Source organism: Diceros bicornis, chromosome 11, assembly GCF_020826845.1.
Source record: "Diceros bicornis minor isolate mBicDic1 chromosome 11, mDicBic1.mat.cur, whole genome shotgun sequence".
In the NCBI taxonomy this organism is placed as follows: Eukaryota; Metazoa; Chordata; class Mammalia; order Perissodactyla; family Rhinocerotidae; genus Diceros; species Diceros bicornis.
Genome location: NC_080750.1, coordinates 58,064,095 through 58,208,273, shown reverse-complemented (window position 1 = coordinate 58,208,273; position 144,179 = coordinate 58,064,095). Strand labels below are relative to the sequence as shown.

The window sequence follows — 144,179 nt, the reverse complement described above, 5'->3', positions numbered from 1 at the left end:
ATGGGATAATATTTTGACCACCTTATGTATAGATTATCTTAGATGAATGGTGGTTATTCATTTTTCTAATTGGATTTAAACAACAAACAGATATGGGATTGGTTCATATATGACCACACTCTGCCTGCTGAGGTTTTTATGTAATTATAAATGGTATAATTCCAGTGGAGATGCTAAATTTATGTTTCTTATCATCTTTTGTGCACTTTTTTTTGATGACAACTCAAAAAGCAAACTGAGAAAAACTTGTTCCTCATCAATTACAAATAGCAGAGTGAAATAAGTATTTTCTCCCTAACATCCAAGAAAACACAGGTCCCATCTAGTATCTGGAGGACAACTTAGAAGCTATAAAGGAAGGTATCTAGTTATCACATAAAATATGTCATCATAGGAAATACTAAAAATAAAATATAATACAAACTTCCTATTGCTACCAAAATATTAAGCATAGAATAAGTAAATTTGAAGACATATTTTCTCCCAGCACAAGTTTTAGAAATAAAAGTTGTAGAAATATAGACCTTAACTGATTGACTGACACATATTTCCTCCAGAATTATAATCCTAGGAAAATTGCATCAAATTTTATAGGCTTTATGTAGACCTTATGTTTCTCTCAAGCTAGGACCTGATAATTCTGTCACATAATTAATGCCTTATGTATAGTAAAGTAATGGAGAATATATTTTATTAACCATAACTATTTAAAATCTCTTTCTACAGGTACACAATACAGTACAACATGATAACTTAAGGTAATGCTTTAGATCCATTTTCTTTAAAAGGATGTAAAAGTTTTCAAAGCTCTGTACTTGCTTCTCTCATAATTCTAGATGTATGGTATTCATTTACACCCATTCTAACTTTACGTGGTTTTATTTGAAAGGAACTTCAGGTTTTGATCTCCTAGTTAGTATTTAAACAAAAATAAAACCCACTTTAATTCAGTTTGGAGACGTAAAAGCCAAGAGAAAAAATGATATCTGATTTTAAATAAATGGAAAGAATTACACACACACACACACACACACACACACACACCCCACAAATGATTAAGTCCTTCTATGTAGCTTTAAAGGATTACGGTGGCCTGGGATGACCAGCGTGACTAGATGACAAAATAGAGTGTGAATGCAAAATGTAGGTATATTTGTGTTCAATACAATAAAAGACTCAAACAGCAAACAAATATGAATGTTGCTTTTTCCATCTGACAAATAAAATAAAGTGAAAAAATAAAACCAATTATATCAACCCTATAATGCAGTACTATAGTATATTATAATATAATTTGGATATATATTTTGCAGTGCTTATCTTATAACCACATAGTCTTTTTACATGTATATACTTATAGTATATTTCAGTGGTGTATACTTTTATAATTACTTTCATAACCTAATATTTAGCATGTTTTTACTTTCAATAGCTATCATTTTAATATTTACTATTACAACTTGGATGTGTAGCTTGTGCTGTTCAACAATTCTCCTACCATTAATTTATAACATTATTATAATTTAGTGTATATGTGAAGCTGTTCTAATAAAGAAATCTGAGAACAAATTGTGGGGGACATCAATTAGTTTTCTACCATACTCTGGATCTCTATCAGCAAGTTATCTGTGCACTCTTCTCCCAAATAGAACACATTCACACCCTCTCCAATGGCAGTAACCCATTGTTTCATCCATTAAATTCATTCAGCTTAGACTTCAGTGTCTCTCTCTGGTTGATGAACAAGCTCTCCTTCAAGTCCAGACTGGGTCCCAATGACTGGGGTTACCATTTAATGAAAAGACAAGACATCTGCTCATCACACACAAACACTGGGTAAAATGGTGGGTAGAAAAAGGAAAACTGCAACAATAATTTCTACTTATTAAAAGGAAAAGCAGGAAACACAAAGTAGTGAGAACCAATGAAACTCCTGACCAAACAATGAAGTAAGTTCCTTGCTTACATATTTTCAAAACTCTTTATTCTTATCTTTGGATATAACTTTCTTGTTCATCTTGTCTATGTTCCAAGCCATCTCCACTTGTTGATTTTTCATTGTGGTATTTCCTTCACAACCATATCTGGGTGACTTTGACATGTGCCTTTTTGGGTTTGCAAGTTTTGCAAACATTTTTTGGTAATATGGGTTTGAGGTCCAAGTGGTCTAGCCATGTGGCTTCTTTGATAATATTTTTCTTTTAAACACTTATTTTCCATGGGAGCCTAAATTCACCAGTGATCTTTTCTACTCATTTGCTCAAACTTTCTGACTCTGTTTTATTTCGTAACTTCTGTATTCACCTATGTTTATCTCCTCTAGTTTACTAGTGGTCATCTTGAAGCCATCTGAAACAAAAGGCCTGACTAAGAAAATAACACCCGAATCTGATCTTTTTAGGTTCACAAGATCATCCACACGCCCAGGCTGCATGGCTATGCCCTGATTTTCAAAGCTGGCACAGCTCCTCACTCTCAGGAAAGGGAAAAGAGAATAAGCAATAATAAGTAATTTATTTTTAGGCAAGTGATGTAAAATATGTGTACATCATTCTGCTCGTATTCTGTTAGAGAGAATCTGGTCATACAACAAATCTTATTTGAAAAGAAGATTGGAAAATTTAGTCTCTATTTGTGTGGTCATGTGCTCAGGAAAAACTGTATTATGATAAGGGAAGAACAGATTTAAGGGAATAATAGGTAGCTTGTCACAATTGACATCTAAGTTATTTCTTTTTTTACTTATCAATAATGCTATAATAAATAAATTTACTATAGATTTGAAGAATTCACATTTTTGGAACAAAGCAGATAAACATTTTGACATTTTTAATATATATTTTAAAATTGCATTTTTAATGGTTTTACAAGAATCTTTTGTCTTGGCAATATATCAATATTTCAGTTTTATTGTAATCTGGAACAATAGAATATCTGTAAATGGCTCTTCATTAATGACTTAATTTGCATGCACTAGCTTACTATTGAGATTATACATTTCTCATGCTTGCTTATTGGTTGACTCTAATAAGCTATTGGTGTATTGCTTATAGATTTGTGTCAGATATTCTTATATGATAGGGATTTTTATTAGTTATCAATAGATACAATTGCCTATTTTATGTTATTGGTCATATTTTATTTCCAATTGTCAAATTTGTCAGTCTTCCTTTATGTTTTTTCCATAACACCTAAATTAAAAAAAAGTCTTCTTGGGTCCGGCCCGGTGGCACAAGCGGTTAAGTGTGCGCACTCTACTGCTGTGGCCCGGGGTTCGCCGGTTCGGATCCAGGCGTGCACCGACGCACTGCTTGGCAAGCCGTGCTGTGGCGGTGTCCCATATAAAGTGGAGGAAGATGGGCACGGATGTTAGCCCAGGGCCCATCTTCCTCAGCAAAAAAAGAGGAGGATTGGCAGATGTTAGCACAGGGCTGATCTTCCTCACACACACACACACACACACACACAAAAAAAAAGTCTTCTTCTATTTAAGCTGTAATAATAATATAAAAGTCTGCTACATAAAATATTCTCCTTTGACAGATTTACTGGATGAAGATCTAAATAGATTTTGCCTACAAATTTTCAGTAAATTTCTGCAATATCATAATTAATTTAATCCATATTTGATCACAGAGGCACAGCACCTATCGTTTTATATTTAATTATGCAGGTAATAATTGAGATACCTTCAGGCCTCACATTGGCTCTTAGTCAATGTTATTCTGCCCACCCTCAGCTTCTACATAGCTATCTTCTGAATGTGTATAGGTATTTAAAAAAAAACCTACTTTAGATACAAAATTGGAGGGCAGAATTCTGTATACTGCACCAAGTAAAACTCCTAGCACTGTTGAGCTTTCAACATATTCTTCAGGGAGATTCCAAGATCCGTGATTAGAATGGGGATAGAAGTTGGCCCAAACTTACTTACATTCTTGTCAGGATTTCAAAAACAAAACTTATGAAAGTAATGTATATTTACTACAGAATGTAAGAAAATATAAAACAGCAGTCAGGAAAACAAGTCATGGCAACATCATCTTGTAGAATATTGCTTTAAATACAGATTGCTTATTAGCTGTATGATATTGATTATGTTACATAATGTCTAGTGGTTGGTTTCCTTATTTTTAAAAGTGGATAATATCAGTAACTTCATCTTATGCTTCATGTAAGGACTAAATAAATTAAAAATTATAAATTTTGTGAACTTTATTTGGCACATATGCCAATTTTTTTAAAAAAATGCAGGCTTCACAGTAATTCATTTCTAAAACCTAGTCCTAAGACTTACTTAGGACTATGTGCTTTTGGAAAATTAAACTGTCTATAATTAACATTTATGAAAATATTATCCCAGAATACCACCCTCATTTAACTATGAACATTTTTTAGGGAAATATCATATTCCAGAGATTGTTTTAGGCACTAGGTATACAACTATGAACAAAACACACAATCCATCTTCTTGGTAAATTTGATGGTATATTAGAAGGCATTAAGTGCTATGGAAAAAAATTAAGTAATAAGGGAGTAGAGAGTGCAAGGAATTGCAGTGTTGTATATATTTTAAATACAGGGGTCAGAGAAAGTCTCCATAAGAAGGTTTACTTTGGCTTGAGAGAGAGAGCACCATGTAGATGCTTACAGGCAAAGATAAGAACAAGTGGGAAAGTCTTGACTTGCCTGGCTCGTGTAAGGAAAGACAACAAGGGAAGAAAGTTGTGAGGGGGAGTAATAGGAAGGAAGTCAGGTGGGAATGGAAACCCAGACTGTAAAGGTATGTAGCCTATGAAATGACCTTGTCTTTAATTCTGAGTTGGGGTGGCATGGCATTGAAGAGTTCGGAACAGAAGATTCATATAATCTGACGTATTTTTAAAGGATTACTTTGGCTACTTGAAATAAGATGGAAAGCCAACAAATGGTCAGCAGAGAGAAAATTTAAGAGACATTAACTCAACTGAGGGATAACTGTGATTTAATCTGGGTTGGTAGGTGCTGTTTCTCTTAGTCCAGCCTGTTGCAGACATGGAGGCTGCCATATTCTTAAAACTCACCTTACCTCCACCAACCTAGACATAGTTATTTGACCCACGGGCTTGCCATCCAATTCAGGGCAGAGCATTCTGAGAACTTAACTGATTTTTTAAAAAATTTTGTACCAGAAATATATGTGAATACTTCTCTAGTGATGATGGCTGCAGAATGGTGGCATATAAAATGTATAAATTATTAGCTGCCATGAGCCTAACCATAGGGAAGAAGAAGAAAGTAGGCTGTAATGAAGCCTGCATTTTCTTTTCTAGTGTAAATGTTTCTTTCTAGCTCAATGCTAAGCCTATTTTGTTTGACAAAGAACCTTCAGGTTGTTCTGTTTGTATCCAGGATTTTCTGAAATCTGAAAACCAAGGGGAAAATTTCTTTCATTGTTCTAGTCCTCTCTTCTTCCCTAGTCACTCGTATTCCAGGACAACGCAGATTTTTGCACTTGCAGAAACAATGGCTGTTAAGCCAGGCTTGTTGCTTATTCATAGCCTGCATCATAAATTTGGCTCAGGATGTAGTAACCAGGTGACTTAATTCCATGCTGTGATTTGTATAAGTCCTTAATGCATTTTGTTATAGTCATAAGATAAAGTTAATGTACCAATGTGGATGTTTCCTATTCTTATGTTTTATGATATTTCAGTGGGTAATGGGGTCTCTACTTTCTTTACCACTGTACCAGATGTGCCCAAGGAAGAGCTTTGTCATATTTAAGAATATTCTTCTATAAGAGTAGGTGAAATTCCTGTGACAGCAGGGATTAGAAAAATTCTAGATCACCACTTGGCAGGAACATCAAGGTTGAGATTAATAAATGAGATAAATGGTTGAAATATCATTTTTTTTCAGATTCTGTTAAGCTAAAATCAATACTTTGCTCATAAGCTGCTTAAGAATGCTTTGTACTTAATATGTGCAATGTATACATTCATTATTTAGGTAAATAATGAAGGACATCTGAGAATTCTTGGCCAACTAGACTCTAATGTGATCTGCTGTATATGTATTTTAGCAGGCAAGTATAAGTTTACAACGGCCCTCACTGCAAATGGAATATGACACTAATGAGTGTTGGCCTTTTTAAAAAGAATCTTCCTTCTACTGAATGGATTTTGGCCAATCTGTAATCAGTGACCAAACACAACAAAACAATAGAAATCCCATAAAGATAGGTTTACCTTAAAAATTAATGCTACGTGCATTAAGCAGTAATAATACACAAATATTGGTTTTAATACTAAAATGTAAAGAGTGTCTATTTTTAAGTAGTCCTCATTTTACTTTTACTGCTGTGCATTACTTTCTCAGTCCCAGTTTGATTGGCTCAGAGGATATTATTTTAGTGTATTGTTTTTACCTTGCTAAGATATTTTAAAAATGTCATCAAAGCTTCTGTAATCTTCTGGCCCATTTTTAAACCGAAACCTATGTGTACGTGTGTGTGTGTTTTAATTCCCTTCTGTCTGCTACTTTTCCATTTTGAATGGATATAACTAAAAATAAAGGAGTTATAGAAAATAATTTTCTCATATTTTAAGATCAAATCATATCATAACCCTGAGTTTGTGAAGCAGGATTATTTGCTCTGTCAATGATAAAAAAATAGCATAGCAGTGATTATGTCTTTCTTCATTGTAAAGATATACATGGGAAATCTCCAGAATGGAAAAAGAAAAAGAAAGGTTCTTTCAAACACATTGCTCACAACTAAAAAGGCTTAAGACATCAATCTTATAAATTAAATTACAAACTCTTTAGAGTCAGAGACCTTATTATTTCTACTTATTTAAGTACCATGACTTTTCAAAAGAAATAAATTATCATATAATAATGCTAAAACATCTCTTAAAAAACGAAATCTGTCTTCATAAGATACATGAATTTTATCTTTCTTCTTTGTTGATAAGTTGACATAACCTTTCGAGGCAACTCGAGAAAATGCTTTGTTTGAGAATTATTTTGAAAATAATTAGTGAAATGTCAATAAATTAATTCAGGAAGAAAGGTTCATTGCCTTTTGTGATAATTTGTGAAGGGATAAAAGACTAGATAAAAGATAAAACTATTGGAAGATGGTATATATAGAGAGAGAAATGTTGAAGGTCAAATGTGATAGGTCATACATAGGACAGCTTAACCAATATCCTAAATCTTTCCTTCTTTATTTTTTCTCTCTGAATAGACAAATACGATATATTAAGTACAGATTCTCTGAGGCACTTTCTATCTGCTTTGGCAAATTTCAGCCCATTAACTCTACCACAATATACTGAAAGTCTTATCACCATCTCTCATTAATTGAAGATGATTCTATCTGTCTCAGTGTTCCTCTTCAATCTACCTCCAGCCACAAACCTGGATGATCTATCAAAGGGCCATATTCTCTTTTTTCTAATAATTATGTATTATGACACCTATTGCCATAGCCATTTTCACAGCCATATCCTACCCTTGACTTCTAAAAATTTCAAATCTAATATTTCATTTCATATCCTTCAAAATTCTCCTCGATTTGCTCCTACTAAGTCTGATGTTGGTGATAATAATGATGATGATGATCATCATCATAATCATTTAAATCTCATCGGGACCTGAGCCCTGATCTTTTTACTGAGACCTTATTTATCAACTGCATCCTGACTTCACTTCTATAGAGAATGTGTCCCATACTCCTCGTCCCAGATCCCTAGTATCCCGTCACGGGCCCATGCTCCATATTTTGTGGAGTTGACAAAAGAGATTATGCTGAGGCTACTATCTCAGCTTTGGGTGAAGAGCTGGAAGTGCCTGGGCAGTTATAGGATAGCCCACTGCCAATGACTGACTGACTGGTGAAAGGATACGGAATCCCAGCTCCTTTGCCTCAAGGCATGACAGAACCTATGAGGGAATTTTGGCCCCAGACTTTCCTTTCCTATAAAGCTAAATGAAGAGCAGGATTTCACCTAAAATCATATTCTTGCTGGGCTATCATTCTCCTTCTACTTCCTTCACCAGTTTCTCCTGAGATCAACTAACCAATAAATCATTTGCACAGAATCCTTGTCTCAAAGTCTGCCTCTAGGGAAGTCTTACATCGAAAATGATGAATTACCTACACCTCTAAGCTACTAATTTGTCCTTTATCACTTTCTCTATCACTACTTTCCTTTCCTTATCACTACTCGATACACATACACATACATACACACACTCACACATTGGCACATGAGCACAAATATTAGTTTTTGTTTGTTTGTTTTCTTGCTGCATGAGAATTATTTTCCTTAAACCCAACAACTAGGTTTTCTTTAAAGAGTGCTCTGTTCTGACTCTCCTATGATAATGTCCTTGTCCATGAGATGAGAAATTCACGGAGTTAAAGTGATTTGCCCATCCAAAGTTGGCCCCACTTATACAACATGTTCCAGATGCATGGGATTTTGAAATTTCCTAATCAGATGGACAAGCACGCAGTTCCAGTTCCAGAGTATACAAAACCTTCTCTGCGTCTCTTCTCGGAAGGGCAAACTAGGCTACATGTTTTCTACCTGCTTCTCCAGTCAGAAGGGGCACAAAGTTGCATCTGTTGATAGAGAAGGTAGTATATAGATAGACGGTGATCACACGCACATGAGACTCCTCTTAATAAGATGCAGCAGTGGGGCGGAGAAAGAAGGGGTGGTGAAGAATGGAGGATTCCACTTTAACTCTTAGGCAGGACCTGCAGATGTAATGAGTAAGGCAGAAGGGGAAAAAAAAAACTGTGAAAGATAAATAGAAAGGATTTTATAAAGGTCAGACCACTCATCCTCTCTCCTTCAGTATAATATTCAGTTGAGCACCAAACATAAAGTATCATTTTCAATATTTATCATAATCAGTATCAAGTTGAGATTATTTTCCCTCAATCATCCTACTTATACCATCTTTCCTGGGAAGTGAGTGAATGTGTGTGTGTGTCTGTGTGTGTGTGTGTCTACATACCCCTCTTTTAGAGCTCCCATCCTTCAGAGACTATCCCCTATTGTTAAAAATCCTGACACTGATTATATTCCACCTCAATCTGCCAATGTGGAATAGATAAAGAGACTGAAAAAGCCAAAACAAAATAAAAAACCCACAAGCAAATAAAAACTATCAATATGATATCTACTCCACTGCCTGTCTTAAATAGGAGAAGATGAGAGTTAGTCCCAAAATATACTCTCATTATGTTAATAGTAGTTATCATTCACAGTGTCTCCTACAGGAGTTTAAAATGGGATGACAACCCCATTGATTTCCAAGCAGCACTTGATCTAGCTCTTTGCAACTTCCATCCAGTGTGATGGAATGGCACTAGGTATATTCCATTTAGGGTAAGGACAACTGACTTTGAATTTATGTTTCCCTCTGTCCTCAAAATTATCCCATCTTTTAGCAGGAGAGAATGCTCCTATAAACTGAGTCTAACTCTGGAAATAAACCATAGCTGCCACAGCAGTACAGAGGGTACCTTAGAATCTTTAGTTATAATACTCCTAAACATGCAACATTTTTTACAATAGCCAGACATGGAAAAACAACCAAAGTGTCCATCAATGGATGAATGGATAAAGAAATTGTGAGATACATATATAATGGAATATTATTCAGCCATAAAAAAGAAGGAAATCCTGCCATTTGCAACAACACAGGTGGACCTTCAGGGCATTATGCTAAGTGAAATAAGTCAGAGAAAGACAAATACTGTATGACCTCACTTATATGTGGAATCTAAAAAACTGATCTCACGGAAACAGAAAACAGACTGGTGGTTGCCAGAGGTAGGAGGTGGGGAGTGGGCGAAATGGGTGAAGGTGATCAAAAGGTACAAACTTCCAGTTATAAGGTAAATAAGTCCTGGGGATGTAATGTACAGCATGGTCACTACAGCTAATACTGTACTGTATATTTGGAAGCTGCTAAGAGAACAGATTTTAAAAATTCTCATTACAAGAAAAAGAATTTGTAACTACCTGTGGTGATGGATGTTAACTAAACTTATTATTAACTAAACATCGATGATCATTTATATATGTTTTACATATATTATATATATATACACATACATATATATATAATCATTGTGTTGTATACCTAAAACTAATACAATGTTATATGCCAATTATATCTTAATTAAAAAAATATATTGGTAAACATTCTTTCTAGTGGAAAGTTGGCTCTTATATACTCCTGAATTAGGGCCTTTATTAAGTTCCTGAATGTATGAATATTTTTATTTTATCTGGTAGAATGCTAACTCCCAGCCCACCCCGACTACATCTAAAAGAGTAGATAACTTTATCATTATTTTAATTATGAATAAATTTGAATGAGTAGGAAGTCAATTGACTTTTTAAAGTTTAAAATCAAATTAAATCAGCCTGACTATAATATCTATAGTAGTTTTTCTGTTATGGTACAACAACAGGATGGGTATGACTATAAGAGAGAGAGAAAATAAAGGCAAAGTGAAAAGAAGACAGAAGACCACAGAGACAACAAGGTTAACATTTTATTTTTTTATTTTCTTTTTTGCTAACATGTATAAACCTTTAAGGTAAAATAACTACTAACTGGTATAGTATGATACTGTTTCCTAAAAAAGTTGATCAGAAATTCTAAGTGTATCACATTGTACGGGATACAAGTACACCTTTATAAACGTATATATAGCTTGTGAAAAAGGGATTTATTCAGTTAAATATTTTGGGAAAAGCAATCTAGAATTTCCCTAACAGAACAATTTTTTATAGATGATATTTTATCTCATGCTTCTGGCAGCTTTCTGGTAAAAATTGCTTAATATATAAAGTGCCACCATCACTTTTGTAGAAATATGCACTTGCACAAGGAAAGAAAAAGTGCACTGCTTTAAGTACATGAAACCAAGTCTTTCCAGAAAAGAGATTTGAGATGCTTCTTAATAATAATGTGAAATATGTTCTCTCCTTAAAGAATAAGGATTTCCAGTTTTTATAGCTTATATGGGATTAATTCTCAAAAATTTTAATAGCTAATAAAGTTATAAAGAAGCTGTAGCAATATTTTGGAATATTTCATATCAGTACATAAAGAACTTGAAATAGTGTTAAGGCTTGATATTATTCAAATAATAAAAAGTAAGTGATCCATAATTATAAAGAGTTTTTATCACAGTAATTAAAATTTACAAAACATTACTGCTGTGCAATTATGATAATGGTAATAAAAGACAATTTTCTTCAACCAGGTCACTGTTTGAAATTTAGCTACAATAATTTAGTCATTATTTTAGGGAATTAGTTTCCAAAATTTTATCAACTGTATCAATGTTTTTACTTAGCTCTGTCTTTGCAATTCTTTGAAGAAATATACATTCACCTAGAAAAAACAAAGGCATGCTTTTTAGTTTTAAAATTGGTAATGTTTCTTTTCAGAGTGTGTACATATGTATATGTACATTTTAACTCTAAATATGGATTATCTGATTTTTTCCATTTAAAAAATTAACCAAGGTCTAACTTGGAAAATTCTACTTCCCTTATAATATCTGGTTTTATCTAAATGATGCAAACATGACTTTAAACTTTTGAACCAAGCCAATTTATCCATATCAAATAACCTACAGCCATTTGTAAGATTCTCTATGAGGTAAATGTCCTGACTTCTCTCTTTTCATCCTTTCTCTTTCTCTCCCTCAGAATTTATTCCTCCAGCTGCCCTGCTTCTGAACTCATTTCTATTGCCACTTCCTGGTCTAATATTCAATCCTTGAATATTCAGCTTCTCTAGTTTTGTTTTTTGCTGTATTCAGGCACTTAGTTGCATGATCCTTAACTTTTTCCAATCATTTCCATCCTAGATATCAACCATACCACTCTACCCAACTGGTACCTCTACGGGGATTGCCCAAACCACCTACGAGAGGGAAACTCGCAAGCTCAGTTCTCCTTTCTCCAGCCTTGATCGTATCAGTGGAGCTCACTGTTAATTTTGTGGTTTTCAAAAGCTTACTACCATACATACTATAAGATCATTTTTTAAAGGAGATGATAATATCGATTAAAAGTAACTCAGTAGCTGAAGGACAGATTGATGATAAGAGTTCTCAATGACACATAATCATAATGTTATGCCTGGAAATATTGTATGTTTTAGATTAATTACAATATCAATTACATGTTAATTATATTCATGTATTGTTAAAATAAGCTGTAGGTAATAAATGCTATATTAGATCAAACCTCTGGTGAAGTGAACAGTAACAAGAGTCATTTCCCAGACAAGCTGGGAATTGCCAAATTGTCAAATATGCATAATTTTCTTTAAAACTACGTATCAATATTTCCAGCATTAATTATTCCAAATTATATTCAAATATGATCATATTTTATGCCTGTATCAATTTTTTATACACATAATCCACCAGTTTGATACACCTAGTAAAACATGGTTTCAATATTTTTTCCTATGTCCTAAGGGGGAAAAAATCTCTTTCAGTCTTCATTTTTAATTTTATGCTGTAGATGGCAATAACAAAAAGAAACAAGCAGATCTCCAACAACAATATTTTATAACTGTTCAAATGTTCTTAATGTTCCTAAAAATCTTTTAAGACTTCACATAGATCCACAGATAGATTTATAGCATCATAGTGTCATCTAGTTCACATACGAAACATGGAGAGTAACTGTATTTTTTCTCAACTTTGCCCTTATTTATTTCTTTCTTTTCGAGGTGGTGAGTCTACCTTTTACTAGACACTCTTCCACCTTTGGTCATTTCAGTTTTTCTATGTAATAATCTCATATAACTCAATATATTCATGGATATCTTTTCTCACTGTTACATAGTATTACAATGTTATCCACGGCGTATGGTGGACATTGGGTTGATTTGAAACACCTTGTAACCTTATGTTTTTTATGTGCGATTTCAGACTTCTAGTAACTATAGAATGCGTTTATAATAAAATCAATTTTGATGTTGATCTTTGGCTAAAATCAACTGTTTTTCCTCGACAACCTTAGAAATGCTCTCTAACCCCACTGTTACAGCTAGAGTAGTGTGTCTTTAACCACAGAGGCAGTGCAGTAAGTAACTGACAGATTGAATTTTGAGGCCAAACTACCAACATTCATACTTCTTTGCTGATTTAGTTTGTGCTGATCCTAATCCTTTTTATACCTCATTTCCTTATTAGTACAGGAAAGATACTAATACTTAGGAATCTTTTGGTGAATTTTAAGGAGATCTATATCTTCTAAAACAATGCCTAAATGCAATTATTATCTTCCTTTTTACTTCTTCTTAACAAGTCTTTAAAAGGAAAAATATTGCAATAATCACATAGATACTTCAGAAGTTCATTTTATACAACCTTTTCACTTCCCATAAGGTTATATTTTAGTTCAATAAACCTGTTTGTTTTTATAAGCACACAGATTAGTTGAATTGGCAATTCACCAACCATCTGGCTATATTGTCATTACACATTTTGAAAAAGACATTATGTTAGTTTTCATTTGATTTTCAGTCTCACAAATGACTCTCAAAAAAAGAAGGAGACTTGCCCTTCTGGGGAAGTACAGCAGAATCTCCCGAGTTTTTTTTTTTTAATTGTTGTTGTGGTGTTTATTTTCATATTACACCATGCTCCCAACCTACCTCCATATGCTAATACTCTGCTATGGATAAGCTCCACTATTATCATGAATCACACTCTTAAAGAGTCATTATTACTAATCTAAAAAGTTGTTTTATTTTTACCTTTATTTTTAAAATTTCTCATGTGGAAATTTCTCTTGGAAGCCCTAATCTTGAATAGGCCACATCTTACCTTCATTTGACCTAATATCAGCTATCTATTAATTTTAAATTACTATGTTGATTTTCTTGCAATTTTGAAATGATATTTAAAGATTAAGCTAAAGGCATGAATGATAAACCAATTCCAGACAAAATGAAGTGCATTCCACTTTATTCCTCTTGCTTATCTCAACAAAAATTTGGGGATGAAATGCATAAATTACCCACCAGAAGACTCTGAAAAAATAAAGAAAATAAGTCAGACTGGCTAGGGACCTTGAGGCTTAAGCGACAACTGAGTGGTGAATTTCCTTGGTTTTTTTCTCGCCTCATAAGCATCCTGGCCTATGCATCCTAGAGAAGCACACATCTTATAAATGCCAATGGATATAGACAAAAAAATATAGTCTCCCAAAAAGTCTGCTCTCTCTAGCCTATGGACTGGGAAATTGGTAGCACAGTAGGGCAAGAAACTTTTAACCATGCTTGCTCCAGTAAACACCAAGAAGAAACTATGCACCTCCTCCACCCCAATATATGCCACAGCAGCAGAGTCCATTGGTGGAGCCGTGAATTCCACACCAACCCTGCATTAAGGAGGTGGCAATGGTTCCGAGTTGCCTGTGAGCATAGTCCTGTCCTCCTTCTCTGCCTGAAGCAATAAAGCAGTGCTCTCCCAAGCTGGGTCGGTGGGAGGAGCTAAATGGTGTTAAGGTATTTACATACCAGTGAAAATGATAAAATGGTGATACTAGTAGATGGACACAAATTGTGTACATATATTGTAATCTCTCTAGAACAACCATTAAAAACTATAAAAAGTGATATTCAACAACACTATATATAGATAAAAGTAGACTAATAGAACATGTTCAAGTAACCCACAGGAAGACAGAAAAGAAGATTCAGAAACAAAAGGAAGAAACAGAAAGAAAATAATAACATAGCAGACAAGTTGTAAGATATTGATAATTACATGGATTGTAAATACAGTCATGCGCCGCATAACGACATTCTGGTCAATGACGGACCACATATACAACAGTGGTCCCAGAAGATTAGTACCATATACCTAGAGACGTAGCAGGCTATACCACCTACGTTTGTGTAAATACACACTATGATGTTCACATAATGACAAAATTGCCTAACGCCCCATTTCTCAGAACATATCCGGGTGGTTAAGTGACGTATGACTTTGGTTTAAGTACAACAATAAAAAGACAGAGATTAGTAGAATAGAGTGAAAACTATGACTTAATTACATGATGGCTACAAGAACCTGATCTCAGGTTGGTTAAAAGTAAAAGACTAAAAAAAATACATATATACTATGCAAACACTAATAAAAAAAGTGAGAGTAATTATATTAATATCAGATAACGTACACTTCAGAGCAAATGAAATTACGAGAGACAAAGAAGGATGTTATATATATATATATTTGTGTGTGTGTGTGTGTGTATGAGGAAGATCAGCCCTGAGCTAACATCCATGCCAATCCTCCTCTTCTTGCTGAGAAAGACTGGCCCTGAGCTAACATCCCTGCCTATCTTCCTCCACTTTGTGTGGGACGCTGCCACAGCATGGCCTGACAAGTGGTGCAACGGAGCACCCCCGGGATCCAAACCCCGGCTGCCAACAGTGGAGCGCGTGCACTTAACCTCTATGCAACAGGGCCTGCCCCAGAAGGACGTTCTATATTGATAAAAGATTCAATTCACCAAGAAGATATAATAATCTTAAAAATTATGCATGAAACTATAGTTCTTTAAAGTACATGAAGCAAAAAGTGACAGACTAGAGAGGAGAAATAGACAAATCGCAGCTATAGCTACAGACTTCCACACTCTTTATTTAGTAATTAATAAAACTACTAGACAAAATTTAACAAGGATATAGAAAAACCGAAAAATATCATCAACCAGTGGATTCTAAATGACATTTATAAAACACTCCACTGAAAATCAGGATAATATACACTCTTCAAAACTGAATGGGACATTCATCAAAATAGATCATATAATGAGTCATAAAATAAACCTCAACTAATTTAAAGTAATTGAAACCATACCAATATGTTCTCTGACTATAAAGGATTCAAACTGAAAATAAATAACAGAAAGACAATGGAAAAATCTTCACACTCTTGGATATTAAACAACACACATAAATATTCATGGGTCAAAAAGGAAATCTCAAGGGTAATAAAATATGCATATATTGAACTGAATGTTAATGAAAATACAACATATCAGTATCTGTGGGACTAAGTGAAAGCAAGGAATGGAGGGAAATTGATAGCACCAAATGCTTATATTAGAAAAGAAGCAAGGTCTCAATTCAAGAAACTAAGCTTCTGTTTCAATAAACTAGAAAAAGAACAAAATAAATCAAAAGCAAGCAAAAGAAAGACGATATAAAAATAAGAACAGAAATCAATGAAATTAAAAACTGAAATCAATGGAGAAAATCAACCAAACTGAAAGCTGGTTCTTTGAAAAAGGCAATAAAATTTATACTGATAAAGAAAAAGGAGAATAAACAAACTACCAATATCAAGAATGAAAGAGGGATATCACTATCAACCATGTGGACAGTGAAAGGATAATAAGGGAGTTCTACAAACAACCATAGACAAAAATTAGAGGACATAGCCGAAATAAAACAATTCTATGAAAAGCATAAACCACCACAACTCATCCAAGATAAAATACACAATTTGAATAGTATAAAATTCATTAAAGTAATTGAATTAGTAATTAAATCCTCCCATAAAGGAAATCTCCAGTATCAGATGATTTCACTGGTGAATTCAACCAAATATTTACAGAAAAGTTATCACCAATTCTACAAAATTTCTTCCATAACATAGAATAGAGTACACTTCCCAACCTATTTTATGAGGCCAGCATTGCCCTGATATCAAAACCAGAAAATACAGTACAAAAAAGAAACTACTCACCTATGTCCTTCATGATCATGACTTCAAAAATCTTCAGAAAAATATTAGGAAATCAAATCCAGCATTATATAAAAAAGCAAAATATATCTGACTTGGTGGACTTTAGTCCCAGAAGGCAAAGCTTGCTCAACATCCAAAAATACATCTATACAATCCACCATAACTATGGTCTAAAGAGGAAAAATCAATGATTGTAACAATTAATATAGAAAAAGCATTTGGCAAAATTGGACACCTGTTCATCATAAAAACTCGCAGCAAACTAATTACAAAACCACAAAATCAATTCAATGAAGGAAGTATAGCATTTTCAACAAATTGTGTTGGAACAAATGGAATTAAGAGGAAAAATAGAAAACCAAAAGCAAACAAACAAAAAAGTCTTGAACAAAACTTTAAACCTCACAGAAAAATTAAATAACAAAGAACAAAAGTCTAAATGTAAAATGTAAAACTGTAAAATTTTAAAGGAACATAGGGGAAAATCTTTGTAATTTACCATTTTTTAGAATAAGCATTAGTACATATACAAGAGAAACAAATCTTTCCCCTTTCCCTAATATTTTTAAACAGACATTTCCTCTCTGAAGTTTTCCTAACATTATAATATTCATATTCACTCTTGTAAATTACTGGTTCTTACATACAAGGAATATTTGGGTTTTGTTTCCATGGAGATTCCATATTTGTTACAGCAACATTTCTGTTTTAATCAGTCGCTCTCTTTACCATGGGTGGGACTGGTGTGCTGTGTGTATGTATTTGTGTGTGTGTAAGCAAGTGTTTACGTCCTGTGGTGATGCTGAACAAAGGGAATAACCAAAAGAAGAGATTTGTGTTTTTTCTTTTCACTTTCACAAACATTCATTTCTGGAAAAGAATGTAATTACTGTCTTTTTTATTATTCTATAAATTGTTTTACTCTTTCTTAAGTCATAACCTCCCTGATGGGAAAAAACAGTCTCTTCCAAACTTTGAAATGTCTGCAGTGTGGCACTTTGCAAAGACTAGACAATTGCACTACAAGGGCCTTGGCCTTTTTGAGTTAAACTGCTCACTACCATGAGAAGCCCAATAGCTGTGGAAATAAACTTACGGGATAACAAATGTCCCTTACATTCTCAGTCATAGAAATTCAAATTTAAACTCAAACTACAAAGCATCTTTGACAATGTCACCAAATAACATTGCAAGGATATGTTTGTTGACAAGATTACTTTCTATTATGTTGAAGAAAGGTTAACATTTGCCCCTAAGAGGACTAACACATTAACTAGTCCCATGGCTGGTATATTTTTGCTTCTGCATTGTTTAACAGGGAATAAAAACAAACAAATGATATCTAGGTAGGTAGGTAGGTAGATAGACAGATAGATATAAATATATAACAAAAAATATATATAACAAACTATATATAGTATAGTGTAGATGTATGTATAGTTTGGAGAGAGAGGGGGAAAGGAGTTTTATTGCTGCTGATAAGCTTTTAACTGAATGTAGCTTTATAAGCAGAAGAGCAGAGAGGGAACTGCTCTGACTGATTCTTAGTTATTATACAGAATGACCCCCATGTCGGGTCAGTGCAAATAAGGAAAAGCTTGGCTAGTCTTAACCTAGAGAGCTATAAAATATGTCGAATGGATGCCTCTCTAGAGTGCGATAAAAATGCATCTTCACAGCCTCTAGCAATATTGCCCCTGACCTCAAAGCATTATTGAAGAGAGACCCATTGAATGCTTTAATTTCCACATAAACTGCTGATCATGACGGTTCAGACATGCCAGATGGCAGCAGGAGTGATAAACGATGTTGACGCCTCAGGAGAAATGAGCTACTAAAATTATATTATATTCAGCTGGGATTTTAAAACACACAGTATAATTAAAATTGTTATTCCATGGCAAAATGTTACACCTCTTTATTTAATAGAGTGTTAGATGAAGAGAGGAATGTGTGCATTTGTTTTGTAGAAGGTGTTCTTTTCTATTCCTAAATATCACTACAATGGAAGAGTTTTGCACAAAGGGATGATCTCTGTAAACTCTCAAGCATGTCTCTCAGAGAGCCAAGAAATGAGAGTAGAGAAGGGAAGATCAACAAAATACAGGTGTATTCTCAGTCTCATTTGAATGTAATAGAAAAACGAATGGTAATAAAACCATTTGATAGACCAAAAAACATTCTTGGAGAAATGCTGAGATAATTTCTCCTGGAATTAGTATTATGAGATCATGATGTTCACATTAATTAAGGATCTGTTTCCTCTGATGAAAGATTCTATCTAACGAGCAGCTACTCATTTTTAAATGAATGAACGTACTTTGTACGTTTACTTTTGTTTAGATGGAGGCATCTACTTGAAAGCTTACAGTACTTGGAATTGCCTTTTTATTTTAGTTCCCCATTCAAGGAATGAGTACAGAATTGCTGCCTTCTTTCTCTAATCACCCTCTCAACCCACTCTCACATCTCCATCACAGAAAAAAGTGAAAATATATTTTCCAAATGTATATGGTACAGCTTGGTTTCCTCTTAGGATTACATGAGTAAAGTCCAGCAAACCGATAGCCAGAAGTTTGAAAAACAGTTTCTTCTGAGATTTATAAAAACTGTGGATCAAATGCTGGATATGTATTTTCATGACAACGCAAAAAGAAAATGCAGGCCCCTTGTTCAAAAAGCAGACAAAAAACATTCCGTTAAAAAATGTGCCATTGAAAGAAATAAAACTTTTTCCTGTCTTCTATGGTCTCTCTCTGACACGGTACTTTTTAAAAATTTGCTATTTAATATTGTCTCCCTTGGGCATAGGAATACTCGCATGGCGAGTGTAGACCCTCACAGATATACCGCTGAGCACGGGCACTTGGCTCACCAGCAGCCAGGTTCCCCCTCCCGCCTGCCTCCAGACCCGGCTTGTCCTGTCCAGAGGGCAGGGAGGTCACTGTAGCCTTCTTGCCCTTTCCTCTGGTCCGATGCCCAAGCCACCGTGGCCAGATGACCCCTAGGGATTGAAGCTCCCGCCGGAAGACACTCAGTACCTGGTTTAGAGATGAGCAAGAGTTTGCTCATCCCCGCCCCTGCTGAGTTTGCCCGCTGAATGCTCCGTGGCGCTGCCAGTCTCCAGGCGGGGACAACCAGTGCCACGCGCCACTCTGAGACGCCCCAAGGCACCTGCATCCATGCCCGCCCCTCCCACACCTGTGCTCAGATTCCCCGTTAGGGACAGAGGGCGACAGCAGTTGTGCGCAGGGCCGGGGGGAAGTTGGGGGTATAGCTAGGGAGGGGGCTATGAGGCAGCCTGTTGCAAAGTCCAGGTTCTTGTTCTACTTTTCCATCGGACTTCATTCACAAAGCAAAAATATTGAAGATAAAATTATTAAAATTTCCAAGGTGATGATCACCCAGCATTAAACCCCAAGCAAGTGGCCCTTCTGGCTTGGGACTCTGTGTGACTGCCCTGGTCCGTTGCCCTTGTAGACTGTTGCCCTGTGGGTACTTCCTAAAGATAATTACAGCAATGTAATGGCTTATGTGAATTTATTTAATAATCCTCAAACTTTCAATTTAGTAACAAGCAAGATTTCAGGCTTTAAGATCTAATTTTTTCATTTTTCACTGTATTCAACAAAATCAAATTTTCAGACTATTTGGAAAAATTACATCCATTCACATAGCGGATGTTAATAGCCTAGAACCTACAACACAGACATTTTTCTTTTGGATGGCAATAATAATAATTAGCATTTAATCTCTACTAAATATCAAAGATCACAATCAGACCTATAGTGTGGTTTGATTATACTTAGGTAATTAATAAGATTTCCTGAGTATAGGAGTCCAAAACCTGAACACAACACTAAGCAAACATAGTTAATGAATTGTCTAAAGAAAGACAAAGGCTTCAATTTATTCACTCTTGAAGTTGTTCTGCTCTTTGTTCATCTGGCTGTGACTGAACCTTAATCCAACCCTAAGATGTGTAAGTACTGTTTCAAATGAAGATTCCTCCTGGCTGCTAATCTTCACCTTTACTGCACCACTGCCCAGATGGTATGAATCATGTGAATGAACAATGCAGTGTAACTGAAATGCAATCAAGTTAGCTGAATCGCAAATTACTGAGTCCAAAGAAATGTCACTTAAGCCTTGGAAGTGTCACTTTAAATTGTTGAGAAAATAGTTAATTATAGAATTCCTTCAACTGGAGACCAGTTTACCTGAGGATTTGGTAAACCCAAGCAAGAGTAAAAAAGAGTATTTTGGCTGTTAATGCATACGGTGTCATGCTCCTGGAGGTGTCTTTATATTGTCATACACTTAAGTAAAGACAATTAAAAAAAAGAAAACATGCATTGAGGAAGATATAGAATTAGCTTTAATAATAAAATATTGTTCCTGGAAGATTAAAACTCATTTAGTTTGTAGTAACCTCTCCTTTAAAAAAAATAAAATAGTTCCTAAAAAGTAATGTGAAAAAATTCTCTATTTTGATAGGAGTCTTTCAATTCAGAGCTAGACTTTTAGAGAACCAGCAGATAAAGCCCATCTTTTATTAATCATTTGCCTCCACTGTCTTCTAGTTTGAATGAAGGGCTCTAGTCGATGTTCTGGAAACATTAAGAGAATTTGGTATGATCATTCACGTTTTCTACTTCAGGAAAACACTACCCCTATTAATGAAAAAAAGTACTTTGATACTTAGAACTTCAGAGACTATAAAGATCTATGTAGTAGATTTATATTAGTTGCAAAGGGTAACCATGGCCAATAACTAAACAGAAGATAAGACTCTCCATATAGAACATATATACAATTTGAGAAAATATCAGTCATTTTTATTCCTAGAATCAGATCTTTGGAGCCACAGAGTTCCATACACAATACACAAATATTAAGTAATGAAAAATGAACATATTTATAATTCAGATTTGAGGGTTTTTATTAACTTTGAAATTTTTCACTTTCATCTCTTGAGTATGAAACAATATTGTTATGGTTCTTTAAAAGTAGAATGTTATGTTTTTTGAATCAAAGCATTTAACCTCAGTATAAGGAAGTAAGTTACTTTTGAATTTTTTTAGTAACTCTAAATAGTTCCGTCATTTCTATTCTCAAAGTTTTTCACGTTTTAGCATTTTAAACGAGAAACTCTCTCATGAGATGAATCATGTGAAATGGTTTTCCTTAAAATATGTTGATGGGAATGTCTTGAACAGAGATCGAGCAAATGATCTGTCCCTTAATATTGACTTTTCCTTTATTACACTTTAATAATAAATTTACTAAAATAATATGATGTTATTAAATATCACAACACTTGTGGGATATAGCGAGCACCCCTCAAACTGACTCTATTGCACTTCCTTTCTCTGTTTAATTTTTGTTGTAACTTCCCTCACATGTCCCTCCCTCCCTCATCCTATTCTTAAAGGTAGCACATGTAAAATCATTTGGGAACCACCATACGTCACTCTTCCAGGTAGCATGCGATATTAATCTACATTAATATTTCTTTACTGAATATTTAATTAGAAATGAAAAAATGCTGTAAAATATTTTAAGAATAAGCAGTTGTATTTCTGTGTATTTGAGACTTCCATTTATTTCATGAATTATTTCTGTATCTTGTTCTTTTTATAAACATTTAAGAAACTTAAATGCGTCAAAATGGTAAAGATTTTATATTCCTTGACTTCTATGCTTTCAACCTGGAGAGTATAGGTTGATTTCAACAAATGATAGCTTGTTTGCTTGGGTTGTACTTTGTAAGTATAAGAACTTACTGTATCTTTTCAGATCCTTATTTCCTTCCAGTGATCGTGGTGATCTTTTTATCCTCTTACTGTGAGGAGACAGTTTTCCATGGGACTCTCACATCTTTGTACACATTCTCAGCAAAGACATTAATAGCTTTTTTTTGTTATAGACTGTCTTTTCAAAAATATTTCTATAAAGCTCTTGGAAAATAGAGCTTTGCCCTACATGGAAGAGGGCAGGTTTGTTTCAGAATAATAAAGAAAATAAATATGTTTTCTTCTGGAGCAAAATTTGGGCAGGTTTGTTACCAGCCTACCTTATAAGTTCAGGAGTTTGCTGAGCTCAAGGTTCCTTAGCTGTGACACATACCCACTCTGTACGTAACATTCACCTGGGCCCACCTGCATTGCCCCCAGAGACTTGGGGAGCAAGAGCAACTGATGTGAATGTGAAGCTTATGCTGCCTGCTGCGCCATTAGTTATAAAACACTTTGTCTCTGACCCAGGAGTCTCTCATCTTCCACGAGCGTCTATGAAACAGAGGCAGGCTAACTTGTTAGCTTGCAAGCAGGGTAAAATTTCAGACCCTTGCAATTCTTGCCTCTTCTAACATTCCACTAGTCTCTAAGGCACTTTTTGGATCAAAATATAATAAACAATATGGAGGAAATTGTGCAAAAGTGATAATTAAAATTTTGTAAATTGATTCTATTACATGAAAAATGTGATTTAATGATACATTGTTAAAATTACAAAAACATCCTGCAAACATTTAATTCAGGCATTTCATTATATAAAGAATTTCAAAACTATAATATGATAAGTATCATGAAGCTAATTAATCAAAAAGTTCAGAATAAACAAATTGCCTGATTTCTGGTCTGATGCTATCTAAATTTATACTGATAAAATAGGTCTCTGTTGAAGATTAAAAATAGCCACAGTGATTTCCTATTCCTCTGACACACAGGAGTATAATTTTCTTTCCCTGAATCTGAGCTGACCTTTGTGACTTATTTGACAAGAGAATATGACAGAAGTCAGTTTATGGAACTTTCAAGGCTGGGTCAAAAGAAATCTTGTATCCTTTGCTTGGGCCTCTTGGAACACTGGCTCAAAGAGCCCTGATCTGCTCAATAATCTGCTGAAATCCATGAAGAGACCTCATTCAACGCCACGGTATTCTAAATGTCTGCCCCGGGAACTGAATATGTGCCCAGCTGAGGCAGACCAACATCCTGACCCACAATAGTGTGTGAAATAATAAAATCCTGTTGTTTGAAGTCAACATATTAGCATAGTTTGTTACACAATAATACATATCTGGAACAGCCCCTAAATTTCCTAAAAAATACAGGCTTAGCAGTAAACCACTTTTGTTTAAAATGTTAAATATATAAAGTAAATATTGTTTTTCTTCTTTCCCTTCCCTTTTCTCTCTTGGAAGCTTCCTCTTCTCTTTTTTAGAATAGTCAGCTATTATATCTCAGAGTAATATTTAGAAATAATAATTTCCCTTGAGGCTAAACCTTCCCTTAAGTGCATTTTTACAATTATAAATCTCTGAATAATAGAGCTTATAATGAAATTGACAACAAATTCTTAAATTTATCAGAAGTCCTTGGCCGTAATTTTTTAAATTTATAAATAGATTCTTATTAATTAAAATAAAAGATGTCTGAAATTTTTCATCTCATGTCTTAGGCATGTGTAAGAATAATGAGAATTTTTTTCATTGAGTAATTTTGATCTTTAAGGTAAATATATTACTCATGTTTTAGTAGTCAAAGGCATGGCCCTACCAATTTTTTTTTGGACATAGGTTAATATCCACTTGTAGACTTCATAAGACAATGAATAAAGGTGATCTTAGATAATATCACCAGACTGAGGTACTGTCTTCATGAGGGCATCCTGAAATAGGAAATAATTTTCTTTAATCCACCTTTTTGTTAAGGGTTCATATCTTGGAATGAAATATCCTTTTAAATGTGAATACTTTTAAAGAATCCCAGCAAGGGAGCTAGTTGATCTATATTTCCTTTGGATACATAAATTGATATGCTTGGGCTGTCATAATAATGATAAAAGAATGTAGTTAAGGTGAACTGAAGGTTTGGATAGAAGAGAAGGCCTAATAGTTGGCTTTGTGACCTTTCTTCTAGCTTCAGGGATATCAGGGAGATTTGCTGCTTCGTCAATATCTCCTTGAGATATTAACTCAAAGAATTCTTAGGAGTTTTCTTCTACCAGATCCAATATAAATGCTAATCTAGCTGAGGACTACGTATTGGAACAAACACTACCTCCTCCTCGATGTTGTTTATTAAGAAACGGGTAACCAATATTGAGGAGTTGCAGCTATCCCCAAGAGTGGTAGCAAGCCCTGTATATCCACGTAAACTATGTGACTAGTTAGTGATGCCCATCTGAGGGGTTATGGGTGGGGCTAGTTATAAAGCCTGAGAGGACTTAGCTGAAGGCTTTCCTGAATTGGCTCATGTCTACTTAGACTCTTCTCTTTTGGTAGTGCATATCCTAAGTGTAGAATGTCTGTCTACAAATCAAAGCATGTGCCCGTGAATTGTGAAATTTCTGCTCTGCTGTTGCTGTACGTGCTATGTTGCTTCCATTAAATTGCTAGGTAAACTGGGTGATGAGTGGGGTCTTTTGTGCCCTATTTCATTTTCAGTTTGAACCTAAGATCACTGATGTTATTCAAACAATATTAGACAAAATTATTGTCTAAGTTATTGCATAGCCTAGGTAATTTAAGATAATTCTGGTTCTAGAATCACAAGGAAAGACATAGTGGTAACAAAAAAGGAGAAACAGAAAGTTAAAGAGAAACTGGACATATAATGTCTCATGATACAGCTTTCTATTTACTTTGTTGATGTACTGGACTTTATTGACTTTTGACTGTTAAATCAATCTTTAATTCCTGGGATAATCCCCTTGGTCATAAAGTAGTATCTTTTTATATATTACTAAATTTGTTTTGCTAATATTTAGTTTAGGCTTTTTGCATCTATGTTTATGAATGTTATTGATCTATAATTTCTTTTCCTGTAACATATTATCAGGTTTTACAGTCATAATTAAAATAAAATATGCTTAGAACTGTTTCCACTTATTAATAATATGAAATAATTAGCGTAAGCTTGGAATTAGTTCTTCCTTAAATAGTTAGTAATATTCACTAGTCAAGTCCCATAAGCCTGGAGTTTTCTTTGTGGAAAGGTTTTTATTTATGAATTCAATTAATTTAAGAGGCAGCAGAGTACTCATTTTTTCCAGTTTTTCTTTTATCAGTTTTGATAAGTTGTCTTTCTAGGAATGTCTCACTTTGCTTACATTTTCAAATTTAAATCTTTTTATTATATTTTAATACATATTGAATCTTTAATGATGTTTCAGTTTTATTTTTAATTTAGATAATTTGTACCTCTCTGTTTGATCAGTATTTCCAGGAATTTATCAATTTTATTACTCTTTTTAAAGAATTAACTTTTATCTATTTTGATTTTCTCCACTACAAAATGATTTTGAATGCCATTAACTTTTCCTTTTTTTTTAATTTCTTCCCTCCTCCTATTTTCTTTAGGCTTAAATTTTTGTTCTTTTTTAACTTCTTGATTTGTATACTCAGATCTTTGATTTTGAATTTTCATTCTTTTTACATTACACATTTAAAGCTACAAATTTCACTCTAAGCACAGCTTTAGCTGTATTTGACGTTTTGATATCTTTGATTTTAATACACTAAAAATATTTTCCATTGTAATTTCTTCTTTAATCAATTTGTTATTTAAAAATATGTTGATTTATTTTTTTCTCATTTTGGAATATCATTGTGTTTTTTTAAATTAATTTTTGCTTATCACCTTACGCCTATTAGAAAAGCTATAATCACCAAGACAAAAAATAACAAATATTGGAGAGGGTGTGGAGAAAACATAACTCTCATACACTGCTGGTGGGAATGCAAACTGGTGCAGCCACTATGGAAAACAGTATGGAGATTTCTCAAAAAATTAAAAATAAAAATACCATATGACCCAGCTATCCTACTACTGGGTATTTATCCAAAGAACTTGAAATCAACAATTCAAAGAGACTTATGTATCCCTATGTTCATTGCAGCATTATTCACAATAGCCATGACACGGAAGCAACCCAAGTGCTCATCGACTGAGGAATGGATAAAGAAGCCAAACCAGCCATAAAAAATACAAAATCGTTCCATTGGCAACAACATGGATGGACCTTGAGGCTATTATGTTAAGCAAAATAATCCAGACAAAGAAAGACAAACACCCTATGATTTCACTCATATGTGGAAGATAAACAAACACATGGAAAAGGGAACTGATTAGTGATTACCAGAGGGGAAGGGGGTTAGGGGTGAGCATAAGGGGTAAAGGGGCACATGCATATGGTGACTGACAAATAATAATGTACAACTGAAATTTCACAATGTTATAAACTATTATGACCTCAATAAAATTTTAGAAATTTAATTTGCTTAATATCATTGTGGTCAGAGAATATCCTCCATATGGTTTAATTTCTTTAAAATCTGTGAGACACATTTTATGACTTAAACATATGGTTAATTTTCATAAAATAAGTACATGTAAGATTGGAAAGATTATGTATTCTTTAGTTGTTGGGCACAATGTTCTATACGTGTCAATTAGGTCAGGTGTAGTTCGAGTTTAGTTCAAATGTTTATTTTCTTTCTCAATTTGTTTTTATTCTCTAAGTTACTAAAAGAGGTATGTTAAACAATTCCACTATGAATGCAGATGTATCTACTTCTCTTTATAATTTAATCAATTTTATTTAGATGAATACAAATTTAGGATTATTTTATTTTCCTGAGGAATAGATCCTTTTATCATTATACAACATTTTTCCTTATATCTAGCAAAGTTGTTTCCCTTAAATTGTAGCATTAGTATAGATATAATAAATCTTTTGGGTAGTTTTTACATAATATATTTTCTATACTTTTAATTTCAATGTTTATGTATAGTTTTGTTTCAGTTTTGTCATATTCTTGTCATTTTAAAAATAATTTGATCTGAAAATCTTTGTCTTTAACATATGCTATTTAGTCCATTTACGATAAATGTAATTAAGAACATATTTTGGTTGAGATCTACCATCTAAACATTTGATTTCTAATTGCTCCTTTTTCTCTCTTTTAGTTATTACTTTAGTTCACTTATTTCTTTCCGTTATTTTACTTAGAGCTATTATCTATCCTATTTTTTACCTCAATTAGCTTGTAAGTTACATATTCTCTATTATTTTATAAGTACTCTAGAAATTGGAATAGGCATCCTTGACTTATTGAAGCCTAATACATCCTCCTACTTTTGCCATAAAGACAATGAAAGAATCTTGCAGCATTTTAACCCTCTTTATCCTCTATAGCCATTTTGCTATTAAAGTTATATATTTTTAAAATACAGACAATATTATTAATACTATATTTTTCCTACATTTTTTTTCCCATTACCATCTATTCCTTCTCACATCTCTGTGCTTCCATCTGAGATAATTTTTCATTTTCTTGAAAAACTTGCTTTAATGATTCCTTTAGCATAATTTTACTGTTGTCAAATTTTCTCAATTTCTACCTGACTGGAATGTTTCATTGTACTTTTATTTTTGGAGGATATTGCAGAATTTTTTTTTAGCACCTTGAAGATTTTTGAAGTCACTCAATTTTTTCTGCCTTATATATGTATTTTTTTCTATCAAAAAGGAAGCTGCTGTACCTTTTGTTGTTCCTTGTTTGAGTTTTTTGCTCGTTTTCCCCAGGATCTGCTCATCATCTTTGGTTTCCTGCAGTTGTAGCATGATACCTCTAGAGATGTTTGACTTTATATTTATCCTGCTCTGGGTTTATACTGCTTCCTGATTTGGTGGTTTGAGATCTTTCAGCAGTTCTGGCAGTTTATTGACCGTTATTGCTTAATATAGCGCTTTTGCTTTATTTTCTATCATTTCTTCTCCTGGAGTTCCAGTTAAATATATTCAAGAACTTTTCACTATATGTCCCATATTTGTCTTAAGCTTTTTCTCTATTTTCTCTCTTTTCTTTCTGCTTCTCTCTGAATGTTTTATATTGTCTCATTTTCAAATTTTCTAACTCTCCATCTGTAGTATTAAACAGATCTATTGAGTTTTAAATTGAAGCTATTCTATATTACAGTCTAGGTATTTCTATATCTATATTTCTATTTAGGTACAATTAACATATAACATTAGTTTCAGGTATACAACAGAATTATCTGATATTTGTATATATTATGAAATGATCACCACAATAAATCTAGTTAATTGAATTTTTCTTTATATATTTTAATTCTGTGCTGAAATTCTCCATTTTTCCTGTTGCAGCTTCAGGGAATAATTTCTTTAAGGCTGCCATATAGACTTTCTTAGCCTCAACCCATGCCTGGAATTGGGAATTCAAGGCTTTAAATTTGTTTCATTTTTTTCTTCTTTGAGTACCTTTTCCAGGGTAATCAGAGGCAGATATTTTAATTTCCATTGCTGCTATAGTAATTAAATGCCACAGGCAAGTATCTTTCTTTCTTTTTTCTTTTTTTTTTTGGTGAGGAAGACCAGCCCTGAGCTAACATCCATGCCAATCCTCCTCTTTTTGCTGAGAAAGACTGGCTTTGGGCTAACAACCGTGCCCATCTTCCCCCACGTTATATGGGATGCCGCCACAGCATGGTTTGATGAGCAGTGAGTCAGTGGGTGTCCAGGATCCGAACCTGGGCCGCCAGCAGTGAAGCGCACGCGCTTAACCGCTACATCACGGGGCCGGCCCCAGCAAGTATCTTTCTAACACTTTGTCATCAATGAGCATGCCATTCTGTAACAGTATAGATTTGATTTAAGTAATCATGATGCCACTTCAAGTAATGAATTATCAGCATCTCATCTCGCTCTTGCAAGGAAGTAATATTTGAATTCATCAACTATATTAGAAACCAATATCAGAGTCTCAATTTGAGGGACTAATTCCTGGACCTACTCTCATTTCCAATTAGTTAAGCTTACAGGACACACATAGCCCACTTAAAAGGCTTAATTGCAGAGAGTTTAATAAATGAAATGTTTTCAGAGGTGTGGGCAGGGTTAAGGAAAAAACAATGATTGAGTACCTAAGTCAAGCAACAATGAGAAACCATTAGCACTCACCACTAGGACTAAAGATGCCAGTGAAAACTCTAACTACAGGTGGGAGGGGGAAATGAGGAGCGGAAACTGTCAGACAAGGTTGTCAGTGAGGGAGGAGGGATAGAGGACTCAAGTGCAATAAATTCCCTGACCTCTCTCTTCTCTCATTCTTCTCATTCTTAGATGTCCCAATTCCTCCCGTTGAAAAAAGTTAACGAATGCTGGAAATCAAAGGAATCTGAAGGATGCGGTCAATAGAGCTCAGCCTCCTGGGACACAAAACAGGGCAGAAAAGAAATGGTCTGCTTGGGCGAATGGAGAATAACTAGGAAATATATCAAAGTCAGAAAGATAAAGTATTATTGTATTTTTAACTACCTCATAACTTTTATCCCTTCTAAATAAAATTAATTCAGGAATTGCTCAATAAATATTAAGATTATTTTTCACAGTTTACTTGTATTTCATTTTCTTTATCTTGTCCATCTCTACTTTTTTTTTCCTCACTATCATTTGTATATGCTTATTTCTAGTCCACTGTAGGCATATAAGTGAAAAACAACAAATTATTTCAAATGGTTTTACACCTGCTTCTGGACTATTTTCTTCCTTTATTCATGCCAGATCTTTTGAAAGCATCACTGTGGTCAGTGTCTCACTACATATTAATTTTCGAAATCTCTAGTGCTGTGATTACAAACACTGTACCCACTTTAGGCTACTTATATTTAAATCAATTAAAATGAAATAAAATTAAGAATTCATTTCCTCAGTGACACTAGCTACATTTCAATCGCTCAAGAGCCACATGTGCCTAAGGCTACCATGCTGGACATTACGGATATAGTTTACTTCCGTCTTCACAGAAAGTTCTACTAGAAAGTTGTTCTAGAATATAGTGTCAACTCTTCCATTGTACTTGAGTCTCCCTTGTTCAAGTCATTAGTGATTTCCACGTTAATAAGTCCATAGATAACTACTATAATCTTTACTTTGCAAACTTCTACAGTATTTGACAACACAGAGTATTAACTTCTTAAAACTCTTTATTCTCTTCCCTTAGCACCATACTCTTCTGGTTTTGCTGATACTTCTCCAGATACACCTCGGAATTATCCCAAGTTTTCCTCGGGGTTCACTGATATTTATTCTCTAATCTTTACCTTTGTTAGCATATAATTTTGCAGGAAGCAAGGATAGGCTGTTTGGTTATAATGACGCCATTATTACTGTCTTGAAAACCTAAACAACCTCAAAAACCATTTCCCTGCCTCTTTTGTTTTCTCTACCAATTTATTATCCACACTGTCACTGTTATAATCTTTCCACTGGAATTCCCAATGCCATACCAAAATGATCACACAGTATGGTACCTTCCTATCTTTCCAACTTCATCTCTTGCCTTTTCCCCCAAATCACTCAGCCCTTCCTTCAACTATAAGGAAATACTTAAAATTAATTCCTTAGATACACGTAGTTTTTCTTCTCCTTGTTTGGCACGCTTTATGCAAGTGTTTATTTTCTTGCTACAAACACTTTATGCAAGTTCCCCAACTTTATGCCCCAGTTCATCTCATTTTAATTACACTTCAAAGTTTAGGTTAACGTTAGCGAAATAAACACTTACTTAAAAAATAATGTGCCTGATTATTGGCGTGGCTTACATTTGTCACAAGTTTCCTTTGTTAATATATGTGAATATATACCTGGCATTGCTATTTGAAGGGACAAGATTAAAATAAATAATTTAAAGTACCCATATGACATAATACGACACCTACTGGTTGCATCCTCATTTGGGTATTCAGAGAATTCACCAAGATACATTTTGGTGGGTGGTAGTATTAGCTTCCATGGTGTACAAGCCATCTGTCACCACAAAGATATTGTTCAACTGTTGCCTTGGGATATGTAGAGATGCATAACAAATGACTGAGTACTTAGAGATATCATGGCCGTAAAATAGTGATCCTGTAAAGATATTTATAATAAACTATTAGTAATTTTTCTGTGACTGGGCTGACAGATATCAGAAACAATTGATCTTGGCAGTATGAAAAATAAAACATGTGCATGAGAGATTTTTATTTCAAGGTTTTGCTAGTGAGCAATCATTTCTCACAGTGTTTTCTACAGAAGCAATCTTCCAATACAATCTGTCTTTCTCTCTGACAATACAGTAAGTTTGAAAGAGCTATTGGTCACTTTTTTGCAACTGTGTTAAGAATAGGTTGAAGTATTTACATCAGCCTACTTAGACAGTCTTAATTATTTGGCATTTATATAATACACCTATTTCTTAAAATTTCCCACTGAATATTTACACAATTGATCCAGTTCTCCAATCTTTCCATGTGCTTTTTCATTTGCTGTGATCTTAATTATGTCCACTTCTGTTTTATTCAAAATTCAGGCAAATATAATATCGTTGTGACTTAAAAGTAAGTTATATTCAATTTTTATTTGGGGAAATTTCCTACAAAGATCCATGTATCACATTTCAGAAAGAAAGTTGCTTTGATTGCCCCAAGTCGATTTTGTGTTATTCTATGAGTTCAATAAATACCAATAATTCATTCCAGAGTATGATGATAGTATTTTTTCATGTTAGTTCTTGAACATGTGTAATGAAAAATTATTTCAGCAAATTTTTTTAAAAGCTCTGAAGTATTGCTTTAAAGTACTTATTTATTTTGCATTTTTATTTTACACATTTAATATAATATGCAAATACTCTGTATACACATTTCAATATGTATATTATTTTTCTATTTGTATTCATTGCAGAAAACATTTAAGATATGCACATAAAATAAAATTTTAAGGAAACTATCCATATGACTACTGAAAATGAATATTTTTAATTTCTGTTTTCATTTTGAAGGAGTAATTCCATAGAAATATCAAAGACATTTTAATAAGCATTAATGAAAGAATCTTTCCATACCATAAAATCAATAAATATAATAAACCTTCAATAAATAAGATGACTTTGTTCTGCATTAATGCAACTGTTCCTATAATCCCCACCAGAATACCACAAGCAGATTTCCTTCCTGTGTGCATAACATTTCCTTGAATTTCTTAGTTACATATCTGAATCTCACAAGCTAAAGTTTTATTTAGGTAGGGATCACTTAGTCATCTTTGCATCCTAACATCTATCTAGCTTGGCACAAAATGATGTTTGATAATTTAAAATGAGAACTATTTTTCATTTGGCATAATCTCTAAACACTGAAAGAATAATCTTGGGGGGCCAGCCTGGCGGCATAGTGGTTAAGTTCCTGCACTCTGCTTTGGCAGCCCAGGGTTCACAGGTTTAGATCTTGGGCCTGGACCTACACACCACTCATCAAGCCATGCTGTGGCAGTGTCCCACATACAAAACAGAGGAAGACTGGCACAGATGCGAGCTCAGGGACAATTTTCCTCAAGCAAAAAGAGCCAATCTTCCTCATCAAAAAAGAAAAGAAAAAAAGAATCTTGGAAAATCAAATAGATGAAACTTTTTTACCACTCAAAGCAAGGTTTTGGAGATGTTCATACTTGGATTTAAATGCTAGGTTCTCTAAATACTAATTGTATCACATAGGCAAGTTACATAACATTTACATACTTCATTTCCCTGACTGGTGAAATGAGAATGAAGATGCCTAACTCATAATAATGTTTTGAGAATTATATAATTTATCGTTTGTAAAGTGGCTATTAGAGTATCATAATTACCTGACATTGCAAATTAGTTGTAATGATTAAAATATAACGTATTTAAAATGTAAGAAAAGTAGTATAAATAATACTCAAATAATGATCCAATATTAAGGAACTTTGGGAACCTAATGCTTACTCACATATATATCTATATATCTATATATCTAATCTATATCCATATATATAGGACAAATGACACTTTATAGGAGTGGGAGGAGGTAATATTTTGAGGACGACCTGCTCTTATGTCCCACAGCCTGGACCAAGTGCTTCACATGTATCAATAGCTCCGAAACTCATAACAACCACATAGTTAGTTATTTTTAAATTTATTTCCCTAATTGGGGAACTGAGAAATGGAGAATATAAATACTTCCTCAATTTCATACAATTTGTAAATGACGGAACCAATATTTTTACCCAGCTTTGACTGGTTCTAAAATATATTTTATTTTCAGATTGCACCATTTTGCTTCCTTATAGATTTTGACCTTCCACACTGACATTACACGATATTGATTTGTAAGAGATTGATCAAATATTACTGCTTTAGAGACTATGTTGCCCCATGTCCTTAAAGTACTGAGATGCCTTTTGAGACTCATTAAATGTTACACTTTTGGTACAATTAAGCTGATCATTGTTGTTGATAAATTATGGTTGGTAGAGTTAAAGGACAACTGTATTTGAAGCTTAAACTTCGGCCTTCATGAAATAAAATCTACATAGAATAAAAAATAGAATGTTATATGACAACTGGATGGCATCAAGTTACTAGAAAAGTACATGAAAAAATTATCACCAATATTGAAAAAACTTCTCAGTATCTTTAAGTGAAAAACAATTATTATAAATATCTTACATAAAATCTTAGAGATGATATAGCCTTTTAATGAGTACTACTTGAATTTGGGAATTTGAGATGTAAGGAAAAGATTGTTTTTACCTATTAGGGAATCCAAGGTATAAAAAATATACCTTAGATTAATAAGAGGTCATATTTCATACAAATGTATTAAGTATTATTTTTGACTAGGAAGAATTATATACATGTTTACAATTTTACTAGAAACAAACCATTATTTAATAAATATTTAGTGTATTCTTCCTTCAGCTCATAGTTGATTTTGCCTGAATCTTTTATGTTAGAGCTCATTCTTTGAGAAAAAACTATTTGTTCGGATGCCAAAAGACTCAGAAGCAGGCTGTTCATAGTTCTACTGTAAGTAAATAAAAATTCAAAGGCAATTATTCAAAATGGATACATATCAGAGTTTAATATATTAAAGCAATTTAGAGGATATTTTAAGGCTTAAATGACTAATAAAATTAAAGCTTCTTTTTGTTATTTTGTTTTAAATTTTATTTTTTAAGTGGTATTCCCCATAATGTAATGTTGGTAGTTTCCAAATTCACAACAAATTTAATCATATTTCTCTTTTAAAAAAATAAATTTTGCTTTATTTAACTTAGATGCTTCAATGCCTGTTTTTACTTAATTTCAAGATCTGATAGAAAAATAAATCCATACAAAATTAACTGATAATTTTAAATAAAGGGGTGATCACTCTACAAAAATTTTAAAACTATTAGGTTTCCCACCTGATATTGTGTTACATATTTAGATTCATGACTTAATACAGTAGCCTCAGCTACTCTGTAAATAAAATTATGGTGAAGATTACCTTTAAAGAAAAATTGAGAACTTGATGTGAACCTTAAGAGGAAGTTAATAGAGTTGGAAAGAAACTAAATCCATCTTCTTTTTTTATAGAGTTCATTTTCTTATAAAAATATTTACAGAAAAATGTTCACCATTGATATTAGGACATTCTAAGTCAGAATATTCTATCTAGTGTTTAATTGAGAGCACCTTTTATTTTAAATGACTCAGTAATTTTTTATTTGATCTTGTATTTATTCCCATCCTCCTTAATTAAAAGCAAAATCCAAATATTCAATGAGCCCCATTATTGTTTTTTACCATATCTATAGACATGCAGTTTAGAGTGAGTAAGGAAAATTATAAGACAGAGCAGATTGGCTTAACTATAATCACAATATTACTGATAATTGCAGAACGTTAAACATTGCCCATCCATTTTCTTGTTTTTCTCAATTTTTATCTGTTAAGTTTGCTCACCTATAATCCCTGAATACTATTTCACGTCTTCTCTCTCCTCAAAATTCTCACACTCAGTCCCACTTCTAGCTTCACTGAGAAAACTGAAGCCATAAGATTGGAATTCTATTATCTTTCTATTGTCAAATTTGTACTTACATTTTTATGAATTAATTTTTTCTCTTAACAGAACATGATTTTCCAATTTTACTGATGAGTAAACTGAGGCCTAGAGAAGTCAGGTAAATTGGTACCCATAACCTACAATTTTAGAGAAATAAGAATTGAGCTCACATCTCTTGGAACTAAGGCTCAAAATCAAACCTCATCATTCTATCGACTCTTGTAGATTACATGTCAGACTTAATAGTATGGATATTTTAAATTTGGGAAGTAGAGTATGAGGCTTGAAAACAATAGATGTACCTTCTTATATTTCCTAGTATTTTCTATGTTATTTTTGATTTCTTTACCTTATTACACATAGGGCCAGGCAAAATTAAGGGACCTTTCTCTCTTTGGGATATTACATGCTTTAGCATTGCATTCAAATAGAAATTGCAAATAAAAATTGCAGGGAGAGATCTGACAAATGGGTTTATTATCCAGTTATTCACATACAGTGCCAAAAAATATCCTGATGTTTCCTGGTCTGGTCCCACCTCCTGCCTGAAGGTGGGATCTTTTCACTGTCTGAGTGATCCAGGGCCACAGAGCTGGCTCAGCTAAGTCAGAATTTGAGGGTGCACACCTGGATGGTCACCTGTGACCTTCAGCTGGGCTCAGTGAGCATGATCGAACAGACGTCTGTGTTGAAGCTTACCTCACTTAAAACAGAAAGACAATACTCACAGCTTTTTAATTCTGTAGGTCTACCATGATACCTCAAAATCACCAAATATGGTGTCATTGAGCCAGGTTCTCTCATTACACACATGCACACACACATACACACATTTATTGCATGCCTCTTTAGATAAGTCAGTGCACTAGGCGTTTACTAGTGTACTAATTTATTTTTGTCAGTTTCATATTTTCTATAATGAATATATACTAATTTAGTTATTCAGAAAATTTTAATGAGTGTCACTTTAAATATAATATGGTAGGTCATTGAAAAGGGAGGCTCCATGAATGAGATAGCATTTTAGGTTAATTTTGAAGACTAGGTAAGATTTGGATATGAAAGGTAGAAAGAAGGGGCATTGTATGTAGACAGAAGAGCTGGAGAAAATACATGCAGAACATAGAGCACACAGAGGTAACTATAAATAGATCCTGGGATCAGTTCTTGCAATTGATCTAAAGAAGAAAGCAGAGAACAAAGCACAGCCGTGATGTCACGCGGTTCACTAAAATTTTCCATTTTAAAACAATCGAATTAGCTCTTTATAATAAATTGTAGGTAACTGTTTATAAATTAGATACCTAGAAAGCTGCCTGAAGTCAAAAGCATTGATTTCCCTTCCTATATTTACCACAAAACAACAAAACAATAACCAATGACAGATCCCTTCTTTGTTCTACTATCAACATACATAAAAATGTGAGACTTGTTCAGCACCCGATGTAATATACCATTATTATATTCTGCTGTTTTTCTTCATGTCACTTATAACAAAGTTAGATAGTATTTATATGATTGTTCAATGTTTTTTCTCCACTAAACTGTAAGTTCCCTGTAGACAGGGACCTCACCCATCTTTTCATTGCTGTGTCATCTGAGGCTTGTATGGTACCTAGTACATCATGAATGTGCAATCATTATTTATTTAATGAAGCAATTATGTCCTGATCTCTATGTCTATCTAGAGATCAACAGTACCAAATGACTTGCTTATATCCTGTTCCATCTCTGTTCTTGGCCCCTCGATGAGCCTCAGATGTTTTTTGCTGTCCTGTTTCCCGCTTGACTTAGTTAGTTATGAGAGTGTTCTTGCCAACTTCACTCACTGAGACAATAGCATTCCCTTGCTGTGAAATGGTTTAATCAATAATCTGGCTTTTATTTTTACCCTATCAAGCATCCCTTAATTTTTAATATTTGGGCATTGTCTTAGAAACAAAGAGTAAAGATTTCATCACTTTCCACTGAGTTCTGTGTAGTTGAACTGTTTAAGCTCCGTTAGATAGAGGTCTCTCAGAAAAGCGGAACCAATTCTTTTAAATAAATCCACTGACAATGGATAGAACTATATTGAATCCACTGTTAGTAAAAGTGTACAAATTAATGTAAATAAAATAAGGCAATCACGGAGAACAGAATGAACTAAACCGTCCTGCCAATTTTTGTCATTTCTCATTACAGTTATCCAGTTTCTTGTAAAGACGTCTGTTTTCATATGACAGTATGATTGCTATGGTAATACGCACTTTATAAATCAAGTGCAAAGGCTGTCTTCATTTCCACCGTGTCCTGAAAGAATAAAGATTATCAAAGTGGAATCGCAAGGGTCTGAAAAAGAGTCTGGTGAGAGTGAAACAACGCAGGCACTAAACATTGAAAGCAAAATTTCAAAAGATCCCATGAAGATCTCATTAAGTATCTGTCGTAGCCTTGGGGTCATTCAACGATATTTTGGACAGTTTTCAGAGTCTTCCTGAGAGATAAAATGTTGATGATTGATGATGAATTGTTCATTGATATTTGACAGCACTGACAGTTTACCTGTGTGATTTGGGATTATTTTCTTTCACAAGAGATGAATGAGTTAGAATCTCTGTGTTAGAATTTCAAACAGAGTATTCCTTAAGGGATTGAGTACTTTTCACATTTTCTCTCAATCTTTACCCTTTTAGAGCTATACATAGTCCGTGTCCGTTTCTTTAGACATAAAAAGAAATAGCTTCTACTCTGCTTTACAGCCAAAATTATTCTGATTGACGCAGATTGGAGATGAGCCACTCAAAGGCATTATAAAACATGTTGTCACTTCAAAAGTTATTGTCCTTTGTATGCACATTTGCCTCAAGATAATTTTTTTTGTTTTTCACTGCGATCATTGGGAGAGCAAGGTTTCAGATTGCAGCTGCTAGACCCATTCTGCTAACAGTGGCTGAAGAGTCTTTCAGAGGGACCCTGGAAAATTAATAGCAGGGTTGTCCTCTTATCAAGAGCTTCATCAGAGGGAGTCCCAGTGCAATTAAAATTGCTTCAAGGAGGATGAGGGCTCTCTCTCAACAGGCATTTTAATTGAATGGTTCTACTATGCTCTATTTTCTATCATCTATCTGTCTACACTGTGGAATAAGGATGGCCAATATGTTTGCAGAAACCAGCAGGGCTGACCAAAACATAAATTAGGATTCCACAGGCAGTTCAGGGATAAGGAGATCACAGAAAACCTAGGACTCAGTGTTGTTTAAATTGAGGGTATTTGGCATCTCTATTTCAGTGATGATATATTCTGTACATGAAAAATCTTACTGGAAGAAAATGGTAGGTACTTAGTTTCATATTTTTAATACATGCATTCAAAAATTCACATTCTCTAGCATATTGGAAGTTTATTTGATTCATCTACATACTATATTTAGGTGAACACTTTTGTATTCATTTATATATGTTACAAATAAAATGTAGATAAGTTAATTAGTATAGTTATTTAACTCTTCCCTATCATTTGAGGAAAAGTGAGCTGTAGTTACAGGACTGGCTGTATCTGAGATAGTTCTTCTCTTTATGAATTCTGTGATACATAAGTGGTTTTATTTTTTTAATTTTTCATTTATTTATTTTTTTGTGAGGAAAATCAGCCCTGAGCTAACATACGATGCCAATCCTCCTTTTTTTTTAGTTTTTGTTGCTGAGGAAGACTGGCCCTGGGCTAACATCCACACCCACCTTCCTCCACTTTATATGGGCCACCGCCACAGCATGGCTTGACAAGCAGTGCATCGGTGCTCGCCTGGGATCCGAACCTAGGAATCCCGGGCCCCCGAAGTGGAGCATGCGCATTTAACCACTTGCGCCACTGGGCTGGCCCAGAGTGGTTTTATTTTTAATAGTGGTACAAACATCATATACGATTATCTGTTTGTGGAGATAAAAATATCTAGCAATGCATGAAATTCCCTTCTGTACATGTATTCTCATAGTTTTCAAATGTGGATAGGCATCTGAGGCTTTTTTTTCATGGGTTAAAATTGACTCAAAACCTTTCTGGAGAAGTTCTCAAATAACTGATATCAAGTAAAAACCATAAGATATTGTCGACTATTATTATACAACTATGTTGTATTATCCAATGCATCTTTATGTTCATTTTTCCTTTCTTCTCTTCTTCATATTCAATTAAATGTTTTTTAATGAACTGTAAACAATTCATTATACCAGTAGAATAAATTACTTGTACTGAGTATTTCATTCAGGCAAATTGTTTTATTTCATTAGAACTGATTTCTGGCTATCGAATCCTACCCCTCTTGTTCATCAGAATTCTAGCCTTCTGAGTTCATTAAATAATATATTTGAAAGTGTTTTTTAAATCATAAAAATTTTAATAGATATAAGGTAATCATATGTTCCATTATTGATGAGTAGTGCATTCTGTAGGTTGACAGTTCTACAGTAAATCTATTTGCATTGCTGCTGTTTATACTATCTTAGATGAACTATTAGGTTACCAGATGGAGTTTGATACATACATTCAGTCTTTTTTCAGTATTGTTCACCAACAGGAGAACTTTTAGATGATCAGAAATCATTCTGATGCTAGCGTCTGGGTTCCTGACTACAGGTAGGTCTATTACATTTTTTCACGTTGGAGTTAACAACTGATAACACCATTGTAAACTTTATAATAATCAGAACTAATTTTTCTCATGTTATCTATTTTTCTCTCTTGGTCTAGCTTAGTGCTTTCCCTTGAACTTATTAATTCACTTGCATGTGATCCTAACATGAATTTTTATTTGACTATTAAGAAAAAAAGTCTTGCTCTTTTGTGCTCTGTATGGAGAGATGTGAGTCTTGGGTCCTATCTTCAGCCTTCACACGAACTTGATGAATGGTTTTGAGAGGCTGATGTTACCTCTCTGAACTTCCCTTTTTCTTTCATTAAAACCATACTGACAGCATGTTTTAACCCCAGAGCTCTTAAAAATTAATTATTTATGAAGTGCTGTAAGGTATCTGGGAGAAAGACTTATTTTTTGTAGTGCTGTTGAAAACAATATGTACTGTATTAATTCATATATACTGAGCTGTCCGCTTCTTATGTATTACATAAAACACAGCAGATTGGAGTAGTTTAAGGAAGTGCTGGATTAGCAGGCATGAGAACAGTAGTGATCCTGCAAAGTTTGCTCTACTTTGGAAATGTCTGATCATTCTTTATTTTTCTTCCTTTAAGGAGTTTATGTATTAAGATGACACATTTGAAGGATAACTCATAATGCCTAATTGAAACTTTGCAAGTACTGGAAGTATGATAAAAAGAGAAAGAAGTGTATTTATTTCTCATTATATCAACTAAAAGTTACATACACACTCTTCTAACAGATTCATCAAATATTCATAATTGTATTAAATTCCATATCTATATCTATTTGATAATATCTCTGCACTCAAGTAACCAATTATATTTTCCATTTACTTCACGGACAGTATAACTTCCATTGATATGTCCAACAAACCTCAGTGTTGTGGTGAAAAAGTCTGATGAGGAGCTGGCCCCAATGGCCTACTGGTTAAGTTTGGCACACTCTGCTTTGGCGGGCTGAGTTTGGTTCTCGGGCGTGGACCTACACCACTCATCGGTGGCCATGCTGTGGTGGTGACCCATATACAAAAAAGAGGAAGACTGGTAACGAATGTTAGCTCAGGGTGAATCTTCCTCAGAAAAAAAAAAAAAAGAGTCTGATGATAATCTACTTTTTCCCTTATTAGTCACATGCTCGTTTTTTTCCTAGGTGCTCCCAAAACATATTCTTTCTTCTTTTAATTATTTTAATTATTTTAAGCAGACTGACCTCTGTTTTAGAAATGCATAAAGAGTTAATGATAAGGCTGCCCTTGGAAGGTGAGGAGAAAACGGCAGCTCTGTCCTCTGTAAACCAGAGATGACCAAAGCAGGATTTCTGACACCTGCTTGAAAGTAATGTTGTGATTATTAGTCATTAAACTGGGTTTATAATATCTTGAAAAATATACATCAAGATCACAGGTGGAAAACGGAAAACATAAAATAAACTTGACTCTAGAAAATGTCATAAGACTGTTTCAGGAGGCAGATTCTGCTTTATACTAAATTCCTTATCTGTTTGTTAACTAAGCTTTTAACATTAGAGTTTAAAAAAACAGAACAAAATTTACAAAGGGAAGAATGGAATAAAATGAGGGTTAAAGTAAAAATATCAATATGCACTGCTGTCTTTGAAGAGTTTCCTTCAACACAAGCAATAATATAATCTTCTAAGCTACCACTGGTATCGCACTGTCTGCTGCTGGCCATCAGGTAACATGGAAATGCTGTGTAAGTTCTGGCGCCTTGCTCTATTCCTCTTTAAGTGGAAACGAGCTTCTTGAGAAAGAGGTCGTTTCTCATATCTGGGGAAGAAATGCATTTTAGGTTTGAACATCTAATTTTTTTAAAGTATTTTATTGACATCATGTTGGCTTTCAACACTGTGTAAATTTCAGTGTATATTACTACATTTCAGCCTCTGTATAGACTGCATAGTTTTCACCACAAATAGTCTAGTTTTTATCCGTCACCATACATATGGCACTTTACTCCTTTTGCCCTCTCCCCACCCCCTTCCCCTCTGGTAACCTTCAAACTATTCTCCTTATTTATGTGTGTGTTTGTTTATCTTCCACATGTGAGTGAAATCATATGGTATTTGTCTTTCTCTGTCTGACTTACTTTGCTTAGCATAATACCCTCCAGGTCCATCCGTATTGTTGCAAATGGCACAATTTTGTCTTTTTTATGGCTGAGTAGTATTCCACTGTATATACACACCACATCTTCTTTATCCATTCATTTGTTTGTTGGGGACTTGGGTTGCTTTCAAGTCTTGGCAAAATATTGTGAATAATGCTGTGATGAACATAGGGGCACATATGTCTTTTTGAATTAGTGTTTTCACATTCTTTGGATAAATACCCAGAAGTGGAATAGCTCTATCATATGGCATTTCTGTTTTTAATTTTTTGAGAAATCTCCATACTGTTTTCCAGAGTGGCTGTACAAGTTTGCATTCCCACCAGCAGTGTATGATGTGGACTATCTAATTTTTGCTAAGATTCATTTAGTTTTAGGCATTTCTATAAAACAGCTAATATATACATGAGAGTTTCCACCAATGGAGCTGATAAGCAGAAGATGAAAAGCCAGATTCAAAGACAAAAAGTTTAGTATATGTAAGTACCTTTAATCCATCATTATAGCCAAGCAAGAAAGTAACAGAAAATGTGCAAAAAAAAGATGATATGCACTCATGGGATTTAACACACTATATAAGCTTTGGGGAGTTAGTGTTCATCAAAATAAATTCCAAGTTACATTAGTTATTTGGTCAATATCTAAGAACCAAAACAAAATGTTCTTATCCTCATCCCTTCCCAAATATTTGGATGGAGGAAAAATTGTGAAGAAAGAGACGACACATCACCATGCTTTGCCTGAGATAGCTTTTCTACAATCAGCTATCTCCCTACTCTCTCCTTGAAAGACTGCCTTTGCCACTCCAAACTACCCCATGACTTTTTGCCAGAGGGAGCAAGTGTCCGGAAGTTGCTGCCCAAGGGAGACAGTGCCTCCAAAGCAACTCATCACTGCATCTTGGTATCCCCAAAAGAGATACCCACCACCACCAAATCTCACCTTTGACTGATAAAACCAGCACTCCATTATATGCCTCAGAAATTAGTTTATTCATTCTATGAATTCAAGCCAAGTATCTGCAGATACCTGCTGTATGGAAGAACCTAAGTCAGAACCCATCGAGCCAAGAAAAGAGACAACAGGTTATGAGATTTAGGGACATGAGGCTCTTTTTCACATGAGGCATACCGAGGAAGGGAAGTGCCCCTTCCTTTTCCACTGACATGAACTCACCTGAGAGAGTGGACTGCTCACCCTACCTTCTGATGCCAGTCATCACACTTATTTGAGCACTGTTAATTTAGAAACTACCCTAAGAGTTTTGATATATTAAGGTCAAATTTCAGGTCAAATTAAGGTCAAATTTTCACTGAAAAAGGAATTTGCTTTCTTGAATGCTGATGTACAATAGTTGTTGCTGCTAAATCATTTTATTCTTCATCTAATCTATCTTTATTCATATGACAGATTTTTAAACATTATCTAAGAATTTATTCATTATTTTTAAACAAAGCAAGAAATATATAAAGAAAATTGTTACTATTTACCATAGCATGATGTGAGAAATAAACCATATGCTTAACATTGCAATTAATCTATTTGTATTTACTTCAAAAAGACATATACTTTCAAAGTTCTCTGTTCTTTCCTTCTCAGGTGCATATTAAAACTTTTTTCAATGGTCTACTCACAAGGAAATATTAAGTTAAACATTTAAATTTTTCAACACATACCATTTGGGTTCACGTATGCTCAGAGTTCTGAATTTCTTAAATTAATATTTACATTCTACTTGGGAAAACTTTTATACACAAATTCTTCATATAAAATAAAATAGGGTAAACACATTACTATCATCCCTCCAATTTATACATTTTGACTCAGTTTTGTGTGATGATTACAATTAGTATCTTTAGCTTCTTTTCCCAACGTCTTCTTTTTGGAGATGAATGCAATTTTGTAACTTTTTTCTTTTTTTCATTGAAAAGGCTATTTATTCTACTCTTTCTTTACTATAGTAAAGTTTTGTTCTTCTGTTTTCATAGGTGACATAACACAAGGGATCAAACTGTCAAAGCAGACAATACAGATCAGAGCTCTGTCCCAGTAGCAAGCTTTACGAATGGTTTCAATGACACAAGTAACCATACGGCATAGGCAAAGCAGGAAGGAAACCTTTCAACATGCTCTTAGGTCTTCCTCTCTCCTACCTCTCACATCACATGTGTTTTGATCCAGGTTATCAGATGAGGTTTCTCAGTGGGGTTTTCAGTCACTTCTCCGACATGAACGAGCAATTTATGTCAGGAGATATCTCTATATTATACCCAGATGGTTACATAGGTTATGGAACATTTTTCAGGAAGCCATGCCTCAAAAATCCACACACTTAATTTTTTAATAGGCAATTACAGACAACAGAAACATTGTGATAAAACATTCCATAGGTAAAAACATTCGGGATGTTTTCTAGTTGTTTACAAGGAGATGAGACTGGATCCCATAACATTTTTCTTTCCCAGGGATCCCTCTCCAGTAGAAAGAGTGAATGAATCTAGACCATTTATTTCCCAAAAGATCCTAACTAAAACATTCCAGTAAAGAACAACTGATGAATACATTTGATGTCATTCAAAAAGTCCCCGCCACACTCTGTGTCTAAGGTCTGATGCTTGGATACTCACTGATACATAATAAGCCAGGAATCACATGCCTCATGAGACTATTCAGTTGTATTTCACCATCATGGCCCCAGCATTAAGGCAGGATTTGGCACATAAGAGTTCCAATATACTTTTTGAATTAGTAAATGAATAAATGAAAGAGAGGGGAATGGCCAGTTGATGTGAAATTGCACAAAAAGAAAACTTTGGAAAGAGTGGCTAGAGAAGTTTTATCAAGAGAAATTTTAATTGTTAGAGCTAATGATAATTAGGTTTCCTCGATCTGTTTAAAATAAACTTGTGTATTGTTTAGAATTTGAATGAATAGATTTAAAAGCAATAAAAACGTGGATTAACTTGGAATTTAATAACTACAAATAATAAAGCCCAGCAAATGGAAGTGATTTTTTTTATTACACCTGGTAGTAGGTTTTATAGCAGCTGCACTTAAAAACAAATCAAATCCGTCAAGTCGACCAACCAACCAAAACACACACACACACACACACACACACACACATACACAAAAACAAGATGGCCTAGGTTTAAATTCTGACAGTGCTGCTTCCATGAGTGTGACATTTGACAAGTTACCTAACCAATCTGTGCCTTTATTCCCTCACCTGTAAAGTGGGCATTTAATACTGCATACATCATCGGAAACTTTTGAGAGTAAGACTGAATAACACACATAAAACACATATTTGGGAGAAGTACCCAACACAGATAATGCTTAGCAATTGTTATTTTTGTCATTAGTTCAAAAAAATTACTATATGTCTACCACTTTTCAATATTTCCAATAACTTTCTCAAGAAAACAAAACCAAAACAAAAAACCTTGTTACTAGAGCTTTAAGAAAGTGACTGTAGAAGAATAAGCAATTGAAATACTAAGAAAACAATATTCTCTCTACTTAAATTTATTGTATATGATTTATTAATAGATAGAGAATATTTAAGTAGAGAAAATATGTTTCTAGCAGCATCCATTACCTTCCTAGTATATTAATAAGTCCCTCTGATGTATTGTGTGAACAAAAGAGATACTGTAGATGAGAGAGCGAAAAATCCTAGATCAGAAGAAACGGACTATTCTAATAGCTCTGGCATCCCATGAAGGTAGGAATAGAGAGAACAAAGGCGTAACTTCTGATGAAGTTTGGTTTATATGTCAATTGCAAAGCCAAGAAGAGCATTCAGAAAAAGTTGACAGCAATTAATTTTAGTACCTCCATTCTTCATTTTTCTCATCTGAAAAACGAGAGCACTGAATCTGATCATCTCTCAAGGGCTTACAGTATAAAATAGGGCTTGATAATCAAAAGCTACAAATAACTGACGTGTTTGTGTTGCTTTCCTATTGCTGTAACAAATCATCATTTGGTGGTGGTTAGAACAATAAAACATCATGGGTGGCTTAAACAATACAAGTGTATTATTTTACAGTTCTGAAGGTCAAAAAATCCCACAAGCAAGTTATCAGGTGGGGTCTGTGTTCCCTCTGGAGGCTCCAGGGAGAATTCGTTCCCTTGTCTTTTCCAGCTTCTAGAGGATGCCTGAATTCCTCGCTCATGACCCCTTTCTGTCTTCAAAACCAGCAGTGCAGATAGAGTTTTCTCACATCCATCAAATTACTTTCTTCTGCTTTCCTCTCCCATATTTAAGGACTCTTGTGATCCCTATATTGGGCCCATCTGAATAATGTACGATAATCTCCCTAATTTAAGGTTAGTTGATTAGCAACCTTAACTCCACCTGTTACTTTAATCCCCTTTGCTCTGTGATGCAACATATTCATGTGTCCCAGGGATCAGAATAGAAACATTTTGGGAGTGATTATTCTGCCTACTACAAGCTTTGACATCAGAAATTATTTCAAACCAAGATTTTTCACTTATTCATTTTAAAAATTGGATATATTAACTGCTCTGATACTTAGTTTCTTAATTTATAACACAGCAATAACGACTTTATCGCAGTTTTGGTATTCTGAAAAATTAACGGAAGCACATTTGTAAAGTAACTAGCAAATTGTCAGGCACTCAATGCTGCCTACTAAAATAAGTACACAAAGAACTGTAGATACTGTAATAACTAGGAGTAGTAGCAGAAGTATTTTTATATGCATAGTTATTCAGAGTCATTTGTCTTCAGAGCACAAAAATAGAAAATATAAGATCTTGACAGTGAACTAAAAAAGAAGATCACACTCTTAATGGTCTTAAAAAATAAATGCATTACCTATAATCTAGAGATATTGTATGTAATACAGATGTCCTTTATCCTCATTTCATTATCTACTCTAGTAGAAATCTTTTGTTTCTTAGTAAATGTTGCACATCCTCTCAAAATTTGGTGTATAATTAGGTATTAAAAGTGTTTGTATCAATTAAAAATCACATTTCAATTTGAATACATTCCTATTATGTGGATATGATTTGAAAGTTAATGATAGTTATAAAAACTGATGAGGGCCAAGAATTTGGGGAAGGCGGGGGATGTTAATTCCAGTATTCTAGACTTAACAGAAAAGGTGGGTGTAACAAAAGGATTTGAAAGAGTGCACTTAGCAGATGCTGATTAAGGTGGCATTTTCAGCGTAGGGTGAAGCCTGGAAGCATAAGGAGGGGGAGAGGAGGACAAAGCTACCTGTCAGCATGGACGTCTGGTAGCATTCGAGGTCTGTGCGTGGGATGAACTCGGCCTAGTAACGTAGGCACTTCAAAGCCAGCAGATGAATGCCAGTGTAGAACCTCGGGTGGTAATTTTGTAAGATATTTTCAGACTAAAAGGGAGATTTTAAAATGAGTTGACGTGATTAAGGTCCAGGAACAGTAAAAAGAAGTCACAGAGATTTCAAAGTGCTGAAAGAAGGAGGAGAGACATTTTGCTGAGCAAACAATGACATTCGGAGAGAATAAACTGAAGTCATAGTTCATTTTTGGAATCTCATTGCAAAAAGTGTTAGCAAACTTGAGAGGGCTGTGCAGGCAAAAAAGAAACCTAAATCATTTTCATGACCGGGAAAACTCTTTAATATAGAATAAAAGAAGAGAAAGTATAGTAAAAAGTGTAGATAGTAACTAGAAAGTTTTCAGAAGGCAGTTTAGAACTGACAATATTTTTAGAAGAAAAACGTCTAAATATTTGTTAAAGTAGGTAAAAGTATTCACAATTATAATAAAATCAATGTTCATTGAATGCTCAGTATATATGTATTATGCACTGTACTATGTATCTTAAATTTATTAATTCATTGTATTCTTATTACAACCTATCAGATATTGTTATCTCTATTTTAAAATCGGGGAAATGAAAACAGAGATGCAAAGCAATTTCCCCACAAATGCACAGATAAAATTACCTAAACTGAGCTTTGAATACGGGCATACTGGTTTGAATCCACACTTTAACGCTTCTGAAATAAGTATCCATCCTTAAAAAGTAGATGCCATGGCATAGAACTATTTCTCATAAAAAAATATAATTTCATAAAGGCTTATGATGTGACAGCTTTGCTAGACACTTAAATATATTATCTCATCTAATTTTACATCTACTCAATAAATCAGGTATTATTATTTCTATTTCTTATATACATACCAGAACTTATATATGTACCAGATTTTGTAGAACAGAAAATCTGGTCATTGACACACTAAGGCCTAGGAAGCTTAGTAGAGAGGTTGGTATTATATAAATATACTCAAAATGCATACATGAATACAAAGTGTGAGAAACTTTATGGAGGAAAAGTCAAAATATCAAGGTATGGAGTCACAGTAAAGATCTAATTAGGATTACAGATTCAGGAAAAGTTTCTCTGGGGAAATGACATTTCAGACTTGAAAGATTAGTAAAAGATAGCTAAGAGGCAAAGAGAGCAGAAAAGAACTTGTTGATTTGGAGGAAGTAAAAGAAGAACATGTGGCTAGAGTGTCATGAACATGTGGAGAAAGATGAATAGTTGGGTGAGAATTATATAATTAGGACTTGGCTTGACAAACTAAGGGATTTGGATTTATTATGTTAATTGTAAGCAAAGAGAAGTGTTGTAGATCTGATTTGTAATTTGTTAAATTTAACCTTCCCATTAGAGAAGGAGACTTTGGCAGTAGTCTTTGAAGATGAAAGAAGAATTTGCAGGGTTAAAATGGTTAATAAAACAAAAACTAAAGCAAACCTGAGTGCTGTATGTCACAAATATCTGATTCAATACATATTACCAAAAGAGTTTTAACTCAAAAAAGGAGTATATATCCTGAATATGACTAACTTTGAGATAAACCCATATTCTGAACAAGAGAGTGGGGTCACTTAAAATATATGTGCATTCTATGGGGCTGGCCTGGTGGCATAGCAGTTAAGTTTGGTGCTCTCTGCTTCGGTGGCCCAGGGTTCGTGGGTTCAGATCCCAGGTGCAGACATACACTACTCATCAAGCCATGCTGTGGCAGTGACCGGCATACAAAGTAGAGGAAGATTGGCACAGATTTTAGCTCAGGGTCCATCTTGCTCAGGCAAAAAGAGGAGGATTGGCAACAGATGTTAGCTCAGGGCCAATCTTCCTCACCAACAACAACAAAAAACAGTGCATTCTATTTAGCTACACAGATGACTGGAAGCAACGTGAAATCGATAGAAATATATAATATTTTGTAACGTAAAGATAGACAAAAAAGAGTTAACTTTGAAAAATAAATTGCCCAACATATAATACCATAACAATAACAGAGCACAATGCAAACGCTGGATTAAAATGGCCCAAATAAGAGATGGTGAAGACAAATTCTAGATAGAGAACCTATCACATAGAGGCTGTCACATCAAATAATAAACTTTTATTTTAAGACAATTCTATTTATCATTTAAATTAACCTCAATAATCTTTTATTTAGCTTGCCCATTTATATTACAACTATGATAGTGATAGTTATTCAAAATTCAGTTTTCAGAATGCATTTTTTACTACTGCTAAAAGTTGAATTATATTAACTGATGTCATGTTATTTCACAAAACTCAAGTAGAAATTTTAATTATTCTACAATGACATATTCATTACTATGAAATCTTTCTGATGTATATAAAATAAAAACCAAATAAATCAATTTTTGAAAGCATTTAAATCATTGCTTTCATTGATTAAATTATATAAAGGACTTCAGTCCCTACTTCCCATCATTACAAATGCCTGGGCAGTAGTATAAGGAAACCAGAACAGCTTTAATGAATATAATTCTATAATCATTTATACATACTTCTAAAAATAGTGACTCTCAAAAGCAGCACTGAAATACAGTTTTTAATCCTCAACTTAACCCTAGCATGCATCTGAGTTAATGACTACTTCATGCTTCGTGTTTATTTATTGTCTCGACTTGGCTGCCAGGACACTCACACTCTTTCTTTTACTCTTATTTAACTAGTTGCTCCTTCCCTGTTTTCTTTACTTGTTCTTTATCTTCTTTTTGCCTTTTTACCATTGGAATGTCTCAAGGCTGAGTCGTGGGCTTTAGTTCATTTTTATCCACACTCACCTTTGCTGATGTTCTTTATTCTCATGGCTTAAAATTCTGGCTTTATGCTAATGATACTTAAATTTATTTCTCCAGACCACACTGCTCTCCCCAAACCTAGATTTTATAGCTCCACTTATAGTCATGTCCACTTGGATGTCTGGTAGACATCTCAAACTTGAAATTTCCAAAGCTCAACTGTTGATCTTCTCCTCCTCTACTCAAACCTGAATCATCTGTAGTTATTTTCATCACATTATGACATCTATTTCTCAGGCCCAAATATTTTTTTTTAATTCTGTTTTTTCTCTTACATTCCACATCCAATCCATCACCAAATCATTTTGGCTCTACCATCAATATATGTCTGGAATCTTACAACTTGTCAGCTTTCTGTTTCTAACACCTGGGTCCAAGCCACCATTTTCTCTGGGATTACTGCAATAGCCTCTCAACTAATTTCTCAATAACGACTTTTCACCCTCTGTCTTTTCTCAGCATACTTGCCAACATGACCTAGTAAAACGTAAATCAGACCATGTCATTCCTCAGCTCAAAACCTTTTGGTGGTTCCCTGTTACTCTCAGTAAAGCAGAAGTCCTTACAGTAGACCACAAAGCCCTACCTGATCTGCCACATTCCTCTCCCATCCCTGTTACTTTTCTGCCCTCCTCCCCATGACTCTTCTGACGACCTGCTCCAGACATGTCAGGCATGCTCTCACAACAATTTGCTCCAGTTAGTTTCCTGGTCTGAATGCTTTCCCCCAGAATCCACATGTCTGAATTCCTCAACTCATTCAAAATCCATCTTCGTCATTATCTTACCTTGCTCAACTCTCACGTTCTCAATGAGGTCTACCCTCACCGCCTTATTTAATACTGCAACTTTTCCCTCTCCAATTCCTACCAATCTTATTTACTCTATTCTAGTTTTTCACAGCTCTTATCACCTAATTCTTATAAAATAATTCAATCATTTGTTATATTTATTGTTTATTGCATGTCCCACCACACTGACTCTAAGCTGTATTAGGGCAGGGAATCCTTGTTTTGTTCATTGATGAGTCTCAAAAGCCAAGAAGAGTGCCTAACACATATTGGGTGCTTAGTAGATATTTGTAGAACATCTATGAAAAAGATGAATGAATAAACAATTGAATATAATTGCTCTATATTCTCTTTCATTCATTTAACCAATATTTATTAAGGAGCCACTCTAAACTGAACATCACATTACACCCTGGAGATACAGTGGTAAGCAATTTATATTTATCTGCCCTTATGGAGGTTGTTTTCTCATGGGACAAATAGATATTAATCAAATGATCACACAAATCAATATAAAGTTACAAAGTATTATCATTATTATTGTTTTTGGTGAGGAAGCTTGGCCCTAAGCTAACATCTGTGCCAATCTTCCTCTATTTTGTATGTGGGATGCCCCCACAGCATGGCTTGATGAGCAGTGTGTAGGTACACACCCGGGATCCTGGCCCACGAATCCCGGACCAGTGACATGGAGCAGGTGAACTTAACCACTATGCCACCAGGCCAACCCACACAAAGTATTATTTTTAAGTAGAGGTATATGGTGCTATAAAAATACAAGAAATGATTGTAAGACATTTGGTAGACAGGAACCAGCTTATAAGATACTTTTACTCCAGGTTAAGAATTTTGGTCTTTATTCCAAAAGCCAAGGGAAGATACTGAAATGTTGTAAGCAGAAGGGTGTCCTGATTAGGTGTGTATTTACAGACATCATCTGAGGCTGCTTTGTGAGTAAGAGAGGGATTTGAGAGACAACTAAGGAGCTACACTAGGCTAGGGTGATGACAGTAGAGAAAGAGAAAAATAGGAAATTCAAGAGATCCCCAAGAGCCAAAATAAACAGGAATCTGAAAGACTACCTTGTCAATGCAAGAGAAAGAGGTGTCAAGTGTGATTCCTGGCCCCAACAACTTTTCTTAAAGGTTTCTATTTTTCACCTCTCAGGTTATTAAACTACTTTAAGTAGTTTAAATAGGTATTGTGTGGAAGCTAAAGGATATGGACAAAAAAATTAGCAGTTAAAAGGTTAAAGCCTATAGTAAGGTATGTACACAAAACCAAATACCTTAAATTAATGTATGTTAGGTAGATGTGAGCAGCCTATTTAGGATGAGTTGTTTGAGAAATAGTAATTAAGTACATCTCTAGGCAGAATATAATAATTAAAGAAGAGAAGTGGGTCCAAGATGGCAGCATTGGTAGACCCTGCACTCATCTCCTCCCATGAACACATGGAATCTACACCCACGTATAGAGCAACACCTCCTGAAAAAGAACTGAGCGCTGACTGAGCAGCTTCTGCACAACAAACAAGGGGGGCCCCATAGAGACGGGTAGGAGAGATGGAGACACGGTATCGACGGGAACTCCACCCCCCAATGCCGCTACCTGCAACAGGAAGGGATATCGCTGAGGTGCCTGTGCACAGACTTGCCTGCCCAGGGGCACAGTGAAAAAATAGCAAATTAAAGGAGTTTACCCAGACTCTACAGGAAGGATATCTATTTACCATCCCTACCGCATCTGCCAAATGGACAGACAAATGCTGGAACTCTTGCTGGGGTCCGAGGTGCAGTGAGCACCATTTTTTTGCATTCTCCCACCAATTTGATAGTGTGGGTGGGAGCACAGTTCAGATGCTTTAGCCAGCCTCCTAAGGCCTCCCCAGCATGCACAGAGCCCCTAGCCCACACCAACCCCAGCTGTCCCTCCAAGGTGGCCCCAACAAAATGTGCCCTGGGGCCCCCCTGCCCATGCCAGGCCAAGCTCCAGCCATCCACCAAGGTGGCTCTGATGTGGTGCACCCCGGGACCCCCTGGTCCATGCCTAGCCTGACTCCAGCCAAATGGCCCCAGCATGGAGCATCCTGGGATGCCTCCAGCCTGTGCCTGCTTCAGCTCCAGCCATTCTGCCAGGACTGCCTTGGTCCACACCCACTCTGGCTCCAGCTGGCCTGCCAAAGCTGCCCGGCACACACAGTCTACACAGGGGACACTCCTGCACAAGGCCACTCCTTCCAGCCAGGACAGGTAGTTATTTTGCCTAATTCATAGAAACAAATACAGAAAGTCAAACAAAATGAGGAGAAAAAGGAATATGTTCCAAACAAAGGAATAAGATAAAACCTCAGGAAAAAACCCCAATGAAATGAGATAAGTAATTTACCTGATAAAGAGTTCAAAGTAATGGTCATAAAGATGCTCAGCAAACTCAGGAGAAGAAAGAAAGAACACAGTGAGCACTTCACCAAAGAGTTAGAAAATATAAGACAAAAACAATCATAGCTGAAGAATACAATAACTGAAATGAAAAATACACTAGAGGGAATCAACAGCACAATAGGTGATACAGAAGAATGGATCACCAATATGGAAGACAAATAGTAGAAATCACCCAATCAGAACAGCAAAAAGAAAAAAGAATTTTAAAAACATTGAGGATAGTTTAAGAGACCTCTGGGCCATCAAGCACACCAACATTTGCATTATAGGTGTTCCAGAAAGAGAAGAGAGAAAAGAATAGAAAATTGATTTGAAGAAATAATTGCTAAAACTTTGCTAACCTGGGGAAAAAAACAGACATCAAGGTCCAGGAAACACAGAGGGTCTCAAATAAGATGAACACAATGAGGTCCACAGCAACACATATTATCATTAAAATGGCAAAAGTTAAAGAGAGAATCTTAAAGGCAGCAAGAGAAAAACAGCAATTCACATACAAGGGAACCCCCAAAAGACTATGAGCTAATTTTTTAGCAGAAATTTTTATATATTTAAAGTGCTGAAAAGAAAAAACTTAAAAACCAGGATATTCTTCCTGACAAAGTTATCATTCAGAATTGAAGGAGAGCTAAAGAGTTTCCCAGACTTCACCACTAAAACGGCCTTACAAGAAATGTTATATGGTCTTTTTAAAGTGGAAAAGAAAAGTCTATAATTAGAAATAAGAAAATATATGAAAGAAAAAATCTCATTAGTAAAAGCAAATATTAAGTAAAGGCAAGGGACCAACCTCTTAAAAAGCTAGTATGAAGGTTAGAAGGCAAAAGTAGTAAAATCAACTATAACTATGATAAGTAGTTAAGGAATAAACAAAATAAAAACATGTAAAATATGACATAAAAAACATAAAAATTTGAGGGGTAGTAAAAATGTAGTGCTTTTATAAGGCATTTGAACTTAAGTTCAACTTTAATCACTTTAAAATAGACTGTTACATATATTGGTCAATATACATGAACCTCATGGAAATCACAAATCAAAAACCAGCAACAGATTACAAAAAATAAAGAGAAAAGAACTCAAATATAATACTAAATAAAATCATCAAACCACAAGGGAAAAGACCAAGAGAAAAAGAAAGGAGAAGAGAAGAACTACAAAAATAACCAGAAAGCAACTAACAAAATGGCAATAAGCACATACCTATGAATAATTACTTTAAATGTAAATGGACTAAATGCTCCAATGAAAAGACATAGGGTGGTTGAATGGATAAAAAACAAGACCCATCTATATGCTGCCTATAAGAGACACACTTCAGATATAAAACACACAACATACACACTGAAAGTGAAGGATGGAAAAAGTTATTCCATGCAAATGAAAACAAAAAGAAAGCTGGGGTAGCAATACTCATATTAGAGAAAGTAGATTTGAAAACAAAGACTGTAACAAAAGACAGAGAAGGGCATTACATAATGATAAAGGAATCAATCCAAGAAAAGGATATAACTTGTAAATTTTCATGCAGCCAATATAGAGCACCTAAATATATAAAGCAAATATTAACAGATATAGAGGGAGAAACTGACAGTAATACAATAAAAATAAAGGACTTTAACACACCCCTTACATCAATGGATAGAGCATCCAAACAGAAAACAAATAAGGAAACATTGGCCTCAAATGATACATTTCTTAACAGATATATATCAAAAGATACATATCTTAATAGATATATACAGAACATTTCATCCCCAAACTGCAGAACATACATTTTTTTTTTCAAGTGCACATGCAACATTCTCCAGGACAGATCACGTGTTAGGCCACAAAACAAGTCTCAATAAATTTAAGATTGAAATCATATCAAGCATCTTTTATGACCACAACAGTATGAAACTAGAAATCAATTACAAGAAAAAAACTGGAAAAAACACAAACATGTGGAGACTAAATGACATGCTACTAAACAACCAATGGGTCAATGAAGAAATCAAAAACGAAATCAAAAAGTACATTGAGGCAAATGAAAATGGAAACACACCTTTCCAAAATCTATGGGATGCAGCAAAAGTAGTTCTAAGAGGGAAGTTCATAGTGATACAGGCTACTTTTAGAAACAAACAAAAAATCTCAAATGAACAGTCTAACTTTACACCGAAAGGAACCAGATGAAGAAGAAAAACAAAGCCTAAAGTTAGTAGAAGGAATAAAATAATACAGATCAGAGTGGAAATAAATGAAATAGAGACTTAAAAAACAATAGAAAAGATCAATGAAACTAAAAGCTGGTTCTTAGAAAGGATAAGCAAAATCAATAAACCTTTAGCCGGACTCATCAAGAAAAAGAGAAGCCCCAAATAAATAAAATCAGAAATGAAAGAGGAGAAGTTACAACTGACACCACAGAAATACAAAGGATCATAAGAGACTACTATAAACAATTATATGCCAACAAATTGGACAACCTAGAAGAAATGAATAAATTCCTAGAAATAGGAATCCTTCCAAAACTGAATCAGTAAGAAATAGAAAGTCTTGGTAGACTGAGTACAAATAATGAAATTAAATCAGTAATTAAAGAAATTCAAATTGAATTAAACTAATTCAAAAAAAACAGAAGTCCACAAGCAGATGGCTTCACAGATGAATTCCACCAAACATTTAAAGAAAAGTTAATACCTATCTTTCTCAATTTATTCCAAAAAACTGAAGAGGAAAGAATGCTTCCAAACTCATTTTACAAGGCCAGCATTACCCAGATACTAAAGCCCGACAAAGACACTACACAAAAAAGAATATTACAGGCCAATATCCCTGATTAACATAGATGCAAAAATTCTCAACAAAATATTAGCGAACTGAATTCAATAATACATTAAAAAGATCATACACCATGATCAAATGGAATTTATTCTAAGGATGCAAGGATGATTCAACATCTGCAAATTAATCAGTGTGATATACCACATTAACAAAATGAAGGATAAAAATCATATGATCGTCTCAATATATGCAGAAGAAATATTTGACAAAATTCAACATCAATTTATGATAGAAACTCTCAACAAAGTGGGTATAGAAAGAATATGCCTCAACATAATAGAGGCCATATATGAGAAACCCACAGCTAACATCAGACTCAATGGTGAAAAGCTGAAAGTTTTTCCCTTAAAATCAGGAACAACACAAGGATGCCCACTCTCTCCACTTTTATTCAACATAGTTTTGGATGTCCTAGCCACAGTAATTTTGGAAGAAAAAGAAATAAAAGGCATCCAAATTGGAAAGGAAGAAGTAAAACTGTCACTATTTGCAGATGACACAATGCTACATATTAAAAACCCTAAAGACTCCATCAAAAAACTATTAGAACTAATAAATGAATTCAGTAAAGTTGCAGGATACAAGATTAATATATAGAAATCGGTTGTGTTTTTACACACTAGTAACAAGCTATCAGAAAGCGAAATTAAGAAAACAATTCCATTTACAATTACATCAAAAATAATAAAATATCTAGGAATAAATTTAAACAAGGAGGTGAAAAACCTGTACACTGAAAACTATAAGACACTGAGGAAAGAAATTGACTATGACACAAATAAATGGAAAGATATACCATGCTCTTTGATTGGAAGAATTAATATTGTTAAAATGTCCAAACTACCCAAAGCAATCTACGGATTCAATGCAATCCCCAGCAAAATACCAATAGCATTTTTCACAGAACTAGAACAAAGAATCCTAAAATTTGTATGGAATCACTAAAGACCCTGAATAGCCAAAGCAGTCTTGGGAAAGAAGAACATAGCTGGAGGTATCACACTCTCTGATTTCAAACTATACTACAACGCTATAGTAATCAAAACAGTAAGATACTGGCATGAAAATAAACACATAGACCAATGGACTAGAATAGAAAGCCCAGAAATAAACCATGCATATATGGTCAATTAATCTATGACAAAGGAGGCAAGAATATACAATAAGGAAAAGACAGTCTCTTCAATAAATGGTGTTGGGAAACTGGACAGCTACATGCAAAAGAATGAAACTGGACCACTATCTTACACCATATGCAAAAATAAATTCAAAATGGGTTAGAAACTTGAATGTAATACCTGAAACCACAAAACTCTTAGAAGAAAATATAGGCAGTCAGCTCTTTGACACTGACCTTAGCAATATTTTTTTGGTCTAGTCTCTTCAGGCAAGGGCACCAAAAGCAAAAATAAACAAGTGAGATTACATCAAACTAAAAAGTTTTTGCATGGCAAAGGAAATTATCAACACATGGAAAAGGCAACCTACTGAATAGGAAAAGATATTTGCAAATCATACATCCAATAAGGGGTTAATATCCAAAATATATAAAGAACTTACACAACTTAATATCAAAAAAACAAACAACCCAATTGAAAAATGGGCAGAAGACTTGAATAGGCGTTTTTCCAAAGAAGATATACAGATGGCCAACAGGCATACGAAAAGATGTTCAACATCACTAATCATCAAGGAAATGCAAATTAAAATCTCAGTGAGATATGGCCTCACACCTGTCAGAATGGCTACTATCAAAAAATAAATAAATAAATAACAAATGTTGGCAAAGATGTAGAGAAAAGGGAACCCTTGTACACCGTTGGTGGGAATATAAATTCATGTAGCCACTATGGAAAACAGTATGGAGGTTCCTCAAAACATTAAAAACAGAACTACTATATGTTCCAGCAATTCCACTTCTGGGTATTTATCCAAAGAAAATGAAAACCTAGTTTGAAGAGATACACACCCCCTGGTTCATTGCAACATTATTCACGGTAGCCAAGATACAGAAGCAACCTAAGTGCCCACTGATACATGAATGGATAAAGAAGATGTGGTACATATATATGTGATATATATATCACAATGGACTATCACTCAACCATAAAAAAGAATGAAACCTTGTTGTTTGTGATAACATGGATGGACCTGGAAGGTATTACGCTAAGTGAAATAAGTCAGAGAGAGAAAGGCAAATACTGTACAATTTCACTTATAGGTGGAATCTAAAGAACAAAGCAACGAACAAACACAACAGAAAAAGGCTCATAGGTACAGAAAACAAACTGGTGGTCTCAAGAGTGGGGAAGGGTTGGTGGGGTGAGCAAAATAGAGGAAGGGGATTAAGAGGTACAAACTTCCAGTTACAAAATTAATAAGTCATGGGGGTGTAAGGTAAAGCATAGGGAATATAGTCAATAATTATAATATTACTAATGTAATGTTATTACAATATATTATAATAATGTATTGTGACAGATGGTAACTAGACTTACTGTGGTGATCATTTCATAATGTATATAAATATCTAATCACTATGATACACACCCGAAACTAATAGGAATTTTTATGTCAATTATACTTCAATAAAAAAATAAAATATGATCAAATAAAAAATAATTAAAGAAGTTTAAGTTAAAAAAACGTTGATTAGATACATGTATACAAAGAGACACAGAAAGCAAAAAGGAGTTGAAAATGTCTCACAAAAGGATTTCACATCTATCAAAATTCCACGTTAGTGTTAAAGGGAAAAATTAATAGTTTCTACATTATCTGTCAATATTTTTCATCCATTCATAATTATTTAGAAATATTCAAAAATGAATTTTATCAACTTTAGGAAAGATTAAGTAATGGTAACTGTTTAGACATAGAATTTTGAAGTAGAGATATTTACATATGTTCATATTTATTTATTTATTTATTTGCTGAGGAAGATTAGCCCTGAGCTACAGGTGTTAACCTGTTGCCAATCTGTCTCTACTTTACATGTGGGTCACTGCCACAGCGTGGCTGATGAGTGATGTAGGTCCACACCTAGGATCCAAACCCGTGAACCCGGGCCACTGAAGCAGAATGCACCAAACTCAAACACTACACCATGGGGCTGGCCTCTATAAATACATATTTATAGCTGTATTTGTATTTCTGCGTATATATTTATAATTTGTTTCAGCTTCTCTTTGAACCACCAGGGGGTGTGGTGAAATAGAAAAATTAATTGTAATTTTATATGTCATGTATACTATGTGGCTCTAAGAATATATGCCAAATAATGGAGGGAGAAGGGATAAATACTGACAACAAGTGAGTTAAGTTCTCAGAAGAGGATATCACATCAAGAGCATAAAACAATATTTAGCACATCATGATAAAATATACAATTTTATATATTTATATAATGGCAGTTAAGTCCTTGAGGAAGAAAATTTCTTTCAGGTGTTATGCCCGGTGTTATTACTGATACACCTATCAGCATGTAGCATATATTTCATGTTTGTGTATTTGTCAGGAATGTTACTTGGGTGAATCGAATAAAATGCCTCCACTGTCCCTCAGAGTCTACACATACTGAGGGTTCAACATCAGTGAAGAACAGTGAACTGCCTACACTTGAGGGTGAGTCTGACTTCCTGGCTCCCAAAAGACCCCGCATTTCTAAGCTTTCTTTTAAACAGTTAGATGTATTGCTGTAAATTGGAGAAGCCCTGACGGTGGTGATGTTACTATTCCAGAGTTTCTATCTTAAGTGGCTTGCCCTATGGAGTGCCTGTAGACTAGCCATCTTCAGGGGTACCTCTGGTATCTAATGGGACAATAGGACTCCCTTTTCTCCTCCAAAGCAGGAAAGGCCAAACTACATCTCACAGGCCAAATTCCTCCCCCATGTTCTTGTAAAGTTTTATTAGAACCTAGCCATGCCCACCATTTATACATTGTCTAGCACAACAGAGTCGAGGATAGAGTTGTGACAGAGCCCATGTGGCCCACAAAGCCTACAACATTTCCTACCTGGCCTATTACAGACAATGTTACATGACTCCTGCTCTAAAGAAAAGAATAGTCAGCAAAATTCTTATGCTTGAGCCTGAGGTAGAAATTCACAAGGCGTTTAGATTCACATATTAAATTACAACAGAGAAATTATACTGAAATAATTTTTTATTTTTTAATATTTGATTTATTAAGGATTTTTCTTAGTATCACTTTTACTGAATGTAATTGTTAAACTTACAAAACCATTGTAAAATACCCAAAGGATGCCTGGCCAATAGAAAATAACTGAAGTAAAGGAGATAAAAGAGTTTAGGAGGAATGGCAAGTGAGTCTTGTGCGCAGTGAATGCTCCAGAGACCTACGAATTCGCTCTATAGGAAATCAGCTACATCTCAGAAATACCCATTGGTTGAAAAAACCCATAAACAGGCCAGCATCATAGGTCAAATCCAAATTAAAATGATGATCCTCACATCCTGTATTAAAATAAAAGTCCTGTAAACAAACTGAAGTGTCAGAGTGAAAAGATGCTATATTTTAACGGATATTTAGTATGCTAAATAATTCTATATTTTTATTTAACTTTATTATTTATATTACAAGTAGGGAAGAGAGGAATTTTCATTCCTAAAACTGTAATAAAAGAAGATCCATTTCTCCATATTCGGTGGGTTTATTTTCAGCTATAATGGAAAAACAATCACAAAGCAGCAGCTTAACCTCAAGAGAAGTTCATTTCTCCCACACGTATCCTTTACAGCAGTCAGGACTGGTGTATTAGTCGTGACTCTCCAGAGAAACAGAACAATTCACTGCCCACAAAAATTGTTTGCCATTCCTCCTAAGCACAAGTTTTTTTTTTGTTCTATTCAGGCCTTCAACTGATTGGACAAGGCCCGCCCACATTAGAGAAGGCAATCTGCTTTACTCAGTCTACAGTTTTAAATGTTGAACTCATCCAGAAATACCCTCACAGAAACACTCAGAATCATGTTTAACCAAATATATGGACTTCTCATGGCCCAGAGAAGTTGACACATAAAATTAACCATCACCACTAGTATGACAACTCTGCTCCATACAATCTTCAGTGAACATGCTCCCTCCATAGTATCACTCTATCATCTGTAGGATAAGGTTCTTATTGCAGAGCCCAAAGCTGTGGCTGGGTCTCCAGACATCACATCTCCCATCTGGTTAGGACGATGAAAAAGGAAGGAAGGAAGGAGAAAGAAAAATGATCTGTGCAAGTTATCTTTTAAAAAAGGCTTTGAAAACTGCTATAAGGCTTTTTCATGCACATCTCTTTTGGGAAACAAGGAAATGTTGGCTCCTGTCTTGGGAGCTGTTTCCCATTCTCAAATTGTTGTTCTTTCAATTACCAAATGTTTATGAAACGCATACAAAGTGCCAGGCACACATTTAAGGACTAAATATTCAGCAGTAAAATAGAGACAAAAGAAAAAATCAGAAAAAAAGGCCTGCACTCCTGGAGTTCACATTTTTAATGGAGGAAGCCAAACAATATGCAAAAACATATAAGAAAATGTGTTCATGCTTGTCATGATCATAAGTGCTCCATAAGTCCACAGAGGGTTCTAATAGACAATAGAGATGTCAGGTTAGGCCTTGTATAGAAAGTGACATTTGAGTAACATCTGAAGGAAATGAAGAAGAAAACTATTTAGATTTTCTTGGAGGAAAAGAGAAAAAGTAAATGCAAATGCAAGCGCAAGTGCTCTGAGTCAGGAGAAGGTCATGTTCTGTAATAAAAGTCCAGTACAGTTGCAGGAGAAGAACAGGAAGGCAGATAATGTATGGCCTGGTGGGAACATGGCTTTTACTTTGAGTGAGACTGGAAGATACTGGAGGACTTTGAGAGGAGGGGTGACATTATGTGACTCACTTCTTAACAGGAATATTCTGGCTGCTGTATTGAGAATAGACTAGAAGGAAGCAAAGGCAGAAATAAGTGAAATGGTAGTCCATTTCTTTCACTCACCTATTGGTTTTTCACACATTGAACAGTCTCACATCTCCCCCAGAGACATGACTGAGAGTACCATCTATTTCCCACATTCAACAAATAGCCCAAGAAGTCTGGATTATGCACATCTCTTCAAACTCCAGGGACCTATAAATGTTACCATCATACAATACACTCAACACAAAATGGTGGAGTATGAACAGGCTGACTCATTCAGAATTGGAGAGAATGGAAAACACACAGAACTCTTTTGTCCATAGAATTATCATTTTTCCCCTCTTCCATATAGAATATAACATTTTTCTCTCCTCTAGCAGTACCTTTTCAGTTAGAAATTATGGCCACCCGTGATTCTGCTCTTTGGGAAGAACTTTTTTTCCACGTCCTCTGTGGCCCCAAACTTTGCCTCACCCTTCAAGGCCTCATCTCAGGGAGATACCTCCTGGAGACAGCACAGCTTTCACTGCCTGCTTTCTGTTGGTGCAGTTTGCGAAGCCTGGAGCTACTTCAGGAGTAGAAAAATTGCAGGTGTTGGCAGGTCAGACTTGAAGAGCAGAGTTTTTGGTGTACAATCCCTTGAAAATCTATTAAGTTTTGGTTATTTTGCTCCTCATCATTACCATGTGCAAGTAACCATAGCCAAACTTCTTGTCTAGACATGGGTTTTAATTGTGAAGATGCTAGTCTTTCAATTACTAGTCATCGTGTTCCTGCCATTCCCTCTCTTTCCCATTCTTATTTAAAGCATGGTCACCAGCTCTGCCTGCAAAGGCCTCTGTATAGCATGACACAGTACTGATCTTCTGCTACGTCAACTGTTTTGAAGGAAGATATTGCTGGTGAATGCCTGCAAGTTTCCAAATTCCTGTAATTTCCATTTCCTGACTCGGGGAATCCAGACACAGCTAAAGGTGAGAATTTCTTACCACAAAAAAAGGGAGTGTTTCAAGATAATCTCCATGCTGAACTGTGACCACTGAGCTCCTTCTTACCTGGGGTCCAGAACATACTGGCAGCTAGAATTGAAACCTCCAAGTAGATTAAATGATTCTTTGTGTCCAAACCAAGAGACAACACCTTAAGATACGAGCAGATAAGGTCCCCAAGCAAAGTGGAGTGACCTTTTCATACTACAGGAAAACCCACCTGCCAACAGAAATCACCCACGTGCATGACATGTTCAATCTATTGTAATATCTCTGTCTTAAATGTGAAGGAAGAGGCAAGTATCATCAGATATTTGAAGAAATTGCATCACTTAAAGGCAAAGATCAAATCAAGCAAAAGAAGCTAGAGAAATAATCCCTAGTAAGGTTGCCAGATAAAATGCACGAGGCCCAATCACATTTGAATTTCAGACGAACAACAAAAATCTTTTTTTTTTTTTTGTGAGGAGATCAGCCCTGAGCTAACATCCGCCAATCCTCCTCTTTTTTTTGCTGAGGAAGACGGCCCTGGGCTAACATCGGTGCCTATCTTCCTCCACTTTATATGGGACGCCGCCACAGCATGGCTTACCAAGCAGTACTTCGGTGCGCGCCCGGGATCCGAACCAGCGAACCCCGGGCCGCCGCAGCGGAGCGCGCGCACTTAACCGCTTGTGCCACCGGGCCGGCCCCCAACAAAAATCTTTTTAGTACAAATATGTTCCTTCCAATATTTGACACATATTTTTACTAAAAAAATTAATAATAAATGTTATTTATCTAGAAATCAAACTTGACTGGACATCTGCATTTTTATTTGTTAAATCTAGCAACCGTAATCCACGGAGGATAAGAATACAGGAAGAAAGCTATAATCTTTCTATCAGAAAGATAGAAGAGATGTGGCAACCGGGGAGGAGTCAAGGGGAGCACGACCCCTTAGGAGACAGCGAAATCTCCGTAGTATATTGGAGATTTAAGAAAAGAATCCCCTTCACAGTAGAGGGTGGGAAGAAGTTTCTATGGTCCCCATGCCCCTTTCTTACTGGTATTTTGCCCCATGGATATGACACTTTGTTTCCAAAATTGCAAATGAAATAATCTCCTTCAATTTAGGTGGATTTAAATCAAACATATAAAAATTTCATTGCCTGACAGGACTAACAGTGCTTCATAAACTATAGTATGCAAAAGAATAATTTGAATTTCCTACTAAAATACAAATCACAATGTCCCACACCCATATGTTCTGATCAAGTATGTCTGGATTAGGCTCTAAGAATTTGCATTTTAACAAACAATGTAGGCAATATTTCGATCACATTTTGAGAAACATTGGCTTAGCACTTGCTAAATCTGCTGTATCATCATATACACATATATTCATAACATGTATGAATAGGAGTTGATGGATGCTGTTGTTTTGTTTTTTTTTTTCTTCCCGGTAACATTCAGTCTTCATTAACAATTATAAAAGAAAGCATCAAATCTGTATTAAGCTTTCCTGTTTGCATGGAGAAGAGAAAGGACGCCATAGGAAATAGTGATGCAAGATTTTTCTATGAAAGCAAACCTTTATCCCTAAAAGAAAAGTTAGTCTCATATAGACCAGAATTGGAACATGAGAAATAAGCCGCTCCTCTTAGTGATCCAGTGGCTACTATTCTCCAGCTTCTGAAATGTACCTGTAATAGCTGAAGACTAGAAGACACTGATTTTACATTAAACAATTCTGAATCTCAACTCCCTGGAGCATAAACATTTTAGGGATGTATATTCTGAGTAGGAAGTGAAGGAAAAACATTCTGCAAGTGTTCCCATAGTTAGAAAGGAAGAAGAGGAAGCATTAAACAACATGTAGAATGGTGAGGGGACTTGGCAGTGCCCACATGGAACGTTACAGTACTTTGATTAATGTGCGAAAAATAGAAACCACGGCAACTAATGTTAATGGGTGCTTACCATACACCAAGCCTGTTCTCAGTGTTTTAGGTGTACTGCCTATTTAATCCTCACATAGCTCTAACATGTAGTTATTACCATGATCTTCATTTATAGATCGGGAAACTAAGGCAGTGAAAGATTAAACAACTGGTGAAATATTTACAAGTAAGTGAATTAGTCACACAGACAGTAAGTTGCTTAGTCAGGCTTTTAATCTAGGCTCACTGACTTTTATTAGTAATATAAGGAAATTTTAAACACTATTCAAAATATTATTGAGTAAAGATTATCCCTAAGAGAATATACATCTTTAGCTAATTCAGTTCTTGGTTACTGGCAATTTTATTCAGCTTACAGCAAATATATGACCAAATGTTTCCATTTAAAATTGTGTTCTCCATGTAGCACAAGGTTCTTATTATTTAAACTATAAAGATTAATGCTATTTTTTTCCAGATCCTAATCAATATGAATCTGACCATTGGAAACATAATACCTAGACTATTTCTCTCTAAAATTGTCTCAGAGCTCATATCAAGATTTTTAGAAACTCAGTGATCAGATTTTTATCACAATGTTCTCTGTGGTTGAGTTTCTCATTTAGATTTGTCTCTTTTTCTGAAAGAAATAGGATTTAATTTTATGTAAGTCTAGTATATCAGACATGTCTTTTCATCGTGTCTATAAATTTCCTCTCCTAGTATTTAAAATGTGATTTCAGTTCAACAAGTCCCCAAAGTTAAACGAAATGAGCATTGCAAGTGATATATCCTAATTATTTTGGGGATAGCACAAAAGAAAAGCCATATTGGAATAGCAAATGACAGCTTTCATATCACCTTCCAAACCACTGGGCTGCAGCTCATCCGCCTCCACAGAGCTTTAAAGATGAAGAGAAGAGCATTGGCAATAAAGTAATTGTAAGCCAGGTAAAACAGAATTCACTTGCTTGTGCATCTCTGTGTGTGTGTCTCTGTGTAACACAACTATTTCGTTCCATACTTTCTTAGGAGCAGAAAATAAATTTCCTCTGCTCCCTTCTTCACACTCAAAACTTCTGTCAGGTACATTAGGGGAAATACTTTGCAGTTATTGTAACTGCATTCCTGGCTATGAGATCAATTGAGAAAAAATAAGGAAGCGGGGGCCAGCCCAGTGGCTTAAGTGGTTAAATTCAGAGTACTCTGCTTTGGTGGCCCGGGTTCGGTTCCCAGAGGCAGACATACACCACTTGGCGGGGCCATGTTGTGGTGGTGATCCACATACAAAATAGAGGAAATTGGCACAGATGTTAGCTCGGGGCTAACCATTCTCAACAACAACAGAAAATAAATAAGGAAGGACATGTATATATCGTAAGATAAAAGTCAGCAAAAAGCCAGCACAAAAGAGAAAGAGTTCAGAACCAGGCCATGATATTGTTGAAATGCGTGAACTGGAGAAATGGGCTCAACCTAACAAGATGAGATTTAACGAGGATAAAAGTAACCTCCTGTATATACTCCAATCCAAAGCTCCTAATATACAAATAAATGTACGGAGAAAATTGACTAAGAAGCAGAACATTGAAAAAGAAAATCTCAAGGATTTAGTCTGTAGTAAGCATTGAGGTTTTGTGGAGCCTGACGTTCTTATAATTTGGTGGTGGGATCACATATTCCTTATAGAAAAATAATAACCCATTTTCCTAAAGAAAAAAATACAAAATTCTAAATACAAAGCCATTATGACAGTGAATATTTATTTAAAATGGGAAAAGAAATGACAGCCAATTACAAATAGGAAAAAACTGACGAATACACAAATATCAAAAATCAGAAAATAGCATAATACTAATTTCTCTAATTAATTTTGGCTCTATATTATTATCAATAATAATGATTTTGTACAATTTTTTTTTTCCCAGAGGAAATGGAAATACAGCTCACTATTTTCCCTAGCATGGTTAATTGAAATTGTTTTGTCTTGATTGTAGTTTAGAAAAAAAAATATCCTGCTTCATACACATCATTTTTAATGTCAGGTACATTTTTAGTATGGTTGACAAATTTGGGGGAAAAAACATATCAAGTTTATTTTACATAGGAACTGTAAAATGTAGGGCATGTTCAATTTTCTTATCCTTTGACTGATCTTAAAAATTCTTTGAGAGCCAGCCCTAATGGCCTAGTGGTTAAAGTGTGGCGCACTCTGCTTCGGGGGCCTGGGTTTGGTTCCCAGGCATGGAACCAAACCGCTCGTTTGTCAGTAGCCATGCTGTGGTGGTGGCTCACACAGAAGAACTAGAAGGAGTTACAACTAGAATATACACCCACGTGCTGGGGCTTTGGAGAGGGAAAAAAAAAGAGAGAGGAAGATTGGCAACAGATGTTAGCTCAGGCGGAAGCTTTCCCAGAAAAAAAAAAAAAAAATTCTTCGAGTTGATCACATTTGTTAACCAATTTGTTCTCTATGTCATGCCGAGCAGCATATTATGAGTTTTATGTGTTCTTCATCCTTAGCAGTATTTCATGACACATCAGCAAGAAACGCTAATCTTTTTCTATGTTCACATGACCATTACTTTTTGTCAACTGTATTATCAGTCTAAGAACCTATTATTTCTCTTTAAAATTTATTTAATAAGAAATGATCTGAAATTCATACAATCTGAAATTTTATATCATAAATTGTTTCTCAATGTCATAATAACTTTTGTTGGTTTCATATAAAATGTATAAAATAAGTTCAGTTTGTGGATACTTTTATAATGTGAATGCTGCCTTAGCAAATATATTCCACTTCCATTTTGATTACATGCCAGTGGAAATACAATTCTCTGCTTGCAATTTTACAACTCTGACAACTGGAATAATTTTTCCACAGACTAATTTCTGGCTCCACACATTTCAAACTTTGTATCCCCTCCATTGCTCACATTCTTCTAATGCCAGGAACCTAATTCACATAATGAAACATCCTCTGGCCCTGCAGCTCTGCATCATGATCCAAGTGAACTGCTGTTGTGAAAGGCAGAATTGTTCCTGAAAGCTAATCCTACACTGGGACACTTAGAGTAAACTAACTATACATGGAAATGACTGGGATCACATAAACACTTCCTACTGAACACAAACTCAGCTAAAATTTCCCTTAGTCCAGTCCATAAGCAAAAGTAGCCAAAATAAGAGCAGTAAAGGAGAGTCTTATGACTGTTTTCAAACAGAAGACATATACATTCAAAGTGGAAATTAATATTTTCATATAATTCTTTACACTATCTGATGTGTGATGATTACCTCTTTTGATAAATCACATTAATTATGGGCTTTTTTAAAAGACTAGCTGGTAGTATCAATGTATTTACAAACATGTATTTGTTACATCAACCAAATAATAATAATACTCACAGTAAAAATAATAATAACAATCATTGGTGGAGTGGTTACCAGGCAGTATTCTATACCCGTGTCATATATTAACTAATTTATACCTCACAAGAACCGTATGTACTATGATTATGCTTATTATAAAAATGAGACACATGGGGGCTGAAAACCTTGTCTGAAGTAACACAGCCAGTGAATGGCAGAGCCAAGATATGGCCCCAGACAACCTTGCATCACAGCCCTTTATGGCCCTGTATCTCAAAGTCCATCCTGCAACTATTTAGTAACACAGACATTGTATTATCTGTGTTGAAGAAGTTGGCTTAGTACCTTGCTTAAGTTCGTCATCTCTTCTTATAAGATGCAAGCTACTTTTATTGATTTGTGTCATCAATATCTAGATACTTTTCATATTTGACTCTCACTAGAGCCATGCTTTCATCATTGGAAGACATTTTGCCCATTCAGTAATATCATTTAGGATTTTAATTTCTTCAAAGAGTGAATGTTACTAGATAGTTGCAGAAGTATCATTTGCAGCTTCACAGATCTTGAAGTGCACTATCAGCCTAGTCACTTACCCAAATATATATACTTGTGTGTGTGTATAAGTAGGAGTATGTGTACACACATATTCACAGGCACAAATGTGTGTATATATACATACATATATGTAGACGTATATATGTATACACAAACACAGACACACGCACACACATTTTTGTGCTTGTGTTAGTTTCCTGTTTGTGGAGCAGAATACATGGGTTTGACACTTTTGGAGGAGGATATCAAAGCATTAGATGACCTAAAAAGTTACAGAAATGTGATAGACACTCAAAAATGATGGATAATGATGACAATGAACACTCTCAAGGCATGACATATGATTTGTAGTTAACCTATAATTACCTCAAGAAATTGTGCCAAGTTGCAGAAATACGTAAGTTTCATGTACATTATTTTTAATCTTCCCCAACATCCCTTACTAATGTAGATCTTGACAAAAAGCATTTAATTATGTGATAACCTTGAATTATTGAGAAAGAGCTTACGAGTTGACATAAACCAATTTCAGATAATTGTGCTCAATTTAGAGCAATGTAAGATATTGCTTGAAATGTTCTAATTCCTTCTTTTTCCTAACAGTAAACTCTTAGACAAACTGTTGAAGGGGTTGTTTCAAATAGTGGTTATATAGATATCTGAGATATATATAGAGAGAGAGCACTTCACATGTTTCACTTATACATAATTTAGATAAATACAGCAAAATAAATTATATTTATACTTAAAAATATGTTCTGAATAAAATCTATAAACAACACACAGATATATATGTCATTTTATACACTGTATTGCTGAAATTATATATAAGAAAATAATACATATATTAGAATGTATAGAATAAGATAAAAGATAAAATCCAGATTTCAGAATTTGGTACTTTCCTTCAAGTGGCAATATATATAGTGCTGGACTCTGAAGCCAACTGAAATGGCTCTGTCATTTATTAGATCTGTAACTTTGGGCAAGTCATAGCATTTAATCTCTCTGGGCCTCAGTTTCCTTGTTCAAAAAACTTGGCATCATAACAGTACTCAAATCAAAAAATTAGTATAAGAACCAATTAAGATAATATTTTTAAAGCACTTAGAAGGCTACTTCATGGAAACTAAACCTTCATTAAATGTTAACTAGTGTTAACAGCATATATATGCTGCATATACTATATATATAGGAGAGAAAAGAGAGAGGGAGAGGGAGAGAGTGCCAGAATAATGTGGGTGGTATACTCATATATGCCTTTCGTGTTTACAAGTTACAAAGCTATGAAGTTTACAAAGTTCAATATTTTTATTAAAACTGTGGAATGGTCTAGGAAAAGCCTAGTGGTCAATAACATTGCTACCTATGCCAATTCCAGTAAAGAAAATGAATGGAAAAGGCATTTAAGAATTAAAAGCATGTTTAACTTATCACTTTTATGGAATGTTGATTTATTGGTAGTTGATGAAAACATCTCTTTTATTTCATCTTTGCCTTTGTGAAATTTAAAAATACATGATAAATAATTGCAACAAAGAAGTCCTTCAGTAGGAGAATGGATAAAAAGATTGTAATACAAACATATAATGGAGTATTCAGAAATAAATGAAAATTATGTTATTGATTCACGCAACAACGTGGATGAATCTTAAATGCATTTTGTTGAGTAAAAGAAGAGAGACCCAAAAGGATGCATATTGTATCATTCCATTCAGATGACAATTTAAAAAGCAAAACTATAGTGACAGAAAACATTCCAGTAGTTGCCCAAGGGTTTGGAAAATGGGGGGGTGGGGGGATGGTTGATTACAAAGAGGACACATGGGGGAAATTTTAGAGTGCTAGGACTGTTCTATACACTAATGGAGGCGGTGGATGCATGAGTATGCATTTGTTAAAATCATACTGTACCTCACAAATGTTTTAATGTACAAACACAAAAAAGTTGACCAAGATTTCAAGGATCTAACGATGGAATGCAGACTGTGAGGAATGAATCTATTATAAATGTACAGTATAACTACACTGAAAAGATAAATAAAGAAGCGGGCCTAAGCAACTTTGGAAAATGGTTTTTTGACTGGAAATTTTAAGGATAAAGACAAAAGTAACTGTACATAAACACTGTACTCTAGTTGGCAAATTTTTTCTCATGGGGTGCAGGTTAACAATTTTGAATCTGCTTTACATATACTGGCACTGAATGAGTAAGCGGTCAGTGGACAGTGGGAGCCAGCTTCTTTCTGTAGGGGAAGAAAGTTACAGATAAGCAAAATGGAAGGCTAGAAGGAACCCTGTGGGAATAGACTAGAGTCAAAGACATCAGTATGGACTCATGTTTAGGTAATATACATACAAATATATTACACAGTATAGTTAACAAGATAGTTACAGAAACGATTATTGATATGTGAGTATATATGGATTAGTTCATACTTAACCTAGCTACTTTACTGGCTGAGAGGGCCTAGAAGTAGTGACATCCTAATACCAGCAGGTATTCTCAGTGCCCAGATTTTGATTTCTAAATCTGTATAAATCCAATAAAAGGCATCAGGACTCCTTTGAGATATGGCTTGTTCTAAGGCTGATAAAAACTAGCCAGGAGCATCTTAAAGCAGCAGCTCTAAGGAAATGTTCAAAAAAGCAAGAGAGACATAGGAGCCAAACAAAAGGAACTCCTAACAGCCAAAGCTGGAAGAAATTTGAGCAAGAAAAAAATAACACAATATTGGATTATCATCCAAAGTATAAATGTGTTCATATTGATATTAAATAATAAATAAATATAAATGAGGGACAATTCACAAATTCCTCCTTCCAATTAATAAATGAAGTCACTCCCCTTCACAGGTGGGCTTTTCAGGACGGGCTGTATTTAGTAACGCTTTTCCAAAGAATAGAGTATGTCAAGGGAAAAACAGAAACTTCACAGCAGAGAAACCTGGCACGCACTAACCTGGCCTAAACAAGTGAACAAGGTTCATATACCCTTCTGATATGAGGGAATGAAAAGGGCACTTCATCTCAGTGATATTCTTTCCAAAATTCCATAAGCCCCATCTAATCATGAGAAAAACATCAGACATCCAGTTTGAGGGACATTCTACAAAATACCTGACCAGTACTCCTCAAAACTGTCAAGCTTATGAAAAACAAGGAAAAACTGAGAAACTCACATAGACCAGAAGAGATTAAAGAGACATGACAACTAAATGCAATGTGGTAACCCACATTGGGTCCCAGAACAAAAAAAGGGACATTCATAGAAAAACTGGTGAGATTCAAATAAAGCATGAAGTTAAGTTAATAGTAATGGTCTAATGTTGGTTTCTTAGTCTTGACACATGTCCTATGGTAATGTGAGATGATACCAATAGAAAAACTGAACTTGGTGAGGGTGTAGGGAAACACTCTGCATTATCGTTGCAACTTTTCTGTAAACCTGAAAAATAATTCCAAAACAAAATATTTAATAAAAAATGCAATATAACCAGAAGGCAAAGTTCTATGAGAAGTTAGCTTTATTTCTGCCTCTCAAATCCAATTCCCCAAACTCAAAGAATACGTATCTGAAAACGTATCTGAAACTCCTTCTTCTAGAGCTGAACTGGCTTAATAATAGGCTATGTGCTTTCATATGGAAACTGCTTGACGGATTGATCTGTATGTGGAGTGCCAATACACAGAGGTGGCCCTAGGTGTTAAGAATCCACGGAATGCCTGCTGTTGTAAAATCACAGGATCAACTGCCAAAATCTGACAGTAACAGGTCCCAGAGAGAACTGAAATAATATGAAAATATTAAAAATTCAGAGAATACCAACATAAAAAGGAGATTTTGTACTCACTGAATCATTCTGTCCAGTTTAGAAAGACATTTTTTATTCCTACACAAAGAGAGTAAATTACCTCCTTGTTGGAGGTTCTTTTTTCCCTGTTTCTTTTTTGATAGTTTCTGTTGCTATGCCTCCATTTTCTTTCTTTTTCTTTTACAAAATCTAATGTGCTATTAATCCCATCCAGCATATATTTCATCTTAGACCTTGTAATTTTCATCTCTGTAACTTCAGTTTGGTTCTCTTATATATTGATATGTCTATAACTTTCTGAACATGTGGAATACAGTTAAAATAACTGTTTTAATATGCTTCTCTGCTAATTCTATTATCTGTGTCAGTTCTGCATCCGTTTTGATGGACTGATTAGTCTCCTCATTACAGATTGTTTCTTAACTTTCTTCTTTGCATGCCTGGACGCCAGAGGCGTCTTGCCTGGACGCCAGATCTTGCTTGGACGCCAGAACTCGTGAATTTAACTTGGTGGTGCTAGATACTTTTGTATTCTTGTAAATCTTCTTAAGCTTTGCTTTGAGATGCAGTTTTTAAACAGTTTAATATTTTCAGGGATAGTTTTTATGACTTGTTAAGTGGGTCTGAAGCAGTGCTCAGGGTAGGGCTAATGATTCCTCACTACTGAGAAAGGACCTTCCGCAGTCCTCTACCCAATGTCCTGTGCATTAATGAGTTTTTCCAACCTGGCTGAGAACAGTTACCATTCTTGGTCCTGTGTGAGTGCCCAGCACTATTTTTTCTAATCCTTTTGATTAGTTTTTTCCTATCTTGGGGGAGTTTCCTCACACATATGTGCTGATCAGCACTTTACTAAATACTCAAGGAGGACTCGCTGAAGATCTCTGGCATTCTCTCTGTGCAGCTCTCTTCTCTGGTACACTATTTTATTGAGATCAAGCTCCCTTGATTGCCCTGGACTCTCGGCTCCATCTTCTCAGTGCAAGGAGACCATCAGTTTCCCTCTGTTTCCCCTCCCTGCACGGATGCTTGAAACTTCTCTTAAGGGACCATGCTGGAGCAATTGTAGGGCTCACTAACTTTTTGCCCTTTTAGGAATCACTATTCTTCAGTCTAGTGTTTTGAAATTCATTGTTTCACGTGTTTTGTTTGAGATCGTTTGATGTTTCACACACGAGGATAATTCCATTCTCTGTACTCCATGTTGGCTGTGTCATCACAAAAGACCGCTGAGTGAGTGTTGGGGGAAAATTCCTTAGAACTGGGCCTGAGTGCTTCAGCCAGCCCAATCTTTATGGCTGAGAGAAAGATCTTTGGTTTGCAGTGGGTTCCACAGTCATGGGCTACAGAATAATTTAATTAAAAAAATTCTCAGATCTCAGGGAGTTACTTCCAAATGCTAAGAAAGGACTGCATCTTTGACTGCAAATCTGTGACTGTGTTGTTTTCTATTTTTTGTCTGTATAGGTATTTTATGGTGCCTAACTGTCTAATGTAGATGCTATGCTCAAAATCTTATCTAGTATTATTATGTTTAGTTACAAGGAAAGTTTGATGTTTATTTTTCCTCATATAATCCTAAGGAGTTTGGCTACATTACTTTTTAAAAAAAATTTCCCTCTACCCTTTATAGTCATACTTTTTATTCAGAATCATCCAATGCAGTTTAAAGATGCCTCCATGAATTTATTTATATACTAGGTAGTTTTACCTAACTGCCTTCATAACAGAGGTTGGGAAATCTGTAGTAAACAGTGAACTCTGAAGATGGAAGCCTTATGCTAGTTTTCCTCTTTTACACAAACAAAAGCTGAAGAGCTAAAATCATGGAAAATAACTATTATTTGCTATTATAAATAGCACACTAAAATAAATCATATTCTCCAAATATAATTTGTTTAAAATTTCATGTATTGAATAAGAGGAGATACTTATTGCTATAAGGTAAATCTAACTTTTTGTAACTATTTCAATCACTTTGAAAATTAGGAGGCAACTTATGTCATTTCTCAGTGGGACCAGAAAACATTTACACAGATAAGCAGTAACCTAGCATAAGGATCTCCAGAAATGCAAAAATGATGATAGAGAAGCCCAACAGAAGGTGTCCCACCCTGAATTGCCACAGGCACACTCTTATTTGTTCTCCCTAATGCTGACAATTCTAGGCAAACATGGATCCTCAGAGGGAAGGAAAATACACTGAGAATAGAGAGGATACTCCTTTCTTCATACCATTTGAGACATTTGCACAATCATTAAAAATCACCTTCTATAACTATATTATACAACCATGTTAAATGCACTGTTAGTCTCTAAGAGAAGCAGCAGACCCATGTTAACAACTGGGTAAAAAGAAACTTGCACAGGTTCATTGTTTTGCAAAGAACATTTATCCTCTCAGCCATCAATCTCTGAAAGAACTACACCTCCATCACCTTGGCAAACAAATAAATGTAATGTATTTCCCATGGCAGGCTAAGTAAAGATCTAATTCATTTTTTTTTTAATTTTTCATGAATTTTGTGGTTCATGAGCTCATCATATAGTACACACAAAATAAAAATAATAATAATAATAAAAAAAAACACTGTTTACTTGGTAAGGAAATCCTAAGAGAATAACGGGAAAAACCAGGCTTATGAAATTCTCTTCTGTGAAGATTTCTCATTCATAAAATCTATGAGAAAGGTATTTTTCTTGGTAAAATGAAAGAGGAATTCTTTGTGTTTTTGGTATCATTCCTGAGGTTGAACCAAATTCCTGAAGTTGGGAAATTCTATTTTACCTACACTTGAAGGGAAACTAACAAGGATTAATGACTTGCCATGCTTGACTTATAGGTGATTTGTTAAAACATTGAAAAGAAAACTGCTACACAGCATTTGTTAGGTCTTTTTAGAACAGCACAAACTTAATGTTCTTAATTTTTTTATGGATTATAGAGCATAGAGGGTAAACTAGAGAAGATAAACATAAGAACTGTGAGAGAAACTGAATGATGTCTAAGTCAATACACAAATTTCCTGGAAAACTTTATTTCTACGAATTCTGGGCACTTAGGATAAGGACAATCAATATACATACTGGTTTGGGGGGAGGAACAAAACATGAGTATTTTCAAAAAGAAAATACACGCAAGTCATGGATTTTTATAACCTGCATTTACAATTTACATCAGAGTTATGGATATTATTGTTCCTGAATTTGGTATTCGAAAACATGGATCTTAAATCAGTAGATATTTTATCAATGAAAAAGTTTGTATAGTGGGCGAATCTAGTAAGGTCTCTGATATTAAAAAAGCTGTTTGAGCTTGGACTTCAGAGCCTATCTAGTAAAATAATTAAATGATTAAGGCTCATTGGTCAGAATAGGACCTAAACAATTTTTGAGACAGGAGAAATTTTTCTATGGCTCAGGTTTATGTGATAGAACAAAAACTTTAGAATTATTAGAACTAAACAAGAAAATACCCTAGAATTTCAAAAATAAAGATATTGTTATGAAATTTAAGAGCTGAGTGAAATTATTTGTACAGTTATCTGCTTAGACATTACAGAAATTATGCTTTTATATCCAAATTATGAATTCATTATTTTCCCTCTATGTGTAGTACAAATTCTTAAGTCTTGACTTATCATATTCTGTTTAAATTATTATGCAGTATTTTATTCATAAAAAGAATATATATTACAAAACATAACAAAAATAAATATCCATGACCATATTACCATACTTAAATTGGATGTTACCAATAAGATTGAATTTGTGTGTGTATTAGTTCAAATTCTGTCTCCTTGCCCTGTTGCCAAACAACTATATTAAATTCTGGCTTTATGGCATGCATTCAATAATTTATTGTACATTTTTATTTAAAAATTTTTGCTGGTTTTAAACTTTATAGGAGAAATGTAATATAATAAGACTTGATTTGAGGGCTCAAACGTATTTTTCTAAGATTCATTCATGTCATTGAGTGTGGCTTTTGTTCGTTCAATATCACAGCTGTGAAATATTTCCTTAATTCGATATACATACTCCTTCCTGTCAATGGACATTTGGGTCACATTCAGTTTGCCTTCTTATGAACAGCATTGCTATTAATAATCTCCTACATGTCCCCTACTGCATTCTTCTGTAGAGAAGGAAAAATAATTTTGCCTCTACTCTTCTGAGTTCTTGGCTGAGACCCCTGTAATAAGAGACAGATTAACAAGAGAAAAACAAACAGGAGTTTATTAACATGTATGTATAGCTCATGTACGCATGGGAGATATGCACAGAAAAATGAGTACCACCAAGAGGTGGCCTAGAATTCAGGTTTAAATACCATCTTAACAGGGAAATGTAGGCAATTTAGCAGGGAGTAAATGATTTTTAGGAAAAAAGAATAAGCCCTTAGAAGATGGGAGGTATGATAGTTTGTGATGAAGTTCATCTGAGTGTGGCATTGATTTCTAGTCTCCTCTCCTGTGATAATAGTCAATTCTTCTCCGGTTGATGAAACTCCCAGGGAGGGGATCTATGACAATCCTGTTCCTTTTGGAGGATTTGTCTTTGAGCAGAAAAGGGGAGTTCAGAGAAAGCTTCTCCCTCTACTTGCTGTTTTTCAAGTGCCTACAGCTTAAAATAATCAATATTCCAAGTAGTGCACTTTGGGATAGCATGTCCTGAACTCCTACAGTCATATTTAGGGTACAATATTCTGCTACACTTCACTTGCAACATAATAAAACAATATTGCCGGATTATAGAGTTTTAAATGCTATTTTATTCCTAGGTAGTTTATACCAAGTTACACTCACAATAACAAATTATAAAATTTCCCATTGTTCCATTTCCTATCTCAAACTGGGTATTGTCACACATCTTATTGTGGCCAAACTAGTGAGTACAAACTCCTATCTTATTATGATCTCATTTATCATTTCACTAATTAATGAAGCTAAGAAGATATTTTCACGTGTTTATTCAAAATTTTTTCCTCTTATTTTAAATAACCAGTTCTTTCTTATGCCTGTTTCTGCTTTGCTCTTTTTCCTTTTCTCATTACTCATAGGAATTCTTTACATATATTAGATACTAAGTGTTTGTTGGTTCTAGGTGTAACAAATATCTTCTTTAAGTTGATGGCTGTCAAGAGCTGTAAAAGGTCTGAGACTGTACCCTACTTGCAAGCTCATATGTTAGCTTACCACAGTGTCACGGGTGCTGAAGAAGACAAGAGACTCCTAAAGAAGAGCAAGAGACTATTATTCACAGCACAGCAAACAGCATGAGTATCAGCATATTTGCATCAGTTCCCCTTACCCCCAAGTTCCAGGAGAGTGAAGAGATGCATCAAGGTTGACAGAACGTCTCCTTGACCAAACTCCACCAGGCTCTGCTAGGCCTCAACCTTGGTCTATAAGGGCTTGAACAACACACTAACATGGTTTCTGACAGCTCAAGGCCACATTCCTAGGATGACTCCAGCCCCTCTTAAAATGCCTGCCTGAGAGAACTCACTGCTGCCAAAAGAATTTACTGTATGTGCCAGCCAACACTTGAAGATGGGGCCCCTGTCTCCCAGCCTCTGAGGGAGGGTAGGAGCCTGATTTCCATAAGCGCCAGTCAGCAAACTCAGATGGGTTTCACACGCACCAACACCCCCTTCCTACTTTGGTAATTTTTCACTTTACTGACTCTACTGAGACCCCACTCACCCCCCTCCCTATTCCCTCATTCTCCCTTTAAAACATCGAGTCATCTCTGTACAAACTGAAACTGAGTTCAGTTCATGCTGGACTCTTTTTCCCTATTGCAACAGTACATTATGATTAAAATCTGTCCTTTCCACTTGAGCTAGCATCCAGTTTTGTTTATCTTTCACATGTACACAGTAGATAGGATTCACAACTGAGGTACCCAGGGCTAAGGGCCCAGCACATGTTGACCGAAGAGCAAACACTGCACCAAGCAGTAAATATCCCGGTCCTCCTTGTCCTGCTTCCCTCCCTGCCCACATGTCCAGGGAAGCAAGCAGTTACACAGTAGTCACAGCGATCTCTTTGACCTACGTAGTCACCTATATGATCAGCTATAGAAACAACTCAGTATCAGGAGAGCTGTCAGTCGGGCACACTCAGCAAGACCCCGCAAGGATGCTTACGACACGTGGCAAAGTGTTTCTCCAACTGACTTACCTTTTCACAACCTTTAAAGCGTTTTTTGATAAATGAAGTTGTTCGTTTTACTGATCAAATGTAAATAATGTTATATGGTTAATACATTTAGTAATATTTCCTATTACTTAGTCATAAAGATTTCTTAACATACTGTACTATTATTTATTTTCTGAATATTATCATGTTTTGACATCTTAAAAAATCCTTTCTGGCTGGGGAGAGGCTGCCCTTCCAGGGCTGGCAATTCTTGGAGAGAGCAAAGAGCTCAGCTGAAGCATGACTTTGATAAGCAAACTAACTGATCAGAGCCATCCCTCCTCTATCTGGCCTGTACACTTCAATAGGCAATATCCTGGTAGCTTAATCACCCAGGGCCAGGTACCAGCCAACTAGGGACAGCCCCTATATGTCCCAAGGCCAACAAAATTGTTCAAACTAGCCAATACTAAACTGTTTATTCTGTCCTGTGCTTGCCTCTATCAATGTTCATGTTAATAACCACATCCTGATTGATTCAGGAGGGGCTCTTCTAATGCCTGGTTTTGCTGTCTCTTATTTATGTGATTTTGACTTCTCCTAACCCAAGTTTTTAATATAAATCTGTTTATACTCCTTGAGGCCTACTTCACATTAGATTGTGTTATAACAGTTCCATATGGATAATGGGGTGACCTCTAAAAGCAATTCAGATATTCTGGGTTAGGTCTAGGCTTAGTAATGTATCTGCTTTGAGATTTTGGGTAAAATAATTTATAATTTCTGAATTTTAGTTTCTTCATCTGTGTTAGCTTTCTATTGCTCCTTCAACAAATTACTGCAAACTTAGTGGCGTAAAACAACACACATTTGTTATTCTACAGTTCTGGAGGTCAGAAGTCCTAAAATCAAGGTGTCAACAAGGCTGAATTCCTTCTGGAAGTTCCAAAGGGGAGTCAGTTTCTTGGCCTTTCTCAGCTTCTAGAGGCTGCCTGCATTCCCTAGCTTGTGTCCCTTTTCTCTCTCCATCACTCCAACCTTGCTTCCATCATCACATCTCCTTCTATCACTCTGACCCTCGTGCCTCTCTCTCATAAGGACATCGTGATTATATTGGGCCAGTGTCTGCAAAGTCCCTTTTGCTATGCAAGGTAACAACAACAAATTTTAGGAATTAGGATTTGGGTATCTTTTTGGGGGGCGGGGGCATTTTTCTGTATACCACATCATCTTCTGGAATTGGGAAAATAACACCTTCCCTACTTATTTGCACGGTTTCTTACTCGGCTCAAATGCAATAATTTTGGGGAGTTTTATAGAGTCAGTAAAGGTACCATTTACTAAGAAAGAACCCATTCTATTGCTCCCATTTCATGTATTTCTCTTTACCATATAAAATATTTTTCTCTTTATACTTGGATCATTACATGAATTGATTTCAATGCTGTGTTTTATACAGATAAAAGAACACAAAAATATACTTTCCTCTAAATGACTAAAAATGTTGCATCTCATTTAAGGGATTAATCCATCAGCAATTATTTTCTGGTATATAATGAAAACTAATAATCTAACTTCAATATTCTTCTAAAAATAACAAATTATTCTAGCATCATTTTCCTAATGCTATGCAAAGTCAAGTTTGCAACATTCAAGTTTTCACATAAGTGTGTGTTTCTGAGATATGTTTTTTCTTGTTCTGCTGTTTCACTTGATTATCCCTGCCATATACCTCACAATTGTCTTAGCTTTAAAATAGATTTTGATATCTGGTAAGACTATTTCCCTATTCTATCCTCTTTGCACATAAATGTTAGAAAGAGCTTGTCAAGTTTTAACAAAATCTTGTTGGGATTTTAATTGGAATAGTACTACATCTAAATATCAATTAAGAAAAAAATAAATGATATTTTCTGTGACATGGTATAACTGTTAGTTATTGAAGTTTTATTTAATGCAATAAGTATTATATTTTCGAAGTGCTTCCTGTTAGTGTATAAAACGTAGTTGATTCTTATATATTCACCTTCAAGCAGACACTTTGCTAAATTTATCTATTATTTCTATGTCTGTATACTATTTTGGATTCTCAATGCAGGTAATCATTTTCACGATATTCACAGATTTGTTTTCCTTTGTCATCCTTTTAATATTTATTTATTTTTTTTACTCACAGTGCTACATGAGACCAGGAAGAAGGTTCCATTTTTTTAAGCGCACATTTTTATTTTGTTCTTTATTTGGAGTGAATCCTTCTAAAATTTCACTGTTGAGAATCATAATTTCTGAAAGTTTTAAGTTGATAGATATACATTATCAGGTTAAGTACTTCTACTGAGTTGATTTCAAGAATAAACGTTGAAAGTTGTCAATGCTTTTCCTACATTTACTGAGATGCTCACGTTTTTCTACTTTAATCTGTAGATATGGTAAAATACCATATTCTGTTAAACTGTCTCAATATTCCTAGGTTAACTCCATTTCATAATATATTAGTTTTTTGCAAATGGTTGGATTGGGTTTGCTAACATGTTGTTTAAGATTTTTAAAATCTATATCCATGAATGCAATCATTCAGAAAATCTTTCTTTTCCTGCACTTGTCCAATTTTGTTAGAGAAGTTTTACTGACCTCATAAAAAGAGTTGGGTGTATTCTCTCTCTCTCCCTTTTTTTTTTGGCATTCTCTCACAAGGAAATTTTAAAAAGGAAGAATGACCTGTGTCCTGGTATTTTGACAAAATTTACCTGTAATACCATATCAGATTTTTTCCTTTTTAGAAAAATATTTTAAAATTGATTCAATTTTTTCATTGGTTATAGTACTAGTCAAGCACTTTTTTCTTGACTTCATCTTAACTAACTATATTTTCCTAGAAAGTTGTCCATTTCATCTAAGCTACAGATATATTGCCATCTAGTTTTTAATAGTATTCTCTTACATTTTTAAATATTTGCTAGAATTGTACTGATATCCAATCTTTTAAATTTTTACTTTATTTACGCTTTCTCATTTTTGTTTCTTGACTACCCTCAACAAAATATTTTTTTATTTAACTAATCATATCAAAGAATTAACTTTTGGCTTTGTTGATATCTTCTATCATATCTTTGTGTTCTGTATCATTAATTTCTTCTCTAATACAATATTTTCCCTTTTTATTTATTAACGTCTTAAGTTAGAATGATAAGCTCATTATTGTTCATTTTTCATTTTATTATAAATATTTATGATAATTTTCTTCTAAGTATTTTTGTCACTGTATATCACATTTATTTATATGCATATATATTATATTTCAAATTTTATAAATTATCACCATGAATAATTTCTTTGAACCAAGCGATTTTTAGCAGCATGCTTTTAAATTTTCAAGTACATAGGTTTTTGTTTGTTTCTTATTTTTATTGGCTTCTAATTTATTAGAATTATCATTAGAGGATGAGTTTTTTATCATTCTTGGTATTTGATAATTATTGGAAATTGCTTTTTATTTTAGAAAGTGGTCAGTTTCCAAATGTTCCATGTGTGCTCAAGTAATTCACAAATTATTGTATTCATAGTTCTATATATTTTCACTAAATGAATGTTTTTATTTGTGATGTTCAAAATTTTTACATTTCCACAAAATTTTTGTCTGCAAAACATAAATAATTAAGAGAGGTATGAGGCAGTTGTATACTGTAATCGTGAATTTGTCATTTTTTTCTACTATTGTATATCTATTGAAAATTTATATATTTTTAGACTATTTTTTATTATTTGCTTAATTAGTTAATCCAATGTTTTGCCAAGTAACAGCCTCGAGTTTCTGGTTTTGCTTTGTTTTGTATTTTCCTTGTATGTCTTTTCCATGCTTTATTTTCAAACTTTCTATACTTTTATGATTTTAGTGTGTATCTTATAAATGGCACATAACTAGATTTTAATATATAATCTGATAATATTTGTCTTTTAATTGGCACAATTGGTCCACTTAAATTTACTCTAATAATGGAAATATTCAGATTCTTTCAAATATCACTTGCTGCTTTTGGTTTTCTGTATTTTCCTCCTTGAATGTCTCTTTTAAGTTATAGTAGCTATATTATGTAATCCTTTTCTATTATTTATTAGTTATCTTAGAAATTTTATTGTGAATATTTAATTTATCAAAGCCAAAAAGCAATATATCAGTACAACTCTTGAATGATATATAGAATATAAAATTACATTGTTTTAATCATCCTGTGTGTAATTTTGTCCTGTTATTGAGTTCTCATTTTTTACTTCACAAATTAGACATAGTAAATTATAAAATAATAATAATAATTGTATAAAAAGTTTGATTTGATTATTCTAAGTTAATAAGGGATTCTTGCTCACCAATCTTTTCTATATATTTAAAAATTATTTTTAGACAGCTTTATTGAGTTTTAATTACATACAAGGAAATATTCTCTTTTTGAGCATATAATTCAAAGGTGATTGACAAATATATACAGTTGGATAACCATCACCCTATAGCCATGATCAGTAAATCCATGCATCCCCTGGGGATGACTAATCTGCTTTTTGGCACTATAGTTATGATTTTCAATGAATTTCACATAAATGGAGTCATAGGCATATATTCGTCTCTGTATCTTTTTTTTTCACAAAACAAAATGCTTTTGAGTTTTATCCATGCTATTTTGTGTATCAATAGTTTTCTTTTTTTCTGATGAACAACATTCAATTGTAATAGATACATCACATTTTTTATCCATTCATGAGTTGGTGGACATTTGAGTTGTTTTCATTTTGGGATGAATATGAATGGAATGCTATAAAAATTTGATTATGAGTATTTGTGTGGATATATGTTTTAATTAATCTTGGGTAAATATCAAAAAGAGGAATCGTTGAGTCATGTGGTCATTGTGTGTTTAACTGTGGAATGCACTGCTAAACTGTTGTCTAAATTGGCTTTATCATTTTTTTTGTCCCCACCAGCAATATATGGGAGTATGTGTTGCTTGCTAGAGCCATGATTTTTAATTTGAGCTACTCTAATCAGTGTATAATGGCATTTAATTTTCATTTAATTTGCAATTTAATTTGTATTTAATGACCAATGATGTTGACCGCGCTTCCATATACTTACTAGCTATTCTTTTAACTACTTTAGTAAAGTATTTGTTCAGATGCTTTACCAATTTAATAGTAAGTCATTTGTTTTCTTATTATTGAGTGGGAAGTATACATTGTATATTCTGGATATAAGTCCTTTATCAGATATGTGTTTTGCTAATATATTCTCCAAGTTTGTGGTTTGCTTATAATTTTTTAACCATCTTTTGTGGAGCAATACTCATTAGTTTTGATTAGATTTATTTATTATTGTTTTCTTTTATAGCTTGTGATTTTTGTGTCCCAAGAAATATTCGCCTGACCTAACAGTAAGAAAGATTTTCCCCTAAATTTTATTCTAGAAGTTTCATAGTTTTAAGTCTTATGTTTAGGTCTATGCTCAGCTCAACCACCCTCAACCATAGGGTTAAACCCCTTCTTTTTGGTGTGGGGAACACACTGAATATTTAAACACTGTTCAAGTAAAAGCCAGGACAAATTTGAAAAGTGTGTAAAAAAAAGTGCCTCGAGCATGGAGAAATATATTTCCTAAAATCCAGGTGTCTTGCATGTTGTGAATTTAGTTATGTGGTTCCACACGTACTGGATTAATAATTTACCATGGTTGATACATCTACTTAATAAGATTTCCAAAATTCTACGTAGGATGGATTTTCCAGCATGGGAAAATGTACCATACCTCCATAAGAATTTAGACACATTCATAAATAATTTTTTGCTATCACTAGTGAAAGCAATAGCAGGTGAGAGGGAGATTCAATGTCTTAAGATTGTACATACACAGCAAACTGATTTTGAAGAAAAAATTATAATGAAAGGCACAGTGCTTACTCGAGATTCTCAGTAGAATATGTAGTTAAATCAAGTTCTGTAATTTCTCAAACAATAAGAATTTTAGACAGAATTGGTGATAGCACACAAAGTAAAAATCATATTTTCTCTTCTTGCTTCCCCATCAAGTTATTATCCCATTTCTCTGTTTTGTTTACACTCCAAGCTGCTAACATGTTGTCACTCACAGGTTACATATTCTCAGTGAAAACACTTACTTCCAAACCTACTTGAATCTGTTAAGTCTTTTTACAACAGGTCTAAAGCCAGACTAGAAAACCAATGGCTTCTTTTCAGTTGATCTTACGTTGGAAATTTACACTTCCCCACTCAATTGATCTGGAAATTTTTTTCTTTTGTTCTCATTCTGATCTTAACAGATATTTTAACATTATTTTGACAAATGTTTTTTGAAAAATTAAAAGGTCCTAGACACTGGGAATGGGCTTGTAAATAAAACTTGATCCCTACATTTCAGGAAGTAATAATTTAGTGAGAATGTGAGAAATATGAACAGTTATCACACAATATGATAAGGTCTGAACTAGAGGTTTATACCAAGATGCTTTGAGAATGTTGAGGAGGGTTAGCAAATGCTTGCACAGATGAAGCAATAGTTGATTAGAGACTGACATAGAATACTATCAGTGGTGGGAGTAAAGAGTAAATGGATTGGAGAAGCTCTGAGAAGTGAAGACCAATAAACGTGGAAAATGATCAAACATGGAAAATAAAACACATTTTGAAGGGGAGAATTGTTCCCAAATTTTTGCTTTGGATAAATAAGTACATGATAATGACATTAATGTAAACAATTGCTAAAGCAGAAGCAGATATACCTACATATTAATTTTTATAATAAAAATATTATAGTAAAAAAAGACAGAATATTTTGTAAAATATTTCAGAACATTGTGTAAAATATTTCATCAAATTTTGGGGTATGTTTACATCCTTTGATTTTAAATTATTTCTATACAACTATCATTTTTTTGATTTTTAATTCTTCTAATTCATAACTCAACTACTATAGTGATTTAAGTGGTAATCCAACATCATTTTTATTTAACTTACAAATGCTGTATCTTTTGCAAGATTTTTAATTGAATATTAATTTGTTTTGAATTTTTGTATATGGTTACTATATCTATTAATTAAAGCATAATCACAAGAGTAAAATACACGTATGTTTCATAGAGAATAATTTCATAATTGTCATTGCATTAGTGTTATTTTTTTTTATTATGACAATTCAATTTCTTAGGCCACCTTGTCGTGGCAGGAAGTCTTAAGTATATACAGGTAATCAATGCCTTACGGTTGAAGGAAAAGCCAAGTTGGCTCTATAATAACGCATTCTAGTTTGAAAAGATCACTAAGTCATTTTCACGTGAAAAAAATAATCCTCCATTGCTATTTTCTACTAAAGAAAGCCTAGAGTGGGAATTCACGGATGAAAAATTCATCCGTGAATAGGATATAGCCTAAAGATACACATTAAAAAAGAAAGTGTCTAAAATGAACAAATTCTTACTAATCCTACTGAAAATTACTATTCATAGTATTAATAAGATGCAAGTTCTACTGAAATACCAACACTGGGTAGAGTGCGGGTAGGGTATATGGGACATCAGCAACTCAAACATAACAGTTGCAGAATAGGGATTTTTTGAAAGTTCATAATAGACACAAACACTTATAAATTATTCCAAAGGAGTTTCTCCACTGGTGCCAAAGAGTTTAACAGCGATCAATAGTGAATTAACAATGTTTAAAAGTAATCTGCTCCTCATGTAGAACATTGACCTACGAATTCAAGCTTTGCAATTAATCAGAAAGACATCTGTATATGTTTAAATTGAAGGCTTAATAATAAAATACAGACATAGAGTTAACTCTTTTAACAGGACAGACTACACTCTAAATACAGTAGATGAAACTATATCTGTAGATTTGATGGTAAGCACTTCAACTGTTGCTTTACTTTAAGTTTTAATGTCACATTTATTTAACATATTTTGAGGAAATAGTCTTAATTCCTGTCAGAATTCCTGTGTCCAATGCTATACTAAAAATTATGAGTAGTTTATTTTAAATAATAAAATTGGAAAGATTACACCACCAGTGTGTGCATTGGAATCTTACTTCTCCAAATAACTATAGCAAATTCATAACTGTGTAAACTATATTTCCATATAGTCTCTTATTTTGAGGCCAAAAAATTTAGAACATGTAAGTCAGTCAAAACTTCAAATGGATGTGCTGGGCTTGTTTGCACACTAATGTTGTTACTTGTCAAGCAAAATGTATCCTTTAGGGTGATGCAACTCTATTTTTAATATACCTCCAAAGAGAGAATGTACTTTTCATAATAGCTTTGCCCCAAATATCAGCACATTTCATTTACTTTAAGCACTTTTCCAATTTTCAACATTTGTCTTTGTCTGTTAAATGAAAGATAACCTATACCGAAGGGGTTGGAACCACCAAGGCTGTGCATGCAAAGCAGTTCCAGATTATGGGGAAATTTCAAAAGTTCAGCACAGTTTGAGTATATCCAGGAAAAGGTTTTCTCTTTGAGCCCTCTCGATAACAGAGATTATCCAGGGCCCCCATCCTCTGTTCAGTCTGTGATTAGTGGGCTCATTTAAGGGGTGGTGGGGCATTCTTACTTGAAGTCTTCACAAAAAGTGTTTTTCATTTAATTTCCAGAAGATGCTTCACCTCCTCTCCCTGCCAAGATCCTTTCCTGACACCCCATGCTCCCGCTGACTAGACTTTGAAGAGTCAACTTGCTTCCTCTGTAATATAAGTCATTCCTTTATTTCTTGTCTGCATATCCTACCTCCAGCCCATATCTCAGCTTTGAGTGTGTAAATGCCCACTTTTTAATATGTGAGTGATATTTTCATCTTGCACTTGAGCAACTTGCTTCACTGAGTTGTTGCTACTACTTAAACTGGGGAAATGGCAAGAGAGCAGAAGGATAAGGGGATAAACACACACACAGTACAGAGAATTAAATTAATTGTGAAACCATAAATATCGAAATGGCAAAGAATAGAAACAAATCTCTGCAGTGTGTCATGGTGAATATCTTGTGATTTACTCTTCTCCTTTGGAATCCCTAGTTCTCTTTGTACCTATGATATATTCTGCGGAGTTGCAAAAGGCTTATAGTGGCTCTACCTTCCTTCTAGCACCCTCTTATACTCTTACATGCTACTATTTGGCCAAACCTGCTTTATCTCTGATGCTCTCCTTGGTTCTTATCAAAGTCAAGTTCCCTTTTGTGAAAAAGGAGGAAAATGCTGCACCTGGAACCACTATTATTTTGAATCTCAAAGTAGAAACACAGTATACAAAGAAGGCTAAAGGCAATGCCGAGTTGGAAGTGAAGGTCTGGGGTAATGTACTGGCAGACACCTAGTCACATAAGCCCTTGGTACTTTACATCTTCAAAATTTGTGTCTGGAGTCTAGTGAGAGGAGCAGTTTCAGTCTGAGCTGAACCAGCTGACAAATTGTTTATATCAGCACCCACCATCACCCACATAGCAAAACCCACTCTGGGCTTCTGCATCCACTGAGAAACATTGATGTGCCCCTACCACAAAGCCATAAAAAGTCATTACACAGTGATACTCTTTCCTCTTGAACTGGACCCTTCTGTTTTCATTGATTAAACCTCTTTACTTCTGGGAAAGAAATTCAGAATTATTATTCTCATTTTCAAGAACTGTTAGAGAAAAATCACCCACAAACTTTTGTGTAAAAGAGAAGTAAATTACCTGCTTCAATGCCTGCTTTTAATCAAAGCTTATACAGCAGTCCACCACATAAAAGAGATATAGGCAAATCTATTGTTTGAAACAAAGGTGAAAAACTAAGAATCATGCTACCCAAACCACTACACTCTCGCCCTCGACCCCCACCATGGCCCATCAGGGAACTCCACCAAAAGTAAATTAAAAACCCTATCTGGTGAACCTCACTTCTCATAAAGCTTGTGCACGTAGCTCCCAAGAACTAAAATAGTTGACAGATCTCCTAACAATACTGAAACTGAAACTCAGTGCTTTGGAGTTCTAGTTCAGTCTCTTTCAACTAAACTAGGAAACAGTTTGCATTTTAAGTTGTTCAATGAAAAAAAACTTAAAAAGGAAATTATTTAAAAGAGAAAAAGAAACTTACATGGGAGAAATAATTGTCCCTATTTTTTATTCTTGTATTTTGTTGTTCATCACTACTTCAAAGTCCAACATTGCAAAGTGAAAAGTTATTATTCATCGAGTTCACATGGTGTCTCTTTGAGGATAATTTCCCATTGAGAAGAATTTGCCTTTGTTGCCTTGCTTTTTCTATAGCATCTTCTGACAGGAAGTTGATCTTGGGAATATCATTAAAATTGACTCGAGCTGGGAAATGAAATGCTCAGCATTTTCCTAACGGAAGCTGAGAACTGATGTTTGCAATGGGATTTTACTCAATGATTTCTATCCCATTGGCATGAAAACATTACTGATAAATACCGTATTTATTACTCCAAACTTTGAAACTGTGTACCTACGAGCTTTTGAATTACTCATAAATAATTCTTGATGCATTCTCTGGTTCCTCTAGTATCTCTTCAGTGATTCATTGATTGTATTAGAATGCAGAGACTCATTTCCAAATGAATTCAAAAGCCAAAGAAAAATTCTATTCCTCCCAAAGGTCAAACATTGTGATGGAGGGTTAGTATAAGACTTTAAAAATGTTTTGTAAGGTATAAGAGCAACTCAGACTTTACTGTGTCAAATTTTAATAGCAAAAATACAAATAACAGTTTTGTTAAAAGAGATGCAAAACTCTATAGAAAAAAAAAAAACCAGAAAAAAAGAAAGAGAAAATATTAGCATTAACATTAAAAAATCTCAATAAAGCTGTTAAAAAAACTAACCTCTGCTTTTGTTATGACTTAAATATTTTATGAGCTGTCAATATATTTCGTCCTGCATAGCAAAAATGCATGGAGAAATAGGCACTTCACAAATACGTCTTGGTAAACTTGACTTAGTCATAGTCTCATTTTTATGACTTTAGACAACAAAATCTCTGGAGAATTCTGAAATTAAAAAATAAATCTCTGAAGCTATTTGGAATTAATTGCTTTGGACATTTCAAATATAGATGCTTTGATCAGAAGCTTAAATAAGTGCAAAATAAGAAAGAATATTAAGTTGCTTTATCAATCCCTGAGGCCTTTTGTTTAGAGCTTACTGACTTGGAAGAGTAGAAATGTGAGACGAAAAATTACTTAGATAAAAACAGCTCTCTAAACTAGACTGACATTTAATAACGAAACGCTGGGGATGTTGTTAAGTGAAAAAACAACATCTAGTTCTCAACCACCACCTGTCTTCTAAGCCTCAAACGCTCTGAGTGTAGACACTTAGAAAACATAAAACTGCCACTGTCTCCATACGTAATGCTGGCTTACATGCTGTGGATTTACGTGACCTGCTCAAGGTCACACTTACCTCCTTCTATTCATTGTCTGTCCTACAAATAGGTTCTTGATGCTTTATATGATATAAATGGGCAATCTGTAATATTTTTATCCCACACTTTCATTTTTCATATAAAAAGTAAAGCAATAATGTCAATGGAGGAACTACTCCCACCTTTGGACATTTTGTGAATTCTTGGTGGTGTTTTTGGTTTCACAACTATAGTAGGTATGGGATGGGATGGTGTCAGGTGAATGAGGTCCAAAGGGCAGTTAGCTGGCCCTGGTCCTGCAATATGAAGTATTGAAGACTGTCCTGCATCCTGTACAACTGTTGATTCTCTTGCCAAAGACGTGCGGAGGGAAAACTTCTTTGTACTTCATTACCTGAGACTGGCATCTAACTGTATTTCCCATAAATGAAAAGTATCTAAGAACCAACATAGGATATTGATTAAAAGCAAGGACTCCAGAGCTGATTACTAGGGTTAAATTCTGGATCTGCCACTTGCTGTGTGACCTTGGATGAGTTACTCATCCTCCTGCGCTGTGGTTTCTCTATTTGTAAAACTGTGATGATAACACCAGAGGTTGTTGTGATGAGTAAATGTCAAGAAACTACAACAGTGCTTGACAGACAATAAACGCACTACAAGTTTTAGCTATTTTCAATATTTTCTAATAGAGAAGTAATAGGTAAATCAGGGGAAGATTGTATTTTTTCTTCAAACTTTATTAAATCTTATTTATCATTAAAAAATCCATATCTACAATGGTAAAACAGTGACTTTTAGTATTTAAATCACCAATAATACACAATTGTATCTTTTTGCTATTTGGGCACCTAGCATCCCCTGCTGGATACAGGGAACCACTGTTCCCCCTACCCCAAGATTTACGAATGTCTGGTCTAGTGACACACAGATACCCCTGGATGTGAAATAAAGTTTATTACTCACATGGTAAATAGGAAGTGGATAATCCCAAGGAAAAGGGCTCAGGTTGTGCCTAGAGAGAAACAAGAAGAGGAGATGGGTGTCTTGGAGTTTTTATTATGATTATAGGATATAGTGGGTGGGGTGCTCTACTGTGATTTGAATTTCCACCTGTGACCCGAGACAGAGGATGCAGGTGTGCAGAGGGAGTGGGTGGGGGAGTTTCTGATCCAATTACTTAAATATAGAGGAAGGGGGGGCGTGGCAACTTGAAAATTGTCATCTTGCTAACATCAAAAATGGAGTCTTTTGGGGCCAGCCCGGTGGCGTAGCGGTTAAGTGCATGTGCTCTGCTTCAGTGGTCCACGGTTCGCAGGTTCGGATCCTGGGTGCACACTGATGCACTGCTTGTCAAGCCTTGCTGTGGTGGCATTGCATATAAAGTAGAGGAAGATGGGCATGGATGTCAGCCTAGAGCCAATCTTCCTCAGCAAAAAGAGGAGGATTGGCATTGGAGGTTAGCTCAGCGCTGGTCTTCCTCACACACACACAAAAAAAATGGAGTCTTTTGGGGCCGACCCTGTGTCCTAGTGGTCAAGTTTGGCGTGCTCCACTTTGGCGGCCCAGGTTTGGTTCCCGGGCATGGACGTACACCGCTAGCGAGCAGTCAGGCTGTGGTGGCGACCCACATACAAAATAGAGGAAGACTGGCAACAGATGTTAGCTCAGGGAGAATCTTCCTCAGCAAAAACAAAAAAGAATCTTTCTATTAGAGTATCTTTCTGTATTTGCATCATTCATAGTGATTCTATGTCAAATTGGAAGCATTTCAGCGCTTCAATATGACTTCCAATGTAACTATGTCTCACAAGTTTACACTGAACACTATTATTTATTATTGTTTTAATATCTCCCTTACATTTATGGCACTGTCTTGGTTTATGTTCCTTATATAGGTAAGCTACAGAATCTATAAATTTTATTTTAACATAGGAAACAATGCTGTAAAACTTTTGTTCTTAAAAAGTGTCATTGGGTCTTACAGGTTTGAGAATTTCTGAATTAAAATGTGAACTTTTCTGAGACTTAGAAAAATGGATAAGGAGGGGTAGTTGAAGGGACATACACAAAACGACATTTTTCCCAAGTATAACATGTAATATTATTCCCCAAATGAAATTTATTATCCTAACTCTTTATGCATATCTATAAACCTACATTCAGATGGCTTTTGGAGTGAGATGCTGTGTCCTGAATCTTTCAAAGAAAGACCTTGATTGAACATCTATGCTGCAACTCTTAAAAAGGAAAAAAGAAAAATCAGTATATGCCAGATGGCTTCCATAAACCCAGCTGGTGATCCATGAGTTTGGAGGCCTTAGGCTGGATTAACTGCCTTAAATTTTTTAATTAATTGCTTTAAGGAATTGATTTATAACCACTGAGAACTGCTGTGTAGCAACCACGAAGTTATTTCCCAAATAACTACAGAAATTACACACTTGGAATCAACAAACTGCAAAACACAGGTGAGGGAAAAGCATTGCTAAAGATATTCTATTTACTCAGGAATTTAGAGTGATAGATTTAAATGATCTCCATAGGGAAAGAAAAAGTCTGTATAACGGAGTTCTAAAAAAAGGTTCTAATGCTCTACAGTCATCCTAAATCTGTATGCAAACTTCACTTTATTTGGGTGGTGGGCAAAGATGATGACAATTTTGCAGCTCGCCATTTTATGCTTACTGGGGATGGGTTCTAATAAAGTGTATCATGCCCAATACATTATTCAGTCATATTTTAACATGTCACTGTAAAGAGTTGGCATCTTTTCAGTATGAATGCTAAAGAGAGATAGAGTTGTTATTCATTGACCCCATTGTTCACGTTTCTGTTCGATTTCATCTTTCCAGGAAAGGAAGATTATTTAGCAATGAATCTGACTGAGCCCGGGGTGTTCTTCATCTGCTGATGTAGATAAAGAATGGAGGCTCTGTAGGTTGGCATTCAGTTGTAATTTTTTAAAATCATGTGATTGTTCATAAAAAGATCTCAGTGTTTCATGGCATCTCATCATTTTAAATAAATATGTTTCATTTTGTTTCTTGAAAACATCTTCTCCCTGTTGCTGATTTCTGTCCTTCTTAGAGACTCGAGCGACTCAGCAAAGAGGAGAAGACTTCACATAGCCATATATATATAATAAAGCTGTGAAGGATATGGATGCATAAATGTGACTCAAAAATTTTAACCTCTGTCCTTTTTTTTTTAGATCCAATACCTGCAGTCTTTCAGCTTTTTAATTATTCTATGGTTTATCCACCTACCTCGAAATAGCTCTTAACTACCAATAGCTTTTAAAAGTTTTACAAAGCATATGGAGAAAGGAGGGCATAGAGCTTAGGTTTAAAATAGCATCTTATATAAGTCCCTGATGAAGTTTCTCCCAAATTACTGATAAATTACCCTGAAGCAGGAAGACACAGCAGAAGAAAAAAGAAAAACAATTCACAAACAGCAGAATATTCTAGGTCTCATTTTCTCACTTTAGCCACAATTTATGTAGAATTTCTAAGAATTAATGAAAATGTATGGCGAAATAAAAGAGTAGGCACATGATTTGATTATAATTATTACTATTATTAGTGATGGTGATAGTAGTTCTGCTATTTGAATATTTAAAAAGATAATTAGAAGCCTGGTGGGGGAGGTCGAAAGATATTTGATCTATCTTAGACTATCCTTCCTTATCACAGAGATACAAACTCTGCCAAAGAAAACAGGGTAGCCAAGTCTATATTGCATAACACTTGCTTTTAGGGAAGACTTCTTCCCAAAATCATTTACTCTGAAGAAAGTGAAAAGTAGCTTAATAACCAGGACCTGCCCTGGCACCATCAGCCAGGCCTTGGTGTTGCTGGCTTGGCTATTACAGTTAGGACATATATTCTATACTGAACACCATTTCACTCAACACCAAAAGCAGACAAAGCCACTGTGTTACTGTGATGGGCCAAGACAGAAAACACAATTCTTTATTCATAGCAAAGCCCAGACATTTTGAAAACAATAAAAATGACCAAACAGCTCCCTTTTCTAGCTAATATGATTCTTGCTTCTTTACCAATTACAGATTTAGCCCTATTTCCTTCTAGGTGTAATTAAGGCACCTAATAATAATAGAATTACCTCCACTTCATACAATCCAAGAGTTCTACCTCCTTGAACTCTTCCCCAATCACCTACCCTAAGGTCAAATTCTACATTAATTTCTTTCTTTCTTTTTTTTTTTTTTTGTGAGGAAGATCAGCCCTGAGCTAACATCTGCCAATCCTCCTCTTTTTTTTTTGCTGAGGAAGACTGGCCCTGGGCTAACCTCCATGCCCATCCTCCTCCACTTTATATGGGATGCCGCCATAGCATGGCTTGACAAGCGGTGCATTGGTGTGTGCCCGGGTACCGAACCCAGGCCGCCAGCAGCAGAGCACATGCACTTAACCGCTACACCACGGGGCCGGCCCTAATTTCTTTTTTATAGTTCCTACGGAAACAAGCGAGGGCCAATCAAATGAGAACAAGCCAAAAGCTATTTATTTAGAGTTTGCTATATAGCAAAGGAGTCAGCCACCATCATTTGTGTTCTGGCAAAGACTCAAAGGCAGGCAGATGAGTAGGAGAGCTTTATAGTAGAAAAAAAGTAAGGCTTCAGATATGCCCTGGTGGAAGCTGTTAGCATGGGGAAGCTGTAGGCCAGCTAACTAGAAGCGGGGCATCCTATGTGATTGGCTAGAGGTACATATTTGACTTTCTCTAGTTGGTCCTAAACTGGAAGCAGGGACAGAAATCAGGAAAGCTGTCAGTTATCAGCAAGTCCTGTCCATTTGGACCAAGTGCTACAGGGGTTATTGTTTGGCTTTCTGGATTATTGCTAAAGACAGTGTTTTGACTTCCTATACATCTGACTTACAGTAGACTGGCTTCCTGGACTGGTTATTGTAGACAGTGGGTTGGTTTCCTGCTTACTGCAATTGTGGGTCAGGTTCTATTGTTGTATACGGTCTGGCTATTGTCCATTTACATGTTCAGTCTCTCATTCCTTTCTAATAGTACTTTACTGAGACATCCCACAGTTCTCTACAGTATATAAACTATTTAGACCCACATTTGCTAGAAATGCTAGAAATTTGTTGAAGAAAAAAAAAAACAGTAACTAGTAACCTGTCTGCTAGGCCTCCAAATACCTTAGAATAGAGACACTTAAAATAGGTTGAGACTACTACCACCTGGATATGGCAATGCTGGCTCTCACATTTTTGGGTTTATGTCACCTGCTCAAGTTCACACTTACTTGCATTAATTATCTGTTCCACAAATAGGTCCTTGATGCCTATATGATAGAAATGAGCAATTTGCAATATTTTTATTGCACATTTCCATTTTCACATAAAATGCAAGGCAACAATCTCAAAGAAAGAATTACTCCCACCTTGGGGCATTTTGCAAATTCTTGTACATTTTCCCTGGCTGCAGTGAGCCAATAAACCCAATTTGTTTGACTACAGGTATATTCCTAGTGACCTTTGGCTGGAGGTCATGAACAGAGGTGGGGGTTTTCTAAGATTCCTTCAAGACCCTTGCTGCCTTGGACTGGGACTCTCAAGTAAGTAGAGTGAGCACATCTAGGATCCTGGGTCTATCTGTTCAAGGCATCACTGTGCTTATGGCTGGAAGGTTAGTTCATGCTGAATTGTGCACTGACATTTCACTGACGCCTATTAGTTTGGGGTTAGTTTTGTTTGATGTGCTAGCTGACAGACTTTGGCTAAGTTCTAGAGACTGGAGGTTGCATATCTTTACAGACTTTTGTGGTTCTTCTGGGTCCTTTTAAGATAAAACTGCCTCCCCAGGCTAATCCCCTGCTCCCTTTAGGATTTCTCACCAACACATTAACATTTATGTCTATTTCTCTACCTGCCAAAATGTTGACAGTAACAATTTAGAACTAAAGTGGCTACTTTCGTACAATTTTGACATGAAAAGCAATCTTCATTTGAGAGATGCTTTCAAACAAAAAAGTAAGGCACCCTTCAGGTTATATGTTAAGTGAAATAAGCCAGATAGAGAAAGACAAACACTGTATGACCTCTCTCATATGTGGAATATAAACTAACACATGGACGGAGAGAATACTTTGGTGACTACCAGGGGGAAGGGAGATGGGGGTTGGGCACAAGGGGTGAAGGGGTGCATTTATATCGTGACTGACAAATAATAATGTACAAGTGGAATCTCACAATGTTATAAACTATTATGATATTAATTTCAAAAAAAAAAGGTCAAAAAAAAAGTAAGCCACCCTCCAGAGAAGAATATCTTGCCTGTTGAAAGGAAAGAGATCACTGGTTTAACGTAGGAGACACTCCCCTCTTTGTTTTCTTACTTCAGGAATTAATAAATGATGAAGTTTTATTTTGTTTTATTTTTCGGTGAGGAAGATTAGCCCTTAGCTAAAATCTGCTTCCAATCTCTCTCTTTTTGCAGAGGAAGATTGGACCTGAGCTAATATCTGTGCCCATCTTCCTCTACTTTATATGTGGGATGCTGCCACAGCATGGCTTGATAAGCACTGAGTAAGTCCACGCCCAGGATCTGAACCTGTGAACCCCAGGCTGCTGAAGCGGAGCGCACAAACTTAACCACTATGCCACCACACCAGCCCCAAGTGATGATTTTTTTAATCATACAACTTGATAATTGTCAATAAACTGAGTTATTATTTAAAACATCTGTAATGTTTCTCATTCGTGGGTGTGTGTGTCCAAATTCATTTTCTTCACTCTGAAGTTTCTCCCTTCAACTCGCAGAGGGAAAATAATTTCTCTTTTATAGTAATAGTTTCATATTTGTTTGAAGCTGACTCTCTCACTTATGTTGTCTTTTTTATTCTTCTGTTTCTCTTTTTTCCTCTCTTAGTAAACTTTAAAGAGTAATTAATCAGAAAAAAAATAAACTTCTGTCATTATGTGAGCACTCTAGGGATATTTAGTCCAGATAAGCATTCATAATGTTTAAATAAAAGAAAGAAAATATATTCAAGGGCTTGTGTTTTTTTCGTGGATAGTGAAAATAGTATTTACATAATAGCCCTTGTTACTACAGTTAAAAGATAAAGAAGAAAAGCCTTGGTAACAAGAAAAAAAAAAAACAAGATAACAAAACAAAAAAAAGTATGACGTTCTTTTTAATTTTGGGCATGAATCAGGGTCTTTAAAATTTAGATTACCATATAAAAATAATGTCATCACAGTATTATGCTTTGTGCAAGACTATTGTAAATTGAAAATTCTTATAATGCTACTAATAATATGAATATAATGTGTTAGCTAAAATTATAATTTCCAGAACTTTAACTAATTTTAAGAACTCAGAGAAAAGATTTCATTAATTAATAAATAATTTTTGCATGTCTGGATGATTTCTAAGTAAGAAACTGATATAAGGCACTTGTCACCAAATATAATTTGAATTTACTAATTTACTCTAATTTCTTATAATAGATTAAAACATGCAAATTACTTTGCATATTATATATGTACATATACATATATAATTTATATATGTTTATCACTCAAATTTCTTAAAATAGTATGAAATGAATAGCATAGTGAAGAAACAGCTAAACTGTACTCCAGTTTTCTCCTACGTCTGGAGAGAAAATAAGTTGGTTATTTGGTTAAAGATGATAATCAATATAAATGGTTCATTACACTGGGTACAATACTTAAGAGAAGTACATATATATATATGTCAAACAACAGATATAACTTTCCAGTTGTTTCTTATGAAAGTTATTGCAGCGTTACAAGAAGGTAAATTTAGATCATTTTTTTTTGGAAACTGAGTAGTAGTAGGACAGCAAAGAACAGAATTTCTGGAAATTAGCCTAGGAATTGAATATGTCAATCCATCCTCCAGCAGATAGCCAAGAAATACAGTTGTCTAAAGTAAAATCAGCTAATAAATTAGATCAAATCCATATCCCCTTTGAGTAGTGAATGGATAGCTCTCTACTGATTCCAGTCTGATTTAATAGAAAGGAAATAGCTCTTTGCTCTATGGAATATAGTTAGAAGATGAACCGTCATCCCAAAGCTTCAGATGCAAGACATAGGGAAAAAAATTATTCATCACAGGATCCATAAGGAAATTTTAGAAAACTCTTACACAATCCATACTATGTGACAAGACCTAGATTCTACAGATGGGTAAGGTAGAAATAAATAACACAAAGAGAAAATAAACTTAGATAAAACTATCATATGATAAAATGAAACACGACTAAAATATGAAAGAACTACAAGAAAACTGCACAAAAAAATCGAAACTAAAATCAATCTGAGACCAGAATTTGTTTTTGTTTTTTATTTTCTTGTTTTTGTAAACAACATGCAAGCTGACGTAGGGGAAGAAGACAATTCCTCTACCCTCTAAGTTCTTCTGGCTGGTCTAAGAATTAAATTGACATGAGACAGAATAACAGAAGAAAATCAAACAAAGCTTTATAACATGTATACATGAGAGAAACCCAGGAAATCTGAGTAACTCAGCCAGAATAGCCGAAGCCACCACCTTAAACACCATCTACAGCTAAAGACAAAGGAGGATGTTGGGGGTAGTGGTTGGGACTTCAAAGGGGAGGAAGGCAATTCACATGGAAATGAAAAAGCAAATATTTGGTAGACAGAACTTTGATAAGAATGGGTTTAGCAAGGACCCTTATAGTCTACCAATACCCAGAGTTATCTATGGTGATGGCCTGCCCTGGGGACAGGCCTTCTATCTTAAATTTTTTTAGGCAGTTAGGGGGAAGGTCAAAGTTTCTTTCAGAGTCTCTTGGCTTTAACCAAAGAGATACATTTTGAGGTGGCCAATTTTGATCACCCATCCTGGTAAGAGCATAATGAATCAAATACTTGCATACACTGGTGGTGGATGAGTCTACTGATATTACCTTCCTGGAAAGGAATTTGGCAATATTACCAAACATGTAAAATATGTGCATTTTAACCATAGGAATTAATCAGGGAAGTAAGGATAATAAATATAGATATGTTCTTACTCAGTACTCTAGTACATGATGAGTTTCTGAATTTTCTTTTTTTAAATGCCAAGGTAAAAAATTGTAAAATAAAAAATATGGTGAAAAGCATCACATATTTAACAAAAGATAATATTAATATGTTTTAGATCTGAAAGTTGGAAGGGTATGAAGATATTTAAGCTGAAGTCTTTAAATATATTGATGCTATAATAAAATCCCTACACCATTATGCTATGTGTATATTTTAAAACATCATTCTCTACATATAAAACATGCTGATTTTGCAGTTAAAAATCATATAATGATATGCCACTATGTAAATGTTTAATTTTAAAAAATAGAAAATATATCAATGTATGCTGTTACTATGGAGTGTTTTTCTTTTACTCTACTGAGGAATTTACTTTTCAGTATTTTTCAATTATATTCTTGGATTTATTCTTCAGTATTTTCCAAATTTTCTGCAATAAGATAATGTTAATTTTATATTTATTAAACATATCTTATTTTTATTGAAAATATACATTTTTCTTATTTTTTTTCCTTATTTGCAAAATAATTAGAATGTATACTATATCTCTTTGTTTTATGTCAGACAAATAAGTAAAACAGAATCCAGGGGACATTACATGGTTTAGTATCAGTGGAATTTTGGCAGATTGGTGTTAGTTTGAAGGGGTTTTGAAAAAAGGCAGACGAGTACAAGAAACAAATTATAAGAGTCTATTATATTACAAGCAAAGTGCCAGACTACGACTCAGCAGACCTGGGTTCTAGCTCCATTAGCTTTGCATTTTGTGTTAAGGCAAATATTTCTGCTCTTATCTCCATTCCGAAAAATATAATATTCATATTAGATGCTATCTCATATCCTGTTGAACTTTAAAATTTAAGATTTTTTTAAGTTTATGAAGCTCAATACTGAAATTGACGACCACGGAGATTCAATATTGGCTCCTTTAGAAGGATGGATTATATGGCCTACATGCTTTTGTCATGGTTTTATTCTCTTTCCCACTGTGTAAACAATTCAAACTATTATTGTTTTTCATTATATTTTCATATTTATTTTCTTATCTACCTTCAAAATTTAACCATATAGAGCATAATTATGTCTGGAAGATAAACAGTCAGTTATAAATTGGTCTGGTTTTAAAATATTTACAAAGAATATGGCCTATTTTGTGTATCACATATATTTCCCAAGAAAATAAGACTGAAGTATGTATTCCTATGTGATCCCTTCTATGTATGATTTTGTAATACTAAACAACAAACTCTTCTTAACAGATAAGTATTATAACCATACAAACTTCAACCATATTAGTTTTGTTTGCATAGACAATTGTGTTATTTGGTAATTGTGAATAATATTTATATGGTCTAAGGAAGACAATATATTCATTTAGGCCGGTTAAAACTTTTCTAGTAGGCAATCTTGGTGCCCTATTGAACACGTATTGCACCAAGTTATACCCTTAGCTATTGATGTTGCTACTTGAAAATTGTGTCTGAAGAAAATATTACTCAGTAGAATATTTTTGCTTAAATAATATTAAAACAATTTTTCAGTAAAGCAATACAATACAAATGAATATTGGCAATATACTTAATGAATGTTTCTTTCTGGCCAAACAAAATAGAAGAAAGGAAAAATGCAATAAGTGTATTTAAATGGATAAAGGAAATGTTTAAATTATTTTACACAAAAGGAGATTGTTTACCTAGAATATCTGTTTTTAAGAATTGGAATACTTATCAAAGATAATTTTGCTTGGTGTATTAGTTTGCTAGGGCCGCCATAACAAAATACCACAGACTGGGTGGCTTCAACACCAGAAATTTATTTTCTGACAGTTCTGAAAGCTAGAAGTCCATAATCAAGGTGTTTTCCAGTTTTTTTTCTAAACCAATCTTGCAAACTGATGATCTAAAGATGCTGATTTTGTTTAACCAGCTCACGTCTTTTTTTAAAAAAATTGGAATTGGCTATCTTGATGACATTTAAATAGGTGGAGAATTCATTTAAATATTGATATGGAATTTTCCAGAAGAATGGGACAACAGAGCTAACATAGGCTAATATTTCGTACAAGGAGTTGAGCACTGAGTTGTCACCACACTTTAGAAGTCATGCACTCTCCTTTGGCCACATTTCCAGCTGGTTTCTCTCATGGGTTAGTGGTTCCAAACTGCCTCTTTAGATATTTAAATTTTGGACAACTCTTCTAAACTAACTACTACTGAAAGGAGTTAAACTCCAGATACATCAGGCCAAGTTTCAAACTTGCATAAATGCCACTTTACTTTAAAAGATTATCTACTCTATGATTTTGTCTGTTTGTTTCTCTTTTGGTGAGGAAGATTGACCCTGAGCTGACATCTGTTGCCAATCTTCCTCTTTTTGCTTGAGGAAGATTAGCCCTGAGCTAACATCTGTGCCCATCTTCCTCTACCTTTTTTGGATGTAGGACGCTGTTACAGCATGGCTTGATGAGCTGTGTGTAGGTTCACGCCCAGGATCCAAACCCCTGAACCCCAGGCTGCCCAAGTGGAGTGTGTGAACTTAATCACTACACCATTGGGCCGGCCCCCAATGTTATTTTTCAATGATTTAGGTTATGTACACACACATACACACAGAAAATTTAATTAACAGAAAACATATATCCATATTATAAACAGATATAATAAAATATAGACAAGATATTTTCCATTGCAAAAAGCTGACACGTTAAAACAGGTATTTTGAACTGAGGTACACTAAAATTCTGAAAGACCGTATTTCAAAAAAACAAACAGATGTACATATTACTTAATGATAGCAATTTAGTTCTTTTAAATTATCTTAACATTGCTTATTGCGATTGTAAATTGTTTCATAGTCGATGAATTTTAATGTGCTACTCTAAATGCTTATTTCTTTTTTAAAGCAATTCAAAATAATTAAGGTTTTTGTCATAATATTACTCATTTTTAAATGCTAATTTTTCTTTCAATTTTATGTCCACCATCATTATCAATTTCTTTTGTATCCATACTTTGATGGAAATAAGACTTTTCTTATTTGCCTGGCTTATTTAGTCTTGCTTAAAATCTAATTTCTTTGATTTTGCTTTGTTTAATATGTTTTCTTTTATTTTTCTGAATTACATTGACAAAATATTCCCTTACCTTTACCCTAAATTATATGTCACACAACAAATGCTTTATAAATTTTTTCTTTCTATGTATCCCATCTGATATATTTTTTATTAATCTGTAGTTTAAGTTTTTATACTTGAGGCTAAAACTAATGAACAGGAATGACTACTCAGAGCAGCACTTCTCTGTAAAAGAAAATAATGATAAATAAATACATCATTTATATATGAGGACTCAAATAATAACTATTAATTTTAAGTATCCGTTTCTGCTTTTCCTGTTCATACCCTGAGAGATGAAATAATATGTTGCAGTTTTCAACCAATAAATGGAGCCAGGTTTTTCTCATTGAAAATTCTTTTGATAGTTTAATTATTTCTGTCTACTATATTTTGGTTAATGATAGTAAATCCAAAATCTCATAGTTAATAGAATGATTGCATGATAACTAGGTTTCCAGGCACTTTCTTGGTTGCTTCTCTACTCATAAACATGTCACTTCCAGATTACGACTCAAGATTTCTGCTGCCATTACTGCACAAAGGGCACGATCGGCTCGCCGGGAGACAACAGCCAATCGTCAAGAGGCAAAATGATGGAAAAGAAAGGGCAGTTTATTACAGCCTGCTAGCAAGGGGGAAGGTGCTGACTAATGTCTCAAAGAACCATCTTACAGAACAAGACTACAGGCCAGTTATATTGAGGGCTGGTCTCTGAGTGGGGGAGGCATCTGGTCCCAGGGTGGGGGCACCCATCTGGTCTGAGTTCCTGGCAGTCTTTTGTTTTACTTGATAAGCATCAGAGACTGGAGCAATGCCCTATACCCCGATCTTTCAGTTGTGATGGCTATCAGCATAGGCTCTCTGCCTGGGGGTCATCACATTCCTAAGGAACTCAAAAGAACAAATTTATCAACTTACAGCAGCTGGGAGGGGCCATAAAATCAAGAGTTAGTCAGAGGTCATTCCAAGTCACAATATGGTTTCCTCTCTACAATATGGCTTCCCTTATGTTGACCCTGTATTGAGCCAGTATCATTGCAACTTTGCCTGGTAGTATTGTAGACATTCAGGCAGCAAGAAGCAGGAATGAGAAGGGAAGGACATACATCCTCATAGAGATCACATCACCAACTTGACACATCATGTCTGCCTACACCCAGTGGTCAGAACCTAGTGTCATGGCCACCCCAGCTGCAAGCTGATTGAGTTATTCTATTGTTGGTACTTCACTATGTGATAAAAGTTCTTAAAGTTTTCATTGGTCTTTTCAGGAATCTATATTATTTTACAAGATCAAAATTTTTTGCTTTGTTTTTACCACTTCCAGTGTATGTTGGAAATAGCAAGAAATCCTAGGGTTGATCCTTGTATATTCCATTCATTGTGTTGTGTCATTCTTTTTTTTTTTTCAGTTATTTTACTGAGGTCATAATGGTTTATAATTTTGTGGAATTTCAGGTGCACATTATTATATATCAGTTCTGTGTAGACTGCATCGTGCTTACCAACAATAGCCTAATTTTTGTCTGTCACCATATATATGTGCCCCTTTACCCCTTTCACCCACCCCTACCCCCTTCCCTTCTGGTAACCATTAATCTATTCTCTTTATTCATGTGTTTATTTATCTTCCACATATGAGTGAAATAATGCAGTATTTGTCTTTCTCTGTCTGGCTTATTTCACTTAACATAATACCCTCAAGGTCCATCTATGTTGTTACAATAGGGACAATTTTTGTCTTTTTCATGGCTGAGTAGTATTCCACTGTATATAGATACCCTATGTTCATTGCAGCATTATTCACAATAGCCAAGACATGGAAGCAACCCAAGTGCCCATCAACTGATGAATGGATAAAGAAGATGTGTGATACTTTCTTGAACACTTTTCTTAATAACTGAGCACTTTCCTCAATAATTGAGCACCTTTCTCAATACTTTGTATCACTATAATTTTGTCTTCTACTGTATGGATTTTTCTAGGCCTTTTAGTATCATCTACAATTTTTACTGGGTTTCCTACTACCTTAGAAGAAATTTTTTTGTGTGTGTGTGAGGAAGATCAGCCCTGAGCTAACATCTGCCAATCCTTCTCTTTTTGCTGAGGAAGACTGGCCCTGGGCTAACATCCGTGCCCATCTTCCTCCACTTTATATGGGATGTCGCCACAGCATGGCTTGACAAGCGGTGCGTCAGTGCGCACCCAGGATCCGAACCCTGAGCCGCCGCAGCGGAGCGCCCACACTTAACCGCTACGCCACTGGACTGGCCCCATACCTTAGAAGAAATTTTCACTTAAAGTGTGTTGCAGATAATAGCCATGATGCCCAAAGTATTTAAACAAATCAAGCTGGCGAAAAGTCTTTCTGAAATAATAATACAACCCTGCACTCTCTTACCCACATTTGCGTGCAATGTAAATGTTGCTGCTAATGCCTACAGGCAAATCAATCCTAACAGGTTATGAGGATACTAAATTTGGGGTAAAATATTTGCAAGTCATTATGGTGAATATACAAATAGAGATTGTTCACATAGAAAATGATAGCAGAAGTGATATTCTAGCTGGCTGAACGTAGTCGAAAAGGATATAAGAGCAGAGTAAGTGCATTTTTCCTTAAGAAAACACGTACATATTTTAAAGGTTTAGGCAATTAATTAGAGCAAATGAATATGAAAATTATAAAAATGTTCTAAGCTAAGAGCAACCATAAGAACAATGAAGTAAAATGTACCAATTTAGAAAGAAATATGATCAATAAAAAGAAAAATAGAAAAATAAAAGAATAAAATAATTAAAAGTAAATGGAAAATATAAAAGAACATGTCTGGAATAATGCCTAGTATTTATAATTTATTATTTATTAATTAAGATAATTGAAAGGATAAAAATGAAATTAGTTGTGTCAAGATAAATTAAGTACCTTGGACCCTACCTCTCCTGCAAATTACAACTAAAAACACTGGGTTATGACAGAAAAACAACTATCAGAAGACTGGAAGACCCAGAGAAGAAGGTACTACAGGGAAGACCCAATGTTGAGTACCCTGGAATTTATATTTGCGTTGTATATATCCCACCTTGGATGCAAATGCACTATGCAACCAGAATCACCAACCAATATAGCCAAAAAAAACCAAGAGAGGGGCCGGCCCGGTGGCGCAAGCGGTTAAGTGTGCGCGCTCCGCTGCGGCGGCCCGGGGTTCGCTGGCCCGGATCCCAGGCGCGCACCGACGCACTGCTTGGCAAGCCATGTTGTGGCGGCGTCCCATATAAAGTGGAGGAAGATGGGCACAGATGTTAGCCCAGGGCCATCTTCCTCAGCAAAAAAAAAAGGAGGATTGGCGGATGTTAGCACAGGGCTGATCTCCTCACAAAAAAAAAAAAAAAAAAAAAAACCCAAGAGAACGAAAAAAGGAAAAGCTCCAGCAAAAGTTCATTGCTTCTAATCAGAGACCAGGAAGAAAGGCCTTGCTGGATGGGACACCCACCTTTTGGTTTAACAGCTTTATTGTATAATTTATGTATTTCAAACTTTATCAATTTCAAGTCTACAAATCAATTCTTTTTGTACCAAGTGGTGCAACCATGAATATAAATCAGTTTCAGAACATTTTCATCACCCCAATAAGATCCTTTATGCCCACTTATATTAATTTCATTCCACCCCCAGACCCTGCTTTACTTTCTGTCTTTATAAATTTACCTTTTCTGGGAATTCTATATACGTGCAATCGTAAAATACACGGTTTCTTATGTCTCATTTCTTTCTCTTAGCATAATGTTTTGAGATTTATCCATGTTGTAGCATGTCAGTAGTTCGTTACTTCTTATTGCTGAATAGTATTCCATTATATGGCTGTAGTACATTTTATCCATCCATTCACCAGTTGAAGGACAATCATTTAGATTTTTCCAGATTTTGGCTATTATTAATAATATTACTATGAATATCTACATACAAGTCTTTATGTGAGCATATGTTTTCATTACCTCTGGATAGATACCTAGGAGAGGAATTGCTAGATCAGAGAGTAACTTTATGTTTAACTTTTTAAGAAATTGTAAAACAAAATGATTTTTCATCATTTTACATTCTCACAAGCAGTGTGTGAGGGCAGCCATTTATTCATATCCTTGCCAATATTTATTATTCTCTGTCTTATTAATTATAGCCATTTTAGTGGGTGTGAAATGTTATCTCATTGTGACTTTAATTTGCATTTCCTAATGACTAATGATATTGAGCATTTTTCATGTGCTTATTAGCCATTCATATGTCTCCTCTGGTGAAATGTCTCTTCATATCTTTTGCCCATTTTTTGATTGGGGTGTTTGTCTTCTTAACATTAAGTTGTAAATGTTCAGGTAAATTCTTGATACAAGTCCTTTATCAAATATTTATTTTGTAAATTTTTCTGATAGTTTATTGCTAGTATTTTAATTATCTTAATGGCATCCTTTGAAGTACAAGAGTTTTGAATTTGGATGAGGTCTAATTATCATTTTTTTACCAATTTGACTTGGAGTTATATCTAACAAACCTTGGCCTAACTCAAGGTCTCAGAGATTTTCTTCCGTTATCTTCTAAAAGTTCTACTATTTTAGCTCTTACATTTATGTCCATGTCATATTTTGAGTTAATTTCTCTGTATGTTGTGTGAAAGGAGTTTAAGTTAACTTTTTATGTAGTTATCCAATTGTCCCCGTACTATTTGTTGAACAGATCATAGATCATTTTTCACTCAGTTAATCACCTTGGCACCTTTGTTGAAAATCCACTGACTACAAATATAAGGATTTATATCAGGACTCATTTATTTATATTTATCTATATGTTTTTCCTTATGCCAGTCTTATAACTATAGTTTTATAATAAAATCTGGAAATAAAAATCCTCTAGTGCTGTTTTCTTTTTCAAAATTATTTTGGCTGTTATAGCGTTATGCATTTACAAGTAAATTTTAGAATTGGCTTTTCAAATTCTGCAAAAAAGCCCGTTGGAATTTGAAGAGGAATTGTGTTGAACCACTAGATCAATTTGGGAGACTGGCCATCTTTATTAATCCATATATATGAGTTACTAACGAATTTATTTAGGTTTTCTTTACTTTTCTTCAGCAAAGTTTTGTTATTTTCAGTGTTTACACCTTGCGTATCTTTTGTTAAATTATCCTAAATATTTTATTCTTTTTGATGCTATTGTGAAGTGAATTGTTTTCTTAATTTTACTTTTAGATTGCTCATATCTCATATGTAAGAATGTAATTGATTTTTGTATAATGATCTTATATCCTGCGATATTGCTGCCCTGGACAGAACATTTTTGATTATACTCAATCTACTATGGCCACTAACAGAGAGCCTCTCTCTTCCACACTAGGCTGGCTGCTGCAGATAGACTGTGCTCCTTTTCTTCATTAGGCACTGTCCCACCAATGAGATTGTGGGCAGTGTACTGTAAACTATCCCCAATCAGCACTAAGCAAATTTCAGCAAAAAGGCATTTCACCCCTGGGATCTGCTAGTGGGAAACTGTCGGCCAGTGTCCTACGATTGACCCTATCTGCTACCAAAAATACACAACAACAACAAAATGGTGCCTCTCCACTTCCCCATTAGGTGCTATAGACTAGTCCTACTGGGTACTAAGCAGCAAACACCAGCAAAAAGCCAGTGCTCCTACCCATTCCTCCCAGGAGCTGTCAACAAAGAGACTTAGACATGGTGTCCTGTCAACTCACCTTTCCCTGTGCTGGTAAAAACCTAGTAAAGGTGTGGTGACTCTTTTCCTCCACACCAGGATGGCTGCTGCAGACACAGCAGGGTGGCGCTCTATCTGCTATCTACAACCTATGTTATACAAATTCAAGCAGAGGCGGCACCTTTACCCTCCCAACTACAGTATGAGGGCAGGATAATAGAGAGAGAAGAGCTAGATAAAAGAACTATTTAAAACTGTTATGAAGTCCTCAGCATACCCCAAGTGGTCTATTGCTGAAACCAACAAGAATCACCATAGCAAAAGCTTTGAGAATTTAACTACGATGTAGAATACTTCCAAAGTTTCAGAATGCTCTTTGAGTGCACAAGCCTGGTAGACCAGAATAGCACTGTAAAGATTTTCAAAATTAAAAGGACATTCAAACCACAGCCCATGGAATTGGGCCAACATGTGCTCTCTAAATAAAAGTGGGTTGATGGCCTTCTAAAATGGAAGATTTAAATAGGAACCAGTGTCTCATAACATAACACTCAAAATGTCTAGGATACAATCCAAAATTTCTTGACATATTAAGAACTAGGAGACTCTCAACTTGAATGAGAAAAGATACTCAATAAATGCCAATGCCCAGATGACACATATATTAGAATTATACGAAAAAAATTTAAACCACTTTTAACATCGTTGCAACAAGCAATTATGAGCACTCTTGAAAAAATTCAAGATCATAAAGACTTATCAAAGAAACAGAACATACAAAGAAGAACCAAACGGAAATTTTAGAATTGAAAAACACAATAATAAAATTTAAAAAAATACTGATGGGCTCAATAGCGGAATGGTGATGACAAAAGAAGAGGCAGTGAACTTGGAGGTAGACTGAGAGAAGTTATCCAATCTAAACCACAGACAGAAAACAAATTAGAGGAAAAAATGAATGGTCCCTTAGGGACCTGTGAAACAATAATAAAAAATCTAATATTCATTCCCTTGAAGTCTCTGAAGGAGATGAGAAGGAATATGGATCTGGAAAACTATTTGAAGAAATATTGGCTGAAAATGTCTGAAATTTTATGAAAGACATAAACCTCTATATTAAAAAGTCTCAGCAAAATCCAAACAAAGAAATCTTGAAGAAATTCATTCCTATACACATCATAATCAAAATTTTAAAAGACAAAGACAAAAAAAAAATATCTTGACAGAAGCCAGAGATAAAGAGCACTTCACATATAGGGGGACAATAATTCAAATGACTGTAGATGTCCCATCAGAAATCATGGAGACTGAAAGGAAGTGAAAAAAATGTTTAAACTGCTGAAATTAAAGAACCATCAACACAGAATTCCATATCCAGTAAAAATGACGTAGAAATCATGACAATCTCAGATGAAGGAATACGAAATAAATGTGTTGCCTATAGAACTGCTCTAGCAGAATTGCTACAGGAGGTACCTCAGAGATAAAGGAAATGATAACAGAAGGGAACATGGAGCATCAGGAAAGAAAAGGGAGCAGGAGAAAGGGTAAATATCAGTGAAAATATAATAAACTATCTTTAACATGAGTTTTTAAATTATCTTTGCTTTTGAAAGCAAAAGTTATATCATTGTCTAATGGAGTTCCAAGTGTCTGTAGAAGTAATATCTAAAACAGTCATAATGTGAGTGACATTTACATGGTTGTTCACTTTATATTATTTATTCACTTTAAATTCATTACATTGGACATTTTACATATTACATTTAATAATAAAAATGCTAAAAAATAGAGATGTGGAAAACAACTGTATGACAGAATGAAGTCACAAGAATGAACATTATTTTTAAAAGAACAGTGATGTAAAAATAATCTAGGAGGAAATACCCTAAGAGATTCATTACATCCTACAAAGCCTTAGTATACATATCTAGTGATATTTTTAAAAATAAGATGAATGGAAAGAACACAAAACAAATAGAGATTCAGAGACAAACAGGTATATTTAGGAACTCAATATATCAGGTTGCAAACGGGATTGTTTAATATTAATGTTAGGAAAACAGATAACTATATGGAGGGAAATAAAACTTAATTTCTACCAAATAATGCATTTACAGAGTTACTCTACGTAGATAAACAGCTAAAGGTTATAGGGAAAATTATACAGCAAATATTACCAATACATATTTGTAACCTTTGGTGCCAAAAAAAATTTGTAAAGAAAATTTCATAATAACAATCCAGAAGGGAAAAAAAAGGTAAATTTTATTTCATCAAAGATAAGGCTTTCTCTTTAACGATGACATCTTGATCGACTAAACAGATATGTGATAGAATCTATGAAGGTGTTTGCATTGTCCATAAGCTCTAAGTGATCAGTATCTGAAATACACAAAGAACTTCAACAAATCATTTCAACCGACAAGTTTAGAAAGCCTAGTGCTGCAGGTGTTGGCACAAATGTGGTGATAAAGCAAGCTTTATACGCTGTGGTGAGAGAGCAGGTACTTGCAGCCTTTTAAGACAGCAATATGTCATTGCTTAGTCATAAGCTATGTCTCATCACAGGGAACACCCTTGACACGGAGGGAGAAAGTAGCTGATGACATAAACCACTCCTCTCCGGTACTACTCTCAACCTCCTCTTACACATCACTGACCTACTTATAGGGTTGGACAAGCTCTACTCTCGCAGCAGAAAATTGGAGAGAAAATTTTCATCTTTAGAAGGAATTTTATGCAAAATAACTCTGCTGCAAACCTGTTACTTTGCTGCTGTGGTAAATATTCAAAAACGTGGATGGTGTAAGTTAGAAGCAAATTGCATTGTGAGAATTTTGTATTTTTATAATTTTCTCCTTTAGCTTTTGTTTCTTTGTTTCATGTTTTATTAGAATTTGTGATTTACAATATATTTGATAATGCACTGTGACTATTTTTTTTTTTTTATTGTGAGGAAGATCAGCCCTGAGCTAACATCCACGCCAATCCTCCTCTTTTTGTTGAGGAAGATCGGCCCTAAGCTAACATCTATTGCCAATCCTCCTCCTTTTTTCCCCAAAGCCCCAGTAGATAATTGTATGTCATAGTTGCACATCCTTCTAGTTGCTGCATGTGGGACGCGGCCTCAGCATGGCCGGACAAGCAGTGCATTGGTGCGCGCCCGGATCCGAACCCGGGTCGCCAGTAGCGGAGCACGCGCACTTAACCGCTAAGCCATGGGGCTGGCCCACACTGTGACTATTTTTAAGAAGAGGTGTCAAATAGAAGAATGGGGTTCTAGACATAAGAGTATGGGTAATTCTGGTAAAGATGATGAATTATAATCCTCTGAGTCATTCATTGCACTGGTGCAACAAGGGTCACAAACAAGTTGGTCATTACAATGAAAGCTACTATAATGCAAAATAGCTTTTTACTACCCCATTGCGCTGTGTGTCCTCTGCAGACAAAAACTAATAAATATAGCAATGGCAGCAATAAAATTGAAAACAGACAAGCACAAACGATTGCCACTTGACATGTTGCTGATGATTTTACAAAGGAATGGGAATCTAAAAACTGAGTAAATCTATAGTTTTGTTTTGCTTTTTTTAATTCGCAGTCAGTGAAAAGTCTCTGGAATTTATTCATTTATCGGATGAGACTTCAAAATAGGTAATTTTATGTAACAAAGACTTGTTTAATCAAGACTGTTTTAAAAACTGAAAATCTAGAAAAAGTACACATACATCTCTTGCTATATATAGCAATATAATGGCTTAACAGAGGAAAAGTTCTTAGTACCGTGTTTGATCTGATAGGTGAATTGCAGGAATACATTAAAAAAAAGTAGAAGACCAGATTTTACTTACTGAGTGTTTTGAAAATGAAGAATTCCTGCAGAAACTACTTAACACACATTTTTTAATTAGTTGATCACATCTCTGCAGTGGAATGGAGAAAATGTTTTGATTTTAAGTGACAAAATTCTTGGATTTAAAAGGAAACTGAATCTTTGGGAAACTGTTGCAAAATAAAATACTGAAATGTTTCCACTGCTGCTTTGGTTTGAAAGTGATGAAGGATATCAGAAAGTCTCAAGTTTTATTAAAAACCATCTACAAGAAATGTAGAACACAATAGAGCAGCAGTTTCCCTCATTTTAACACTTGCATGTGAATGGGTTAGGGCCCTTTCTCTGAATCTTCTGCTCAACCTGAGAACTTGACATATAGAGAAGAGGAAGAATTTTACAAAATGTAGACTGATTCTGTGATGAAAATGAGATTAACCGATCTGCCCTAGTCAGGTTCCAGATTCTATAAAAAAAGAGTATACTGCCATTCACAAGAAAGCAAGGAGCGTTTTGATGCAGTTTCCAACTTCTTCAATGTGTGAGCTAATTTCCTTACTTAAAAAGAATCAAGGGCCGGCCCCGTGGCTTGGTGGTTAAGTGCACGTGCTCCGCTGCTGGCGGCCTGGGTTCGGATCCCGGGCGCGCACCATGCTGAGGTCGCGTCCCATGTACAGCAACTAGAAGGATGTGCATCTATTACATACAACTATCTACTGGGGCTTTGGGGGGAAAAAAACAAATAAAAAATAAAAATAAATAAAATAAATAAAAAGAATCAAGAGCAAAGACTGAAATTGTTTCAATTTAGTTAATATGAAATCCCTGTGTGCTTATTTCCATAGGTAATCAAAGTTAGGTATTTGTGCAGCATAAAAACATTAAAGAGGTAAATTCATTCCTTATTTTTAGACTATTAAAAAAACCCAATTTATGCATATACAGGGCTGTAAAAAGATCAAAAAACTAACATGTGTAAAATAAATTTGTAAACTTCTAGCCCTATATTTGGACTTGATCATGTTATTCAGCAAGAAATGTTTTTATATCAATGTTGTATAAAATTACTTCTTAAGCTACATTTTTACTCATATTTTATTTAAAGGATTATTGTATTAGTATTTACTTTTCAACATTGTCATAAATTTTCATGTTATAAATAATCTTAATTAAAATCAATTTACATCCACTAAATTAATTCTACCAAGGTTACTTTTAGAAAATTAAATCCTATTTGGATTACAGCAACTATTTATCAGAAAATGTTTCCTTAATGTTTTAAAAATTTATGAAAAGGAAAGAAAGAGACTAATTTCAAGAAAGATAAGCTAGGCTTCACCTGGGTGTTGTTGCTGTTGTTTTGTTTGCTTTAGTTAGTAACTTTTAGTTAAAGTCATTTTTTTAAAATGGGAAAAAACAAAACTCTTTCACATAGGATATTTCATATACCATACCTGATAGACTTATTAGCATATTGTATAGCAGAAATTTGCAATGAGGATTTTAGGGCATTTCAGTAAGTTAAAAAATCAAGTGGGGGTCTGGCCTGGTGGCATAGCGGTTAAGTTTGAGTGCTCTGTTGCAGCAGCCAGGGATCCGCAGGTTCTGATCCCCAGCGCGGACCAACGCACCGCTTGTCAAGCCACGCTGAGGCGGTGTCCCATATAAAGTAGAGGAAGATGGGCACGGATGTTAGCCCAGGGCCAATCTTCCTCAGCAAAAAGAGGAGGATTGACAACAGATGTTAGCTCAGCGCTAATCTTCCTCACACACACACACACAAAATCAAGTGGGAATTTTCAAAAAATGAAAATTTCCTATACCTACAATATTGATTTGATTAGAATGAATACCCTTTATAAGGAGAAAAAACCACACAAAGAAAGAGTAAGCTGGCCAAAAATAAGCAAATCTACAGAAAAAAGATCTTTTGCTATTCAAAAGAGCACTAACAATTTATTTGTAGATTGTGGTAGAGAACTCACTGAGCATGTTAAGTTACCATGACATATAATTATTATAATTTTTATTTAAGGGTTCCCTGATTCCTGAAGATGAATTCAAGACTTCATCCAGTGTAAAATGTTGAGCAAGTCTGCTACAGAGTCATGAGAGTGACTTAACTATAACTTCAGAAAACAACATATATAAGTCTGATAAAAATAATGTTGAGCAGAAGAAGTTAAAAAAAAAAGAGTACATAGTGTGTGATTTCATTTATACAAAGCTCAAAAACAAGAGATATTCTTGGTCTTTCAGGGTAAGGGTTACTCTTGAAAGGAGTAGTGACTGGAAGGGGCTATAAGGCATCTTCTGCAGATCTAGTAATGTTCTATGTCTTTATCTAGTATAGATTAATCAGATATGCTCATTTGATGAAAATTCATTCAGCTGTACACTTATAATTTGTGCATATTTTAGTGTATATTAAATATTAACAAAAAGTATGAAAATAAACATGTCAAAAACAAACATACATTTTGCAAGAACACATTCAAATAAAAGGATATTTATCAAATATATTAAAATAGTTATCTTTCTGGAGGGAGTCATGGTAGTTGTATGAAGACAAAAGGAAATAAAAAAAGGGAGAATTATTGACTGACCAGTGATTTTACTATATTACACACTGTGAGTATAATAAACTGAGTTCTCCAATTAAAAAAGAAAAATGAAATAAAAACTCATCAACACTTTACAATGAAATCAGAAGTGACCAATATTTAATTTAAAAATGTGCAGATGTTTATTCCTGGTGGTCCAAAGAGTAAATAACATGTATCTATGTACTTTGGTTCATATGTAGAAAAGCCAAGGACCCTAAGACTACTTTATAGATGACCTGCAGAGATTCCTAAAAGATTAGACCTTAGAAATCATTTTGTATGGGCTGGCCCTATGGCTTAGCAGTTAAGTGCGCGCGCTCCGCTACTGGCTGCCTGGTTCCGATCGGGCATGCACCTACACACTGCTTGTCCGGCCGTGCTGAGGCAGCGTCCCACATACAGCAACTACAAGGATGTGCAACTATGACATACAACTATCTACTGGGGAGAAAAGGGAAAAAAAAAAAAGAGGAGGATTGGCAATAGACGTTAGCTCAGGGCTGGTCTTCCTCAGCAAAAAGAGGAGGATTGGCATGGATGTTAGCTCAGGGCTGATCTTCCTCACAAAAAAAAGAAAGAAATCATTTTGTAAAATGCACTCATTTTTATAGCTCCAAATGCCATATGTAAATTCTGTAAATATTTTCATGTTCTAAGACTGTAATAATTTCTCATTCATAATTCTGTCACCCTGAAACACCTTTGTGGATTTGTGTGTGCACATGTGTGTACATGTTTTAGGTGGGCACATTTAGCTACTCAAACTCTGAATGAAATCTGCATCCCACATGTCTTATTTTTCAACCTCTCCCTGCCTACTAGGTCTGACATCCCTCAGGAATCTAGAGCCACTACCTTATTCTGCTATGTGTATAATGATTATTGATTCACCTATTATTAAAATAGCTATATTGCATGCATGGGCTGTATATAAAAATTAGAGAAGCCATATGGAATCATGAATTCTATTACATGCAAGAAGGAGTTACTGTCTGCAAAAATATCCTCCTGAAAGCACTCAGCCATCAACCTCAGCTTTGGCAGTCAAACGGTGTGCACCATATTATGCAGAGGCAGCTCCCAAATAAGAGTGTGAAAAATCCCTAGGAATAATTTATGAGCAAACACTCTTTTATGACTGCTTCAGATATCAGATCCTTAGACAGTAGGAAATAGATATAAACAAATAATTTATTTTGTCCCATGCTAGTGCACAGAAATACCATAAAATTACAGACGCTGTTGCTAGAAGAAACTTGCAAAGGTCAGCTCATCATTTGATACAGTTTTTAGGAAGTTGCCATAAAGATAATCTAACAAACTTCTCATGTTACTGGAAAAAATAGTGAGATTTAGAGAGTTTAACTAACTTTCCAAGGATAGTTTTAAGGTAAATCTAGGACCCATGAATCCTTATCCTAGTCATGCTCTTTATACTATAAAAAGCTGCCTCTACTATCATGATTTCAGGAAAATCTACTCAAATTAGAAAAATATCACTTATATTCACTTTTTGGCAATCATGGAAAAAACATCTGCAGTTTATACTGTAAATTTTTTTGTTGTTGTTGTTGAGGAAGAGTGGCCCTGAGCTAACATTTGTGCCAATCTTCCTCTACGTTATATACGGGACGCCACCACAGCATGGCTTGACGAGAGGTGTGTAGGTCGGTGCCCGGGATCTGAACCTGCGAACCCCGGGGCACTGAAGCAGAGTGTGCAAACTTAACTACTACGCCACCGGGCTGGCCCCAGTAGTTTATACTGTAAAATTTTAATGTTTAAAAAGTGGTCTGTATCTAAATGAATTTCCCAAGGCATATTTTTAAAACCATGTATAATTATTTATTTGTTTATTGACATGAAAATACCTTCTAGAGCTTCCTTCTTTATAGAGCTTTAAGAATTTCTTTAACGAATTTCATTCCCCCTCGCTTCTACCTTATCTCAGAGGCCTAAGTACTTAAATACTGTCTCTAAGTTCAAACAGTGTTCTGGACTTCATCTACTTTTACTATTCAAATATTTTGGTGGTTCCTTCTTCAAGCCTTCAAATTAAGACTCCCCACTGGCTACCAACTTTCCTATCTATTGATATACTCAGTCTTTTCAATATATCTGCCTCTATGCAAATCTCCATCCACACTGACACCTACATCTGTATCTTACATCTACATCTGTATCTTTATCTTTCTATATCCACTTCCACCCCACTTGAGTTTCTAATCTACCTCTCTGCTTTCACTCACTATTGAAAATAATCTCAAAAGGAAACTTCCGCTCAATTGTCCAGGACTTCAGTGAGCTATATTTTCCTAACTATAGAGAAATGCGTAGTCCATCCTGTGATTCATAGAGTTCAAAATCTTCTAAGAAAAAATAATAGAGAAAAAACCTAACAAACACAACGGAGTGTGTTACATGGAATAAAAATGTCAGCACCCAATCCCATTCATCGAGGATCCTAAATAATTGCATCCATGCAAAAGTAAAACAGCTACCCCATATAGTGGGCTCCCGTATTGCATCTTGAACCACCTACAGTCCCTGAAATCCTTTACACAGTTTGTACCCAGCAGTCATCCTTGTCTCTCTCAATTCTTTTGACCACAAGCTTTTTGCTTAATTTCTAAACAGCATTTGAGTCTCCTCTTGAAATATGAGGGAATGATTCTCATTTTTGCTTATAATTTACCCATGTCTGAATGATGATATTGTCCCTCCATCCACAGACAAATTTAGGTAAGTTTCTTATTGATTTCATTAACCATTCCCCTTCCTGCACCCTCCCCATGGTAAATGTGTGACTTTCTCTGTAGTCTGGGGATCCCTTCAACGTTCAAACTAGCACTATAGTGTGTACATCAAAAGGCGGGTCCCATAATGCATCCAGCGGGCCAAAGGAGGGGCATGGAATACGTGTCCAAAATAAATAATAATTGACCTGATTTATTCATGAAAAGGATTTAATAACGTAGTTTAAGTACAAAAGGACATTCCAAAAAGAAGAGCAACATACATTCCACAAGTTTTTATTAATTTTTTGAATATACAAATGCAATAATATGTTACAAAGAGTGGAAAAGGCTATATTTCTCCTTTCCATACTAGTCCATTAGGCACATATTTCCCACCCAAGAGGCTATCACGTATCTTTCCTGAGACATGTGACGTATTTCATATATACATATGGCGTGGAGAGTGTAGCTAAACTGTTCCATGGTGATATTGCTGTCTCAGCATCCATTTTGTGTGGCCATGCAGCCTGCAGGGGCCTTGAAAGGACCCGAGCCCACCCGAGTATGCACGCCCTGGATAACGGCCCCTAGAGTCACAAGCAAATGTAAATTCCTGACATGACTTGCCCAGCAGCCCTTGTGGGCAACAGTATCCCCTGATTCCCATGGCCTTCTCTGTGTGTGCCCCTTAGATAAGATCCTTGGAGAGCTTACAAAACCTTGCTATTTTTGGTTTAAATTGATGGATCCAGTCTTAGCCTGGGAACCCCAAAGTATTCCACATGCGGACCCTAATAAAGGCATGTGCCCCGACCCACCTCCCTTTCTGCCTGTACCCTGCCTCAACCTCCCTGTGTGGCGCCTCAAAGCATGCCGTGTACTTCCTCCAGGACCTGTGAAAAATAAACCTCTCTGTTTCAGTCCCCTTGTGGTGTTTGGTTGAACCACAGCTTACCATCTGACACCCCAGGGCTCTACTTAACAAGTGTTAATTTAACAAAGTCACAACATATCTATGTATACATATAAACATGTCCATTTTTAAACTGTACATGAACTGAGGTATCTTCTCTGCAGCTTTTTTTAAATTCAAGAATACACCATTCTTTCATACCAGTATCTATAAAGCTGTCTCACTGTTTTTACTAGCTGTATAATATTATATTATATTATATCATTTAAGTAGTCATCTGGTCTCCTGCTCCCATTCTCTATTCTCTCTCTCTTAAATGTTGCTATTAAAAACAATGCTGTAACTCAAAACATACATCCATAATTCACATACGGTCAAGTATGCCTATTAGATAAATTCCTAAAGTGTAGCATTACTGGATCAAATTTGTATGTAATAATTTGTGTAGATATTGTCACATTAACCTCAGTAGAGACTTGAACTTCACCACCAATGTATGAAGATAAAATTTTTCCCATATTCTCATTAAAATATTGTTATCAAACCTTTTTGTGGTTTTTCAAAATGGTATCAGAAGGATGTTCTCTCAAAATAGTTTTGATTTGCATTTCTCTTACCAGGACTGCAACTGAACACTTTAAAATGTACATTTTAGAGTAATTTGCATTTGTTTTTCTCAGTTCATACTGCCTTTTTTTACTGCACATTTTAAAAAATTGATTTTTAAGAACTCTTCAGAAATTAGGGAAATAAATCTTGTGTCTGAGATGTGAGTTTCAATTTCTTAAACCAATTGGTCATTTGTCTTTTGACATTATTTTATTTTTATGTATTAAAATGCGTGACTTCTGTGTCATTGTAGAAATTCTTCCAATGTTTCTTTTCTGAATTTTAATAGCTTACTTTAAATATTTGATGTGCCTGGAATAATTTTTCTGTTACATGAAATATAAAGATCCAACTGTAATTTTTCCAGTGGCTACTCAGTATTTGCAACTACATTTATTAAGTATTATACATTTCTGATACCGAAAAGGCAACTTTGCCACGCACTGAATTCTTATATGTAATTGGGGTTATTTTTATTCTCTCTTCTTCTACTGAAGTTATACTGTTTTAATTATTGTGGCATTTTAAAAATTTTTAGTGTTTATTTGGCTTGTTCTATATCATTACATTCTTCTGACAATTAAAAATTCTTTTTTTCTTTATAACTATGAGATTTAGTCATTCTAACTCCAAAATAATTCATTTTAAATTTTACTGGTATATTTGTTGGCATTCTTTTCCATGGCATAAAATAAGCATAGTTTACTTTCTCTTATGTATATATTTAAATGTATTATATTTTTGTAATTTATTACTTTATACAATAAAGTACAATACTTTGAACATTTTAATTTTTATTATTTAACATTTACACTCATTGATGAAACATTTTCCATACCTCAATAGCTTTAACATTATAACACTTTATTATATTTTCCTGCATCATCTTTGTTTGAAGTATTCTCTCTGAAATACAATCACACATTATCTTGATTTTATTGTGCTAATTATTTATTCTCTTTGTTCTAGAAAGACACGTTTATTACTATAATTTTTTCTAACAGCTGAATTACCTCATTTCTTAAATTTTCTTTTTTGGCTGTGTCAATATTTTTCCTTTTTGAGATTGAATTATTGTTAGCGCTAGGGTAAATAAATATTTCAAATGATAGTTTATAATTTTAATCAGCTATGTATTTTGCATATATGTGAATCTCTTTTAACTTGAAAGACAAATGCCTCTGTTATCATGCTGGACAAGGAATGATCTATTCACACAGGCCCTATCTCATGACTCCCATATGTTTTTACAGGGGTAACATATCTCACTGGCAAAGAATATAACAATCTTTCCCCTAAATCTGATTTACCTTCCATCTTTCATATTTTCTATAAAATAGACTTATGATCTACTGAATTTAACTTCCTCTTGTTAAGAGGAATGAAGAAGAAAAAGAAATTGCATCCACTGATCATTTATTTTGTGAAACTAATTCCCAAGGCATTGCACGTAATTTCCTCCAGTACTTAATTATCTTTTGATATAGTAATTGCTATTTCAGTTTTAAATATACGTGTAAGTGGTATCTTTTCTTTGGGGCTGAATGGCATATGTTCACTTGCTTGTTGCCAAATCTTCTTTTCTGAGGAATTCATGCTCCATATAATCCTGAGATAGGATTAACCATCTCATCTCATCTCCTCCAGGGCACAGGGGTTGAACACGACCAAGACCTGGCCAATTATATTGTCTCAGCCTCTGGCCAAAAGGAGTGTTCTCAGAGTGTGCACATTAATCCTGTGGTTTTTCCAGCCTTTTTAGTCACAACTCTTAAAGATGCTCTATTTTCAATGGGTTTGCTCAGTTGATAAGATGTAAGTATTGTGTTGTCAGAGGCAGTATGTTTAATCTGTCAACAGAAGCCCTTCCTACCTTGTGAAGAGAGAGAAAAATGCCCTCCTAATTTCATTACTTGATTCCCTAGATTGAAAAATGCCAGGAGCCAATCTTCTCCTGAATAGTCCAGTTACATAAGCCAATGCACTCCTTCTCTTTGTAACAAGATAGTTTAATTTAGATAGATATTTTTTGTGCCTTATATCCCAAAGTGTTGTGACTAGTACAGAAATGTATATCTACAAATAGGGCATTGTAAATGACAAATTGAAAGTTGATCATTATGGTCATGTAGTAACAAAGCAGTTTATAAATATGCACATTTTATTATATCTTATATATTCTCACCATATTCTAACCGAGGTTCAAGCATTCATGAACCTAGTAAAATGTCAGGCTATTAGATTTTGTTACTTCTTGCAATTTTCTGTTAAGATTCTATAAATTACAAAAACAAATTAAAAACATCATGATGAACAGCATCACTACCAACAATATCAATTTTACTGCAAACAGGCCCAATGGAAAGCACACAGGCAAGGGATTACAACCTGCAAAGAAGACACCATTGTATCTTTTTACCTTAAAATGATATGGCATGAATTTATACAACTGCCTCCTTTGTGGGATTACACAATTCAAAATTGTTTGCACAAAACTACTGTTAAAGCGAGCAGGTCCTCATAAAACTGCAGAATCAGTAGTTGGTTAGGACCAAGAATTGTGAAAACGTAATTCCCTTGAAATTTGGGGGTGATCTCTTTTGTGAAACCCATGCCTGAAATGAAATGACTAATGTTTACACTCATGCATACTGGAGCAAGTGAGAAATCGGCTCGGTTTCACTCACATATCCTTTATTTTAGATGCAGAGAACAAAATGGGGCTATGGAGCAGGAGCTACGTTGATAAGAGTCAGTCTACTTTCTAAGAATTTAGAAATATCAAGGCATGGTACATATTTCAGGGCGAGAATAGCTTGATAATTAACTCAGAGGACTTTCAGAAATCAAATATATTGGCAGCTTACTGAACTTTTCAGGTAATGTATTGCTAATGATACCACAAGGCTGGAAAACTTTCATATTTATCTTTTGTTTTTAGATTTTTATTTTGTGATAAAATATGAATAACATAAAATTTGCTATTTTAACCATTTTAAGTATACAAATCAGTGGCATTCCTTACATTTACATTGTTGTGCAACCACCACCACTGTTTCCAAACTTTTTCACTGTTTCAAACAGAAATGATGTAATCATTAAGCAATAACTCCCCCCCCATCTCCTACCTTTAAAAATGCTGGCAAAAACAATCCAGCAATATTCAAGAAGAGTAACATATCATGACCAAATTGGGTTCATCCAGGGAACACCACCTTGGTTTAACGTTAAAAAAAAATAAATATAATTTATTTTTATAATACATGTAAATAAATGTAAAAAGAAAAAGGCGAAAAAGCATATGATTATCTCAGTAGATGAAGAAAATACATTTGACAAAATTAAAAATCTTTTCTTAAAAAAAAAAAAAACCTCTCACCAAATTAGGAATAGAAAGAAACTTCCACAACCTGATAAAGGACATCTATAGAAAATCTAAAGCAATCTGCATACTTAATAACGAAATATTGAACACTTTTTCTTAAGATTGGGAGCAAGGCAAGATTGCCCACATGAACATTTCTATTCAAAAATATATTTAAGATTCTGGAAAGTAAAATAAGGAAATAAAATGAAGAAAAGGCATATAGATTCACATGTAGAAGAAAGAGGTAGAGATGCCTTCATTTACAGATGTATGATTGTGGATATACAAATTTTAAGGAATCTATGAAAAAGCCACTAGAAGGAATATATATTTTTATCAAGGTCACAGGATATATGGTTAATAAAATATCAATGATATTCCTATACACAATCAATGAACAACTAGAAAATGAAATAAAGACCTCAATTTACAATAGTGTCCAAACATAAAATTCTTAGAAATATATTTAACAAAATATCATCAATAGATATAAATTTTTTTAAATACAATATTTGGATGACAGAAATTTCAATGTCTAAATATTGAGAGTTATGTTCGTAGTTAAAATCTCAATATTTTAAAAATATACTTTACCCAAATTAATTTACAGTTTCTATATAATCTCTACCAAATCCCAACTGGCTTTTTTCATTTGAGGAAATTGGAAACCTTATTGTAAAATATCCATGGAAATGCAAACAATGTACGATATTCAGACTAATTTTATAAAATAAAAACAAATTTTGAGTACTTAAATTGCCTGATTGCAGGACTTAATATAAATTTATGGCAACTGAGATAATGTGGTATTGGTGTAAGGATAAAAACTAAAATAGTTCAGAGGAAGAGACAGTCCACAAATTCAACCATATATATATATATGGTTAACTGATTTGCAACAAAGATGCCAAGTTAATTCCATGGGGAAAGAACAGTCTTTTCAACAACTAGTCCTGAGCCAACTGGACATCCATACGAAGAATAATTCACCTCGATACTCATCTCACACTACATATAAATATTAACTCTACATGCATCCTAACTTTCAACATAAATTTCATAACTATCAAACTTATAAAAGAAAACATAGGAGAAAATCTTTGCTGCCTTGGGGTAAACAAAGATTTCTTAAATAGATGACAAAATTTATGAACTAGAAAAGGAAAAAAAGTGATAAATTGGACTTCAACATGTTAAAAGTGATTACTCTTTCGAAGGTACCACAAAGAAAATCAGTAGGCAAGTTACAAACTGAAGGAGAATGTTTGCAACGTACATATCTGACAAAGTATTTGTATCCGGAATATATAAGAACTCCACTCAATAAAACACACAATCCATAAAAAATTGGCAATAGCTTTGAACAGATACTTTAGAAAGAAAATATCTGAATGCTAACATATGCACATGAACAGTTTCTCACATAATTAGTCATCAGTAAAATTCAAATTTAAACCACAACTAAAAACCATTACACATCCATTAGAATCACTAAAATATAAAGGTGACAATTCTTGATGTTAAGGAACTGGAACTCTCATACATTACTGCTGGGAAAGTAAAATGGAAAAACCATACAGCAAAAGAGTTTGGCTGTTTCTATTACACTTAAACATGTATTTCCATCTGACTTGGCAATTTCACTCCTAGGTTTTTACCCCAATGTAATGAAAACACATGTCCACAGCAATATGCGGACATGAACGTCCACAGCCATTTTACTTACAATACCCTCAAGTTGAAAACAATACAAATGTCTATCTATAGCTGAGTGGATAAACATATTTGGTGGACATCCATGCAATGGGATACTACTCAGATAAAAAGGTAAGATCTCCTAATGCACACTATAAGATAGATGAATCTCAAAAGTCTAGGCTGGATGATAAAAATCAGATATAAAAAACTGCACATTGTATGCTCTTATTTTTATTGAATTCTAGAAATGAGAATGAATCTCTAGTGACTGACAGACATTGCCTGGTTCCACGGTTGGAAAGAATTGACAGCCAAGAGTCTTGAGACAAGTTTTTGGAATCATGAAAACATTCAGTCTTTATTTCGTTGGCAATTTTACTGATATATATATTTGTCAAATTTAATCAAACTGTACACTAATAATGTGTGCATTTAATTTTATGTAAATTGATTTTAAATTAACCTTCATAAGTTCTGAATTTTTGTCTGATGTTTATGAAATCATTTCAGAATTTTCTTTGTCAGGGGACTGAGATATTGCAAACACTGTTATTTGGCTTATGTTTGTACTAAAAGACTTAGAGGGCAAAGCGCAAATGTGTACTAGTGCATTTAGGCTCATTACATCCGCCTTTGGTATCCACTAAATCCCAGTTGTGTTCCATTAGAAAGATCATGAAGTAGTTGGATAAAGCAGTGAATTATGAATTCAGTTAAGAAAACTTCATGTTTAGTCTATATTTTGCTGTAGTAGGTTTATTTGAACAGTTTAAATTACTGGTGTGATTCTATGCATCTAATAACAAAGACTTCAAGGTACACAGCCACGTTACTCCTAGTGCCCTTTCAAATGATTTGAGTTCATATTATTTCAATAAAAAACATAAGAAAGAGAGAATCAAGGATTTTTTTACTCTTAGATGAGATTTTAAAAATTTCATCAAGGTGGAAAGTCATTTGAAGTTTATTTTTCAGTCAATATAGAAGAATCTGTTTGTGGAGATAAGACAGGAGCATATTTGGACTCAAGGTAGCAGAAAGCAGAAGTCACAGGTTAAGTGTAATCAAAATTATCTTCTACTCTCTTCCCTTCTTTTTTTTTTTTTTTTTTTGACTTAAATGCAGCTTCAATCAATAGTCTTAAATCTCCAGATTATCTATCAAACTGAGAAAATCTGTCTTAGGTAGCTGGATCCTCTAATCAAATATTGGCAGGTGAGATCTTCTAGGTGATAAAAACAGATTTAAAACCCAGAGTGACATTATTTGATGAGAATCATAGAATACTTATTCAAGTCAAGGTGAAACGTATATAGTATATACGTAGCTCTCATGTTATTACTATTCCTCAATAATATAACTACAAGTTATTATTCCTACTTTCATAAATATATAATTTAAAGCTAAGGTCAAACATTTTTCAGTCTGCAAAACTAAGATATTTGATCTATATCTATAACCTGATCTAAATCCAAAATATATTATAAAAGTAGAAATGTTCAGATTGTGGAAGTAATATTGAAACAGAGTTTTAATATATGAAAATAATTATTAAAATATTTATAAATCTTACTATCTTATTCAGGTCTGTAAAATCACTCCCTGGAACCCTAAATTACTTTAAAAATTAGATGACATAAAATAAGGTGGCTAAATATACACTACCTAATAATAGAGATTTCAGAGAAAGAAGAGAACTTTGTTCATCTTAGATATATTTAATGTGCTAATATGCTATTTATAGTGTTGCATGGCAATTCAGGACATTTTTAGCGTGTTCTTGTGTTTTGTGAATTGATGAACAGATATTAGAGGGTAGAGTAACCACTGTGGTTAGGGATTAGAACAGGAAAATGATTTTTATACCCAAGAATACAAATCTATGCAGGATTTGAGTGCAGTAATTTTCTTATAAAATATTGCCTGTGGCCTGTCATGAGAAGAGCAGAATTGCGTTGTACTCATTGTTTAACAATGAAAAATTAATAAATTATTTGAATGTGTAATACATTGCATGAAGGGATGCAATAAAGTATCAGTCTATTAATCATACTTGATGACAAGTCAGAATCCTTGGAAGATGAAGACTTGGAGTCAAGCCTAGTTTTAAATCAAAGTTTTGTAATGTGTAAGAGACCCAAATCATACCTTGACCTTCCATTTTATTGTTGGCATTGTCAGCCAATATCAGCACCATTTACTACTATCAAGCTCTTAGCACTTCAATAATTCTGACATTTCTTTCTGGTTTGCCATCACTTAGTTTTCCAAAAGTGAGAGAAGTTTGAGGAAAGTTTATTCTGGGGCTGCAAGAGATGGGTTATATAAGTGAGCCTTCACAACGGTTCTTCACTGAGAGTAAGATTCCTTGATTAGTGCCACCCTAAAGCACTACACTCTGTGACTCCAGAAATTCAAAGAAAATGAAAATGCTAAAAATAAATCTTGGGACTTTTTTGCATAGCTAACAATACTTTCTGATTTCCCTCATTAATAGGGAGAATAGAGGGCTAATTTGTGAAAGAGTTGTGAGAGTAGAGCTACAAGGAGATTTTATTCATCAGTGTGGAGTCTAGAAAAAAAAATAGTACTCTCCTCACTTTGTGGTAACTGATAATTGCTCAAGAGAGGGAGCTGAATATTCTAACTAGATTGATCTAAATTTTTCTAATTTTAAAAATTTCTGATCACCATGGGAGACAGGCCCATATATGACACTCTATTACAATTTGTGCATGACTCCTAGGTTCCTGTCTTCTACGAGATGCAAGCCTTAAATACAAAAAACAATCTTTTTCTAACAGCATTAATCTTAGCCATGAATTAACTCAGGAAATAAAAATTAGCAAAAATTAGATCCATTCTGAGGAACACTTTGACTATATATTAATTTGTTATATGAGTCATAACCCAAATGAGGATGGAAATGCTCTATGCAAGCCCACAGAAAAGGTACTCTTATAATAACTCCTATTTTTAAATACGATGTGATATATTGAATGGAATAGAACTGGGCAAATCTTGTCCAGCAATTGACTTAGAGGCCTCATATCTATTCTACCATATTTTACATCTCACCATCTACTGGAAAGTGATAAAACAATGTAATGAAAGCTTATATAATAATACTGAAGAAAGTGACTATAGTAATTGAGCACCTAATATGCCATAGGCATTCTGCTATAATCTTTGTGTGATCACCACAGAAGATCTTCACAACTGTCCTAAAAGATAAGTACCATTATCTCTCTCATTTTACAGATATCAATATGCTTATGGATTGCTAAAGGTCACACAATTGGTAAGCAGCAGAGGCAGGATTGAGCCCAGGCAACTGGATTCCATATACAGAGATTCCTACCTATTTTATAATGTATAATGCTAAACTTTCTAAGAGGCAGATTCTTTGCCAGGTAAAGCATTGCGTGAGAACTTTGAGTTTGGCATTGCAATGATCATATTGCCAGGGTCACAATATTCTAAACTCTGAAAACTATTAATAGATTGAATTTTGTTATAAAAACAAACAAAAACAAAATTTATCAACATGGACTATTGAATATAATCCTTGACCATCTGTTACAGAAGGGATTCATATAATGTGAAGCAGGCTGTCAAATAATACACACTTTTATATTTTTCCAAATTAAAAATATTTCAGTTAACTTATCCTGATATATAACCAAAGGGAGCCAAAGATATGATGCATGTAACGCTGCTGGTATGGTCTAATTTCTACCTTCTAGTATAAAAGTAGGGTTTTCATAAAGATGGCAATATTTAAGGGCAATAAAGTCATGTTCACACGTGTAAACCAATCCTATTCTTCTAGAAAACGTATTAAATAAAAATACTATTTTAATCTAGTTGCAACAGAGGCCAGTCAGAGATATGGTTATTTAACAATGCAATTTAATCATTCTAAAGTATCAAATTTTAAATGGGCTCAAACTTTCTATGCACATGCTATAATATACCATACAAGTGAATATGTAGTAAATTTTATAATATGTAAGACACTGTTGTTAGTGCATCCTTCCGTTAGCTCTTCAAGAAATTGTTTGTTGCAGTAATGCATTCAATGATATATTTCCCTCTATCAACAACTCTGGGTGTATCTTTACCCAAAACAGTTACAGCCTGTCCAAATTCCTTGACAATAAACATACCACAAATTTACTTAACAAAAAAGAATATAAGATAAAAAAATTAACAAAAAAATATATAAAGCAAAACTCAAGACAATAGATGGCATATGGAAGATGGAATTCCCCATGTCTGGGTTTTTAATGAACCAAGGTAGCAAGAGATATTATCATAACATATCATAACAGGACTTAGACAAGCCTCAAACATCAATCCTTTATTGGCTTTAATCTAACTTGAATCGCTATATGATTATAAAAATTGATTGACAGCTACTCCAGAGATGAAAGAAGCCCCAACCTCCTTCAGTCTTGCAATTCAATTGGAAAAATGAGAATAGAATTTGTCCCTTCAGTGGTATTGACTGAGGTGGCAGCCCTCTCCTTTTTCATATGTGACAACTAAATCAGAAATCTATGCTACAATAACTTTCATATGTTTCATACTGTTTGAAACAAACCTCATTCCTTAAACAAAACTAGGTTGTCAGAATTAAGTCAAAATTTAACACTTTGCTAAGGTTTTGACTTACTATGAAGTGCTCAATTCGTTCTGAGTCATGCTATGAAGAAGTCTTAAGCCTGGAGAAAAGTGATGATTTAAGGATAGAGATTGTTCAAGTTTAAATTTTTAAATAGTTGTGTTTTTTTTGGTTAGGAAGGTTGGCCCTGAGCTAATATCTGTTGCCAACCCTCCTCTTTTTGCTTGAGGAAGATTGTCCCTGAGCTAACATCTGTGCCAATATTCCTCTATTTTGTATGTGGGATGCTGCCACAGCATGGATTGATGAGCAGTGTGTAGGTCCATGCCCAAGATCCAAACCTGCGAACCCTGGGCCGCCGAAGCAGAGCATGCTAACTTAACCACTACGCCACCAGGCCAGCACCTGGGTTTTATTTTTTTAATAAGGAAGCAATACATCCTCTTAACATCTGTTTGTTCCTACTTTAGCAAGGTCTTACTTCCTGTAAAGAAGGTGATTTCAACTGTTGTTTAGAAGAAAAGACTGGAACTAACCCTAGAAATGTCATAGAAACCACATCTTCTCCATTGCTCCCACCGAAATTTATTTTATATCGGAGTTGTAAAAGCATAGGTGGTTACAATAACCATAACTGGAAAGCTAAGAAGATTCATCTGTCCTCTGGATGCACAAAGACATGTTGCTTATAGTCTTCTTGATTCACATGAAAAACAGAGGGATTAAAAAGCTGAAAAAAATCATGTTCATAAGTCCATTGCACTATATGATTTTGGAGCATGAGGGATGCCATGAGAAAAAAGGATTTTTAGAAATAGTTATGCTATTAAAAACCATTTTTATATAATGTTTTAAAAAATTTCTCTCATGTCGAAGTAGACAAAATGTATACAAGTTTGTGAGTGGTATATGTTGTATGAACTGTGACTCTAATGTAATTATACCCATTCCTTACGGTCTTCACAAAAGTCAATGTTATTAAACCGTAATTGTAGACATATACACAAATGAGCACATCTAAACAGATAGATTAGAATTATCTTCAAAAATTCTTGAATTAGTTTCAATTAAGTTTTAAGAAAATAGTTTTCAGCTTTGTCTAATAAATATTTTTTCTGCATAAATTATTACAATTATAACAAAATATGTTTCTGGCTCAAATATAGTTTTCCTCATTGTTCAATATTGTCCAATGGTTATTTTCATAAATGGTAGAGATATTCTATTGATAAAGAATACTTTTTTCATGAGTTTTAGCTTTGATGTATTTAAACTTTTTACTATGCAGAAAAATATTGTGTTTATAGAGATTTTCCTAATGGACTTAAGTTTCTCTTAATCCTCAGTACAAAAGTAAATTTTATATGCACCTAGAAAATCTCTTACTACTAAAAATTAAGAATTAAAACTTTTAAAGATGATGCAATGATGAGCCAGAAGTACACTTTTCATGTGTGGACATTTAAATTAAATTAATAAAACAATAAAAAATTAACCTTTTAAGAATTAAGCAGTCTATAAATACTTAGTGTGACACTATAGGAGATATAGGAACATACACAACACTATCCTTGATTTTAAGGAGCTTATAATTTTCATAAGACAAAAATGTGTTTGTGTGTGTGTATGTATATATACATATATACAGCATACTTAAAAATAATGCTTTCAATAATGCTTTTTTTAAACATAGAGACCATGAGCAAAAGCAGATATTTTCTCACATTCATCCAGTGATTTACAGATTATATAGCATGCTTACATGAGTTTATCCAGGTGATCAGTCCTGAGATACCCATGAAATCATAGTTGAGAATGTTATTATTATTTTATATTTATAGATAAAGAAGTAGAGACTAAAGAAGGGTGACGATTCTTCAGTTTACAAATATCAAAACTGACTCTGAACTGAAGTCTCCCATTGTCAACCTTCTGTTCTTCTTATTTTTACCTTTCAAATGAGGAAGACAATTAAATCACTGAGTGAGGAGATCAAGAAAAAAACAGTTTAAAAATAAGAATAATAGCAAAGGGTTAAGAAGTGATCTGACGTATATAATGAGGATTTCACAAAGAACATCAGTAAAGATGAATAGAATATTGAGGGCAGAAGGGAGGGAGAAAGGCCTTATTTACAGGAAAAAAATGATAGAAAAAGAATGCTGAAAGAAAGAAAGGGTAAAGTGGATTTATGTCAGCGAGAAATCCAATTCAGATGAAATAAAAATAGTCGATAAGACCAGAAAGGTATGCTGGGAGTAGGTAGGAAATGTTAATTTACAGCCACACGGGAAAATGTCTTGCATGTCAGACTAAATAATGATTGAATTTACTAAGAAATATTATATAACCTTTTAAAAAACTTAAACAAAGATAAGGAAATATCTACTAGATGGATGAATGGATAGATAGAGAGATAAATACATAGATAATATGTGTATATATTTTCATGTAATTTCCAAAACAACTTTTCATTTTAAGTAGTAATTTCATCATTTTATAAAGAAGGAAATTGAAACTCAAAAAAAGATTCAAACTGGGATTTGAACCCAGATCTTTCTGACTCAATGCTTATTTCTCAATATTCAAAATGGAAACAGGAATAAAGAGTTCCTGTGGTGTTTGGGAACTCAGTTTGACAGAAATCTACCATGCTGAAGAATATCAAGTCTGGTTGGGGGATATTATTTAGGAAATTACTGCTGTGTGACTTTAGTAAGACAAATTATGATGGTGGCAGTGTGAACCAAAAGGATGCGATGGTAACACAGGTAACTTCAAATTCTTTCTTGCCTAGAAATTTACAAATGATGTGACAATCTTTATACTTTCGTCCAGTCATATCTCAATTAACAGATGAAAAATATATTAATCTTGATTTTATTTTTGAAATTTTATTTCATTAGAATATTGTTAATTTGGATGAGAGCTACATATCTATATCAAAGAATGGTCACCCAGAGTTCAGCCTACAGCATTTGATGAAATGACCACATCATTTGTGCATTAATTCTCATCCCAACTAGTAAGATCCTGTAAATGGATTGATTGGTAGTCTAATAATCTGTGGGAGTTTTTATGGGATTAACAATTTATTTAACAAGTCCTTTTGTTATTTTTATCAGTACAACAAAATATTTAAAAATATGTACCATACCCAGATGAGAGGAGATTATTCTAATTTATTTGGCATCAGTCAGATTTCAAGTGGAGTTATTTATTCAAATCTGGAAAAAGATATTTTAAAAAGACAGATATATTGGAATGAGTTCAGAGATCAGAAAAAAATGAAAAGTGGTTTGAAAATTAAGAATGATAGTAAAAAACTAAGAGAAGGAATTTTATAAAAGAACTGAAGACAGAAATGAATAGGGGCAATTAATCTAGTCATTTGATAGAGAAAAGTGCTGTTGGGATCAATATGCAAATGAAAAAAGTATGTTAACATTTGTTAAGAACAGTTTAATGAACGTTAGAACACATTCAAGGATTAGGAGCCACAGATTTGAAAATATGAGAGTCTATATTCGTATTTCATTTAAGGGAGAGTAGAATTTTTCCCTCACTCTGCACATCTCCAGGTTGCACCATGTCAAAAGGAACATGTGATGGGGACAGGCAGGTCTGTTCAAGAGGAAAAGAAATGCAGTGCCAGAGATTAGGTGGCTAAGTCATTCTGTTATATCTTTAAGATCCCTTTGTCTTGCTGTAGAAATTGGAGCTTCATGAGTTGTATGTGCCATGTTTCATTGTCTGTATAGTCAGTGTGAAGCTAAGGTGGTCATGGAAGATCTGCCTGATAGGGTGTATGAAAAGTCCCTAGATCAATATTTTTGTCCACACTCAATCCAGAACTTCAGAGAACACTATAAACTTGCCAACACTGACAATTCAACACAGAAAGATGAGTTTAGACATTTGATAAACATCATGCACCTATTAAAATCACATTTTCTAAGAAATCAGTTACTGGAGAGAACTGATAAATAGGCTATACGTTTAACAAGGTTTAGAAAACTGTATGCATTGTAATCTCAAGATTATTCATTCTCTAAGCACATCAACAAATTTTATCTGCTCCAGCTTCAAATAACATGCTGAATCTGACTACTTTCATTCTTCTAGCATCTTAGCACAGACTACTGCTGTTTTTCACCTGCACTATTTTGGTGGCCTGTCAGAGGGTCTCCCTACTTCCACCTTGCCCTCACACTTTTCTATTCTCCACACCAAACCCAAGGGATCCTTTTAAAACACTTGACCTTAAATAAAACAATAGTGTTTTATATTATTATTTACAAAATAATGCAAATTCCTTCAGGGCAAAGACTTTTTATGTCTATTCACTGCTATATTGCCAATCCCCATAGCAGTGCCTGGTACATAGCAGTACTTCAGTACATCTCCTGTTGTTGCTTGTTAAACGGTGTGGTGTTTTACCTGTCTGTGCATATGCCTGTGTTTAGTGAAGGCTGAATTAATGCTTTTGTGAAAGAAATTTGTGTATAGCTGGTAAACTGTCCAAAAGTGGAATGTTATATTGTTCATAAGGAGTCCAGGGGACTCATGAGGAAAAATACATTACTTTTTCCCTAAATTTTGAGGTTATTTAAAACTTTGAGAGTTGACCCGGATCAAAGTAATTATCCAGGAAATGTAACAAGCCTTCTGAGATAAAACCTTATAAGGAAGTTAAAAAATAGAAGCAATAGTCTGATCCTCATTCTATGAAGGGTACTAGAAGGGGGAACACTCTAGTTCTGAGTCTGTGAATGAATCAGCAAATCAAACATCCCTTGGCCACTCATCCATCCTGGGGATCGGTTTGTATTCTGGAGACACCTACTTGTATAAAACCAAAGTGCTATAATACAGAGGGCACAGGACAACATTGACATGATTCATTCATGGCTCTAAGCAGCCTGGGAAGGGGTAGGAATAGAAGCTTTGCCTTTGCTGCTTCAATTTCATCATGATAGGTAGTGACTCTCCATTCAAGTTCTAGAAGTGGCAGCAGCAGCAAGCCTCTAGCTTTCTAAAAATGAACAACACACCTACTTACGGCCAATCAACACTTTTCCAGTTGTAATGATGAAAATCTCATGTTGAAATCCACAGGCTCAAAGAAAATCATGAGTTCTCTGGCTTAAGTACCAATATAAGAATCTAAGGATTTGACTGTTTGTAATTAGCACACACCTGAGGGACGCCCAACTTGGAGAAGGAGGGGTAGAAAAGGAAAAGGAGAGATTTGATTACATATTGATAGATACAAGTGGCATCTCATGTGCTCTGCTTTGGGGCACTACTGTGGATAGGTATTTATTTTCCAATGGCAAAGTAAGTTACCTAAGACTTTATACTACATTTCTGAAAAGGCATGATTTTTAAAATATATTTCTTCCTCACATATCTTTTACTTTTCAAATTTTTGGAATCAATGTCCATCTTCCAATAAAAAATTACAACATATACTAAATGGCAGAAAACACAGTTTGAAGAGACTAAATAAATAGAAAAGAATTAAAAAAAACTGTTATTAATAGGCTAAGGACGTTAATAGAAAAAGTAGACAACATGCAAGAACAGAAAGATAATGTAAGCAGAGAGAAGGATATTCTAAGAAAGAATCAAAAAGGAATGGTAAAAATAAAAAACTCTGTAACAGAAATAAAGAATACCTTTGATGGGCTCATTAGCAGAGTGAACATGACTAAGTAAAGAATCTCTGAGCTTGAGGATATGACAATAGAAACTTTCAAAACTGAAAAGCAAAGTACAAAAAAAGACGGAATAAAACAAAACAGAATATCCAAGAACTGTAGGACAGCTGCAAAGGTGTAACATATGTGTAATGGGAATAACAGAAAAAGAGAAAGTAATAGAAGCAATATTTGAAGAAATAATGACTAATAATTTCCCCAAATTAATGACAGATACCAAAGCACAGATCCAGGAAACTCAAGAGAACACTAAGCAGGAAAATGCCAAAAAAAGACACTTATGCTTATCATATTCAATTTCAGAAAATCAAAGATTAAAAAAAAGGGGCCAGCCTGGTGGCGTAGTGGTTAAGTTTGGCGTGCTCCGCTTCAGCGGCCTGGGGTTCGCAGGTTCAGATGCCGGATGCAGACCTATACCACTCATCAAAGCCATGCAGTGGCAGTGAACCATATACAAAATAGAAGAAGACTGGCACAGATGTTAGCTCAGGGCCAATCTTCCTCAACAACAACAAAAACACCCAAAATCTTAAAAGACACCAGAGGAAAAAGAATCTACCCATAGGAAATAAAAGATAAAAATTACATCTAAATTCTCCTCATAAACCATGCAGGCAAGAAGAGAGTGGAATGAAATGTTTAAAGTATTGAGAGAAAAACCCCGACACTAGGATTCTGTGCTCTGTGAAATTATCCTTCAAAAGTGAAGAAGAGGGCCGGCCCTGTGCACGCAGTTAAGTGCACGCGCTCCGCTGCTGGCGGCCCGGGTTCGGATCTCGGGCGCGCACCGACGTACCGCTTCTCCGGCCATGCTGAGGCCGCGTCCCACATACAGCAACTAGAAGGATGTGCAACTATGACATAAACTATCTACTGGGGCTTTGGGGGAAAAATAAATAAAATTATTAAAAAAAAAAAAGTGAAGAAGAAATAAAGACTTTCTCATACAAACAAAAATTGAGGAAATCTCTTGCCAGTAGACCTGCCTTGCAAGAAATGTTAAAAGATGTTCTTTGGAGAAAAGGAAAATGATATAGATCAACATAAAGAAAGGAAGAATATCTGAGAAGGAATGAGTGGAGGTAAAATAAAAACTTTATTTTTCTTATTAATTGATTAATGGATAGTAATTTGTTCAAAATAATAAGAAGAACAGCAACAATCTATTTGATAATGTATATTTATATACATAAGTATGCTTATGTATAAGTGAAATGAATGACGGCAATGATCCATGGGGCAGAAGGGAAAATTTGAGTATATATCTATTTTTATTATAAGGTACTTGCTGTGAAGTGATGTAGTGTTATTTTAAAGTGGACTTCTATTAGTTGTAAATGTACATTGCAAAGTCAAAAGCAGCTGTTAAAAAAGTTAAAAAAGAAGTATAATTGATATATTAAGAAAGGAAAGAAAATGAATCATATAAAATATTCAATTAAAAAGGCAGCAAACGAGTGGAAGTCAAAAATAGGAACAAAGAACAAGGACAAAAATAGAAAACTAACAAATGTGGTAGATATTAACCAAAAATATCAATAATCACCTTAAACGACAATGTTCTAAATACCATCTTAGTCTGTTCGAGCTGCTATAAAAAATACCATAGACTGGATAGCTTAAACAACAAATATTTATTTCTCACAATTCTGGAGGCTGGGAAGTCCAAGATCAAAGCACCAGAAAATCTGATGTCTGGTGAGAGCCCTCTTCCTGTTTGCAGGTGGCCATTTTACCCTTGTATCCTCATATGATGGAGAGAGAAAAAGTGAATTCTAATCTCTTTCTCTTCTTATCATGACACTAATCCCATCACGGGGGCTCCAATCTCATGATCTCAGCTAAAGCAAATTAGCTCCCAAGGATGTCGCCTCCTAATAACATCCCATTGAGAATTAGAATTTCAACATATGGATTATGGTGGCGGGGGAGGGGTCACAAACCTGAAGTCCATAACATTCTGCCCCCATACACCAATTAAAAGATAGTGATTGTCAGAGAAAATAAAAAACAAGAACCAGCCATATATTTTCTACAAGAAACCCATTTTAAATATAAAGACATGTATAGATTAAAAATAAATGGGTAGATAAAGATATACTATATCAAAACTAATCAAAGGAAAGCAAGAGTACCTACATTAATTTTAGACAAAGCAGACTTCAGAGCAAAGAATGATATCAGGGATAAAAAGGGATATTATATAATGATAACAGGGTCAATATTCCAAGAGACATAACAATCCTTAATGTATATGTGTCTAACAACAATGTCAAAATACAAAAGGCAAAAACTGATAGAATTGCAAGGAGAAATAAATTAGTCCACCATTACAGTTATAGATTTCAACACCCCCCTCAGAAATGGACAGACCTAGCAGGCAGAAAACCAGTAAGAACATAGGTGAACTCAACAGCACCATCAATCAACTGAATATAATTGATATCTATAGACTACTTCATTCAACAACAGCAGTATACACATTCTTCTCAAGCTCACATGGAAGGTTCACCAAGATAGACCACATTCTAGGTCATAAAAACCACCTTAACAAACTTAAAAGAATAGAAATAATACAATGTCTGTTCTCAGAAAAATATGATATTAAAATTAAAAATCAATAATACAAAGATAGCTGGGAAATCCCAAATTACTTGGAGATTAGCACACTTCAAAATAACTCATGGGTCAAAGAATAATGTCAAGACAAATTAATAAATATTTTGAAGTAAATGAAATAAAAATATAACATCAAAATTTGTGGAATGCAACAAAAGCAGTACTCAAGAGGGAAAACTACAGTATTTTGAATGCACATATTAGAAAAGAAGAAAGATTGAAAAACAACCATGTAAGCTTTCATCTTAGAAAACTAGAAATAAAAAATTATAAAGTAAGCAGAAGAAAAGAAACAATAAAAAATAGAGCAGGTATCACTGACATTGAAAACAGGAAACAAATAGAGAAAATCAACAAAACCAAAAGCTGTTTTTTTGAAAATATCAGTAAAATTGATAAGCTTGTGGCTAGGATAACTAAGAAAAAAAGAGAAAAGACACAATTTACTAACATCATAAATGAAGAAGGGGCCATCACTTCGGAACACATGCACAATAAAAGAATAATAAAGAAGTATTATGGACAACATTGTGCCCCAACATTGTGCCCCATGATGTCATGGATCAATTCCTTGAGAGACACAATCTGCCAAAAATCACACAAGAAGAAATAGATGATTTGTTTAGGCAAGTATCTACTAAAGACATTAAATCAATAATTAAAACCTTCCAAAACAGAAGGTATCAGGCCCAGATGGGTTCACTGGTGAATTTTACCAAAGATTTAAGGAAGAAATTATACCAATTCTCTAAAATCTCTCCCAGAAGATAGAAGCAGAGAGGGTATTTCCTAACTGATTCTATGATGCCAGAATTAACCTAGTTCCAAAACCAGACAAAGACATTACAAAAAAACTATAGACCAATAACTCTAATAAACACAAATGCAAAAATCCTCAATAAAATATTAGTAAATTGATTATAACAATGCATAAAAAATTATACATCACAACCAAATGTGATTTATCCCAGATATGTAAGGCTGTTACAACATTCAAAAATCAATTACTATAATCCACCATATCATCAGGCTAAAAAAAGAAAAGTCACACGATCATAGGAATAGATGCATAAAAAGAATTTGACAGAATTCAACATCTATTCATGATAAAAAATACTCTCAGCAAACTAGGAATAGAGGGACATGTTTCACAAGGGTAGAGCTGCCATAGATAGTGATACCTCTGATGGATCTGAGCAAAATAAACTGAAAACTTTCTGGAAAGAATTCACCATTCTAGATGTCTTGAAGAACATTTGTGATGTATGGGAAGAGGTCAAAACATCAACATTAACAGGAGTTTGGAGGAAATTGATTTCAACCCTCGTGGATGACTTTGAGAGATTCAAAACTTCAGTGGAGGAAGTAACTGCAGATGTGGTGGAAATAGCAAGAGAACTAGAATTAGATGAGGAGCCTGAAGATGTGACTGAATTGCTGCAATCTCAAGATAAAACAATGGATGAGGAATTTCTTCTTATGGGTGAGCAAAGAAAGTGGTTTCTTGAGGTGAAATCCGCTCCCGGTGAAGACACTGTGAAGACTGTTGAAATGACAACAAAGGATTTAGAATATCACATAAACTTAGTTGACAAAGCAGCTGCAGGTTTTGAGAGGATTGACTCCAATTTTGAAAGAAGTTCTACTGTAGGTAAAGATGCTATCAAACAGCATCACATGCTACAGAGAAATCATTCATGAAAGGAAGAGTCAATCGATGTGGCAAACTTCACTCTTGTCTTATTTTCAAAAATTGCCTCAGCCACCGCAATCTTCACCAACCATCACCCTGATCAATTAGCAGCCATCAACATCAAGGCAAAACCCTCCATGAGCAAAAAGATTACGACTTGTTGAAGGCTAAGAAGATGGTTAGCATTTTTTAGCATAAAGTAGTTTTTAATCAAGGTATGTACATTGGTTTTTTTTAGGCATAATGCTATCACACACATAACAGACTACAGCATGGTGTAAATATAACTTTTATATGTAGTGGGAAACTAAAAAATTTGTGTGACTCGCTTTATTGCGATATTTGCTTTTTTGTAGTGGTGGGGAACAGATCCCACAATATCTCCAAGGTATGCCTGTACTTTGGAAGACATTTTGCTAGTTTCTTAAAAAACTAAATATACTCTTATCATAAGATCAACTCCCAAGAGTTGAAAACTTAGGTCCACACAAAAACTTGTACACAGACATTTATAGCAGCTTCATTCATAATCGCCAAAATTTGAAAGCAATTATCAAGATGTCCTTCAGTAGGTGAGTGGATAAACTGTGGTATATCCAGACCATGGAAGATCATTTAGCACCTAAAAGAAATGAGCTATCAGGGTATGAAAAGATATGGAGGACACTCAAATGCATATTACTAAGTAAAAGAAGCCAATCTGAAAAGACCCCCGGCTGTATGATTCCAACTATATAACATTCTGGAAAAGGAAAATTATAGAGAAAATAAAAAGATCAGTGGTTGCCAGGGGTTAAGGGGGAGAGAGGGATGAATAAGCAGAGCACAGAGGATTTTTATGGCAGTGAAACTACTCTGTATGATACTACTATGGTGCATACATGTCATCATACATTTGTCAAAACCCATAGAATGAACCAAGAGTGAAACCTAACATAAGCTATGAACTAGTGCAATAATGATGTGTCAATGTAGGTTCATCAGCTATAACATATATGCCACTCCGATGCAGGATGTTGATATTAGGGAGACTGTGGGGCATGGGTGGCAGGGAGGACAGGGTGAGTCTAGAAACTGTCTGTGCTTCCCACTCAATTTTGCTGCAAACCTAAATCTGCTCTAAGAAAAGTTTATTAATTTAAAAATAAATAATTATAACAGTGGGGTAATATTATTACTCCATTCGTATGTTATTTTAATGATTAAATGAAATAATCTGTAGAATGTATACAGTGCAGTGCCTAGCACATAACAAATTTTTCAAAAAATGTGAGCAATTTATTTATAATGCATGTGCTGTGCTTTTCCTTTATATGCAATATTTGAGGATGTTTGGGAACTGAGCATGCTGTTTCAATGAAAATCACAACCTTAAAACCAAAAAAGGAATAATCTTTAGATGATTATTTTCACTCAAAATATGAATTTATGCTAATTAGTTAAATATGGAAAAATTCCAGGCAAGGAATAGTCCCAAACTCATTAATTCATAGTCACAAAACACTCTTCCTTGGCTTGCTACCGTTGTCTTTCATTCCTTTTCTCTTTTCTGTAATCAGCTAAACCTTTTTTTTCCAATCCCCAAACACTTTCTAACTTTCTTTTTTAATCACTTGAAATATATTCAGTGAATTTACTAAGGTTAGTTTTGAAGAGAAGGGCATGGTACAGTGAGGCCAGACAACGGCTGGAATTAATAGGCTATTCCATGGAAAGGTAATGAAAAACAGAACAATTTATGTTCCATTCTCTTTGCCATCTGCTGAAAAGAGCTATAACTTTATAATAAGAGTACAAATAGCTAACTGACTTAAATATAAATCTCAAGAAGTCAAATAACTCAATGTCTAGAATTTTACCTGTTATACTATATTTCACTTTAGCACTTCTATACTCAAAAAGAAATGCAACCTTCAATTATTGGAAAAAACTTAATGTGCAATATATATGTATCTATGCCACACACAACAAATACATAAGTACATTGAGACATATGTTTGTAAATAGGAATGGGCACATTTGAATTAATGTCTGAAATCTTTGTTTCAAAATAATTGAATAGGTTGTCAGACTAATCCTCTTCACACTAGGAATAACAACCAGTGTCAGTTTAATTGACAGTTGAGAATGATACAAAAAAAATTGCAAGATGCTTCAAATTTGAGGATTGAACCTTGAAGTTAACAAATTTAATCTAAGGATGACTTAGTTTTCTGTCCAATTGGACTTTAATATTTTTATTTGTTATTTAGTAAAGTTGTTATGTTAAAAAAGATATTTACCTTATATTCTAAGTTACATAGTTCTAGGGTACATTAATCAATACTGTATTTCCAGGGAACAAAATTTAGTATGATAATTTTGTAATAAAAATAATGACTATTTCTTAGTGCTCAATGTGTGCTAGGGATTGTAGGTTAGAACTCTGTTAGTATAAATTCTATTTTAATCTTGAGAGTAACTCTAAGAGAGGATATTGTTAGCATTTCTGGGTGGGAACTGAGACTTAGAAATGTAAGTTTTCTAAGATCAAAGAACTAGGAAGAGATAGAGGGAGAGGTTTAACTTCTGATCTTTGTCACTTTAGAGCTTCTACTCTTAACAATGACACTTTACATTTATTAATCACATCTGCTTATTTTCCCTATCAAGTGACAATAAGAGTTCCCAGATATCCATAGCACAGTGCTAGGCACTAGAAGTTACTCAATATTTTAATTTCACTGGACACCAGACAGCATTGTGTTTATTTTATCCAAAAATATTTGAGGGCTGGCCCCATGGCCTAGAGGTTAAGTTCAGCACGCTCCGCTTCGGTGGCCCAAGTTGGGTTCCTGGCGTGGACCTACACCACTCATTGGCGGCCATGCTATGGCAGTGACCCACATACAAAATAGAAGATTGGCACAGATGTTAGCTCAGGGCGAATCTTCCTCAAGCTAAAAGAGAAAGACTGGCAACAAATGTTAGCTCAGGGAGAATCTTCCTCAGGGGAAAAAAAAAAAAATTGAGCAGCTAAAAATATTTTTCTTTGAGATAGAGGAGAACCCATCAAATTGAAATTATATTTCACAGTCTTGGTAAATACGAAGTGGTAGTAGATCTGCTTAAATAAACTCCAAGGCTTTCTTAAATTTTCAAAATAAATATTGGAGAAATTAGAATAAATAAATGTGATTTTGCTCTGCTGACAGAATATTATAAAAGCAGCATTTTTAAGGCATTTCAAATACATTGCTTATGGTAGATCAAACCTGAGAAGAACTGGAGATGTTGTAAAAAATTTTTTGGTTGAAAATCAGTTTATAGTTTAATAGGCATTGTTCTATACCAAAACCAAAAGCAATTTCGTGTTGTTTCTAGCTTATACGTAGTCTTAAAAATAATTCTGAACCACTAGAATAATAAGGAAAGGTCAAAATTGGGAAAAACAATAGGAGTAACTAAATCTCTTATTTATTTTGTTATATTATTCTTTGTCCTTAGAAAATATGATGGCATAACATCACTGAACACACAGAATCCTTTAAGTTTTGAGTATCTTTAAACAGTCCTTGTAAAAATATAAGTTCATGCATTCTCATTGATGCCTAAATAAATCTTAGTAGTACATTTAATATTCTCCTTGGGAACTCACTATTCAGCTCAAGTACTTAATGCTTATCTCCATCAAATACAAATGATGCTTTGAAACATAGTCGAGGTGAAGAAATAAAAACCAACCTGGAATTTTTATAAAATTATTGATTATAAAATAAAATGTTTGCTAACTTGAAGTATCATAGAGCCTAAAAGTCTGCCATATCTTTCAAAGAAAATATATTCTATTTATGTACTAAAATTGAAAGTCTTTCAATTTTCATTAAAAGTTTATATGAACTTTATATTCATTTGCATTATCATCATTATCTATAAACTATGCTTTTTGATCCTCAATAATGTTTTATAGTGCAAATTTTAAGAAATATCTTCAAATGTAAAAACACTTAGCAGCTTCTGTTATATCTTTTGTGAAATAGTCCCTAATTGCAAATTAGGTGGTTAGTGGTTTGAAAGAGTTAATGTGCCTCTAAAACCTCTCATTATCTGGGAATAACTTTAGGCACTGGGCTCATTAAGCAACACATTGACCCTCCCCTACTAATACAGAAACTTCACATTTATATTTTTCCTCTCTTTTCGACATTTATTTTATTTCCTTTTCATTCTTTTTAAATCGGCTAAATTCAGTACAGTGATATCAGCTTACATTTTGGTATGGAACTCTCCTTTAACATTAACATTTCATATACACATGTAATTTGATCAAAGCCTTTCTGAAAATCTTTGTTGAATGACATAAGTTCAATGAATATATTTTGCTCCATATTATCAATGATCTCAGCAAACAATAAATACAAATAAATCATATTTAAAGCAATACTCCAAAGGTCAAAGTTATGACCCTATAACTGCTCTTATCAAGATGCCCAATAGTTTTATCCTGATCCCCTAACTGTAATTATTCCCTCTAGGATTTTATGAAGGGATTGATGGAGTTCTCATACATCAGCAGAGGCTGATAAGTTTTAACTCCATGTGCTCTGGTATTTACTGCTCATATCATCTTGTTTAATTCATACCAGTCACTATGCTCCTCTCCTGTTGTGTGTAGGTCGTTAGGAACCTCTGTTAAATTATTTTTGTACTGTCAACAGGAAAGACTCTTCTACTCTTTATGAAGTACTTTCCCTAGCAGAGTTACATGAATCTCTTCTTTCTACCACAGCTCACAGGAATTCAAAAGCAGGACTGGCTTTGGAGATGATCAACACAGAATCACGCTCACCTTTGTGTCTGTATTCTTTCCAATATACAGGCTCTGCTACTCAGCTTGATGCAATGTTCTCAGTGTCTCTCACTCTGTTTTTTCCATTTGTACATCCTGAGTCTACAGGATGGCTCTGTGTGTATCTGAACCAC

At 34.5% G+C, this 144,179-nt stretch overlaps 1 long non-coding RNA gene across 1 annotated transcript; it reads right to left on the bottom strand.

Moving 5' to 3' along the window:
- Positions 1–36,892: 36,892 nt before the first annotated feature.
- LOC131411473 (uncharacterized) lies at positions 36,893–122,796 on the bottom strand. Its single transcript, XR_009221570.1, has 3 exons — positions 122,619–122,796; positions 91,857–91,905; positions 36,893–36,917 (listed from the first exon to the last, which is right to left on the bottom strand). It is a non-coding gene; the product is annotated as an uncharacterized LOC131411473 (long non-coding RNA).
- Positions 122,797–144,179: the final 21,383 nt, after the last annotated feature.